This window comes from Muntiacus reevesi, chromosome 2 (genome assembly GCF_963930625.1).
Source record: "Muntiacus reevesi chromosome 2, mMunRee1.1, whole genome shotgun sequence".
Taxonomy (NCBI): Eukaryota; Metazoa; Chordata; class Mammalia; order Artiodactyla; family Cervidae; genus Muntiacus; species Muntiacus reevesi.
Window position 1 is genome coordinate 144,176,151 of NC_089250.1, and position 142,419 is coordinate 144,318,569.

The following is a 142,419-nucleotide window of genomic DNA, read 5'->3' on the forward strand; positions in this document are numbered from 1 at the left end:
TAGGATTGAATTATGGCTTTGTCATGTACTAAGTGTATGATGCTGGGCAAATCTGGTTGCCTTAGCTTCCCCATCTGCAAAATGGTAATAGTAATATCATCTACTTCACAGAGTTATCATTGGCATTAAATGAGTGAATACTTGCTGTAGTAGGCAGAATAATGGTTGCCTCACAAATCTTAATCCCCCAAATCTATGATTATCTTACCTCACATGGCAAAAGAGATTTAGAAGGTAGGATCATGTTAAGGATCTTAGCATGAGAAGATCACCCTGGATTTTTGGAGCATGCCCAATGTCATCACAAGGGTTTTTATAAGAGGGAAGCAGGAATAGCAGTCAAAGAAAATGTGAGGACAGAAGGCAAGATCAGAGTGAGGTGGCCATGAGCCAAAGAATGTGGATGACTTCTAGAAACTGGAAAAGGTAAGGAAACGAATTCTCCCCTGGAGTTTCCAGAAGAAACATAGCCTGCTGACCTGTTTTAGACTTTGAACTCAAGAAAGGTAAGCTAATAAATGTGTTATTTTAAGCCAATAAATTTGTGGTAATTTATTACAGCAGCCAGAGGAAACTAACGTCCTTGTAAAAGTATGTACAAGAGTGCCAACCAAGTACACAGCATATACGTTATAAGTATTTGCTTTTTGTTTTTGTTTTGGCTGTACCATACACCTATGGGATCTTAGTTCCTTGGCTAGGGATTGAACCCCAGCTGGCAATGAAAGCTCCAAGTCCTAACCTTGGACCACCAGGGAATTCCTTATAAGTATTTGTTAAATAAATTCTGAGGAGGCAGGACTTCCCTGGTGGTCCAATAGCTAAGAGTCAGACTGCCAATGAAGGGGGCCGGGCTTGAATCCCTGGTCAGGGAACTAGATTCTACATGCTGCAACCAAGAGTTACATTCTGGTGTGGCACAACTAAGACCTGGCACAGCCAAATAAATAAACATTAAAAAGAATCCCTCAGAGGAGATTATTTAGGCCCTAGGAAAGGCCTAGTTTATCAATCGCCAGATTTGCCATCTACATGTAAGTCTGCCTCTGGCTACCCTGGACCCTCCAAGATTCTGGATCCTGCCAGAGCCTGTGTTTTGCCATCATAGACATGGACACAGCTCGGAGGGTGGAGGGGATGCTGCTTCAATGTCTGCCTGCTTCTTCTTCCTGAATCATGCACTGGGCTTGGGGCTAGCACATGCATTTAGGCCTGTGGCTGAGGGGGTTCGGGGGGCAGGTTGAGAATCTTCAGATCTTCCCATTCACTTGCTCTGTGGACCAGACTAGGTAGGACAGGGTTGTCATGGGGGAAGGGAAACAGTGTGGGAAGCAAGTGCCTTAAGAGCCAGTGGAGTGAGTATACACACATCCTTGTGGACAGAGAGCTACACCAGATTGTCAGTCGCAATTGGCCACAATTTTAACCATAGAACTCAAGCCACCAATGGGGGAATTTCTTGCTCAAAGGCCATGGCTGTTTCCTTAGCTCTTTGCTTCTTTTTCTGTCTTCTTCCATCCCCAGCTTGGGCCTGCCTGGAGAATGCGCCTCGCATGTTTCCCAGATGGGGGCAGGGACTTTGTAGACTTTGCCATGAGATAATGGAGTAAGTGGGTTAATTTGCACCACAATATAGTTTTCATTCTTACCAGTATGTGCAGGTATGTGTGTGTGTGTGATGTGTGAGCCTCAGTTTCCTCATCCACACAATGGGAATAAATACTCCTTTCCTGCCTTCCTCACTGGCTGTTAAGAGACTCGAAAGAAAACCTGCTCTACAATCACTTAGTATTGTCAGTGCCTGGGCCCTGGAGCCAGACACACATTTACTTGGAGAAAAGAGGCAACTCCAGCCACTCTGGGGAAAGGGCAGTGCAAAGGTATAGGTAGGAAAGGCAAGTCACCAGGAATCCGAAGAACCATTGCTAACAGATATCCATTTCTTCTCACTATGAAAGATAACTCTAGAAGTCTGTCCCCTGAGGACATCTGCTTCAGGACAGATGTGTTTGAGCAAATGTGTACACAGGTCCACACTATAGGAGACAGTGTACACTCATGGCAGGCCCCAGGGAGGTGTCATAGAATATTTAGGGGATGAGTGCCTGCCAAGATACAAAACTTTCTGCATTGAGATGATTTAAGCACCAAATTCTGGAGTTCGACTACCCAGGCAAGGAACTCAACTCTACCACTTCTGGCCAGTGTAACTCTGGGAGCAAAGTTAACCTCTCGGTCTCAGCTTCCCTGTCTATAAAATGGAATGATAATGATGTCTAATTCATAAGGTTGTTGTGAGAATTAAATGAGACATGAAAGGTTTATCACAACACCTGGCATATAACAAGTTTCCAATAAACACTATTGTTGACAATGATGATGTTATTGACATCATCACTCCTCCCCACTTCTGGGAGGAGGCCATGTGGTGCTAGTGAGCCAGAGGGACCTGGTTAGAATCGAAGTTCCACCACTAACTAGTTATATATACTTGACCAACTTTAATCTAAATGAGCCTCAGCTTCCTCATCTATATAATAGGGTCAGTAATATCTACTTCAAACAGACACCCCATGAGTGATTAAGACTTTGCCTTCCAATGCAGGGGGTGTGGGTTCGATCCCTGAGCAGGGAGCTAGGATCCCACATGCCTCACAGCCAAAACAAAAAACAGAAGCAAGATTGTAACAGATTTAATAGACTTTAACAAAGTGACCCCAAAGCCACAGCTGGCCTTTAGCTAGGTTTTCTCAGCCTATACTGTAAGTACATAATCATGCAGTTAGTGCCAAAGGGTATAGAGAGGAAAATAAGTCTTCCTTCCACCCCTGCCTTCTTCCTTGAGGCAACCACTATTTCCAGTTTCTTGTATATCTTTCCAGAGCTAATCTGTGCAGGTACAAATGTGTGTGTATATGTGTATGTGGCTTCCCTGGGGGCTCTGATGGTAAAGAATCTGCCTGCAGTGCAGAAGACCCAGGTTCGATCCCTGAGTTGAGAAGATCCCCTGGAGAAGGGAATGGCTACCCACTCCAGTATTCTTGCCTGGAGAATTCCATGGACAGAGGAGCCTGGCAGGCTATAGTCCATGGGATCGAAAAGAGTTGGACATGACTGATCAACTAACACTTTCATATATATATATATATATATATATATATATATATGCCTCTTCTTCTTTCAATAAATGGTCGCAGCCCTTCCCTGGTGGTCCATTGGTTAAGACTCCATGATTCCAATGCAGGGGGAAAGGTTTGATCCCTGGTTGAGGAATTAAGATCACACATGCTGTGTGGTAAAAAAAAACAAAACAAACAAACAAAAAAACTTATAAATAAATGGTACCTAACAACATAAAAACTAAATAAATGGTCCCTTACACATTGTTCTATGCCTTACTCTTTTCACTTTGGAGATCTTTCCTCACCTATGTACAAAGATTCACTTGATTCTTGGTTATGGCTGCCAAGTATCCCATTGAATAAATATTTTGTGTCATTTAAGCAGACTCCTAGTAGTGGACATTAAGATTACTTCTAATCTTCAAGCAAAGCTACAGTGACTATCCTTACACATCCATCATTTGGTTGGTCATCTGCCTGGTCAAATTTTTTAAAAAATTTAAATAGTTTCTAAATGAATTTCAAAGAAAAACTAAGATTCCTCATTACTCTTAAAAAATTAGACAACTAGCCATCATTGGCCCCCACTTCAGCATGACAATCCCATCCTTTAGAGAGAATTTTGCCCCCCTCCCTGTTGTCTTCCCAGCCATTTCTGCCCCCACAGGCATCTGTGTTTATGAACCCCCAGTAAGACTTATGAAATTGCATGTGCAAACAGTGGCTGGTAGCCAAAAAATGCTATTGTTACTCTCTCATGTGGAATTACTCATCTACAGTTTTTCAAATGGGCCTGTCTTAGGGGCACAGGTTCTTATGTTCACACATGTGGGGCTGGGGTGCCTTCTTGTTGCATGTGGGAAACTGGTGGTCCAGACAGGAAGAGGAGTCATGCTCAGAGGCCCCTTGCTCACAAACCTTCCACAGCTCTGGAAGAGGAAGGAAATTCCTTCATATATACACTGCTCCACTGAAAAAAATTAAGACTAACCTGCCTGTGAGACTTATGCTGGCAAATATAGTAGCCATTTTCCACATTTAAATTAAATAATTAAATTCAATGAAAGTTAATTTAAATAAATAAATAGAATTTAAAATCTGTTCCTCAGTCACACTTCAAGTGTTCAACTGTCACATATGATTAGTGGCCACCATCTTGAAGTGCAGATATAGAGTATTTGCAGTATCACAGAAAGTTCCATTGGACAGCATTGTTCTAGACTGTAAGCTCCATGGAGGCAGGGGCTGTGTATCTCTTGTATCACCATGACCCCATGCCAAGCACAGAGCTGACACAGAGAAGGCACTCTGTAATGGTTGGTGAACTAATGGCTGAGGAACGAATAAATCAACCAACCAAGGACCCACAGGATATACAACCAGAGTTCCTACACAGCACCGTGAGGTCTCCCTCCATAGAATCTGAATAAAAGCCCCTTCTGAAATGCCCCCAGTGTCTGTGAGTCTGAACTGGGGAGGCCTCATTAACCCCTGGGAGTCAGTGCAGAGCATCCTCAGTAACTGGTTGAGGGAGCAAAGTTCTTGCTGGTTACTTCCCCACCCAAGCCAGAAGGTGTTTCCAGAAGCTATGGTGGCTGATCTGTTCCTGCCTAAACCACAGGTGTATGATGTGCTAAGAGACAGAAGGCAGAGGACAGGACCTGAGAATCTGGGCAAGAGGACAAGAGCGTATAGTGAGCACACTTACATTTTTAGAAGGTGTGACTTTCTGCCCTTATGTTTGTACATATTGGGGGCCAGGTGTGTGGTAGGGAGCTATGTATGTATTGGGGGCTGTGTGTGGTATGAGAGGGGCTTTATGTGTAGTGAGATCAGTTACATGATTACAGTTAGGAGGTGTGTGTGGAGTGTGTATTGACAGCTGTGGGTTGGAGGCTGTGTGTGTTGGGTGACAGGGGTTGTGTGTGTATGAGGGTGCATATGTGTGGTGGGTCTGTGGTGAGGGGATGAGTGTAATGGGGGCTGTGTGTGTGCATGCATGTAGTGTGTGTATGTGTGGTGGGTTGTGTGTGTGCTTGTAGTGTGTGATGGGCGTGTCTTTCCTGTGGCCCTGCTTCACTTCTTCATGCTCCCTGATGTGGGCCAGGGTTGACCCCTGGAATCAACCTGGGGGGTCCCACTGTGGAACACCTCCTCCATCCACGAGGGGAGGCATGAGCTGTGGTCACAAACGGCCCTTCCTGCTGCTTGGTTCTGGCAGGGCAATAGGGATGCTGGGTGGAATGAAAGCAAAGACCCAGAGAGATAGACCGAAATGGAGACAGAGAGAGAGATAGGAAGAGAAAAAAGGTCCTTGAGACCAGGTGGGAGACGCGGGGTGGACTGGGGGGCGAGGGGTGGGTGGTGGTGCAAGGAAGAGAGTGTAAGTAAGTGTTCTAGGAGGAGAGGGGAAGCAGAGAGACAATGGATCGGATCGAAGGCCGGAGGGCGAGATGAGAGGGAGAAGAGAGCGAGAGAGGGATGAGAGAAAGAGAGATTGATGGAAAGTGGGGAGAAAAGAGCGGTGGGGAAAGCAGAGACAGTGGATCAAAGGCCAGAGACGAGACCCGAGAAGGGGGAGGGGGAAGAAGGGGCGAAGGGAGGGGGCTCGGCGGGGGAATTGCCGGGCTGGCGCTCGGGCGCTCCGAGCCGCGCGGCTCCCCGGGGAGACGGCAGACACTTTGCGGAGATGTTACTCCGGAGTTGGAGACGATGATAAATATGATAATTTGTATAAAATCTGAATGGGTCTTGTTTTCAGGGAGAATGCCTCGGATGATGAATGGGCCCGGCTCTCAGATAGATGGCTGATAAAAAGTGTATTGGATTGTTGAGAGCGATTTTAATTCTCATTCTCTACCTGCAGATGCCGCGGCCGCCGCGCCGGGCCTCGTCCTCCCTCTCGGCCAAGCGCGGGTCGGCCAGCGGCCGGGCAGGCCTCGGCGGCTCAGGAGGCTTCTGAAATGACTCTAATTACAGAGTTATTAATTTTAAGAGGAGGGTGAGCGGGGGGTTTATGATTATTAATCGAGTGCGGGCTCTCGGCGGGCGGGGCTGAGCCGGCCGCGGGCGAGCGCGCTCGGAGCGCGGAAGATGCGCTGGGCTCCGGGCAGCTCCAAGCCTGGAGGGCTCTGTGGCGGCGGCCGCAAGTACCGTTTTGCAGACTGGCTGAGGATGCAGAGGCTTCCGTGCGCGGTTCGCATCCCTCATCTCCATCCCGCATCCGACCTGTGGTCCAACCTCTAGCCCTGGTTCGCGCGCCTGCGCAGCCGAACGTCCAGTTTTGCGCCAGGGGAACGAGTCCGGTCCGCAGTCCCAGGTCCAGGAGGCGTGGTTTTGCGGCAGGAAGCGCACCCTCAGGGCTTCCAGCTCCCACCCGTGAACCCCAAGCCTGTGACTGATGCAGTGCGGGGTTCCTTTAGAGACATACGAAAAGAACAATAGCATTTATGCGATCCCCTACGTGTGCCAGGAGCTGTGCTGGGGGCTTTAATTCTCTAATTTCCCCGGGGCAGAATGGATGAGCCTCCCCACTCCTCAGAGGAGGAAATTAAGAGAATAATTTGTTCTTGGGAAGGGATATATTTACTTTAAGGATGCTGCAGGCAGCCCTTCTCCCCCCACCCCCAACCCGCCCCCCAGACAGCTTCCCTTGACCAAGTGCTGGAGGGGGTGGGGTGGGGTGCGGAGGAGGGAACAACAGAGAAAACTCCTCTCTCTAATTCACATCCATGCAATCACCTTCCTTCCTAGTGTCTGTTCTGGGTGACCCAGCGTATTACCTAACACATTGTCCATCTTGGAGGAAGATTTTCAAAAGACTGGGCTGCAAACTGGGAAGGCAGACACCCAAAAGTTCATAAACAGTTTTGCTCCACAGCACTGACCCTTTGGGTATAATATCTACCTGGCCACGGTGAGTATTTTAAAGAACTCACAAATCATTGAGAAAAGGCCATTCGGTGTAATAGGTGGGGAATTGGTTAAATTCCAGTAAAAAACTGAGACCCCTCCAAACCCAAAGACCCAAACCCCTCCTCCTTCCACACACATTCATTTCTGCCTCACTCTTACTGGAAGGGTTAAAGATAGTTTCCACAGTCCTGGATTATTCCAGAACTTCTTCAATTTCTGTCTTTGGCAAAGATAACTCCTGCTCTAAGAGGGCTCATGAGAAGGGTCCTCTATGCTCCTCTGCAGTTCCCAGGGCAACTTGGCCCAGCTCATGGGGATTCAAATGGGACAACCCAGGTCAGGCTAGTAGGGGGAGGGCATCAAGTTCAAGCCAGGGAATTCTTGCCATGGCTGGTGTTCAGGATCAGGATCCAGAGGCCTGATCAGAGGCTGACCCCAGCTGGAGGGAGGCATATCGGGAGCCCCCTACCTCATAATGAGGCTGCAGGCCTGGGAGCTGCAAAAGCCTGAGGTCTCATGGGAAGGGACAAGGCCTGGCTGGAAAACCCTTAGTGTGGGGGCTCCCAGCTTCCTGCAAGGCTGGTGAGGGCTGCTGGCCCTGCAGCCTCACAGAATTGGCTGGCCAGGTCACAGGAGCTAACTTTGGGCTTCCAGATTCAAAGGCTCTGAGGAGAGACAGAGAAGAGAGGAGAGAGAAGAGCATAGAGATGGTGAAAAAGGCATGAGGATTTGGAAGAAGAGGGGAGAAGGGTTCCTGGGTTTCACTAACTGGATGTCCTGAAGGAATCCTCTCAGACCCACCCAACCTCTGAACCACAGCCTGTGTCTCTTTTCTCTCTGACTCTTCAGTGGGCCCTAGGAATATTTAGCATAGCGTGTGCTTAGGAACATAGGTTACAGAGGCAGTATCTGGGTACAGATCCTACCTTTGCCACCAATTTGCTGTGTGATTGTGGACAAGTTACTGAAACTCTCTGTTCCTCGGTTTCTTCATCTTAAAAATAGGAATAAATAGTAGGCAGAACAAATGGAATTAATGTATGCAAAGCATGTTTGACATGCAGTAAGCTCTCAGACATGTTAGTTGTTTTTATTATTAACTTTGCTCCAATGGGGCACCTGGTCTTCCCTCTGGATCAACAACTTCCCCGAATATCTTTATATTACTGCTTTTTATACCCCTGACACCTTGTGCAGGAGACAATGCTCAATCAGTGTTTGCCAAGAGGTCTGGGCCTGGGGTGGGCTTCTATATGTCAGTGGTTACTATACCCCATATTTAATACCACCCAATAATTCCCCAAGGCAAATATCTTTGTCCTCACTTTATAGATATGAACACTTAGGCACAAGGAGTTCAAGGGATGTACCCAAGACCAGAAAACTGGTATGCTTTGAAACTAAAAGAGGGGAGGGGTTCCATCTTTCACTCTTAGGTGCTGCTTTCTCTGTCTTAGAGTTAATGAGAATTTCCTCTTCTGTGGTGCACATGAGACTGCCTGGTAAGGGTGCATGAGAAGAGGAGAAAAGACTTGCCTCCAGATATGATACATGGGGTTTCCACTTATATAGCCACTGAAAGGGAAGGGTTTGCAAGGGGATGTGTGGAGGGGGAGGGGATGAGAGGGGAGGGGGAGGGGAGGGATCAGAATTGAGACTTAAGTTACCCAGAGACCCAGACAGACCTTAATTTATCATCTCACCCCACAATATACACACACATCCAATCTGTGCCTGAGTCCTGACCATCCTGCCTTCATCTGTCACATCTACCCTCTCTTCTTTATCTCCCTCAGACGTTTTTGTTCCAAGACCTCTTGTCTTCTCTTGCTGAGACTGTTTTCCCAGTCTCTGCTGCTCTCTCTACCTCCAGCCCACCATCGACATTTGCAGTGTCTTTCCTCTCCAAATCCGATCTTTTCTCTTCCCTGTATAAAATCCTCCAATGACACTCCACGGCCTAAATGAAAAATCAAAACTCCTTTGCAAAAGTGCTCCTAGATCTAGGCCCTGCCTACCTCCCAACCTTGTTCCCCTTGACTCAACTCTCACATCCATATTGGCCTCACAGAATCCTTTGCAGTTTCCCAGCTAGGTGGGTTGCTGCCCCTTCCCCATGCTTTTGCTCCTGACCTCCTTCTGCTTGGGAATATTTCAGCCAGGTATCCCCCACATTTTGGTGTACATTTCATCATCTTGCAAGACTTCATCTGTTTACAAAGCATTCTCTGACACCCCCTGTGTCTCAGTCACCCTTCCAGTCCATATCGTGACACTTTCTGGAGTTTCTTGGCAAAACTTTCTTTTTGCCACCAGGTGATATCCTCTTTAAAAGCAGGGCCAGTGTCTGATTTATCTACTTAAATATAATAGTCATATATGGATGTGAGAGTTGAACTATAAAGAAACCTGAGCACCAAAGAATTGATGCTTTTGAACTGTGGTGTTGAAGAAGACTCTTGAGAGTCCCTTGGACAGCAAGGAGATCCAACCAGTCAATCCAAAAGGAAATCAGTGCTGAATATTCATTGAAAGGACTGATGCTGAAGCTGTAGCTCCAACACTTTGGCCACCTGACGCAAAACACTGACTCATTGGAAAAGACCCTGATGCTGGGAAAGATTGAAGGCAGAAAGGGGATGGCAGAGGATGAGATGGTTGGATGCCATCACCAACTTGACGACATGAGTTTGAGCAAGCTCCCAAAGTTGGTGATGGACAGGGAAGCCTGGCATGCTGCAGGCCATGGGGTAGCAAAGAGTTAGACTGAGGGACTGAACTGAACTGAGTAACAGGGAAGGAAAAAATCTGACTCCACATTAGATGTTTCTTTTACTTCAATCTTTGCATTCTATTACTTTTGCTTTGAGTTAAAAATGTTGCCTGTAGCCTGAAATATACAGGATAGCCCATTCTCAAGGCTCTGGTCTTTAAAGGTACAACACTTTACCATTCATACAGAAATACAAAGTTGCAGAACAAAGAGCATTTTCCTTGTTGAAGATTTATAGGGACCTGACCTACATGGACAGCTGCAAGGACAAAGGATTCCACCACCAGGAAGTTTGCAACAACCAACCACGCCCCTTCTTCACCTTGCCTTAAAAAATGCTTTGCTGAGAACTTTCAGAGTTCGGGGTTTTGATGGGGACATGAGACACCCTTTCTCCTTGCATGGCCCTGCAGTAAACCTTTTTCTGCTCCGAACTCCCAACGTTTTGGTGTTGTTCAGCCTCACTGTGCCTCAGGCATAGGAACTTGGGGTACAGTACCATAAACCCAGTGTCCATCACAGAGCAGCCCCATGGCGACTGACTGACTGACCAGTGCTTTCCCACTTACGTCAGCTTGGTCACTGCCTCCTCCCCAGCCCAAAGTGTTCTGGTCCAGATATCAGTTTCTCCTGTCCCTGTGCAAAAAGTTGGAATTGACTGAGTTTCCGGTTTTTATCTTTTAAGTATTTAACACCCCCCCCTCCCCCCAGCAAACTCCTCTAGTCAGCTCAGTGGCTGAGCAAGACAGGAGTGAGGGGTAGAAGCCCGGAGGAGGGGCGAAGTGGGCTGGACCACACTGACCCGGAAGTCCCAAAGGTTGGAAATTTTGGGAATGCTTGTCATCCTAGGGTCCGCCCGGCTGGCAAGGAAGCCTCTCTCTCCTCACTCTCTGTTCACACGCGCACAGAGGCCTTTCCGGGTCTCAGTCCCCTGCCTGGCGTCCTGAAGAGGGGCCAGAGGACAGGGGCTCGAAATGATTGAGACCTGGGAGGGAGCACTCCCACGAGGGTCAGACCGAAGGGGAGACGCTTCTTAACACCCTTGCTCTGCCTTTCCTTCCAGCCCGCATTTCCACTTTTCATTTCTCTCTGCTTCTCTTCTACACGTTCCCTACCCCCTCCCCCGCTTCTTTCTCATCTTCCCTTTCCTCCTCCCCAACTTCTGACCTGGGCAGCCCAATGCCACGCCAGGCCCCTAGAGCCAGCTGAACCTGCGCCGCGCCTCTCTCGCCGCGGGAAGGCAGATCAGGAAATGCGCCCTCCGCTGGTGCCGGGTCGCCGTTCTCTATGCGTTACTTTTTTCTAGTAGCTGTGCCGCTGCAAGCCCGCCTGGGAGCTAGGAATCTGTAAGGGGGGCGGGGGTGGTGTAGTGGAGCAGGTGGACCCTGCTAAAGAGTATGTGTGGTAGTGGGAGGGGGGTTCTAGCTACGGGAAAGCTGGGCTCTGAGCTAAGCAGCAGAAACCTCTCCTCTCCCAGTCCTTGCCTCCCTTCGCGCTGGGGCAGAAAGTTCCTGGTGCCCAGCGGTCGCCCAAGAAAGAGCCATGCGCCTTTTATTTACTCATCCCCTCCCGGTCATCTATCCAGGATGACATCGCACACGCAAACTTCATTGCTTCCAAGGGCAGATACTCCTGTGCGCCCCGTGCCCTGGAACTTCAAATGGGAGTCGGGTTCTACGCCGACCCGGCCTAGAACGCCGAAGGCTCAAACTGCGCTCCCGGGGTCTTTGGTCCTTGGGCAGGGAGCGCTGGCCGCCGCGGGGCGCGCTTCCACCGCTGAGCCTCGCAGGGGAGTTTTGTGGGGTTTTTTTTTTTTTTTTCTTTTCTTTTCTTTTAAAAATATAACAACAAAAGCCTTTGATCTTTTGGATTTCTTTTATTTCCTTTATTCTTTTGTTTCCTCCTTCTTAGTCTCCCTCCTCGCTCTTCTTCCCTCTTCCCTAACCTCCCCCGTTCCCTTTCTTTTCGTTCGCTTTTTCTTTCTCACTCTCTGTCTCTGCCTCTCTTTTCTCTGTCCTTTTCTGTATCTCCCTCTTCTGTTTTGGTCCCGACTCTGCCTCTGAGTCCCTGTCGTTCTTTGGATCTCCCCTCCCGGGCCCTTCGCCGTCCCTGCGCGAGGGCTGCACCATCTCCCTAAATCGTTTTTCCTGACTTGGCCGCCTCTTTCTCACTTTTTCGTTTTCCCGGCGGCCCCAGTCTGGCGGGCTCGGGTCGGGCTCTCCCGCCGCCGTCGCCGCCGCCCGCGTGATTTATTCGTCTCACCCGGCGGAATCAGGTGCTGAACTGAGCCCCGGAACGAGGGAACAGATTTCTCCCAGGAAGGGTTTTGTGAACTAAACGATGCTAATTACGGGGTGGGGGACGCGCCACCCGGAGGAGGGGAGGCGCGCCGGGCGAGGGGAGAGGCCGGAGCCGGGCTGCAGCCCTCCCAGGCCGCCTCCCCTGCGCCACTCGCCCCAGCGTTCGCCTTTCCCTGGGAACTTTCCCGTCAGAGTTAACTATTAACCGCTGGCGAGAGGCAATTTTCTTCGGAATTTCAGCGATTTCCTTTTCGTGGTGGAGGCAGATTAACATGCAAATGGTGAGATGCTCGGCTTGAGTCTGCGCGCGGGTGAGGATGCCTCGGCCCCTCCAAATACTGTCCCACGCGAGGGCGGAAAACTACAGCCCGAGCCACCCCCCTTCCCCGCCCGTGCCGGGTCGCCAAGCCGTGACCGAGCCGGTGCCCGGCCGGTGCCCGGGGTGAAGGTGGAAAAAGCCGACCAGCTCGTGCTTGGCGGCGGGGTTGAGAAGGGAGCTTAACTGGGCAAGGCCACCCGAGGAGCCCGCGACCGACACAGCCTGGTCTCCACTTGGGAGTCCAGCACGCGGGGATGCTCTTGGAGGGGTTGGCCAACTTGGGAGGAAAACCCTTTCCCGCCTGCAGAATCGCCAGATGGTCGCTCGCTTCCTCCCCCGTTGCCACTGCCGAGCACCCCAACACGCACGCACACACCCCCTGCTCTGGCTTGCGATGGCGACAAACTTTGTCAGACTTGAGCCGCTGGGCACAGGCTGCTCGCCTTTCCCTACTTTCCTCCTTGCCGGCCCGCTCTTCCTGGAGCAGGACAGGAGGGCGTTCTGGGCTTCGGAGAGGACCGTTTGGGAAAGTCTGGGTCTCGCCTGGCTGGGACGTTATCCTCTGACCACCCGCCAGGCCGCCGGACACCCAAAGCACTGCACAGCTGAAGGCTGCTGGTGGCCGCGGCCCGGCTTGGCAGGGCCCCTAGCTCATGACCCTGCCGCTGCTGGGACCGGACATTCCGGGGGGCGCTGAGCCCCTTACTATTGCCTCCAGCCGTGCTGGGCGTGGGGCTCAGTTCCGGACCGCCAGCCGTCCGCCGAGCTCTCTGTACTCTCAGCCTTCCCAGCTTACTTCTCTCCTGCCCTCCCCCGGGGTTAGCTCTCTCCCCCGCTGCCCAGCCTCCATTTCTGGCGAGGCTGCCTGTCTCTCAGTCTCTCCCTGTCTCTCTGTCTCTGTCTCTCTTGTTTGTTTCAACGTGCGGACACTGATTGCGCCTTATGAAGTTCTAACTGGTTTTGTGTCAGGAAGATCTTTCTCGCTGCTACCCAGCCTGGCGTGACGGATTAAACATCAACTAGTTAAATAAAAATTAATATCAACTGCCTCCTAACTTCTAATGTCATGTTGTTTATAACTAATGAACTGATTAGGGGATAAACACATCACGGAGACATTCGGCTCTCCTGCCTGGGCACACACCACAGTACAGCCTCTGGCTGCCAGGCCGGGAAGAAGGCGGGGCTGGAGGGGCTGCCAGCTCCCCGGGGTGTCTCCTCTGCCTACCTCTCTCTCTTTCTTTCCCTTCCACTATACATTTCCTTTTCTCAGGCCCTCTTTTTCCCCTCTTTCTTCTTCCTTTCTTTCTCCCTTGCATTCTTCTTTATCCTCTGCTTCTCTGCAAAGAATAGTCCATCAGACTGACTCTGAGTTGTGTGTGTCTGTCTGTCTCTCTCAGATAATCTGGGTCCCCAACCCCCCTTCTCTGTGGGAGTCCCTACCTCTCTCTTCCCTCTTCACTACCCTCATTTGAATTCATTCCTCCCCCAGCACAAAGTGTAATGATTAAAAGCATCCTTGTGACTGGGCTTCTGCCCCACGACAAAACAGAAGTCTGCAACCTCGCCCTCAGCACTTTATGAAATACTGACACCCCCTCTCCAGTTATTTATGGGAAAGGGCAGGGAGTTAGAATAAGTGAGGCTGTGTTTTCTGTTTCTCCTGTATTCAATCTGGAAGGAGATGAAGAAAATAAAAGTGATTTCTAAAACTTTCCTCTTTTCTCAGAAGCAATTAATACAGGTTCAAGTGCTAAGTTTAATTTTCAAAGAAAGAAAAACTACTCTTGTGTCCTTCCTCCAGGGGCTTCAGAGCCCTCTCCACACACATCCACCCCCTCACACCCCCAGCCAGCCCTAGTCTGACAAGAGTGGCCTCCTGCAGGGTTCTTTTCCTAAAGATACTTAAAGCAAATCACAATTGTCATCATGACAACAATAAGGCAGGAAAGCAAGTAATCACAGACCTGGCCCTGGTGATTTTTTTTCTCTAAGAAGCCACAACATTTTAACTTGGTTTGCCCTGGACCGCAGGGTCTGACAAGACAATAACAACAGAAAAAGCTTTTAAAACCAATTTAGCACACGTGAAAATGTAATTCTAATGAAGAATCAATAGGCTGGCGGATCATTTTTCCTGGGACTCCTTGGAGAACCCGAGAGAGACTTTCAATCAATGGGGCGGGCAATGAGCAGGAGGGCCCCGAGAGACTGTGTGGGACGGGGTGAGGCCTGGGAGACAAAGAGAAAGCTGGAGGGAGGCTAAGGTACAGGGCCTGCCCTTTGACTGGCATCACTCTGCAGGTCTCCAGAGTTCCCAAGGCTCCTAAAGTATCAGAGCCAAGAGCTAAGAAAACTCCTTCCTCCTCTTGGTCCCCCTGGTATGCGACAGGCTGCTTAGCACAATGGCTTCAGCTGCCTTCCCCTGGGCCTACGCCCCAGTCCTGGCACTGCCCCAGCCCTGGGCCCTGTGTTCAGGTAACTGTGACAAGCTGGCTCAGGAGCAGGCAAGGACACTAAGCTGTGTGTGCGAGTGTCCCCAGTTCAAAACACCTGATTCCCCATTGGGTGCCCCCCTGCTTGTGTGTGTGTGTGTGTGTGTGTGTGTGTAATGCTGGGTCTCAGTTCCTGCTTCTGAAAACACAGGAATAAGAGCAATGAATATGTCTGTGGTCACACTTCACATTCTATCAATCACTTTCACCCAAGTTTCTCAAGAGAAATCTGGGAGAAGGGCAAGGATTATAATCACTATTTTAGAAGTGGTAACAAAGGCACAAAGAGCCTTGCAGTAGAGGTGTGACTCAGCAGGTCATGGCCCATGTAAGTGGGTGACAGAGAGGCTATGTGTGTGAACATCTCACGTGTGTAATGGAATAACAGCATGAGAATGTACTGTGTGTGGGGTGGGGGAGAGACACTAGGGTTTCATTTATACACATTGCTCTCCCATCCTTGTCCTTGGGAATAGTGTTCTGTGTATAACACAAAGCAAAAACTTTTTTTTTTACTTCTAAGTTTCCATATGCTTATATTGGAAAATCATTGTTTGATTTAAAAAAAAAGAAGAAGAAAAGAAACCCCAGCAAAGTCTGATGTTTTAAATCACATATTGGTGGTAAGATGGTACCTCGGCCATGATTTGCCTGAAAGAGTAGAGATTCATGGTCCAGGAGAATGATTTTTTAAAATTTAAGTTGGGGAGGGGAATTTCCTGGTGGTGCAGTGATTAGGACTCCAAGCTTTCACTGTCAAGGTCCCTGGTTCAACCCCTGGTGAGGAAACTAAGATCCCACAACCTGTGCATGGCCGGAAAAAAAAAAAATTTAAGTTGGGGAGCCATTATATGAGCTTTGCCTCTGGGTGCCTGTGCCTCTTCAGTCCTGAGTTGCACAATCTTTTTGAAGGAACTTCAGCTGAAGTATCTTGGACTCTCGCTAAAGAGCATCCATTGCTAAGTGGTCTCAGTAGGCCTTTTGGACCTGGGCCTTGGTCCTTGCTTTGGTGCCTTCTGCCTGGAGCCTGGAGGTATTTGTGCAGGAGATGGGACCAGCCACAGACCTCTGCCTGCACACTGGGGCTCACCCAGCACTTACCTTGCCTGCTTCTCAGTGTTACTCAGCGTGTGTGAGCAAAGGCTGCATGAGAGTGGGAGGCCCAGAGCAAGTGAGTGGGAGTGTGAAAGGGGGCAGATGAGAAAAGGGTACCTGGGGGGTAGAAGTGGGGATAGTGGTGCTTGAGAAGTGTGTGAGTGTGTAAGAAGGAGGAGTATAAGAGCGGGTGTGTGGGCAAAGTGGTGTAGAAGTTTGAGGGAGAACTTGTGACCAAGGTGTGAGAGGTGTAAATTCCAGGTTGGGAGAGCCCGAGGTGGGACAAAGCTCAAGTGAATCTTTGATCAGGGATGGAAAGCATGAGTGTGCTTGGAGAGGTGTGAATCTGAGGGTCCAAGAAACTTGGAGTGAGAAGACCAGAATAATGCGGAAGGGGGTGGTTCAGACGGGTGGGCCTCTGAGCACAGCCGGAGCCGTGGAGGGTTCCGGGCTTTCTCCTTTTCCTCTGAGCCTGCCTCATCTTCTGAAGGCAGGGAAGCCAGAACTTTTTCCTTTTAATTCTGATTTTTTTTAAAGGAAAGAAATTTTGGAGCAGGAGAGGCTTGTAAGGGATTTATAGAGCAGTTCCACAATGTATTGGCGACTGGGAGTGATTATGTCGCCCAAGAAAGTTGGGGTGCATCTGTAGGAATCTTGGAAACATGTACTGAGACTTAGGCGTGCGTGGCAGGCGGCGGAGCAAGTGCTGGTGGAGAAAGTGGCAGGGGGCGAGCGCTGAGCGTCGTGGAGAAGGGGAACGCACAAAGTTGGGGAGCGCACGAGAGTGAAGACGCCCCTGCGTGTAAGGCTGGAGACTGACGGGAGCGAGTGACAGCGAAGAAGAGGGGGGTGGGGTGAGAGGGTGTGCCGGCGTCTAGGCTGGGGATTCCGTCTCTGGGTGCCTACGGCAGCGCGGCGGCGGCTTGCCTGCGGCGGGCTCGGGGCCGGGGTGCGTGTGCGCGCGTGTGCGCGGGGCGGAGAGCCTGGGGCTCCTGGGCGCGTGGCTGTGCCTCGGCTCGGCCGGCTGGGTGAGCGCGGGCGCGAGCGGAACGCACAGCCGAGGCGGCGGGCAGCCCAGGTTATCTGAGCCGCTCGGTCTTGGGTGACTGCGCCCAGATCTCAGGGCGGCGGCGGCAAAGGCGAGACGCGCTGTCGGGCCGCAGAGAAGCCGAGAAGCGAGACCCAGGCCCAGACGGCTGCGGCGGGGAGCAGAGCATGGAACAGCGCGCGGGCCGGGCAGGTAAGAGCGAGGAGGACCCTGAGGCGCCACCGGCAAAGGGAGTGACTGAAACGCATGGGGGAGGCCAACTGAGGGACTCCACTTCTCTTTATTTCTGGCGCTTGCCGGGCGGCGTGGCTGGAAACGGGGGCCCCGGGGCCTCTTCCCCACCGCTGAGGCCTCCCGCCTTCTGTCCCAATGTCCTCTAAACCGACGAAAAACTTTCCACCCAGAAAACGTGAGTTTTACAACTTCTCTTGGTGTCTTTGCAGAATCTGGCCTTTGCTCTCTTGCTGTGCGTTTAGGACTTGGTCTTTCCGCTTTGCTTCCCTTCGGTGTAGAAATATTTTACCCGACTTCCCCCAAGTTGGGAGCACTGGGAAGGCCTTAGTTTCTAGTGGGGATGGAGTGTGGGTGCATGTGCATGTGTGCTAGTGGTGGGGACAGGCTGTGTGCACAAGTCTCTGTGCACATGTGTGAGGGTCTTGTGTATTTGAGTATGAACCAGAGTGTAAGCACTGGTGTAGATAATGTGTATGGAGAGAAGGTTGCTCCCAAAATAAACAACTCCAGGGAGCCCTGGGACAAGAAGAGGGATGGCAGGCCCCAGGGGACCCGAGTAGGGAAGAGAATGAAGCTGCTTACCCAATGGGCTAAGGCAGTGGAAGGCTGTTCTCTCTCTCTCTCTTTTCCCTCCCCCAGGTGGGCCAACTCCGCTGTGTCTGCCCACTAGGTGTCCTGCTGTAGCACCGGGGTGGGAAGCCAGGGACCCAAGTTTAGTTTCAGATTGCCGGGGAGGGAGAGGGTTGGATCAGGTTTCCAAGAGTTTTTCAAATAATACCACAGAGGTCAAGGACTAACTCCAGACCTTTTTGCCTCACTCCTCTCCTTCTCCAAATCACCTTCTTCCTCTCCCCCCTCCCCACATCTACCAGCTCAGGCTCTAGTTCTTTCAATTGATTATCCACCCTCAGCACTGCCCTTCCTGTAGATTCTTGGCCTAGTCCCTCGCCCACCTCCATTCCTCTTGGGGGCCTTGTCCTCATTGGGGGAATTTGGGCCCCCAGGAGTGTCAACTGTGGCCTCTTGGGCTTTTAGGGATCTGGGCCACCCCTCCGCACCAGAGGTTTAAGTAGGGAGATCAATAGCAAACAGTTGTAATGATCTAATTAATTATGGCAAAATTAAAAGCGAGTACAAAATCAATCTCTGATGGTGTTGAAGATGGAATTCAATTGAGAGCCCATCTGTGCACCCCCTCGACCGTATAAATATGCAGCCCAAGGACAGACCTAATGGCTGGGCCTTCCTGGGAACCTCTCTCCCCCTTTCTTCCCCTCCTGCACAGAGCTTCTCTCTCCCTCTGTCTGAATCTATTTATTTTGCCTCCTCCTGCCTCCTGCCCCCACCCCTCCTTCCTTCCCGGTCCTGTCTACTCAGGCTCACGACACTCCCACTTTGCCATTTTTCCCTCTTGGAAGGCGGCTCTCACTGCCTCGCAGGCCTGGGGTGTGTGGACCTGGCTCCCAGTCCTTGCAAGTCTCCGGGAAGACACAGCCCGACCCACTCCCCAGTGCCTCGGGAAGGAGAAGGCAGAGCGGTGGGGGCATCCTTGGGCACCTCTCTGGGCCCTCATCTCAAGTTTCCTGGCGCTGGGGATACTCCACAAGAGGCGAGGGCGCTTACCCAGGGCCGCCTGCGCCTACCTGAATCTGCCGGACGATCCATTCTCCCGGCGCGGTCGGCCCGGCAGCCGGGGAAGACCAGCTGCGCACAGCACTCCAATTTTCCCTTCCCTCCTTTCCCCGCTTGGGCCGACGCGGGGATCACACTCCCACCAGCCCGGCCGGGCCTTGGGGAAGGGTAGGAAGGAACTGCGGAGCAGGGCAGGAGGCAGGGCTGGGTCTGAGCAAGGAAATGTATCCCTTCCAAGGCGCCTTCACTCTTTTCTCACTGCCCCCCTCCGGTCCCTCGGCCCTCCCCTCTTTTTTGAACACTTCTGGGCGTGACACAGCACAAACCAGGACTCTGCGTGCCCTAGAGGGCCCCCGGTCCCCTCTCAGACCCAAACGGCTGGTTCAAAATGACGCACAGGAGCGAGCGTGCCTGGCGGACGCCCTGGCTCAACCGCCGCAGACGGGTTTGCGAAGGATGCGGGTTTTATTTACTATCGCTGAGCCTGTCCGGAAACAGCGAAGACCACCAGAAAATAAGCGAGAGAAGGGGTAACTGGAAAGGATCGGCTACCAGGTCAATTGTGGTCTTTGGCCATCGACGTCTCTACTCTCAGAACCATAAAAATAAGTCCTTTATTTAATGACCTTCCTTTTACTCCACTGGCCTGACCCAGCAGGTTCTCTGCCTCCCTGTCGCTGGTCCCCTGACTCTCCCTCCCGCGGCTCTGGGCTCACGCTGAGTTCTCAGGGGTCTTTATGCCCTCCGAGACCCCTCCTACTCCCGCCGCCCGGCCCTCGGGGCCTGGGGGAGAGACTGCCTGACGCCTCCCGCCCTCTTTTGCCAGGCCTCCTCACCCCGTTATTAATTGCTGTGTTGACCTGCAGGATTGATTGGCGGCCCCGCTGGAAGAGGCTGAGGAGGCCTTGGCCTCGGTGAAGCCTCGGCTGAGGGCAGAGAGGGGAGGAGGAAGTGCTGGGTATGGGTCCTGAGCGCCTATCTCAGCCCCGCCTGGGACACAGCTGTTTGCCTAGGCGCTCACACCACCCGCCTCACACATCTTTCACACCCTCACAACACACACTCACATGATCCCTTCACCAAGAGGCGTTCAGCCCTCAAGGAGACACATCAGAAATTCTCCATAGATTTAGAAATTGAAAGGGGCTTCCTCCCTGCATCAGTTTCTTCTCTATCTTCGTTATCCGCAGGTCTTAGACTTCCCGACCAGCCTGTTCAGAGATAGCCGGAGTCAACTACGGGGACCTGAGCTTTTTTTCTGTACGAGATTTATTTGTATCTCCCACCCCACCGCCCCTCCTCCTAGGAACAGTTGCAGAAAGTTAAGAAACAATCCTGGATGCGGGTAACCCTTAAAGTCTCAGACCAAAGTACTTTCTCTAGGAAGAGTCCGTGCCCCGACTCCAGAGGGATTTGGTTGAGCCTTTTTGCTTCAAGTTCGGTGGACGGACCGCTCTGGACCGCGCAGGATAGAGGGCGGAGGCTTGTGGCAGCCAGGGGTAGGGGTCTGACCCAAAGGCGAAGGCCCTCCCCTCTCCACCCCTCCCCCTTCCCTAAGCCTTGTCGCGCGCGTGCACACGCGCGCGCGCACAAACAAACACACGACCCCACAGACACAGTAACACCCCGCTGCCCGATTCCAGGCCACAGGCCCTCCGGCTTGAAACCCAAGCGATAGTGAGCCCTCGGGACGTCCCACCTCCAGGGTGGGGTGGGCAGAGGCGACAGGGGCAGACGACCCTCGGCCAGTCCCCAGAGAGACCCCTTATCCTTGGTACTCTCCCTGTCTCATCAGCCCTTCTCGCCCCACCGTAGTACCCTCTCCCCTCCGCTCCGGTCCTTTGTCTCCGGCCACTTAGCGGCGCCGAGCAGCCGGGCCCCTGCCTGGGCGGCCCTGCCCCTGGCTTCCCTGTTTGGCTGGCGGGGCTCCCCCTGCCTTCCTTACCCGCTCTCGGCTCTGGCGCGTTCTCCGCCTGCTCCTCACGTCCGCACAGCTGCTGGAAGAGGAGGCAGGGAGGGCGGGCGCGCCGCGGACGGATCCGAGAGAGTAGATTTGGTGCTTGCTGCAACTCGGAGAAAACTCACCCGCCCCTCTTCCACTATTCCTCAGCGCCTCGGAGCCGCGCGCCCTCGCCCGCGTTTGGCCCCTGCATTTCCTTGTACGTTGGCGGTGGCTATTTCACTGCCCTGGTCTGCCCAGCATCTGAAGTTGCGTTCCCCCTGCCTGCAATTCCGTTGCCTTTTTGACTTTCCGCATGCTGCCTTCTGTCCCCTTCCTCCGCAGCCCCCTTCTTGGCGGTGGCGGTGGAGGGTGTCGCTGGGGACGTCCGAGGTTCGCCGGCACAATCGCCCTTCACCAGCCAGGTCAGGCTCAGGGCTCAGGGCCTGGCTGAGAAGAGGGTTAATCATTACTCGCCACAGACCCTCAGCCTCACTGGGACTCTCTCACCCTGGGGGAGGAAGTGAAGAGGGCAGATGGCCAGGTGGGCAACTCGGCTTGGCACCAACCAGCCTCCTCGGCCCTTCCAGAGACACGTGCCTGCTCTGGTCTCTCAGCACCTTTCACATCCCTTTCTTTTTCTCCTCTCTCCCTTCTTCCACTCCTCCCCTTGGCCAGGCCTCTCCCCACCAGCTTATCTCCGCTCTGGCTTTTGGCAGGTTGACTGCAGGTCCTGGGAGGAACAACTTTGTTTGGAACCGAACTGGATGGAATTTCCTTACCCAAGTCTCCACCAGCGGGCCACTTCCTCCCAACCATTTTGGCCCAAAGGGGACCACGCCCGAGGCCACACTTAACCTGGGCTGTTGGGGGGGGGGGGTGGTATTTAACTTATCCTCTGGCAGTTGCAGTGGGGAGAGGGGTGCAGGAAGAAGTGGGAATGGAAGAAAGGCAGAGGGGAAAAAGTAGAGTGATGAACATGGCCAAGGGTGCATTGTAACAATGGAAAGAAAAAAGTCTGAAAGGGAGGAACACAGAAAGGAAAGCAGTGAGGAATCCTCTTTACCTTTATAGGGTAGAAGTTGGATGAGAAACATCACGCCCTGCCCTACCTGAGTGCCTAAATCCCTCTCTTCCCTCTTTGTTCAGAAAGTTAGGCACTTATTCCTCAATTTACCATAGATATGTTTGTTTTTTAAAATGCTTTCCTATTGGTTAGCTTCATGGAGAAGCAAGACAGGTGGAATTATCCCTATTTTACAGGCAAGAAAACTGAGGCTCAGAGAGGCAGGGGGGCTGTGCCCCTGGATGCTATTGCTCCTTCCCTGGGTGAGTGGCCCTTCAGCTGTGCAGAGGTCTAGAAGCAGGGGGGAGGGCAGGCTGTGTCCTGGAGTACTAGAGCCTCACTGGGACTCCTGTGCCCGCCCTCACCGCCTTCTAGATTGTTCTCTGTTGGACAGAGAATTCATTACCTTACCTTCTACCCTATAGCCTTGCTGGCCCAGTTTCTCCTGGCTTGACAGTTTTTGTGGGGTTTTTTTCCCAGCTCCCTAGTCTGGTGGCCCACTGGCGGCAGCCACCTGGCAGGCCCGTGCCGCTAAGAGGCCGCTTTGGTGGCCAAGTGGCTTGCATTGTCGTTTCTCGTCAAAGGGACTGTGAAGGGCCGGCAGGTCGCTAGGACCTCTTGTGAGGAGAAGCCGGGTTAAAGGAGGAGGGGCCGGGGAAGATAAAGGCGCAGCACGTGCGCCCGGCCTCCACAGGACCAACAGACAGAGCGGGCGGGGACTGCCGGGAGTCAGGCCCCCCGGGCTTCACGCAGGGAGCCCAAATATTGGGAACAAAAGCGGGGAAAGAAGAGTGAGAGCAGGAGGGAGGGAGGGAGCAAGGGAGGGAGCGAGGAAGCAGAAATTAGGGGGTCTTAGATGAAAAAAAAAAGAAAGTAGCTTTAGGGGGAATGTGCCGTGGAGTGTGAAATTGCAGCCCATGGTGCTCCATATTGTACCAGAAGCTCCTCCAAAAAAAAAAAAAAAAAAACCATCCTCCAACGTGACCAGAGGGCTAGGAAGGGGGAGGGGCGGGGAGAGAAGCGGGTGGAGGAGGAGAAAGGGTCGGGCCGGAGCCGGTCAGGGCGAGCTGGAGTGGGGCCCGAGTGCGTGAGCCGCGGCTTGGGACCTGGTCCCAGAGAGGACGAGCCCCAGGAGCACCCCAGGACCCTGGGGGCCAGTGAGCCTTGGCTGTCCAAGACTTAGATTGTCAGTCGAACTTTTTTTTTTCTTTTCTTGTAATTTTTTTTTTTTTTTCTGGTGGTGGTGACTTCCAAAACTAGGAATAATTCTGAAAAAGAGCTTGGCTGTGGAGCTGATGCTCTGCTCCACCCTTCTCTCTCTCTTCCCTCCTCTGTTTTCGCTTTTCTTCCCTTTGGACTCGTTTTTTTTTTCTCCCTTGGTTCTAAACAGCTTTCCCCGCCTTGAACTTTAATGCATTAATTTGGTCCGCACTGTGGGGAGCATTTCCTAGGGAGATACATTTAATTTCGGAATTTCTAATCCCCTCACTCAGAGCCCCAGCCCTGGCTCCCCTTGCTGCTCCCCGGAAGGTGGAAGGAGTGGAAGGAGGAAGGCTGGCCGAGGTGTCCAGGAGGGCAATGACTGAGACGCTGCCTGGGCCCCCACCAACCCCTCCCCTCAGAGGCCCAGCCACCTTCCCCAACTGCTCCAGGTCAGGCATCCGGGCCCTGGGTCAGGGCCCTGCCTGCAGAGGGTAGGCAGCCAACCCTCAGCCTTTCTTCGCCAGGGCAGAAAGCATTGGGCCAGACTAGGGAATTCAGTCCAAGAAATTACATGCGAAACGTAAAAAGGAGCCGAAGGATCGTGTAGGGAGAGGGTGCAATTAGGGGTAGTGGACAGGGTTTTGAGCGCTTCAGTTCAAGCACAGTCTGCCCAGAAATGCATCTGGGAGCTCTGGGTGCTAGTTGCCCTTGGCTTGGGGTGCCTTTGCATGTGTATACTGTGGGGGAGGAGAGAGAAGCTCAATGGACACCGTAGCCTTGCCTTGCGGACACCTACACCCGGCAGAGCAGGCAGGAGACAGCCGGAGAGCCAGGCGGCCAGTGCTCATCAGTGAGGAAGGAGGCAAGGGCGGGGGAGCCAGGCGCCAGGCGAGCCTGGCAGGGAAGGGAGCAGAGAAGGTGAAGGAGTGGAGATCCACAAGGAAGATTTATTGGGCAGATCAGATGCACAGAGGCGGCTAATGAAGCAAATCCGAGATGGGTATCAGAGCAACTCCCCAAAAGTTTATTTGCCTTTAAATTTCCGCAGGGAGGCGGGTGCCTTGTTTGAAGTGTAAATGCCCCTAGGTTGGGGGTGGAAGGGCCGCTTTGAAAACACCAGAGAGAAAAGGTTCATTTAGAGGCAGACGGGAAAAGCAACCAACCCTGACAGGTCGGAGCCCGGGTTGTGTTTGGGGTTGGGTTGTTTTCTTTCTTTTTCTTTCTTTTCCTCTTCTTTCTTCTTTCCTTTTTTTCCTTTCTGACTCCCCCCCCCCCCCCCACTAAGACTATAGAAGAAGAAAGGGGAGAACAGGAAAGAGAACATCAGAGAGAGAGACCAGTGCCTCTGGAGAGAAATCTGTGCTAGCCCCTCAGCCTGGAGCCCTGGGAGAAGTCCAGGGCTTGACTAAAAGGGTTTCTAATCATCATGGAATATTGCTCTTTGGTTTTCTAGGCTCTTGAATGGGCTGGAGCCAAAAAGGAAGCTGCCAGGGGCTGGAGGAGGGTGGATGTCCAGCTGGTGTAGTACAGGGAAAAGTGTCTCAGGAGCAGGGCGAGTGGGGTTCTGGAGTCTCAGGGACTACCTGCGAACTGGACTGTCATGGAAGGGTCTTTACTTCTCAGGAGGTACATGTCAAGTACAGGTGTGTGAGTGCAACTTCCAGCACACTTTGTGCACTGTCTCCATCTTTACAAGAGAAGAAAATCCCTCTTCCTTGGTATGTAAAAAAAGCCTGTTGTCTGCACCCAGACTTCTTCATAGTCTGTGTAACCGAAGGATATGTCTGGCTGATTCTAGAAAAATCTGAGTCTCTGTGCAGACAGGGATGCTGTCCGCTGTCCAGTTTTTCCAAGAGTTCAGACTCCCTACAACTTCCTAGACCAACATAAGGAGCAAAGGGGCAAAGGGCTCCTTTAGTATTAAGCTCCTTCTCAGTAAAGAAGACTCTTCCTCCATGCGGGGGTGGGGGGGGGGCTCTCATCTCAATTGTGACTTAATTACCTCCCTGAAAGAAGCCCGAGGCTGTACCAACTAATATCACCCGAGAGCCCCTTGCTCCCAGGCCCGAGAGCCATTCCCTTTAGGCTGCCTGGAACGGTTTTCCTTTCTCGCTCCCCACACCGAGTTAGTGCGTGTTCGTGGGGCTGTGAGGCCAAAGGAAACCCAGGAGCGCCATCTGCAGGTCTCGAGAGGAAGAGACTGACCTTCGGGCCTGGACCCTGCGTCTTACATCTCCCGCCCGAGGGAACCAGCTGGGCCGCCCAAGGGAAGTGGGGCTGAGGGCTGGGAAGGAGGGTGCAGGCGGGGAGGGGACTTTTCCTTCCAGAAGTTACTCCGCAAGTGGATTAAACGAACTGGGCTCCGGAGGATCCAGGAAGGAGAGGAAATGCCAGGATCCCAGCAGATCGACCTCCTAAAGAGTGGGGAGCTTGAAAGCCTGTCGGTCTGGACCTGGTCGGAACCGGCCCGAGGATGAAGGGAGCTCTGAAAACCCCCGTGCAAGAGGCCCTATAGGAGTTTCCTCCTACCTGAGTCGGTGCGGGGAGCGGGGGGGGGGGGGGGGGGGAGGGGGGCGGGGACCGCCGCGTTCGGCCCCCGACCTAGCTGCAGCCTAGGTTTCCGGACAGAGAGACAGCGGCGCGAGTCCGCGGTTCTTCTCCAGGCACCAGGGTCAGCAGGCAGGGCCAGAGTTGCCTCGAGTACCGGCTGCAAGAGCGCATCGCGGGCTTTCCTGAGTCGCCCTTTCGCACACCCAGGAAGGTGGGGAGTGCGGAGGGAGCGAAGCAGGGAGAGAGTTAAAACATCAGCTGAAGTGCCAAGATGATTTATGAGAGGAGGGAAAATATTTCATAAAGATCTCCCGGATATTCTGTACTTAACCAGTTAGGAGACAAAGGGCTTCTCCTGCCTGGTGCGTGCGAGAGCTAACCTGAGCGAGCGAGCGAGGGAGCGAGTGCGGACGAGTGCTGCGGCGGCTGGGCCGGCGGCGCCGGCAGGAGCGGGGCCGGGTCGAGCGCGCAGCGCCTCCTGCGCTGGCTCTGGATCCGCCGAGCTGGCAGCGGGCGGCGCTCAGCCTCGTTCGCAGCCACTTCTCCCCAGCCGGGGAGAGCGGAATGAGCCTCGGTCTCCCGCCTCCGCTGCCGCCCGCAACCGGTCGTTCTGCACTGTCTCCCCGAGTCCCCTCCCCGGTCACCCGAGGGTCCAGGAGCCAAGTCCCCGGGTTCTCGCACCGTCCGTTGGGTCCCACTGAGGCAGGTGGGTCCCCCCCGGAGGTCTCCAGCTCGATTCTACACCGAGCGTTTTGGACTGTCCAGACCCCTTTAGGCAAGGGGACGAGGGAAGCCTTGCACGCAGCCGCACGTGGACGGGAGAGGACAAATTGCCGGACACTTTGCCCCGGAATGAGAATTGGGGTTGTGTGGGTGGGGAGGTACCTCAGGAGGGACAGGCGAAAGGGAAGGACCAGAGAGAGGAAGGAAGAACCAGGAGGAACGGAAGGGAACTCAGCTGAGAGTAGCGGGGGGGGGGGAAACAGGACTAGGGATGCGGACCAAGCTGGGGTCTCCGTGGCTCATGCGGGCACTGGCCGGTGGATGGCAGGGCTGGGTGAGTTGGGACTTCGAGCCGGATTCGGAGCGTGGCACGCTCTGCGGTCCTCTGTCGTTGCCTGAATATTCATTAGACTGGCCGCCCTTTATCCTTATCTAACGTTTATCTTATCGGCGAGTTTCGTTTCTCAGTGTAGTTTTAATCCCAGGCTCCCCTTCCCCCTCCCCCTGGCCCACTCCCCTCCCTCCCTCCCTCCCTCTTCCTTCGCCCGCTGCTCCCTCCCTCCCTCCTGTTTCCCCCTCCCCTCTCCTCCCCTCGCCGGCACCGGAGTGACAGGCGCGGGGCCCTCCTCGCCGAAGCTCCGGGCTCCGGCGCTGGCGAATCACAGAGTGGTGGAATCTATTGCCTTTGTCTGACAAGTCATCCATCTCCCAGCGCGGGGAGGGGGAGGGGGTCTGGAGGGGGCTTTGCAGCTTTTAGAGAGAGACACACCGGGAGCCCAGGCTCCAGTCTGCGGCCGAGTCTTCACGCAAACACAACCCACCTGGGGCCAGTCCAGTGCTGCCGGCGTCGTTCGGCTCCCTCCCTCCCTCCCGGCCCTTCGGCCGCGGCGGCGCGCGCCAGCCTTTTCCGGGGGCGGGGGCCCGGCTCGCGCTCTCCCCTCCCGAAGGCGCCGGCTCGGACATCCCGAGGATTGCTACTTCTTTGCCAACTTCTTCAACTCACCGGCACTTGGAGCGGCCCAGCTCCCCGCCCGGCGCCCTCGGGCCGCCCCTACTCCTCGCCCACTCCCGACTGCCGCCTCTGGATGACCGGGTTCCAGGGGAGCTGAACGAGCCGTCTCCCCGCCCAGTCTCAGCCCTGGCCGCGGCTGCCGCGCGCGCCATGCGCCCCCAGGTCCCCCCGGCCCGGCCTGCCGCCCCGTGGCCGTTCTGCTGACCGCCCAGCCCCGCGCCCCGACGGTGGGAAGTTGCGGCCGCTGCGGTTGCGAGCTCCGATCGGCCCGGGAGGAGTCCCCGCGGGGAGCGCAGCGCTGCGCCCCCCGCTCTCGAGCGCCGGGTCGCAGCCGGGCGCCCACTCACCCTCCCTCCCCCACCGTCCCTCCCTTTTCTCCTCAAGTCCTGAAGTTGAGTTTGAGAGGCGACACGGCGGCGGCGGCCGCGCTGCTCCCGCTCCTCTGCCTCCCCATGGATATGCACTGCAAAGCAGACCCCTTCTCCGCGATGCACCGTGAGTACCGGCGCCCGGCTCCTGTCCCAGCTCGGGGCTCCCCGTCCCACCCTACTCAGTCCTGTCCTGTCCTGTCCTGAGGCCACTCTGGCCCCTTATGCTCAGATCCCATCTTGGAGGGCACCCTGGCTTCTCCTGGTCCCCCCTTTTCGTTCTTCCTCTTTCTCCCATTTCTCGGTATATCTAAAGACCCTTCTCTTCCTTCTGCCTTATGTCACTCATATTTCTCCTACTACCTGCCTTCCTACCTCCCTGGTGCCCATCCTTTCTTCTTTCCTTCCACCTGCTTCTTCTTAAATAGTGGATCCACAGCCTATGACTCTGGCTCCAGCCACCGTTCCCCTGGCCACCCTCTTGCCTGGGGCTGGGAGACTAATGGGCAGGCAGTTTTTAGGGTTTTGTGTTATGTTTATTTTCTCTGTTTGCCTCCTCATCCTTCCTCCTCTCATCTGTATCTTTCTCAAACTTAGAGTGTGGTTGTCCAGGAGAAGACTCCCCACACAGGCAGCCTCAGTGTCAGGACAATCAGGCAGAAGAGCCTGGGGGTGGGGTGCCCCCTTCTGACCCTCAGCTCCCAGCTTCTGGCCCTACCAGCCCAGGCAAGGCTTCATGTAGGCTGGTTTGAAATACTTCCTTCCTCTTCATTTCTTTCTTGCCTTCCATCCTACTTCCCCTCTGGTGTCCTGGAGTTGGGAGTCTGAGATTGGCCGGACATGGTGGTCATCTTTCTCTGCCTTTCCTGGGGAGATGCTCTAAAAACAAAGAGGGTTTCCAAGGAGAAATCGAAGTCAGCGATAGATCACACAGAAAAGCCTTCCAGGTGGTCCCAAAGCTTTGCTCTGCTTCTAGTTCTAGAGGCTCCTTGCCAGTCTCCCAGTCGCTAGTAAGGATGATCCAGCCAGTAACCTGGTCAGGGGATCAGAAAAGAGGGAGAAAAGGAGGTGGGAAGAACAAAAGGAAGGCAAATGCCAAAGCTGGGGAGAAAGGAGAGAGAAACCCAAACCAGGGCTAAGAAAGAAGAGCAAGAAAACAGAAAAATGTTACAGGAAAAAAAGAGGAGAGAAAATAAATTTAAAATAGGAAAGGAGGACTATTTAAATTAAATTTGAATTTATCTAATTCTTGCCCTATGTCTTTAGCTTGGAAAACAATTCAGAGATTTTTTTTTTTTGCAGGCTTTTATCCCCCCAAAGGTAAATAGATTCTAAATAGAAAACTTTTCTGTAGATTAATAATCAAGGATGATTTGTAACTTTTCACACGGAAACTTTTTAGAGCTGGCTTGGATCTGTGCTTTGGACAAGAGAGCCCAGGAGGGAGGGAGAGCTGCATTTTTCTCTAAACATTTATTTAGCATATATATGTATATATATGCTTTAAAAAGTACTCCTGGGATAAAATATTCTTCCCTAAATAATTTCCAAGCATACACAGGAAATCCGAGCCAGAGACCTCCGGCTGCCGCCGGTTTGTGCGAGCCGAGCCTGAAACCCTGTCTCCTTTTCGGAGGGAGTGGAACCGGGTACCACACCGTCTTCGCCCAGCCAGCCGGCCTCCTGGCCCCACAGCCTCTGCTTTCTCTCCTCTCTCGCCGATTCCGCGGGGGATTTGCCGAGTCCTGGCCGCCCACTGGGTACCACTTTAAAGCCCAAAGGGGAGCAAGGCGAGTCGAAGGTGGTCGAAGGAAGGGCGAGACCGCGGCGCGGGCTAGCCGGTCGGCAGCGGCAGCCAGAGTCGGCGGCAGCGGCGGCGGTGGCGCAATCTAGGCCCGACTCAGCACCGGCCCTCGGCCCCAGCCCTGGACTCCCGCCGTACCCCCTTTCTTTCCCGACCCCTTAGATTGGGGTCGAGGGGCTGGGCCCGGAGCCCGGGGAGGCTGAATTATTCATCTTTAATCTGCCCGCAGCTGCCGCCTTTTCATACCGGTAACGCGAGTTCTCCCGGGGCCTAAATTATTGATGGTCGGGTTTGGAGGGAGGGGAGGGTGAGGAGTGGGGCTGAAGGTAGGGAGCCTAGCATGGGTGAGGGGTAGGATAGGAGGCTTCGGCTTCCCCCAGCCTGGAGATCGGAGGCCTCTCCCCAGAGGTTTAGCCGGCCCCTATTCTCGGCCCCCCAAGAAGGGGACGGGAGAGCAGCGAGCCGGGTGCAGGTGTCCCCGCTTTCTCCGAAAGTCGCCAGAGGCTAGCAGGACAGGGCTGCAGGCTGTTGGTCCGGTCAGGTCGGACTCTGCCGCTACCACTCTCTGCTTGGATTGTTCAGTAACTGCGACTGCGTGTTGATGGCTCTGGGTGCAGGATTTCTAGACTGCTGTGAGTCAGGGAGAATGGGGCGCCAGGCAGCGCCTTCAGGCCTGGCATCCGGCGACCACTATGGCTCCGAGGTTGGGCGCCTGCAGCAGCAGTCAGGTTGGAGACCCAGCAGCCTCCTCTTGCCCAGGAGAGCAAACGCCCTTGCTGTCCCCTTTCCTGAGTGGCCGCGGAGGTCTAAAAGGTCAGAGGGATGCGAGTTGGCTGAGGCTGGTTGCACAGGGTGCCCTGTGAACCTTGAGCCCACCTAGGCGACCTGTACCATGCGTCCTGGGTGAGGCGGTGGGTCCCCAGCCTGGCGCAGCGCGGCAGACGGATGAACCCAAGCAGTTTGCATTCTGTGGTTGCTAGCGGGCACCTCGCAGCTCTCCACTGCCTCCCTGTCTCGGAGCGCAGCAGACTCTGAGCCCTCGCCTCTTCAGCCTAGCCCCTTCCCTCCTTCAGTTGGCTTTCTTTGAACTTTAAACCCTAGGCGGGGGGGGGGGGTATGGTTCCCCAAATACCTAAAGATAGAAAACATAAAGGAAAGAAAAACTCCCCGTCCAAAAAAATCACAACAAAAACACGGGGAAAGATGTAGGAAGACTCCAATTCCAAATAAATACAAGGAAAGAGGTAGGGAGCAGAGGGGAGAATGTCAGGGACTTAGCTCCTCTCCTACCCAACACCCCAAAATCATCCACTTTCAAGCACGCTCCGACAACTCCCTCTCGCCTGCGGCTCAGGCGGGATTCCGCACCGTCCTACGTCCTCCGCCCGGCCCTCTCTTGCCTACATTCTTTCCTCCCGGCGTTAATTCCCACTTGGCTGTTTTTCTCCCCTTCTTCCCCTTTTCCCCGCTCTCGCCCCGCTGCCCATCCCATCTTCACTTTCTCCCTGGCGTCGTACCGGTTTTCGCGTCGCGCGTCCTTTCCCAGCCCTCCGCCCAGCCTCTGCACTTCCGCGTCTCTCCAGCCCCGCGGCTCCCGGTCGCTAATTCTCTGCGTTGTGGTCGGCGGCCGCCGTTCGCCCGCGAGCCCAGGAACATGCCCTTCCGCCCTGCCTGCTCCCTTCGCACATCCTGGGCCGCGCGCGGGCCCTGACTAATGGCCGGTCCCTGCTGTGTGTGGGGTGTTGTGTCTTTTTCTTGTCTCTCCCCAGCAGGGCACGGGGGTGTGAACCAGCTCGGGGGGGTGTTTGTGAACGGCAGGCCCCTGCCCGACGTGGTGAGGCAGCGCATCGTGGAGCTGGCCCACCAGGGCGTGCGGCCCTGCGACATCTCCCGGCAGCTGCGGGTCAGCCACGGCTGTGTCAGCAAAATCCTGGGCAGGTGAGGGTCGCGGAGCCGCCCCTGGGAGATGCCCCCGTCTGCTTCACGGGCTGGACAGCCCTGGGTCTCCAGCTGAGGGCTTGGCTAAAAGTGCAAGTCGCTAGCGGGCGTGGGAGATCCCTGACTGGGGCTATCTGGAGAGCAGCTCCTTTTGGCAAGGGCACGCAGGTGGTGACTGCGGCGCCAGAAGCGCAGCCCAGCGCGCTTGCCAGGCTCCAGCGTCCTCCCTGGGAGAGAGCCGGATTCCTGCTTTCAGAAACGGAAGGACAGCTCTTCTCTTTGGAAGGGAGGGTTGGAGGAATAGGGTGAAGGTAAAGATGGGTGCCCGGAGAAAAGAAGAATCAGCTTGAGAGGTGCAAGGTTAGTCCTGGTTCCCATAGGGGCCCTGTGCTCAGTGGGAATGGGCGGGAGGCCTCCGAGTGCCGTTCCTCCCGATCTTCTCAAATGAAAGGCCAGGCTTCCACACCCCGGTCGCCTATTGCAGCTGCTGTGCGCACAGCCTTTGGTACGACCACCTTCGGGGAGAGAGCGTCCCCGTTGTCCCTGCCCTCACCCTCTGATGTATCCCTGCCTTAGCTGAGTGGCTCTGGATGCCCGCTCAGACACGCTGGGTCTTTTCCCTCTGCACCACCGCCTCCGGCGGGAGAGTGGCTCAGCGGCTCCAGAGCCTGCAGTCCCCACTCTCTGCCACCGCCTGCTTCTCACTGACCCTGCTGGCTTTCCCCGTGCAGGTACTACGAGACCGGCAGCATCAAACCTGGAGTGATCGGCGGCTCCAAGCCAAAAGTGGCAACACCCAAAGTTGTGGACAAGATCGCTGAATACAAGCGACAGAACCCAACTATGTTTGCCTGGGAGATCCGGGACCGGCTTCTGGCGGAGGGCATCTGTGACAACGACACAGTGCCCAGCGTCTCTTCCATCAACAGGTGAGTAAGCTACGCTGGGCTGCAGGGTGGGGCTCCAGCTCCCAGCTCCCGAGTACCAGAGTTTCTCCCAGCTCCAGCTCCGTTCTTCCTCCAGCCTCTGCCTGCCCTTGCTCCTAAGCCCCCAGGTCCTTTGGGCAGGGAGAGGGGACCTGGGAGGCAGAGAGACAGACAGACAGGGCTGTCTCCAGCTCAGGACTGGGTATTCCCTGCCAGGCTTCTCCCGCTGGCGTCCTGGAAATGAATCCAAGTGTTTGTGGTAATTAAGACTCCAAGATTACGCGCCTCAGTCGGTATCTAGAGACAATCACAGCCCACAGCCGAAGCCTTTAAAATGACCAGTGTCCTATTCATCGCCTCTAAATAGACTTCCCTTTCTAAAGCCATGCTCCCTTCCCCCGGGGCAGCCACCTGTCCTGGCTCCCCACCTCCCCACCCCCCACCCCATCATCTCTGCTGACTCCTACAAAGGTGGCCTTCCTGGGAGCCCAGGCCTTGCTAGACAGCTCCACACAAATTTCTGGCCTACTAGCACCAGTATCCAGGCCTGTAGAGCAAACACCAACGACCAGCCACCCACTGGCAGGGAGCAGAGAAGCTAGACAAGGAATGGGATGCCAAGTCAGGATGGAGAACTCTGGGTTCTGAGGCTGAACCTCAGGAGGTGCCTCCAACCACCTAGAGTCCCTGTGTCCAGGCCTGAGGCTACACTGATGACAAGTTCAGGCACAGGGTGTCAACTCAGGCTGGAGTCAGCTCAACATACAGTAGCACAAGGTAGTCTCCCAAACTTCGAGCCACTCCAGTGTGCTCTCCAGGACACGTGCACACCACATATGTACCAACCCTCCCAGGCCAGTGTATACATGTGGCGGGTATAGCACATAACAGGGGCACTTGGAGATGGGGACCCAGGATGGCTTTCCCATCACAGAACTGCGCAACCTGACATCAGCAGAGACCCTGTGCAAATTCCAGACAGCCTTGGCCAGCTTTTCAACCCCTGCCCCTTGCATTTTAAGGCAAATCCCCAAATGAGAAGAAGGCTGAGGGTTTCATACCTGTGTTTTTCTTTACACTCTTCATAGGCTCATTATCAGAGCAACTAATAATTCAGCTGGTGCCTTTTTCTGAAACTGGCATCACGTATCAAGGTTCTTTTTTTTTTTAATATTTTGCAAATGATATGGAATTATCCCAAATCATCCTGAAAACAGCAGGTAAAATTAGCTGGTAGAATGTACCTTGGCTAAAGAAGATTCCCTCTGCCACACTCGTGCTGTAACGTACTGCGAGGCGACCCCAGAAATTATCCCACTGTGTGCCATCTGTATTAAAATGGTTATTCAGTTATGAACAGGGTAACATAATACTGATCAGCTAATTATACACCCTCCGAAAACCCTCCAGCTCCCTGGGCCTGGCTCAGCTAGGTATTGAGAGCATAGCGGTTTGACATTCAGACACCTTCCAAAGAAGCTGGAGAAAGACTGGGCCCTCCCCCCTCCACCACCACCTGCATTGGGAGAGGAATGAGTCTTTTGCATTTAAAAGTCAGTGGAGGAGGCTGGGGAAGCTCTGGGGCTCAGGCAGGAGTGTGAAGGGGACAAAGCAATATCTCCTCTCAACCTCTAGGCTGGTTGCTGGTCTGGGGAGTGGGTTTGAACTGAGGTCTTGGGAGGAGAGAAGCCCTGCTGAGGAGCAGTGTTGCTGGGACTGGGTGCTGGTGTTCTGGAACAATCTTGTTGTGATAGGATTTGCAAGCCTTTGGAGGAGCTCAAGATATGTTTGGTCAAAGTAATGCGCTTCGCTTTGGGGGCATGGAAGATTGGGACAGTCAGTGCAGGTGTGGTGGCAGCACCCCTTGCCTAGAACCCCTTCTTCCCCCTGTCCCCACTATATACCCTTCACTGGCTGAGATGTTTTTGGGAAGCTGGCTTATGCAAAAGTTTGGAAATGCTCTCATCCTGAAAAGCCACGGAGAACAGGGGACGGGTGACCCCAGGACCAAGCTCCAGAGGCCTTGAGGTGCACTCCCCAGAACTGGGAGAAAGTAGAAGAGTGAGCTGCTAGTGGGATGAGAGTGGGAGAACGACCTCGGTTTAACAGCTCTGACAGCAGCAGAATTTGCTCAACACAGAGCGAGAACACCTGAGGGACACAGAGGCTACCTTTGGGTGTGGAACAATAGCCATCTGTGGGCAGGTGTTGCTGGAATGGCAAGGGTGTGGGAGGAGAACGGGGAAGCCGCTGGCAGTATGGGCAGCCAGCTCTGGGTTTGCAGCGAGGCTTCCTGGCTGGCTTTATCAGCAAGGCTTGGTCAAAGTTTTCTTGATTTTGCATTGTGATTCATATGTGGGAAAGAATTCTGGGGGCTTCCTGGTTGCTGCTGAATCAGGGCTGGGGGGATGCATCTGGGCCCGATGCCCTTAGCGCTATACCTCTAGATGCTTTGCTCTGAAGGGGAAGGTTTATCTGAGATGCGTTGCTTCACCCTAAAGGCTGCTAAAAGTGGGATTTCTGCTGGTACTGCTGATGCCAGGAACTTTGTGAATTCTCACTCCCTGTAGGAAGAACCTGGAGATGTTCTGTGTAGAAAGTATGGTGTGTTGGGGACTGGGTGGTTCTTGAGTTTAGACCTTTACTGTGGGTGAGGTGCCACTTGTGTTGGGCACTTTATAATACTCACAATCAAGGATGTGTCTGTACTGGCTGTTGGCAAGAAAGGAAGTCCACACGTGCTTATCCACGTGAGCCAAATCGCAAGGGTTTTCATCTTCTCCTCCCCCAAACAGATGCTGTCGCCGCACTTGAAATATGCTATTATGGTTATAAACTAAATTGCTTTTCCTGCTTTAAAAATGGTTTTGGCTTTTTCTGATCCTGTTGTGATAAAGGCTTGGACATCCAACCTTCCTTCTCCATTGGCAGATCCTCATAGCAGTACCTCTCTGAGCCAGTGGAGTAGGTGAGGTAGGCCTCCCAATCTCACCCTCACTCCCAGAAACCACCATCAAAAATCCAGAGGCTGGACTGGATTGTTTAGCATGCGGAATTTATCTGAATGGCTCTCAATTTTGGGTTACTGATTGTTGAGTGTGGAGTTGCCAGCTCTTCAGTTTGTGCTTAAACACTGCTGCTGCTGTGTGTGTGTGTGGGGGGGGGGGGGGTTGTTTATAAACAGGTGACTTGAGACTGAAAGCTCATGTGGGAAATGGCCCAGAGGGGGAGGAGGTGGAGGGGGACCCACCCTGCTAACAGTCACTTACCTAGTTACATTGCTGAGCAATTGGCTAGGCAGGAAGGATTTTCCTGATTATATGCCAACGTCTTCAGGTTTGGCCGTTGCTCTGGGAAGGGAATATAGCTCCTTTGAAGGCACAGGCGCAGACTCCAGCGGGAGTCAAGTGTTCCTGAAGATCCCCCTGAGGGTACTGTCTTGGACTGAGCTGACAAGGAGGCCATCCATCTTTTAGCTTTCTCAGCCGGTGCTATACTATGTGGGACCAGGGCACTCCCAGCTCCTAGATCTTTCAAGTGGACCCTCCCAGAGTCAATTTCCCACCAATCACCTGCTGCCCACACCCTTCCTTAACCTGTTTGGCTTATAAGTGAGCATATGTACTCTCCTAGTGGTGGCAACACTGGCTTCAAGAAGGCACCAGCCCCAGGGCTGTTAAACAGTTCCATCTCATGTCATCTGCAGGTCTTCGTCAGAATCTGGCACTGGGGTGACAGGTGGTCTAGCTGTTCATTCAGAGGTCTTTCCAAGGAAGCTGGGAGCCACTTATCCCAGCCAAGGGAATGCTGAAGACACGTTCAGGGCTGGGGCCTGTGTCTCTCTTTCTGAGACTCAGGTTCTAGAACATCGCATATTTGACTCTTGGACAGACCTGGTTTGGCACAAAGCTGGACCAGAGAGGCTGCATTGCCCACTACATTTCCGTACCCTTGCACTTGTTTGGTGGTCAGGGCTGTTGGTCTCATAGCCAAGAGCCAAGGCAAGTTGGTAGGTTAAGAAGAAGGAATGGGAAAAATAAGAATAAAGGACTTGCTTTGTGTGCCCCTTGGTCTTCTGGATCAGGCCACCTCTGGTGGACAAATGCACCAGTTTCTGTCGGAAGACCCTTGCCCACCTGTCCTTCCCCAGAGAACGTCTCCTTCTTCTAACGAGCCTTCCCCTCGTTAGAATAACACGTGAAATAGTCACGACTGCTGGCACTCTTATTTCTTTAAATGAGCTGGAGTTGTCCCCCTGAAAAGCCATCTTTGTTCACTCAGTTATTTTAGATGTCTTGGCCAGCGGTTGTATTGGTCTGTTTCCCTGTGGGCAGGCTTCGAGTGGGAGGTCAGGCCACAAGATGGCTTTCAGGTGAGAGTGATGGCTGGTTGCCCTGAGTTCTTACCTCCACTGGCAACTCTAGGAAAAAGGGAGATAGGAGGGGTTGTCCGTAACAAAAGCTCCAGGTGCATGTTGGAGGGTGATTCAAAAAGGAAACTAGAGGGGGGAACCCTAAATAAATAAAGTGTGTCCCAACTATTCTGAGAACTCAATAAAACAATCACATCAAATATGAAGAGGCATAAATCTTGTGTCTGCACAGGTAACCTACTCAATTGCTTTTATTATCGCTCAGGCTGCCTCCATTTATTACCGTCCACAGTCTGGGCAAAGGAGCTTGCGTGGAGGGTGGTCTCCAGTGCAATCCTACACCCCGAGAGGCAACAATCAGCCCATACAGCCAGGGATTTCGATGGGAGCTCGGAAGGGCCCATCTGTCTGCATGAAAACCAATCAATAACTTTGTAACCAGAGCCCTTGTCACAGGGAAATGGACAACACAACAGTTCAATACAGGGGCCACGGGGGGAATTAGCCAAGTGGAGATGGACCAGACAGGAGGAGCCCCTGGAGAAGGGAGACAGGGTGCCTAGTAAAGGGAATATTCGGAAGGGAGTGAGATGGAGCAATATGACTTTGTGTGCATATTGGAGGGAATTATTGTGCAAAAATAGACCCAGGGTACTGGAGGCACCATTGGAAGCTGGGATGCTAGGGAACAGTTGGGAAGTGGGCTTGTTCCAGTATGTGGGACAGTGTGGTTGTGTATGTGATGGTGTGTTTGTGGACAAGAACATTATGCTTGCATAGAAAGAATAGTGATAGTAGTAACTGGTGTGGAAGATGAACCAACCTCCCCACTTCCCACCCTCCCTAGCCTGCACTCTCTCCCTCTGAGTCCACAAAGGAGTGCCAGGGGCTTCGTTTTCTGTCCCCAGCTCCCTAGATCTCCAACTCCAGCTAACTTCACCTCTTAAAGTTCAGGTCCGTTCTTAGCCCTTCCTTGTTGCTACCTGGAGTTGGCATTCTTATATTTAAGAGGAAACTGTATACTGGAAAGAATTCCTTTCTCACTTCCTGTTCTTTAAAAGAATGTAGTATAGGGTGTGAACCTGGTCTGCCACTTCCCTGAATCCCTGCTGTTTCACCTCACCCCCACTCCCTCCACCGGCCCTCCCCTAGGTCAGACTCTCCAAGGGGGAGTTTCTTGCATTCATGCTGGGGAAACAGGTACAGGTGCAGCCATGTCCAGTGCCACTCATCCAGCCACGTGGGTGAGCCTGGAGAAGAGAGAAGGGCCTCTGATAGATCCGAGGGATGTGGGACAGTGTCTCACAACAGTGCCCAGTAACAGGTAAAGTATTGAATGGGTTTAAAATTAAATCACTGTGGGTTTATCTGTCTACCACTGAACTACTGGGTTGAAATGTTTTTCCCCCGTTGAGCAGGTTGTTGAAATGTTTTTCTTCCCGTTGTTTCGGTGCTCTGAAGGTGCAGCTTGAATACATTCATGATGGTTTATGGGCAACAGAGGTTGATATCTTCAGGGTGTGTGGATTTGTGTGTTTGTGCCTACTTGTGTCTCTTCCTTGGTAAATGGGCTCTGAGGTCAAGAGCAGGAAACAGAGGAAGGCCCACACAGTGTGACCTGCAGTCACAGACAGACTGGACACCCTGTCCCTGGGACCATCAGGCCAATCGTTGATGTGGTCATTGGGCCACTGGGCAACAGTTATAGGGCTGAGTTGAGGATTCCTCATTCCATAATTTGGAAAAACTGGGGCCAAGTTTTTCTTCAATTTTTATTTGTACTGTAGCACTCTATTTAGCCCTCAATACAAGGGACTTTGCTACAGTGATGCTTCTTTATGATAGAGAGCTGTGTGATCCACTGTCCATCTCCACTTTGACACTTGAGTCCCAGCCCTGTCGGCAGAACTAGTTAAGGACCAATTGCATAAGCAGCTAAGAAGATGCCCTTCCTGTTGCACCCTCTTCCTGCAGAGTTATGGTGCAGTGGTCCATCAAGGCCCACCATGCCCCCAGCAGGAAGCACGGCAGCAGCACTGGGACACGGTCATGGGCATAGCTTCCCAGTGCCAGGTCTCAGTTCCAGCCTCCAAATCCTGCCCCAGGAATCCGGGTGCCAGGGAAATAAGGAATAAGCTGGGGCGGGGCAGGGCAGGGGAGGGGAGGGCAGAAACATAGAGCTGGGAACCAGAGAGGGCTTGGACACCAAACCCCGCAGGGGCATGATGGCAGAGGCAGATGCTTGGGGTCTGGGCGCAGGGGAGCTGTGGAGAGGGTGGGAAACCAGAGGAGGATGACCTGGGACAGGAGAAGAAGAAGGAACATCCTGTGTAGGCCTGGAAGCTGTCTTCTAGGAGGGAGATGGGCGAGGCTGCAGGGGTCATGAGGACAGGTGCCTCCAGGACCCTACGGGGAAGGTCGGCAGGTGAGCCGAGGAGGCTGGACTGGACAGAGGTGGTAAGAGCCACAGAATCAGGAGCTGGATTGCACAGGCCCAGCCTAGAGGTGCTGAGATTTCACTTTTAAAAACTAGTGTTGGTCAAATAAAATACATCTCCAGGCCTGATTCAGTTCATGGGCCACCAGTCTGCAGCCCCTGGTCTGCGTAACTGGACATAACTTACCTCTCAGCTTCAGACCAGAGCTGTCATCTCAGGGCGGTTATTGGGGATGTGACATTTCCGGAGCCCCTGAGTCCTGAAGCCCCTGAGGAAGGGAATGATTTCTAAGTCCCCATAGCTAGAGGAGGGGAGGGGGTGATGCACATGGAAAGGGAAGGACAAAAGTAAGAATGAGGAGGAAGAGTGAGGAAGGAGGTGATGAGGTTGAGAGGTGAAAGGCAGAGGCCTGGGACCTGGCTTTGCCGGGAACAGAATGTGTGAGAAAGTTGCAGGGAGCCAGAGTTCTGGGCGGCTGGTAGAGCAGGCTGCTGAGGTGGCCTCCAGGAGAGGCTCGAAAGGTTGTTAAGGAGAAAAGGAGGGGCCAGCCTGGAGGAGAAAGGTGGCGGAGCAAAGGATGTGGTGTGGGAGCTAAAGTCTGAAGACCTGGAGCGCACGGTTGCCTGTACCAGGGAGCACGCCGCAAGGCAGGCGGGCAGCGGCTACAACGGCTGCTGCAGTGCGGTCACTCCAGCCTGGTCCCTGGCAGAAGGAGAGTGGGAGGGAGGCCAGGAGGAAGGAAGGGAGGGCCGGCTTCCTGGGGGTTCCAGGTTAGAGCCCCTCCACCTGGGAGCCCTGGCTACTTGGCTCTGGACTCCTCCTCTGCCTGCTTTCAGCCTGGCACAAACTCCCCTGCAGTGAACCCCTCCCAAAGCCATCCAGGAACGGAGGAAGCCAAAGGACAAGCTGGGCGGCTCCTGGCAGCAGGAGGAGAAAGGGCTGTGAGACAGGCAGCAGGCTGCAAGGGGAGCTGTGCCCGCTGTAGGCACAGTCAGTTGGGGAAATGGAGAGGACTCAGGAGACTGGAGGAGGGCAGGAGGGAGAGCAGCAGGGGCCCCCGAGCGTGAACACATGGAAGCGAGCACTGGGGCAGCTGCCCCCGGGCCTCATGCTCCCTCGTGGCCCCGGGGTCTCTGCTGGGTCGGTGAAGGAAGCCCAGGGTGACCAGGAGCCTGTGGGAAGCCCCCAGCCTGACAGGCTCCAGAGATGGTTAGGGAGGAGACCCTCATTCTGCCCTGTATCCTGTGACCTTTCATCCTAGTTCTAGAGGACAAGATGGTGCCCGCCTAGCGTGTGGTACTGAGAGGGTTTGGTGAGTTTGTGTTGGGGGTCTCCACCTGGCTCTGTTTTGGAAAGAGTGGGTGGGCTCGTGGCATCTGGCCAAGTCTTGCATTCATGTCCTGGGAAGCTGTCTCAAAGGGCCTGGCATCACCAGGAACTCTTAAAAGGCTTTAGCTGCCCATCTTGTCCAATAGGCAATGGCAAACTGATTTACCTTTCAGAGGGTTTCCAGCTGAAGGTATTTTTGGGTTCCAGGACAAAAGTCTCTGCTTTCACCAGGATGGCCCACCTGTTTGGGATGTTACCTGAAAACCATAGGGTCGATGAGACGGTCAGCGTCACAGTGGGTGGATGAGGGGGACCCTATCGGGACTCAGCACAGAGGGTCCCAACACAGTTTGGTCTGTGTACAGGCACGTGTGCCCTTGCTCTGCTGGAGGTGAGGGTGTGGAGCCATGTGCAATGCGGGGCCGGTGTATGTGTGTGTGACACGCTACTGGGAATACTGGCAGCAGCTGCTTGGTTGGTGTCTGCTGAGGTCCTCACAGGGAGTGTACCTTTAGATCGGGACAAAGGTCAAGCTATTTATCTCCTTTTATCATCTGTAGAGTGGGTACCTCCCCTCCCTCCCCGCATCCCTCATCCCCTCCTTTCTCTCTCTCTTCCTCAACATTACTCAGGTTAGCTGGTTTGAGTTAGGCGGCGAATCTCAGTAGACTCTAAGCGAAGAGTAAAGAGAATTTGATAAGATCAGGAAGGCCATCCTTCCTCTAGGAACCAAAAGAGGTTTCGTGTTCCCCACACTCTGCTCTGCCTCCCTTGAGGAGCTGACACACCAGGACAGTCGCCTTCCTGCGGACTGTGACTGGGAGAGCCGGAGAAAAGGAGGTATCCCTAGGCTTGAGACTAGGGCTGCCTTTCCTACTCACCATGGGCCTGGGTAGGAAAGTCTGAGAGAGCCCAGGATGAGGGAGAAAAGGGGCGGAAGAGAGATGGCTGAGATGGAGAGAAGCGAGAGCCAAAGCCTGGTTTTTGACTGAGTATGTGTGTTGGGAAGGGAGTGGGGGAAGTGTCTTTTTTGGGGGGTGGGAGTAGAGACTCTGAGGTCTTTTAGCCAGTCTGCTGGGCTGACCACTCAGCTCACTGCAGAGGGTACAGCCCTCCTAGAAACTGTTCACGCTCACTCCCCCACGCTCTGCCCTCCCAATCCAGCACACGTATGCCTCCTTCCCTACCCTCTTCTCCCTTTAACTTGGCTTTGAAGACACAGTAATTCCTGACCCCAGGGAGACAGCTTGGAGGGCAGTACAGACTCCTCAAGAGATGGCTTCCCAGGTTGGATACAAAAAAAAGTTGAGAGAAATTCATTTCATGGCCAGTGGCTGCTTAAAAAAGGCGATTCCAGCATACGAATGTGATAAATGTTAACTGAGCATTAATCGCATTAAAGAGGGCCCTATAAACTTTTCATTTCTAATTAAATTCGTCCAGTGATGCTGCCCAAGCGAGTACTCTGGGCCTTTGTTTATGTGGAAAATTAAAATGCAAATACAATGGAATTTATTTTCAGGAGTGGAGTGACGGGCTGGCCCCTCTGGCTACTGGTCTCCCGGCCTGTCAGGCCAGGTGACTGCTCCTTTGGAGGTTCTGTCACCCTTGGGACAACTTCTGGTGTGAAGGGAGAGGCCAGAGTTCAAGGTCAAATAGAGTTTTAGAAATAGAGGGGAAGGTGTGGAAAGAATTGAAAAGGAGAAAAAGACAATAAGTAGCCCAGAAATAGAAAAGCATTGTCCCCATTTCCCACATTTCCCCTCCAACACCCACCTCTAGGAGAAGGGACCCCAGACGTTGCTTGTGAGTAATGTCTTGACAAGCCTCCCCTGCAGATCAGAGAAGAAGGGTGGACATGGGAGGGAGAGTTTGGAGTAGCAGCCTTGCCAGCAGATGTGGGCTTGCTCCTCAAAGAACCAAGTGGTCACCAGCAGACAGGGTCCAGGGCTTGGATTTATCTCCAGCAGTTTGAGGGCCGGCTGCTGTCCACATAATGGTTGCACTGGGCTCCTCCTGCCAGTGCCAAGCGGCATTGACACAGGGCAGTGAAGCAGAGAGGCTCTAACCGTGGACGCTGTGCTTGCACGCCCGCACGCACGCAGCCTTCTCGAATGTAGGGAGAGCTGATCACTCATGAGAATAAACAAATGTCCCTTGCAGGGAGTCCTTTAGTGCCCTGATCCCTCTGATAAAAGTGGTAACTCTGAATGCTATTGAATGGAACGACCTAAAGTTCCTATTTACCAAAACATAAATTAAGTCAAATAGAAAACCTGGGCAAGAAACATCATTTGGGTTTATCAGTAGAGACACTGAAAGATTGCTGTGCTGCACTATGGCTAAGGAAGTTGTAAATAGCATTAAAAAGTAGAGAGGGAAAGAAAATGGAGGTAGGAGAGATGATAAAAGGCAGAGCACTAAATCACAAATGGGGACATGGACAAAGGCACAAACCAGATTTACGACAAGCTTTGTGTAAGTCTGTGGCTTGGACTGACAGTGCATAGACATACTACGTACACAGGCATGAGGTGTCCAGAGAGTGGCTGAGACTGAGTTGGTATGAAGGTGGATTGACCACAACGTGAGTTCTCTGTGCCGATGCTGGGGCTGGTCCATCAGCCCTGCCACACTGCAATCTGGTGGGGTAGGTTTCGGTAGACAGTCAAGGATACAGTCTTATGAGGTTTTTGAAGGTCTTTGAGCACATAAGTCTCTGGTGAGCTGGATCCACATTCTAATGGATCTCCAGGGCAGCGACCCATTCCCGGAACGAAGTCTGCTTGACTAGTTTTGTTGAATGGCTGCTATTCCAGTCCTATTTAGTCTGTTTTATTCTGGGTTATTCTTTCCCTTTTTAGTGTTCACTTATGTCTCATAGAAATGCATGAGCACTGACTGACAAACAGGTTAATGACTGTGGCAACTTCCAAACATCTGTAGGAAAACTCAAACCTTCAGTCAGTCATCTATAAATGTTGTCAATATGATGCTAAATATCTGGGGATTTAGAGATGTTGGCATGATTGATTGAATTTCTTAGTTTTTATCCAGGCACAGCACCAACACCCATTTTCATTTCACTGGTGTTTCATTGCATTGGGAAACACCCACTTTTGGAGGGAAATATTCTAGGAATCAAAATGTTAGGGTTACAAAGCATCCTTGATGTATTTGGGTCTCATGTTTGAAGGGAGTCTGGATTTGGCTTGAAAGTCAAGTGGAGAGCTGATGGTCAGGAACATTTAATATCTGAACAATCATGACTGCTGGACACTTTCCCCAGAAAATTGCTTGGGAGGGCAAATTACTTTGCCCAAATAAAGCTTAAGCTAGCCATAGGCCTGTCTTCATAAGGGAACCCACTGCACCATCTTAGGGGCGTATCAAGGTTCTTAAGATATGATCAATCCTTCATTTGTTCTTTCATTCATCCATTCCGAAAGTCTTTGCTAAGCAAAGACTTATGTGCCAGACATAAACATGCTTGGTACAGAAAACACAAGGAAGTGGGCTCTGGGAAGTAATTGCCAGAGTTTGAATCTAGCTTCCCTTGTTGTTATGTTGTTCAGTTGCTAAGTCTTATCTAACTCTTTGCAACCCTATGGACTCTAGTGTGCCAGGCTTCCTGTCCTTCACTGTCTCCCAGAGTTTGCTCAAACTCATGTCCATTGTGTTGATGATCTAGCTTCCCTACTCCTTGGCTCTGTGGTTGTGGGAATGTCCTCTCTGGACCTCAGTTTCCTTACTCTGATCTAATATGGAAGGTAATCATGTAGTTATAGCGCTGTCATAGGTTCTTCTGAAGGTTGAATGCGTTATTCCACATAAACCTGCTTAGAATTGCACCTGGCAGATACCAAGTACTCAATAAATGTTAGTTATTATTACAGCAATAGTAATCATCAAGTTATGTGTCTGTCAGTGTACATGAGTTCTGGCTTGTGCATGCATAAACACTGAAATCTTTGAAATAAAAAGCTTGAGGAGCCAAAAGGATATTCTGTGAACAGAATTGTGTATCATGAATGCCAGTGAGAATTATGGTTCACTGCAAGCCCAGCTGGATTTAAGAAGGGGACCTGCTCTGTGTACTTCCAGAAAAATAGAAACCCTTATGACTGTTATCTGACCATTGAACAGAGTTAGTCAGATAATTGCCCCCTTCATCCACTTAGTTTGAGAGCCCAGCCTCTGTGTGTGTATGTGCACATGTGTACTTAATGACTGCACACTCCTTCTCTGGGAGTTGAAGGTTGGCATTTTCTGGGCTTCATGGCATTTTCATGGGTTGTGGTGCTTTGCATTTTGTAGTTTTTTTAAAAGACAAAATGAAATGGTTATGGGGGGGAAAATCCTTATTTGATGGGTTGGACAGGTTTCTCTGATACTTAAATGTCATAGAGGGGAGAAGACAGGGAGATAAATAGAAGGAGGAGGGGAAAAGAGGAGAGAAAATGGAGATAAGGTAAAGGATGAAGAAAGGAGAGGAAGAACTGAGCAAACATCTGACAAATTCAAACCAAATCTATCTCCTGTGGCCCTGCATACCTAGATATTCCAGGGAAGCATGGTAGGTTGATAATTATTGCAGTTATTCCACCACTAAGGGGTAAAAGAATTTTTAAAACTCAGGAGAGAAAATTCACTTTGGGCTTAAAGTCTTCAGTGTAATGGCTCAAAATAACTAGACTCTGAATTCTCCTACTTAATTTGTGCCCATGAGCAAAGATGAAAACTGACTTTTCCTAAACTCATGATATAGTCTGGCTTGCTATTTTTATGGGAAAGCCTGTGGAATAAGGTTGAGGCCCCAAGTTCTCCCTGCCCCTCAGGCCTAGTTAGGTAGAAAGTCCAGCTCAACGGACTTCTGTAAAATCCATACCAAGTGCATTAATATTCACTCCTCTGATTCTTTTCTTATCTCTTAGTTCCCAATTTAATGCCAAATTCCGTTATTCCTCACTGACACCTATTAGCTGTTAGTCCTGATTTTTAAAATTAGAAAGTAAATATTTTAATGAGTTAATAATATTTTAACATGTAAATATTTTTAATCTTGAAAGAGCTCAATCATCCTGAAATTTTTTTTATAATTGCAAATGTATAAGGGCTGCCATCTGTCTTTCTGCCTATTCATCACCTGGGTACAGCCAGCCCTCAGTTTGAGATGGGGAGTGGTGAACTCTTATCAACCCCCAACCCCTACCACTGTCCACAAGGACAGAAAGCCAAATGCCTTCACACTGCAATTTTTGCACTTCTCTGCTTAAGTCACACACACACACACACACACACACACACACACACACACACCCCTTGACTTATCTTGAATTTTATTCACATTAACATATGTAGTTATACACATGATTAGGACAATCTTATGGCCACTTTACTTGGTAAGTTCTATGTTCTCAAGAATAGTAGCTAACAATTGCTTACTACAGTAGGAACTGTTATAAGCATGCTGCATATATCGATTTAAACCTCATAAACAACCCCATAGGGGCTTTCCTGGTGGCTCAGACTGTAAAGAATCCGCCTGCGATGCAGGAGACATGGGTTCAATCCCTGGGTCGGGAAGATCCCCTGGAGAAGGGAAGGGCAACCCACTGCAATATTGTTGCCTGGAGAATCCCATGGACAGAGGAGCCTCGTGGGCTACAGTCCATCAAGTTGCAAAGAGTTGGACACAGCTGAGCAACTAACACTTTCACTTTCAAACAACCCTATAGGGCTTTATAGGATTGCCTATAGATGATGTAACTGGAGTCCAGAGAAGCTGAGTAACTAATTCAGGTCACATGCTAAGTACCACAACTAGGATTTGAACTCCTACAATACTGGCTCTAAAACCTATGTGCTTTTCCACTACCCCATACTTCGTATCAGCTTTGGATCAAAGGAAGTACAGGCATTCCTTGGGCAGCTCTGTATATTTTGCAGTCTCATGCCCAGGGATGTATTTATACTTCTACTTACAAGCTCAGAACAAAGACTCTGCACCTAATAGAAAGTCATACCTTGTGTGAGTTTCTGTACTCTCCCCTGGTGTGTGTGTGTGTGTGTGTGTGTGTGTGTGTGTGTGTGTGTGTGTATCCATGTAAATGTAAGCCACAGCTGAGTCACATCATCTGGGGATGCTGGGAAGGAAGAAGATGCTGATGGCCAGAGTCACAGAGTGGAGTGGACCGGGGACTCTCCGAACGAGAGTTTGTGTTGTTATTCCCATCAGGATTGGGATCCCATCCATCCTCCTCTAGTTCCACCAAGGATCTAGATTTTAGACAGGCATAGGGTTTGGCCCTGGGGTTTAACTCTCCAAATTAGACAGATATAGGGAGGTTGGCACCAGAACCTGTGTCACTGTGGTAAGATCAGATCTGCTCCATAGAGTAGAGGTATCGTGCTTCCAAGAATAATAGAACTGTGGAAATGGTCATCAAGAAGAGACTTGTCCTGCATCTCTAGAATCCTCCTTCTGGAAAGGAGCAGGGCAAATGACCAAGCCAGAGTGAACTAAAAAAGCTAAAGGATAGGTGTTCTCACCCACAGCCCCACCAAAAAAGTAATTACCGAATCATACACCACCACCCAGATCCAACATTTTTACTCAACCCACATCACTAAGGAGACACCCATTAACCTAAGCTCTGAGATATACATTATGAAAGAGAAAGATGCTGATATGATCAATGAATGCAGTAATTCAAAGCAGAAATACAGACATTGCCACCAAACAATAATCAAATTCCTCCAACTCGGTGTTACACAAAGTGCAGTCACCTTAATACAATACCACAAAACATCAAGTAACAAACCTTAAGCCAACTGCCAGAATGTGTCAGCAGTACACGGTAACACACACAATTCAAGCACTCCATCCCACCGGCACGCCCGTGCACAAAGGCTGCAATCATGTGGCCACCTGAGCGATAGTAAACACTGGCCAGGCACACAAGGAGATGGAGCCAGCAGTGCAACACCCAGCCCTCCTGCACACCCAGCAGAGAAGATCATCACCACCGCCTCCCCAGACCCAGTGCTCTCTGGTCCCCAGCACAGTGCAGCCTGCCAGACAGCAGCTGCGCCCTCCCATCTCTCCAGCAGGTGGATGTGTCCAGACCATCACCTCCAATAAAGCCTCTGGGCTCTCGTTGCTAGTAAGAGAGTAAACTGTCCCCTGAGCCTGCTTCCCGAGACAGGACAAATCAGCGGTCTCCTGGTTGGGCTTTAATAAGACTTGGCCGTTACTGAAAATGACAGAGCTCCAGGGATGGAGGGCAACTGGGGGTGGCCCGGGAGGGGGCTCGCCAGGCTGGGTGCGGAAATTCCCCTTCCTCCACCAAGCCCTGCCTCCTGTGGCTATTCCAGAGCCGAAGCCCTCTTGCTGGGTGTTCACTGAGTATCGATTCAGTCTGCAAGCAATTTTAATATTTCTTCAGGGACTTTCCAGCAACAGCACAAGTCATTAATTCACCCTCCCAAATTGCTTATTCAATAGCAGGAACATGGCTCCTGAATAAAGTCCCAGAATTTATGTGACTTGCACGAGTCAGGAGGTCAAACAACTGTTATGGAGCGAAGTTAAAAATCCAAATAAAATATTGACACTTTTTTGGGGAGGGGGAGGGGGGAGTAAAGGTATTTAAAATAGGTTTTTGTTGTAATGCCCCCAGGATAAAGAATGGAAGGAGACTGAAGACAAGTAGGAGTTTATAAAATCAATGAAATTTATTGCACATCTACTTGGCATTTAATAATTCTCTCATTTCCACAGTCTCCCACCCCCACCCCATCCTGGCCATAGACAGAAAGATACACAGGTATACAAATGCACATTTATGCACATCAATATTGGTGCACAGACCAATATAAAAACACAGTTGTGATGTGAGCATCTGAAACATCTTGGGAAGAGAACAGTGATGTGTGTGGAGTCATGTATGACTGTGGCTTACAGATTTGACAGAAAGGCATAACTGGGCAGAATTCATGAGGGGAGTTTTGATAAATATATCCAGTATTATAAATCTTGGATCAATGCATTAGAGCAGACATGAATATAAAGATACAGTAATCATAGAAATAGTTTCTAGAAACTGACAAACACATTTGTATTCAGCATCGCCACAGAATTGTGTACCTGATTGGGAAAGTAGACAGATAAGATAGATAGATAGATACAAAGAATTTAGAAAATCTATCCCTCCAACCTACCAATGTATTCATGTATAAAATATAGTGAAACCATAACCACTTAACCTGAAATTGAAGCTAACACAGACAGGATGCTTATCAAATATAACCGTGGCGCGTGCACAGGAGAGGGTAGGTATGTTTAGAGTTACAGTTACCTTCAGTCTCTGTTTATTGTCTACACGTGCATTTGCACAATTGTCCACATCATGGATTTGAAAAGACTGAAGGAAAAAAATTTGCTTATGCCCAAACAGCTAATAAAAAGAAGTATTAATAATAGAAATTTCCAAAAGAGGTGATATGGTTCAGTCTATAGACATTGGAGTCACAGACCCAAAGTCTGGCTCCAGTGCTATTAAGCATATGACCTTGGGCGAGGTGCTTAGCCTCTCTGTTGTCTCCTTAGGAAAATAGAAAACATCCCCATCTGATAGAGTTATAGTTAGGATTTAGATAAGAAAATGCATTTGTTAAAAAAAAAAAAAGAAAGAAAATGCATTTGTTATAATGCTTGTCACAGAATGAGTATTAAATAAATGATACTTATTGCTTTTACTATTTTTGTATGCAACTCTTCTATCCAGGCCCTGTTTCTCATAGATTTTACCATCTATTCTTGATCTGACTGACTTATTCTACCTAGTGTTTAGCAACATGGGTTTTGGAGTCAGGCTCCCAAGTTCAAATATCCTGGCTCTGGTACTTAACAGCTGTGTGACCTTTGGCAAGTTATGCAACCTCTCTGAGCCTCAGCTTCCATTTCTGCAGAACAGGATAATAGTCTTCATAAGGAGTTGCGAAAAACAAAGATTTCATTTACTTAGCAGAGTGCCTTGGCACATAGCGAACATATATTAGTTCACTATGTCCCTTAAGATTATGTTATTGTTGTTTTTAATAGTAATAACATTCACTTGCTATTCAACAAGTAGTTTTTAAGTACTTACACCATGCCAAGCACTGTTGCTAAGTGCGGGAAATACAATGGTGAAAGAAATAGGCGTCACATGTGACCTTACAGAGATCAAAGTCCAGAGGAGGACTCACTGTGGATTGAGTAAGCAAAAAAACAGGTTTCAGCTCTGTGCTGGACCCTACATGGAAGAGGGGATCAGAGAGAAATAGGTTGGAAAACCAGAGAGGAGCCAGATTGGGAAACATTCTGAAGGCCAGGCTGAGGAATTTTAAATTTATCCTGTAGGTAATAGGAAGCAATAGTTGGGTTTAGCCACATCACATTCTTTCAGGAGCAGGCACAGAGAGACCAATGGACTTTTTTTGAATATGGAGTAAGAAAGTGAGCAGTGGGAGGGGCCAGAGGCAGACCAAGCAGCAGTTAGCAGGTCCCACCTTGGCTGCTGCTGCTGAAGACCTCTTCTCTCCAGGCTGCCTTCTGCTTGCCTGTGGAAGGCTGGGAAGGATGGATAGGGACGTCTTGTCCCTGCAACGAGTCTACAGGGACCCCTTTCATCATCACATTAGGCAGTCTTGTAGCTGCTGGACTGTGCGGTGGACAGCTGGTAGACCCGAACTCTAGCCCAGGGCAGCCCTGACAGATGAGGGCATGGCCGGTGGTGAGAGGAGCTAGTCTGGTCACGCTCTGAGCTTGGCATGCACCACAGACTGGTTTCCAAATGGTTAGTTAATCACATTGCCCCTTAATTTTTAAACCTATGCATATCTTGAAGTTAAATCAATCCATATGCTTACCATTCATCATATAAACCGTCACTATTGCCCCCTTGGGCCAGCCCCATGGCCCATCTAGCCTGGTAAATTGTATCTGGCCTGGGCTCCCAGGGACACGTGGTAGAAGGATTATCATCCTCAGTGCCAGTCTTAGGAAGCTAAACTGATGCAGAAAGTATGCCTGGCATCTAAGCAATCCACTGGGAACCCATCAGCCTGGGAAGGTACCAAAAGCTATTTTGGAATTATATTTATTTGTGGCTTATTGTTTGTTTCCACAGAGGAACTGATAGCCTCTTGAGTTTTGTTTACTGTCAGATGGAGTCCAGATTAGCTGATGAGAGAGACGTGCATTGGTAGAGTATGAGTAAGAAACCTTCAGCTCACTAAGATAGTCTCTCAGTTCTCTCAAGAATAGTTTCCTTACCCCTTGGCTTAAGCTGCTACTGCTAAGTCACTTCAGTCATGTCTGACTCTGTGCGACCCCATCCCTGGGATTCTCCAGGCAAGAACACTGGAGTGGGTTGCCATTTCCTTCTCCAATGTATAAAAGTGAAAAGTGAAAGTGAAGTCGCTTAGTCATGTCTGACTCTTCACGACCACGTGGACTGCAGCCTACCAGGATCCTCCGTCAGTGGGATTTTCCAGGCAAGAGTACTGGAGTGGGGTGTGCCATGACCTTCTCTGTGGCTTAAGCTAGGTTTCTCAAATATCAGAGAGTTTAAGAGTAATCTGGAGAATTTACTTAAATACAGATTCCTGAGCCCACTCCCATCAGAAATTCTAGATGCTTAAGGTCTGAAGGAGGTTTCAGGGATGTGCATGTTAACATGCACGCCAGGGGATTCTAATGCCAGTGGCTCAAGGACAGTAGTTTGGGGACAACTTTCTGTAAGCATTTAGGTAGGACTGTCATCTCTTGGAGCTCAGTTATGACCTCTGAGAAGTAGCAAAAGAGGCAGAAACTCTTGACACATTTAGGGGAAACCTGTGTATTCTAATTATATCCTGCTGCAACCAGAATCGAAGGGCCTGCCCTTAGGTTCCACTCATCAGGGGCCATTCTCATGCACAGAACCCTGCCTGCCATATGGTCAGTTGTCCAAACTGAAACCCGAGGGGCATGTGAGTGGGTGTGGGCAAACAACTCTAAACTCTGCACCAAATGTAGAGCTTGAGCCTAGGAAAAGAGAGTTCATGTGAAGGACTTCCCGGCTACCCATGGGGAGGGCTGGGTGGCTACTGTCTGCTTTTGGTGCCTGTGGGGAGGAGGGGATGAATTTCAGTTCTTCAGTTCCTGGGATGTACAGAGCGGAGAATGTCAGTTCCTTAGAGTTCTCAGGAGTAGGGAAAGGTAGGAACTGATCTGGGGAAGGGCAAAATTTTCCTGAATAATCTATGAGATCTCAGTTGAGGTTCTGCCATGAAAAGTCTCCAGCTGTTTTTGTAGCTCGGATTTGCCTCAAGGCAGAGCCAGGGACTCCTGCCTGCTGAAGACAGCTCTCAAAGGCCTGAGTTAAAGCAATTACCTGCATTTGCTGGGCAAAATACCCTTTGCTGAAGCAAATATTTTGTCTTCTTGAATGATCCAGCCTGTAATACCCAGGCAGCTCAAAGTCACTGGTAGAGGCCCCTCCCACCATCATTTTCTTAATAATCAGTGGGGCCAGCTAGTCTGAAACGTTCTCTACCTTGGAGTTCCTTTGATTTACTCAATCAGGAAAGACTTTCCCCATACCAGAGATGAAACACTTTCTGCAAACCTCTAGAAGTAGGCAACTGAAACTGATTTATATTTGTACACAACACATGTATGTTAATACTTGACTTCTTGCTCCAAAGACTCTTTCAGCAAATCAGCGATATGACCAGGCCATGGGCCAACCTGTGGTTCTACTAAGAAGTACTTCCAAAGTGGAGAAAGCAGTCTGTTCTAGGTAACTGGGCAGGATTTTGTGGGGACAAGCTTGGTGGTCCCATGTGTGTATCATACTGTCAGCAGCTGGTTCTAGCAGGTGTTGTACTCCCATTTTATAGAAAGGAATGCTGAATCCCAGGGAATCCCTTATCTTTTGTTTCTCAAAACACAATAGAACAAGAGAATAGAACCATAGAATCCTGGAGTTTGGATTCTGGGCTTTGGGGTATCTCTTTCCTGGAGGCAGTATGGTTTCACGGTTAAGGGTAGGGGCCTTGGGGTTAGTCTGCCTGAATTAAAACCCCAGATTTTCCATTTCTTAAATAGGTAACTTTAGGTGAGTTATAATATGCCTTATATGCAAAATGTGTTGTTGTGAGGATTAAATGAACTGTTTGTTTTAAGCACTTATAACATTGTTTTTTGTTGTTTAGTCACTCATTCATGTCCGACTCTTTGTGACCTCATGGACTGTAGCCCTCTAGCTTTCTCTATCCATGGGATTTTCCAGGGAAGAATACTGGAGTGGGTCACCATTTCCTTATCCAGGGGAACTTCCCGACCCAGGGATTGAACCCACGTCTCCAGTATTGGCAGGCGGGTTCTTTACCACTGAGTCAGATGGGTTTAACTCATAGTAAATACTCAGTAAACAATAGGTTTTTATTACTGGAGTCTCTGCTAAGGAAGCACAGCTCCCAGAAATCCTGAGCAGCCCAACCCTGGAAATGCTGCCACCTGATTCCCTCCAAGGTGAGCTGTCTGAGGTCACCTCAATGCTAATAGGGCCTCTTCTTGTCTCCACCTCAGGGGGAGTTTTTGCACACCATTTATTATCATATAATATAATGCAATATAATATCATACATAACATAACATAATATGATGGGTAGGTTAACTTGGAAACCCTGAGGCGGACCGTGGATGGATGGATAGATGAATAGATACATTTGTACTAAGTATACATACATTATATCATTCTATTGATTTGTAAAAAGTTCCCGGTCTGCCTGGCTGTAATGAGATTTTTGAACTTTGCGTGGCGATCAATGAGAGGAATATTATTGGCCTGGAGAATTGATATACCTGCTCTCAGTGGCTTGTTCTGCTCCCAGGCTGCCCCGGCCCCCCAGGTGTACGATTCCAGCAGACACTTAACCTTTTTTACAGTGTCATCAGGCTAAAAGGAATCTAATAGTGACACAGGACTTGTGCTCAGCACTCTGCCACTATTGCTTTCCTGTCACAAATAATTTATAGCCTTCCATTTCCATCCCCGAGCCTGCACCCCAGCCCTGCCTCCCACTTTCCCCCAGCTCCCAGGAATCAATAAGCTCACACAGCCACAGTGGGACTTCAGGGTGCGAAGAGACAGACGGACAGACATAGAGAAGGGAGACAGAGAAGGGGCAGAGATAGACAGGAAGGGGAGAGAGAGAATGAAATGCAGAGGAAGGAGGAGGAAGAAAATCAGGAGTGAAGAATCCCCCCTAGCGCTTTCTTAGAGTTGAGAGTGTCTTTCTTTCTTCATGAGTTTAATAAACTGTTAATGGGAGCCTCATTATCTGATTTCATGCTAACTCACAGAGCAGTTGAGATTGGAGTTTTTTTTATTTGGTTTGGTTTGGTTTTAAATTTGTTTATTTATTTAGGCCATAACTGCAGGGTATGAAGGATCTTAGTTCCCCAACCAGGGATTGACCCATGCTCCCAGCAGTGGAAGCACAGAGTCCTAATTACTGGACCACCAGGGAAGTCCCCCCTCATGAGACTCTGGATCTCCAGCATGGCCGGGAGTGGAGACCTTCTGGGAATTTAACCAAAGAGGGAGTGACTTCACCTGCCTTGTCCTCCTTTACTCCAAAGCTCTACCACAACCCCCTGGCATCTTTGGGTCCTGAGGGAACTGCTGCTCCTACTGTCGATGGACCCTTCCCAGTGCTACCAGGCAGGGCCCCCAGTCTGTCTTCCCAAGAGTCTCTGATGCATCTCTTGTTGGGTCAGGCTTGACACCTGCTGCTCCTGTTTCCTGTCTTCTCAGGGCGCCTCTCGGGGTCCTGGAAGCAGCTGTGTTGACCAGGCTGGGGCAGATGGGCCTGAGTGGCCTCCTCGCCTGCACCTGGTTTAGCCCCTCCATAGAGAGCAGCCTGGCTTGGGGGTCACCCACAGAAATAATAGCAGTAGTAGTTACAGTTATAGTTAGCATTTATTGAGCCTCGCATCACACTAATCATTTTACATGAATTATCCTTTTTAACCCCCACAACAGTCCTATGAGGTAGATAGTATTATCTTGTTGTACAGATGAGAGAATAAGAAACACCAGGGATTCATTCCACGGACAATAAGTAACAGAACTGGGACTCAGGCTCAGGCAGACTGAGCCCGGAGCCCACCCTCTACTCCCCTTTGCTTTGCTCACAGCCTCATGAGTGTGAGATGCTGGGTACTTGCAGGCCCTGTGCTGAGCCAAGGCTAAGTCCAGGAGGTTCCCTGGAAGGTGGGGGAGAAAGAACACCCCTGTCAAGGAAAGTGTGCCTGGAGGAGAAGTGGAGAGCAGGTACCCTGGCAGGGCAGGCTTTCTGTGGAAACAGGAAATGCCACCTCCCGGCCCCCAGTAAATGTGCTCAGGGCTCCTGACTGTATCCTCCAAGGATGCATGTGTGGGAACTTGACTTTTCAGGCCATCTCTGCCTGGAACTGTGGGGGCTACAGATGTGTTTGGCTGTCTTATGGGGCCAAGAATGAAAAAGAATTGAAGGAACAGGAAGAGAAACAGAGGGAAATAGTGTCAGGCAGTCACACAAAGCAACCTCTTTATCCATTTAACTCTTAGGGATATTTCTGTGAGTCATTGGGTTGCGTATGGGATGTAGGAGGGCGATGGATGGCCATTGGGTTTCCACAGTCCTGGTTCTCAAATTCTGAGATTCAGCTTTGGGGACTGGTGAGTGTCCACCGCCTGGGGGGCATGGATGGACACCAAGAGCATTAGTAAGTCACAGCAGGCATCCTGCCCAGCTCCTCTCCTGTGCCCCACCAAGCTGCTGTCAGGAAATAGTGATTTTCCATCACTTGCTGCCTCAGCTAAATCTGTACCAGTGCCCCAGGGGTCAGAGGCTCTGGGTAACAAAGAGAGCAGCTGCAGGAGGCCACCCGGTTGTCTGTCTCACCCAGCCTCAGTCTGGGGGCTCCCTCTGTCCAGAGCTCATCAGCCCTCAAATCAGAGCCACTCACCGGACCCCTGAGACCCCAGAAACTTTTTGCTGCAGTGAATTAGGAGCAGCTGCTCTGAGTTGCTCAGCCTTTAGACTTCTCCTGTAGACCAGACTACACTGCCCTTAGCGACTGTCGGTCCTTCCCATCGTGATCTCGCTCCAAACACAGAAACTCTGGGCCACATCACCACATACCTTTTCTCGCTGCCTCCTCCCTGTGCCCCCCATTCTGTTCTCTCCTTCTTCTGCCTTGTCTGGTGGTCATCCACGTTCTGTCCGGCAACTTCAACCTCTCTTTCTTCATCAGTTCTTTCTCCTTGGCCTACAAACATGTCCAGGTCCTTCCTGCCCTGAACAGGCTTCCCTCCACTCACCTGCCTTCTTCAGCTTCCACACATCTCTCTCCTTTTCTACAAACTTCTGAAGCAATGATCTGTTTCACTGCCTCCCTCTTCTCCTGTCCACTCCCTATCCTCTTTCTGACTGGCTTCTGCCTCAGTTGCTTTGTTGAGACCACTCTCACAAGGTCATTAGTGGTCACCCAAAATTCCCAAATCTGTGCCTCTTCTTATTTCCAGTTCCCTTCAAACTTTATGTCACCATGGATGGTGTCATCCTGGATGCTGTGGGTTATGTTCTCCTTCTGGAAATGTTCTTCTCTGTTGACTTGGCTAACACTACCTGATCCTGGTTCTGCCATTTCCTATACGACCAATTCTGAGTGCTATGCAAGGTCAGGTTCTTTTTCTTAGCCTTTGTTAGATGTCCTCTAGGGTCTCCTCCTTAGGCCTCTCATCCCAACCAACACGCCCTTCTTTGACAGTCTCCTAAATCTGTATCTGCTGTGCTGGCTGGTGAACAATCTTCCACCTGGGCACTCATCTGCCTCCTCAAATGATGCGTGTCAAGGACCAGTCAGTCACCATGCTGTGTTCCTCTTCCTGAGAGCTGGACAAACCACCAGCCTTCCAGCTACACACCACTGTGGTTTTAGAGCCGCAGACTAGTGGAGTCAAGGTTGACTCCAGTTAGTTGCCAAATCCTGACCATTTTACCTTCACTATGTCTTGAAAATTCTTCCTTCTCTCTGTCTCTTTTTTTGGAGAGAGGGGCACCCTGTGTGGCTTGTGGGATCTTAGTTTCTTGGCCAGGGATTGAACCCCGGCCCTCAGCAGTGGAAGCACTGAGTCCTAACCACTGGACCACCAGGGAATTCCCTCCCCCCCACCCCCTTCTCTTGTCTGAGACCAGCCCCTTACGGCCTTGTGCCAGTCTGTTGCTTTACCTGCATCGGTTTGTACCTGTCTCCTTTAGTTTAGAAATCACTCATGGCTTAAGACTTTGTAAACCTGGTTCCTATATACTGGGGGAAGTCTGACAACGTAATGAAAAGTACACATTTTAGAGACTGAATTCCACCTCTGCCCTAGCTGACAGTGTAATCTTCTGTAAGCTCCTTAACCTCTTTGAGTTTTGACTTTAAGCCTGCAAAATGAGGATAATAGTATTGCTTTGAAGATTGCTATGAGAATTAAAAATTTTATATGTACAGTAATAAAGGCACATAGTAGACACTCAGTAAATAGAAAAATCACTAGTATCATCATTACTTCCTGCTTTTCAGCCTTATTTCCTCTTAGTCCCTTACATCCCTCCAGCGTTCCTGGATAGGCATTACCCCCTCACCCCGTGCTCCCTCCCTTGCTTTTCTTTCACCCTCCTCCAGCATCTGCTTATAACGTCCTCTTTCCCACTTCTTTGTTCATGTTAAGAGCATGCTATTTTTTACTGGGGAAAGAGACTTTAAAGAGCCTGTCATCTATCCTCTTTATTTATAACTGAAGAAACTGAGGCCTGGAAGGAGAATGATGAGGCCAAGGCTATGTGGCCAATTAATGGCAGAATCAAGACTTTAGACATGCGGCCCAGTGACTTTTCCACTATCCTCTGTGCCTTTGGCTGGTGTGTGTGTGTGTGTGTGTGTGTGTGTGTGTGTGTATTCAGCCTTACACTGCTTGGAGGCTCTACATCAAATTCCAAATTCCACCTCCTCAATGACTTTTTTCCCATTCCCCTTCCTCTGCCCCACGCAAGGCAGGTGACTCCTCTCCTGCATCTTCCTGGTACTTACTGCCTGCTCCCTCCCTCGGGGTGACTTAGGTTTTTCAGGGTGTGACCTCCCTACCCAGTTTCATTACCAGTCCTGGGAGGCAGAGACCTTATCTTGGCCACCTGTGAGTGTTCCAGTCCATGCACAGCTTGTGACTCACTTGGCCGGTTGAGATGAACTTGGCTCACACACCTCTCTGCGGGGAGGGGGCCTTGCCTTCAGGAAAGTGGCTTCCAAGGGCATCTGATGGACCAGTGGGTAGAGGGAAATGTTCCTTGATGCTGGCCCTAGGGTTGATCTTTTGCATCCTTGAGCCCTGGGCCTTTAGATCACTGACAGTCCTCAGCCCTGCAATGTTTGATCTGGAGCCCTCTCCCCCACCCTCACCTGGAGTGCATGGGGAAGGCACCAGTCTCTTCACCCAGTCTGGTAAAGAAGCTGAGATTCAAGTTAAGGCCTCTGGGAAGGAGGCCGGCATGCCGACGAGCAGGGCAGCAACAGGGCTTTGTGGGGTGTGAGAGCACTAGGTGGTTCAAGGAGTCGATCAGAGCCTGACAGAGGGACTGCGTGCTGGGTTGGAATCCTGGAGACAAAAGGGTTACTGTGACCCAGCCCTTCCCTGACTCTGTCTTTAGCTCAGGAAATGGGGAGATCTCACCCCCTCCCTGACTCTGGAGGACTGTGATACAGTCCCAATAGGAAAGCCAGCTCCAAAATGATCTCCAGAAGGGAAGGGTGGTCATCAGGGCAGCCCCTGCTCCCAGAAAAGGGAAGGATGCTGTGGTCTGCTTGCTCCTCTACCCTGATCCTTGCTACCAGACGTCAAACAGCAATCTGGTCGATGCATAGCAGGACAGAATGCAGACTGCCTCCGCCCAGGGATGCGCTGAACTTGGATCTGCAGAGCCAACAGGAGGGCAAGCTCCTGCCTTGCAGCAGTCAGGGAGGGCAGGGGTGCAGAGAGCAGCTGAGGGAGGAGGGAGCTAGGGAGCTTAGGGGAGCCGCCTCCGTAGGGCTTGGCTGGAGGTGGCCAGGGCATCAGAGGGCATGTGACATGTGATGCTGTTGGTGATGCTGTTGCAGGATCATCCGGACCAAAGTTCAGCAGCCTTTCCACCCCACGCCGGATGGAGCCGGGACTGGAGTGACTGCCCCTGGACACACCATTGGTAAGAGGACTTAGGGAATGGGGGATGCTGGGCCCCCTGAGAGCTGGGCAGTGCAGCTCTAGCCCTGGGGAATGCACACTGTCTGAGGTCCAAGGCTTGCGCTCTCCCTGGGTTCCTGGAGGTGCAGGATCTGCCTGAGAGACCAGCTCACAAGGACTGTGCTCTGCCTCCTGCCCGCATCTTCTTGCCTTTATCAGTCTGTGCATCTGTCTCTCTCCCTCCTTTTCCTCTAGCTTTCCTTCTCCTTCCCATTCTCCTCATGCTCCATGTCTTGTTCTCTATCCTTCTCTCTTTCATATCTACTTACTTACTCCATTTTTGCTTTGTTAATTTTTAAGATTCTTCTCCTCTCCTCTCTCCTCCTCTGCCTTCTCTCCTCTTCCTTCCCCTTCTGCCTTTCCCTCTCCTCTCCTCTCTGTCCAGGTAGTCCTTACCTCTTCCTCCATCTGTCTCCCTCCCTCCTCATGGCCTCTCTCCTCTCAGTTCAACTCTCTTGCTGTCTTTATCTCTTTCTTTCACCTGCCATAGCTCTCTGCCCCTCTCCAGCCCCCTCATTTATTGACCCTTGCTCACAGCCTTGCAGAGACATGATCAGTCCCACCAGAACACCTGCCGACACCCGCCTCCCTCCCTCCCACACACTGTCTTCCCTTTGACCCAAGGGCGCTCAGTGCTGCTGAAGCCGTAGGTGAGATCTTGAGGGACTGGGATGTGGTTAAACTTCTCCTGCTGTCCCTCTTGGCAGCTGTGCCCTCTCTCTGGACCAGCAGAAAGTAGAAAGGGCTGGTCCCAGCCCTCCGGGAGTTGGCAGGAGCCCTGTTTGCCAGGCCTGGGTTACAGCGTGTGCTGGGGGGAAGGTTGGATCGAACTGTACCTGAGTTGATCACTGCCGAGTGAAAGTGTTCAGTACTCTGTGCCCTGAAGGGGAAATTAGGAACTTCTCAGGTGATTTCAAAACCAGAAGCAACAGGTGGGAGTGAAGAGCTTCATACCTCTGGGGAATATCAGGCCCATTCAGGTGTCTCTAAGAGAATCAGAGAGATCTTAGAAAACCACAGACTCTAAATCAGGACTGGGAAAGACTTTGCCTAGAAGACTAGAAACAATGGACTGGGACTTGTTTAAACGAATTTGCCCAGCCCCAGGGATCCGGGGATGAGCTGTGCATAAAGGAGTTGTGCTCTCTCAGGACCCCTGAACCACTTTCTAGGTTGAGTCTGCTTTGCTGTTTCCATCCATCCTCAAAAGTGGGTTCAACCTACAGTGAGTGAGTGAAATCTCCAGGTCTGCAGAGAAGGCCTGGGTTGACTGGTCCCCACTAAGCCCAGGGTGGACAGCAGTGAAGAGCCTGAATTGTATGCAGCAACTTGTTCCCCCTTAAATCTCAGAGAAAGGAGACTATGGGCTCCCCATCCCCACCTCATTCCCTCTGCCTCTCTCTGCCCCCAGCCTTGGGGCTTTGGCCTTCGATCACAACCACTATCCTGATGGTATTTCTTCCTTCCTCCTGTCCAGTTCCCAGTACGGCCTCCCCTCCTGTTTCCAGCGCCTCCAATGATCCAGTGGGATCCTACTCCATCAATGGGATCCTGGGGATCCCTCGCTCCAACGGCGAGAAGAGGAAACGTGATGAAGGTAGGGAGGAGGGAAGAGGCTTGGCTTCCGCTGTGCATGCTTTGTCCTTGGACTCAGAGCTCCGGTTTCGGCCCGGCTTCACAGCTGCTCTGCTGTGAGATCACTTTTAGTAGCAAAGCCCAGGTCCCTCCACTACCCTGCTGGCTCCTGGAGAGAGGGAGGCAGGCTGCTGGTGGGGCCGTCAGCTTCACCATCTGCTCAGCAGCCCCGACTGCTTCACCTTCCACTGGGATTCACCCCAAACATCCCTGTGGGATGCCAGGAGGAAAAGCAGGAACCATGGACCATGGGAAGGTTTTGGAGGTTAGGGGACAGCTGGTTTCTGACCTGGGGATGAAAAGCTAAGCTGACTTGTCCTCCCCTGATCCCAACCCATCAGGAAATGGGGGAGTGATGTCACGTGCAACTGACCCTACTGCCCTTTCTCTGTGACACGTTGACCCTGTGCCCATTCAAACCACTAGGGGAGCTGGGCATGAGCCCTCTCTGCTCTTTGCTGTGGGAGAAGACACCTCCAAGACTCCTCTCTGGCCCTTCCCCTCATTCCCTGTAATTCCTTGGGGGCAGCTAGCTGTTGGGCAGGGAGTTGTAGAGTGAGAGGGATGAAGAGGAGGAGAAGCAGGGAAAGAAAATCAGAGGAGAGTGGTGGCGATGAGTTTGGAAGAAGGTGTTTTTCAAATGTTGTGACATTAAGGGTCCCTTGGTGACCATCTGGTTCTCTTTTGATGCATGAGGCCAGGGCGCAGGGCTGGCAGGCCCAGACAAAAGGAGACACCAGTGTCTGGAGCCTGCTTCCTGCCCTGATCTTACCATCCCTGCTGGGGAGGCAGTAACTTCCTGGTCTAGAGAGGGTGTACTTTTAAGGGTATCTCCCATGAAATAGAACCCTCTAAATGTGAACGTAGGTGGGGGACCATATATCCCATTCGTCCAGACAGTCCCAATTTATGCCTTTGTCTCTGCATCTTGGCCAGTCAGCATCTCCTTTTTCTCTCAAAAATGTCCTATTTGGACAATAAATCTTGCGGTCATCCCAAGCACAGACAAGCCCTTGATTGGGACAGCTCTAGAGGGTGAGGAACAGAGAAAGGAGACAAAGCTGAGATTCCCCCCTAGGCCCAGGCTAGGGGAAAAGAGTGTGTGAGAGCCTGGGACTCCAGCAGAAAGGGACAGCATGTAGGAGAGGCCTGGGTCTGGCAAGACAGTGATGACCCGGGTCTGGCCTCCTTCCAGAAGCCCTAATGGCCTCGTTTCACAGGAAAACAGCTTGTCTGGCTCTGTTTCTCCTTCTTCCAAAATATCCAAACACATTTGGCTGCCACGGCCTTTGCCACTCACTAAATTTCATTGTGGTTGTTTTGGCAATAGCCACTGATGGGCAGGGGGCGGCTGTGTGAAAGGGCCTGCATCTCAGTTCCCCCTGGGGGTTCCCCATACTCAGGCCTTCGCCAAGCTCCCCAGCACCCTGAGTAATCTGGAAGATTCTGCCTCAGACCCTGAGGATTTCTCCTTTAAACCCCTAGCACTTGTGAGACAACCAGGGGGCTGGGGGAGGCCACAGGACCCCCTTTGGACTCCTCACTGGTCTGAAGTTGGGGTCAAGCGTGTCCACTGCTTCCTGGACTCCTGTGGGTCAAGGAAGGAGGCTGGAGATAGAGAAACACTGGCCTGAGGCTGTGGCCACTGCAGGTCGGCAGAACAGAGTGCCCTCCTCTCTGAGCAATTGATCAGATTCATTGTTTCAAGTCAATTCAATTCAGTGAACCTTTTCTGGGCATCACTCATAAGAAAGGCTTGGTGCTCTAGGTTCCCAGAGCAGAACAAGATATGATTCTTGTCCTTAAGGAGCTTATAGTCTAGTGGGGCGTATAAAACACTTGAGCCCAGAGAGCAGAAAGGCCCATCAGATATCTGGATATCTGTGTTGTGATGGAGGTCTGGGCTGCAGGCCGTGGGAACTCAGAGAGAGGAAGGAGTGAACCCCCAGAAAGGGCTGCTCTCTGAGGAGGGGCCTGAGGGATGAACGAGGGGCATGGTTCAAAGACAATGGTAGTTGAAATTCTATAGAACAGACTGAGCCTTGTGGCCAGAAAGTACTGTGTGGAAAAAACAGGGTTGCTTTGGCTGGGATGAAAGGGCCTGAGGGGAAGTCATGGAGGCAGGGCTAAGTGGAGGGGTTATGAGTCTAGGAGAGCCGGCCAAGATGGGACTTTTGCCTGCAGACATGAGAAGTCACCAAGTGTCTGATCAGAAAGGGCACAAGAGCAGGGCTGGGTTTGGGGAGGCCCTTCTCCAGCATGGTGGTAGTGATGGCAGTGGGGAGACACCTCAGGAAGCAGTTGAATTCTAGGTGAGAGGTAATGTCAATCTCTAAATTTACTCTTACTGCATAAATACTTACCCCGAGGCCTAGCTCAGTGGTGAGAAGGATCAGAGACCCTGGTTCTCTTTTGGGGAGGTGGGGAGGTTTTTTTGCCTTGACTCACCCCTCCTTCTGATCAACCCCAGGCCAGATGGAGCTGTCCTTTCCCTCGTGGAGGCCAGAGCCTATGAGGAAAGCCAGTTCTCCCTGACCACCCTGTGCCAACACACACACACACACATCCCACACATGATCCATGCACTTGATCCATCGGACCGGGTGGGAAGGGAGAGGACAGGAAAGGCAGACCCTCCACAGCCTACCCCCTCCCCCAACTCAGGGCACCTCCAAGCAGCCAGGCCCAGTTTGCATTAGGGAGCAGCTCAGATGATTAAGAACAGGGGAGATAATTAAGTGTCAAGATGATGTAGCCCAACTCTGCAGTCAGGCCAAGGTAGCACAGCGGCTGGCAGGCCGGGCGCAAGAGGCAGCCTCGGGCATGGGCTGCATAGACACCCAGGTGTGTCCTTCAGCTCCCGGGCCGACGGCACTGCAGGCGCAAGAGAGAACTGGCCCAGGGACCTGAGGGGGGCTGGGATGGGAACAAGGGTGCACATCAAGGCACCAGACCTTGAGGGAGTGGAGGGGCAGGTCTCCTACTGGAGGGCCCTGTGCCCCTGCCAGGCCAGCTTGATTTTGGCCCCACACATGGGGGCATCTCCCTGGCAGTGTCATAGCCCAGGGGCCAGCTGTGAGTGTCTCTGTCATCGAGGAAGCACTCCTTCTCCTGCCTATGGGTACAGTGCGGCCTATTCTTTAGCTCTAACAATGTCACGGCGGTGGGCATTAGCGAGGACAATGGCTGCGGTGTGTGCTGGCATTATTGGAGACAATCTCAGCAGTAGTTATTGGTGTTCACAGCGATAATACCCAGAACATTATTGGCGTTGGCACTCCAAATATGGACAGTGTTATTAGTATCTGCAGCAATCAGATCTGTGGGGACATTAGTAAAGGACCGATCAGCTGTGACTCTGGGGAAAAAGGAAACCAACAGTGACTGTGAGCCTGCTTGAGACGCCCTCTCATGCCCTGGCCTCTGGAAGAATGGAAAAATCTCCAGACTTTTCCTTTGAAAAAGGTGCTAGTCAAGAAGCTTTGACCCTCCCCCCAAGAGTCCAGAAGATCCTGGAATGAGAGAAGTAAACAGACCAGGGATAGATGGGGAAGTTATGTCATAAAGCACCTGGTGGACAGGCCGTCCATCAGTCTGAGAAGGTAGATCCCCATTCAGTATCCTCCTGAAATCTTCTTGGCTCTAATTATGGGTGGGTATGTTAGAGTCCTTTCTGGGGACACTGCGTCACCAAACGTTGCATGAGCTGGCCGGTGTGACTGCAGGATAGGGACTCTTGTATTTTTTCAGGACCAAAGTCCTTTGCCTTCACCCAGTTGCTTTTGGCCATGGTTTAAAGCATTGCCATCCATCAGTGGTGTTGAAGCCCAGAACAATTACATAACTTGTCCAAAAATCCAAATGAAGTCATATGGTGTGAGTCTTTAGATCTGTGCGAGGGGAGGTGTGTTGGTATCATCCTTTGATGCGTGGGATTCCAGGGGGCCGTGATTCTGCCTTCCATTAATTAGGTGCACAATGAATTGTGCAGTTGAGTGGTGCCAAGGCAGTGCAGTTGTACGTTTGCAGGCACGGCAGGTTGCATGGCTGCAAACAGCCAAACCCTGTCACTGCCTTTAATAGCTCCCTTCTACTTTGGCTGAAGCCATAGCTGTGAGAAGCGATTTCCTTAGTTTCCCTCCTTGAAGTCCCTCATGTGTTGCTGGGGTTTGACTTGGAGCAGATGAGGGGATTACACTGTAGGAAGGAGCAGCTCCTGCCCCATCTAGGGTCCCAGGCAAGAGAAGGCTGCAGAGGCCTCCACACAGAAGGAAGATTCGGTGGAGAGGCCAGCAGGCAGTCCCAGGCTGGGCTGGACTGGGCAATGTGATTCAGTAGGGAAGGGCTCTAGAGGGAAGCACAGCTGGGTTTGCCATCATAGTGCCTTGGACAAGCCTCTTAACCTTCATCAGCTCAGTCTCTGTAAAATGGAGATAGTGACAGCACTGACTTCATGGGGACCGTGCAGAGGACTACACGAGATCACGGGCATGGAGCTGAGCTAACTCCATCTTCGAAGATGGCTCACTGTGTGTCTGGGGAGGAAGGCATCATTGGCAGGTTTATGTTTCAAGGGGAAATGAAGTTGTGTCAGAAGGAAACTTTGTGGGTACCAGCACCCTCATCTTGGTGTGGTTCCTTTTAAACAGTGCAGCCTAGGGAAGCTGATACTGGATAAGCCGACCTGGATGGGACCAGGGCAGTCAAGGAAAGATGTCAGCCTCCTTCTGTAACCGGGACGACCTCTGTCCATCTCTGTTTTCACATTTGCTCTGTGACCATCCACTTGGGCCACATGTCATCTCTTATTAACCTCCAAAGGCATTTCAGATGTGTGTAAATAAACCCAGGGCCTCCTCTTCTCCAATATGGAGTCTTCTATCCCTCCATCCATTGCTGTGTATTTCTGCCCCCACATACATATTTGTTTATTTACCTTTGGAAATGTGTGTTAGATTTGTGGACACATAGGTGCTTTCTCACGTGGTTTATGCAAATGTGGGTATTGTGTGTTTTCTACCTTTCTGATACCTTTGGGTTAAAGGGGACATGGAATGCCATACATTGGGCAGGCACACAGTTTTCTGGGTAGTGCATACAGGCAGAGAGATGATCAAATGTGAGCAGGTGCACAACCATGTCCCTGTCACCAGCGCTGGGGGTGGGGAGAGTCCTGAGCCAGGCCTGGGTGTGCTCAGCTGCCTGGTCTTGAGACACAGATGTGCATGTAGAGTTTTGCCCAAAGGCCCATGTCAGCATTAACCTGTTGGTAAAAGGATGGTCTGTCCTGGTCCTGCCTCCAGGGTGGCCTAGGCCCCACCACAAGGGAGACTGAGGCTGGGGACCCTCACAGAAGAGACTGGTCTCCCAGTCTCTGGATTTACCTCTGGTCTTCAACCTGCCTGCCTTTCACGATCTCTCAGTGTCTGTCTGTCTCTTATTTGCTCTAGTCGAGGTATACACTGATCCTGTCCACATTAGAGGAGGTGGAGGTTTGCATCTGGTCTGGACTTTAAGAGGTATGGGGGCCAGAGGGAACCTGGTGCGGGGGCCAGGGGAGAGAGCTGGGGAGGCGGTTAGAGACTCTTCAGTGAGTGGGTTCCTAAGGGTCAGAGAGCTGACTAGGAGGAGGTGGCCTAGGCTTCCACTGGAAACCACAAGGCTAACGGAGTCTCAGGGCCTGGCTCACTTCCGCCTTGGGCCCTGCTGGATTCAGGGGCTGAGGCCCTGGTGGCCTGGAGGGTCAGGCCCTCAGTGGATGGGGGCACTTTTTCCAGCCCTTGGAAAAACAAAGAGCAGATCGGGTAGTAAAACAAAAGCAAAGGAGACCTGGAAGCACCTGACAGCCCTAATTCATCACGGCCCAAGTTTTTTCCTGTGTTCCCATTATATTTGTTTGTAAAAGTGGAAATCAATTTTGAAGGTAATTTTCTGGAAAGAATGGAAGGGAGGTGGGAGGGCCGGATAAGGCAGAGATGGTAAAAGGAAAAATTTAGGCCAGGCACAGCCCAGGGGCAGCTCTTGGCAAGGTGAAAGAAAATTGCATATTCAATCTCCATCCATGAATCTCCCTCACTGCTGCCCGCCTCCTGCTTGAAAACAATGAAGGCTTTTTCCCAACGCTGGGCAGGGCCTCGGTATCAGCCTCACTTTAACTTCAGGGTCATTAATTCCCTGATTATTGAAGGAGAAGAGAGGGTTGCAGCATCGTCAATTCCAAAGGCACACCCCCCCATGTGATCAGGGCCTGGGTGGGGTGGGGTGGGGGGGTGAGCCAGGGTGAGGTGAGGTGTTGTTTCAGAAGAGCACAGGGGTGGGAGGGAGGAAGTGGGGAGCCAACTGGACTGGGGGGGGCAGGAAGCCAGGAGGAGGGGAGAAGAAGGCAGTCATTACTGCATACCTCTGTTGTGTTGTTATTGCAAATTAAAAGTAGCATGTTCCACTCCGCAGCTATCTTTGGGGAGGGAGGGGCACCAAGGGAGGTGGGGGATCTTATCATTGCTTCTTCAGCAGACCAGCCGTGGTGTCACCGTGTGAGGTGACATTTGAATTTACAATTCCGCTGAGAAAAGCCATTAATTCACAAATTAACATTTCTCCCTCTCCCTCTCTCTTTAACACTCTCTCCCTCTCTCACATGGATGTGCAAGCAATTGAAAAGACAAAGGAAATAGCCTTAAGGAAGAGACTTTACTGCTAGTCTGTCTGTGCTGAGATTGCTCCCCCTGCTTCCAGATAGATAAACCAATTACCTGAGCCGCTCTGCTCCTGGCCGCCCGCGATCACCTCCTTTTGTAGGCTGCCTCCATGGCTGGATTACCCTCGGTGTATCTCATTAATGTAAACCAGGCATGCCCTGGTCACCCGGCTCCCTTCCCCGCTGTCTTTCTGGAGGGGCAGTGGGAGGAGTGCTGGTGTCAGAAAAGGCAGGCGAGGAGGACCCCAGGAGAGAGGAGAGACTGCCCCTGGCCAGCTACCAGGCTCTGGTTCTTTGGGTGTCCATGGCCTGGACCTGCCGTCCTGTCGAGGGGGTCAGCAGGTGAGTTCTCCGAGGCAGGTTTGCATGGGTGGACGTTTAGAGGCAGAGGCAGGAGCCAATTCTCTGGGGCCCACAGGGCCAGTTCTCTCTGACCTTTTGGTCCAGAGTCCAGGGGCTGGTGAAAGCAGAAAGGGATCTGAGTGCTCCCTTCATGAAAAGACCTTAGGGATATTTTGCTGAGTCTGCAGAACTGGGAGGGCCCAGCAGGCAAGGTGAGGTTGCACTATGTTGGGTAAACAAAAGGAGGTTGCACTGATTCCTTAACTTAAACTCGGTACTTGGGCGCAGTTATGTCTTTTTGCCACAAAACCCTTAAAATCACAGCCAAACCCAGCTGTCCAGCTCCTTCTTAGAGAAGACCCACTCGGGAGCATGGACCCAGGGGTTCTGGGCTCTCAGACCTCTGAAGTGAGCTTACATCATGGGATGGGCGTGGCAGATCCCTTTTTGCTTTTCCTCTCCTCCAGGCCCCGACCAGGCACTGCTGGAAGACAGTAGATTGGCAGAGGGAAGTCAAGCAGAGCCTGAGTTTCTGTAAGGAAAATGTTTCTGTGGATCATTGCTGGAATGATAGGATTTCACACACACTGTTTACTACCTAGCACAGTTCACAAACTCTGACCCCCCAGGGGCCAGGTTCTCTGAAAGTTCAGAAACCAGATCTCCATAGAGGGAATCATCCGTCCCGACAGGTACCTGACCTTACCTTGCGTGAACAAAGCTCAGCCTATGTTCATTTTCCAACAAATATTCAAAACCTGGCTGCTGTCCATCCAACCCAAGAATGAACTAAGGTTCAAAGGTCAGCATTCACTGAGACACACATGCCCCCCAAAAATCCACTTCTGAACACACATTCATTGTTATGAGTATATCTTCCTAGTAACCTGGGAAATTAGACCATTCATACCTGAGGGGGGAGTTTTTCTATCTTAGTTGGATCGCATATTTTAGCTAAACTCTCAGGGTAATGTTGGCTACGAGCCTGTTGAACGCCAACCATGTCATTATACAGAGGTAGGTTTAAAGGTTTTATTAAGACCTTTGCCTTGGGCCCTGTGTACACCTGAACGTACCTCTTTCAGTAGGGAGGAACCAGAGTTTAGCCATGACTGTGTGTAGCTGACGTAGGTGCGTGCATTTGTACATAAATACCTGCGATTATACCAGCTGAGTCATTAACCACCTTAGTTTCCCAGCCAGTTCATGCTGCTGTGGATGAAGAGTTATATTTGGTTGTTTGAGGAAGTATGTTAATGTTTAGCATAAAAGCATGTATTTTTTTTGGTAAAGTGCCAAAAAAGTCAGAATGGATGGGTCGACCCCACTCCCCAGGAGAGAATGCACAGACTCTCATTGGGGGGCTGTGTGCCACCCTCCACCACTGGAAACTGGGGTGACGGCAAGAGCGCAGTACGGGTGCTGGGCAGAGGCCTCGGGTCCTCCCACCCCCACATCTGTGTATGCACACCCACCTTGTAGAATGTCTTCACCCCCTTGTCTTCACTTGGCAACTCCCTTCAAGCCCTGCAGGTGGGCATTGCCCTCTTTCCCCCATGGGCAAGGGCACCAAGCAAGAATTCTGCTGCCTCAGCTCTGCGCTTCTCCCTCAGGCGGGGCCATGAGGGGAGGAGCTGGGCTCTGAGGCTGCTCCTCAGGCCCTTCTGCAGGAAGGCTCACCTCCTCCAGGCACCATCTTCTCTGCAGGCCCACGGGCAGAGGAGAAGGGCAGGGTCCTAGAGGATCCCTCAGAAAAAGGGTCAGGGAGAAGGCAGCCTGGGAGACCCAGCCCTGCTGCCTGCAAGAGGAATGGGTCCCAGTAAACTCCCAACCATGGGTGTCTGCATCAGAGGGGCGCTGGGGCCCAGGGAAGCCTCCCCCCCACCTCCACCCTGCCATCACTTGCCTTCCTCAGGGCCCTGGTGGCCAGTAGGGGTCTCTGGGACCCTCCCCATTCTGCTAGGAGGGTTGGGGGAGGGCTGAGAGACCGATCACGAGCCTCAGAGCAGAGTTGCTGCAGAGCCAGTAATTCAAACCATCCTGACCCTTCGGTGAACCCAAACCTGCTGACCTTGACAGCCCCAGACAAGGGAGGCCTCACAGACCTCAACCTGCGTGGAGGCCTCGCCTTCTCTCCCTCCCTTCCTGGGAGCCCATGGCCCAGCCTTCAGGTGGCTCCTCATTTGGCCGTCCCAGCGAAATGTCAGCATCCCTCCCTCCCTTGAGGTGCCTGCCTGCCTGCCTCAAAGCACCCTTTGTACTCATCTCCACTGGAGACAGGCATGTGGGCATCTCTCGGGGTCTCTCTGGGGCTAGACTGAGGCTTTCTCCTTCAGACAGAGCTTTTACACTATGCGTGCCTGTCCTCCTCCTGCCCAGACTTCAGCTTTCTCAGGAGCACTAGCCATATTGTGTGTGTGTGTGTGTGTGTGTGTGTGTGTGTGTGTGGTCCGGGTGCACACAGGGGCAGAGATAAAATGTGATCGAGACAGAGCAGACAAGGGGAGGAAAGAAAAGCTGGAGGAAAGCAGCCCCAGGAACCTGCATTAAAGTAAATGCAGTTTATGAAGTTTATGCTCTCCTCCTGGGGAGAGCTGGAGTCTGTCCAACAGCCTCTCCAAGCCTGCCAGACAGCTCCAGAAGCAGAAAGTACAGGCAGGCGTGCGAGCAGGCCAGTGACAGAGGGCGAGCTGCACAGACTCTCTCTCTCCCCCTCTCTCTCTGGCTCTCACAGATCCCCTCAGCCCCAGCAGACAGCAGAGCCTGAGATGAGGGATGCAGATAAGTGTGTGATAGGAGGGTCCCCGGGAGCTTCCCTGCCCTCTTACCTCCCCACCTCCATCTCCATCAGTTGTGCAGTGTGGACCACCGGGGCAACCAGCTTGTGGAAGCAGCTCTGGGAGAAGGGCTGTGTGGGTGATCTTGAGGTCCTGGAAAGAAAAGGGACCAGAAAGTGGTCTCCTGGGAACCTGCCTGTATTTCTGATACTGGCGATCCATTTTTCTTTGGCAACTTGGTCTAGACCAATGCATTACCTTGAGGCTACTGCAGACAGCTCTGAAGGAGAAACTTAAGAAGAATCTCTTAAGGAGAAACAATTAGAGATAGTATTTTTTTTGGGAATTCAAAGGAAATAAATGGTTGACCAGGTAGGCTATGGGAGTGCTCAGAGGGACTTACAAGCAAGGTGGAATCACTTTCTAGACTCTCATCATGTACACAAGCACATGGATTCATGTGCATGTTCACTAATAATATGTAAGTAGGCCAGAATCCTTAACTTTAGAGGAAAGGGGAGTGTGAAGGAGAATAACTGGAAAGGGAAATATATAACAAAGGCCTTAGCTCTGGCTGGGAAGAGGTGGAGGGGACAGAGGGCAACCTCCAGTCTCTTGTCCCTGTGCTTCCTTGACATGCGTGGGCTGAGAATGGGCAAGGGGAGAAGCCTAACCCCCACACACCTCTTCCTGGGAGCTCCATGTCCCTACTCAAGTTCTTCCAGGAGCTGGGACAGAGAAAGACAATAGAGATGAAGTCATCTGAAGACCGGAAGTCAAGGAGCAGGGGGTACAAGGGAAGGGGAAGGGTGGCTAAAAATTGCTGATTGAGGAGGATGCTCTGGGAAGCCAGGAGACATGAGGCATGGAGCGAGGCAGAAACTGCCCAGGGATGGCTTTTGCCCTTTCTGTCCTCTTTTCTCCCCTTCTCCCTCCCTTCCCATCCTCATCACTCCCCTCTTGCCTCCACACATCTTTATTGGTTCCGGTAAGAGCGTTGATTTGCATGTCAGGCAAAGCCTTGCTACACACACAGAAAGAAAACCCCAGCCGTTGCGATGTGGCAGTGTCAGCTCTCGTTGTTGTTCGACAGTGTAAAATTAAATTAATAAAGCCCCCAACACAGGAAAACATAACAGGAAATTAATGGCCTTTACTGTCGCTCTGATGCAGTCATTTGCAACCCTGCTTTCCGCACCAAAGACTTCATAAATGCAAGCAGTTTCTCTAAACAAGCATACTTAGAGCGGCCTGGTATGTAATTTTTCGCCTTGCTTGTGTCCTTTGAGCTAACAAAGCCCCCTTCCCTTCTGGCTTCAGAGAGGCTTCTAACTGATTCTGGCCCCAGCTGGAGCCCAGCCCCAGGCAGAAGGCCCCAGCCCTCCCGAGAGCCCAAACAGGACTGAAGGAAGCCTCAGGTCCCACCCAGACAGGACCCCAGCCAGCCCTCCTTCCCCGCCAGTGCCCAGTGAGCCCAGAGCCCCAGCCTCTGCCCGCCGGCCAGCAGGAAGGCACAGCGCATACTCTTGGCCAGGAAAGTTGATCACTCTGGGGAATTCACCCAAATCCACCCAATACTCACCCCTCCTCTTCCTCTCTGCAGCTGTTCTCTCTCCCCCACCTGTCCCTGCTCACCCTCCTGCTTCTTCACTGGAGGTCACACACACCATGCTGGCAGTTGTGTTGGCAGTGGGAGCCTGTGCACTTCTTTTCTGCAAACTGGGGGCTAACTTATTCAAAACAGGGAAAGTAACTGTACGGGTATCATTCTCTGGGGTTCTAGGTCTCCTCCATATATCCCCCTTCTCCCTAAATGGTCATTCAGTCCATCCCTCCGTCCTCAGGCATATTTCCCATAAACAGTTTCAGAGAACTGAGAGTCTGTGGGATACTGAGAAAGCTTTCACTGACCTCTTTGGGGATCTCTATGGGCAGAAGTTCCCGCTGTGTTGGGATGTATAAGAGAAGCAAATAACTAAGATGTGTACCTCGCAGCACTCACAGTCTTTGGAGAGGCAAGGCTTGCCTAGATCAGACGATAAGCTGTTAATTCATTGCTGAGCCACATGGCTGAGCATTCAGTAGGAATCCAGGCAAGTGGCTAGAAGAGCAGGCAGGAAATGGAACTTGATGCTGGAAATGGCTGAAATATAGAGAGGCTGTCCCTAGGGCTATCTCCCCCATGGAGGGAGACCAGTGGCTGGGCTGAGAGTGGTGACAAGGAGGAGTCAGATTCCTAAAGGTCATCTGGTCTTATCTGCCATGCACATAAAACTCTCCGCAGCAGCAGATCTTCCTGACAGGTCACGGCCCCTGCCTGGACACAGGACCCAGATGGACAGTTGTCCCTCGTAGCGACACGGCCTTTGTACTGAGTTAGTGTGGTGGTAAGGGGAGAGCATAGGACTTGGGATCTCGATGTCTGGATGTGGGCTTCATCTCCACTCCTTACTTGCTCTGGGACCTTTGGCTGATTACATAATCTCTCTGCATCTGTTCCCTCATCTTTAAAACAGATAAGAACACTTACCACACAGAATGGAGGCCAAGATCTTCATGCGACAGTCCTTCTCTCTCCCCCTCCTCCCTCTTTTCCATTCATTCCATCTGGTTTAATGAGCCCCTGAAAAGACACTGGGCTGAGCCCTGGGTGGATTTCAGTTTCTCACATGGTGTGGTCCCTGTGCTTAAGGGAGGTCCTTCACCATCCTGGTTACCCATCTCTGAATTCATTCTTGACCATTAAAGTCCCTCTTAAATGAACACTGAACTCTAGAGACAGTCTAGCCAAAGCCAAGTACAGTAGAACCCTTGCCATTGTCCATCTGGAGAGTCTACATCCATAATGTAGCCTAAGATTACATTCGATTTTTTAGCAGCCGTGTCAGACTGAAGCTCATATTGAGTTCGTGGTCAACTAAAACCTCGAGATCTTTTTCACATCAATTGCTATCAAGCCAGGTCTACCCCATTCTGCACTTGTGTAATTGATTTTTTAAAAACCTAAACATAGGGCATTCCATTTATCCCTGTTGAATTTCATCTTGTTGGTTTGGGCTCTTAATTTCACCCGAATGCGATCTGAAGGATGTCTTCTATGTCATCATCCAAGTAGCTTTTTTTTTAAAGAGTTATTTTCCTTTAAAATAAAGGAGAGCCACAGGCATAGCAGTAGAACTGTCCCTCCTGGCTGCTTTAGGAACTATTGGGCCCAAGAATCATCAGCCATTTCACTGTTCTTCATCTTGTTCATAAAGTTAGAAAGACTCCCTGTGAAATGTTAGCATTTGCTGTATCTGCAGTGTTTGCTCAATCAGTTTAAAAAATCCAGTATAGGGGGACCAGGATGGGGAATTCGTGTAACTCTATGGCTGATTCATATCAATGTATGACAAAACCCACTGAAAAATAAAAAATTAAAAAAAAAATCCAGTATAAGTTGATGAACAGATTGAATGTCTGCTGTGGATAAAGCATAACAGGCCTGACTTACAAAGGTAAACAGGAAGGACGCTGTCCTTGACCTCAAGAACCTTCTAGTCTAGTAGGGAGATAGATAGATATATAGATAGATAGTACACACCATTATACAAGCAGATTGTGACAGATCTGTGATCAAAGTATAAAGTGCTAATGATAAATGTCAAGAAAGAGGGGGTCAGTTGCTCCCCACCAGGGCAATGGAGGAAGTCTTGGTGGGGCTGGCATTTGACCTAAACAATGGTAACTAGTTAGGGTGCTACAACCTACTCTTGGTGAGGGCATGCAGTCTCCATGGTATCACTGTTTTCTAATGCCCACAAATTAACTGCACGATATGCTGTGTGTGCTGTGCTAAGTCGCTTAGGTCATGTCTGACTTCTTAAGACCCTATGGACCATAGCCCACCAGGTTCCTCTGTCCATGGGATTCTCCAGGCAAGAATACTGGGAGTGGATTGCCGTGCCCTCCTCCAGGGGATCTTCCCAACCCAGGGATTGAAGCCATGACTCTTATGTCTCCTGCATTGGTAGGCAGGTTCTTTACCACTAGTGTCACCTGGGAAACCCCTGCATGATAATTTCTTCTAAAGATTTCCAGACCCTAATAGTAAATGTATTAGAGTGCTGTTCGCATAAGCTTACCTTTCCCCCTTTTTCACTATGGCATTGATCTTGTCACTGCCTTGCCCTTTCATTGTGACTGCTCAAGGATTATCAACAAAAAATCTAAGATCCTGTCCACCTCACCCCACCACCCTGCCCCACCTGAGGTCCTGATATCTGAGTTATTTGAGCCTGGAAGAGGTAACTCAGTTGAAATGGTTAAGAGTTACCCACCTGGCTCCCGCCTGACTGGGCATCTCCTGCTGCTCTCATTTTGAGGATTCTTTTCTTTGATGGAGAAGACAAAGTCAAGCCAGGGGTTGAGAAGTTCTGCCTTCTGTTTCATTTCTCTCAGTATTACCCTCTTTCCTGAGCATTGAGCCTAAGCCTGCCTTCCTTTTTGTTCTTTCTCCAAACATGGTTGCCAAGGCCCTTTTTGTTGTTTTAGCTTGTTCTGAGCTTTTGTCTTCCTGACAGGCTCCTGCTACTCTCATATCTATCCCTGGTTATGGTCCCCTCCTCCCTCCTGTCCTTTATAAGAAGAAAAAAGTAACTTGTCTGATACTAAGTGTAATATATGCTCATTGTAAAAATATTCAGAAGATACAGTAATTTTTAAAAAAAATTACCCATAATCATATCACCAAGAGATAACAACTGTTAGAATTTTGGCATATTCTTTACAGTCTTTTTGTCTCCTGTGTGTATATAATTCTTTATATTATGTATAATTATATATATTACATATATATGTATAATTTTTATCAAAATTGGAATGATACTGTATATACAGCTTGCATCTCACTTTTTTCACTTAACATTATATAGGGCCATTTTCACATATCATTAACTATTCTTTGAAAACACGATTTTTTTTAATGGTTGCATAATCTTCCACTGTTCTGTGTACATGTCCTTTTAAAATCTAGGCTCATCATATTTTAAAGCTTATTCGTGTGCAGCAACAATGATTTCCCTTAAATGCCCTCTCTTTCCACCCCTCCCCCACTCCTACTCTCTTTACTTTGTCAGGTTGATTATTTGAGCTTGTAGCAGTAGAATTTCATTTTTAGAGCATCCTGTCCTCATGGAATTATATTCCCCTCTAGAATCTCTTGCTGTGGGCTCACACAACCATTCTTTCCCTCAAGGCATAGCAGTTTGCTTTTCTCAAGTCAGATTCTGCCCAAGTCCTCTTCTTTTGCTACTGCTAACTGCTAGACATGGTTGTTTTCTTCCCAGATCCCCAGTGCTTCCGTTTTATCAGTTTCTTCTTTCTTGATCAGAATTAAGCAGCCTGGAATACTGGGAAAGGGCATAAGGCTAAGAGTTTTAGTTCCTGTCTTAAGGACAGCTAGTTGTGAGACATGGGAAAATTACTCAACCTTTCTGAGCCTCTTTTTTTTTTTTTTAATCTATAAGAAGCCATCAGATTAAATTATCTCCATGATACTTTCTAGCTATAAAATGTGATAACACTGAATTCAGAGTAGCAAAGTCCTGTGCTGCTGCTTTTTTCTTTAGGTAAACTGTAAGGCAAGTAAAGAATGAATGAATCTTTTCTTTTGGAATTCTATACTACAAAGCAGTCAACATTCTTTTATCAGCTACTATGTGTCAGGCTCTGGGCTAGATTTACAAAAATGAAAAAGATGGGTCCCTGGCTTTAAAATAGTTACAGTTTAGTGAAGAAAACAAACATCAAAAAAAAAAAAAAAAAAAAACCACTTCAGTACATATGGATTCTAAATTTGACTCTGTCACTTACTGTCTGGAACGAGTGCTTTAGAGCGAGTTACCCAACCTCGCTAGCTCTCAGTTTCTCCAGGTTATGAGCTCAACTGCCAGAAGCATGTCGTCTGGGTTGCTTCTGCCTCCTCCTTCACTAGCTGTGTAACTTTAGGAAAGTTCCTGAACTTCTGCACTTCCATTTCCTCACCTACAAAATGGAGATAATAATAGAAGCTTCCTGCTTAAGTTCTGGTGAAAATGAAATGAGTTAATATATGTAAACTTCTTAGATGAGTGCCCAATATATAGTAAGCACTTAATGTTAGCTGCTGTTATTGTAAGGATTAAATCATTGGATTATGTTAGGCTTAGTGTCTGGTACCATAATAGGAATTGGATCGATTTTAGTTATTATTATTTCTACGATAGAGGTTTGGATAGATGTTTGTTGGAACACAGAGAACAGAGAAGTGAATCCTGCTGAGGTAGGAGTTAGCAACCCTCTGGTGTTCATCTAAGGAAACTCAGTCTAGAAAAACTCGAGGGACTTGGCCAGGGACATATAGCAGGTGAGGGACAAAACTAGAATTTCAGCCCAGGAGATGTTACTCCTGGTCCAGTATTATGTTAGGACCACAAATGTAGTTCGTGTCCCCAGAGACACATGGGTGTAAATTGGCACAGTAAGACTGAGGTCAGGCAGGCAGGTAGCCACCCCCTGCCTTCCACCCTGCCCTGAACACTTGGAGTGTTGAGAAGCAGAGCTTGGTCTCACAATTAGCAGGTTTGCCAGGGCTGGAAGGCTGGGCAGAAACTGGTGTTGCTCAGAGCCAAAGCTTCGGGCCAGGTTTCCAAGGGCTTCTTCATGCTTTCCTCTTGAACTTGGCTTGGGGTGCCTGGCCAGGGCAGTCCCACGGATTGTCTAGTATTAATATAAGGATGAGAGGCCATGGTTCCGGAATGTCATCCCACCTCCCTGGACAGTGTTTATTTACATCAGCGCCTTCTCCCGCCCCGCCCTTGCAGCCCCTTCCCAGCATGTGGCGCCCCGCTCTCCTGCTTGCTCCTTCCTTTCTGGTCTTCTGCCCGTCTCTCCTTACTCCCTCATCCCCTTCGTTTTCCTTCCTCCTTCCCACTTGCCTCTCCATTCTCTGAATCCTCGCTCTTCTCCCAGTTTGGAGAGCAGCCTGGTTCCTCAGCATCTCTGACTTCTCTCCCGGCCCTCCATCAGAGGGGAGGCCAGGGTGGCAGCCCAGACCTCTGGTCCTGGCCGCCGTGGGGGTGGGGCCGGGGCTGCACAGGCGGGCTGCCCTGAATGACAAGCGGGGATATTGATCGCGTTCTGAACTCAGCCCAGCCGATAGAAGGTAATTAATGACTCCATTTGCCTCAGTACCGAGGAGAACAATTGAGTTTGAAACTGCAACAACTGGCAGCTGGGGAGACTGGGGGTGGCCTGGGGGTGAACCCCGCAGAGGAAGAAGGTGGTGTGAGAGGAGCTAAGACAGAGGGAGGGGGGTAGAGGCCGCCAATCAGAATGGGATGCAGCAAAGAGCCCCCACGTGGACCCAGTACCCCGATCGTTCCTGCTCCCCAAAGCCCCTAGAGGCTGAGGTCCATCACTTAGTGTCCCCACTTCCTCCACACTTTCCTCTTTTCATCCTGTATCACTTTTCCTGGTCATTTTTAGTCTACAGGTGAAGTAAGGCTTACTTTCCCTGAGCTTGCTTCTTCTTAGCTGTGTGATCACAAACATGTTTTTTACTCTCCTTCAGCTTATTTCTCCGTTTGTAACATTGGACTAATGGTATCTCTTCTGCAAGTGTTCTGTGGGGGATAAGGGGTAATGTGTGGAAAGCACCTGGAGCCTGCCTCATACAGAGTTAGTGCTCAGTAAATGGCTGTGATGATGATCTTTGACAAGGAAAGCAAATCTGATAGAGTGGAAAGAGCCTTAGAGTCAGACATTGCTGAGTTCAAATCCAGCCTTTGGCTACTTTCTAGTTGGGAGATGTTGAACAAATAATTTTTGCCTCTTATCTGAAAAAATGAGAATAGTGATAGTAAATGCCTCATAAAATTGAATGGATTAATGAGTGTATGTGGAAGCCCTGATGTTGTCAGTTTCCCTATAGATGGGTAGACATGTTTATTTGGGTTAATTTGAAATTACTATAGAATTCCTCTCAAATGCCTGATTCCTACTTCCTGGGATTCAGTGGACAGCCCCTGTTCATTCCACATTAACTTTGATGAACCTTGGTGCTTTCTGACCAAGGAAATGGCATAATTTTTATTCTGTCTGTTACCATTACCCCCACCTACATTGGGGATTCAGGTACAGTGTCAACACAAAAGGAAGACAGAACTCCTGTGTTTTGTCCCTTGTCTTGAGCCCTCATCCCTAATATGTGGTGATCAGTGCCTGTCCTCCTCCCTAAGATTCTGAGACCTCACTGGCCAGCCCTATTCATGGTTGGACAGCCAGAGGGATCTGGCCTGGGATCAGAGAGGCGGGAGGCAGGGCTGTGCTCCCAGGCAGTCCAGGAATGGATGGGGAGTGACAAGGCTAAGTGAATGAGGAGATAACACCTTTTTTGTTGAAGACTAAAAGTCATTTTTGTTAATGATTCTCAAAGTGGTATGTGCTTCTTATACAAAGCCTGGATCATATGGAAAAACTTAGATGAGAAGAAAAGCATTTGCTCATGATCAGGGAGTAATCACTGTTACCCTGTGAGTGGCTCTCCTGGTCAAGGTGATCTTTGGTTTTACAATTCTCTTCTTTTGCATGGAGTTCAGGGCCCCACTGCTGGAGCCCTGCTTGTGGGCTGGACTGGCAGATACTGCTACTCGCTGCTCAGGCCACAACTGTCCACAGGGACTTTCCGTGTGCCAGGCTCCCTGGTAGAGCCTCGTAGATATGCCCTTGATCTAGCCATTTACCCTAGTTTAACCTGCATTTCAGTTACTCTGAACCTTAGTTTCCTCACCAGTGAAAAGTGAAAGTTACTCAGTCGTGTCCGACTCTTTTCAACCCCATGGGCCCCATGGAGGAGCCCGCCAGGCTCCTCCTTCCATGGAATTCTCCAGGCAAGAATGCTGGAGTGGATAGATGTTCCCTTCTCCAATGGATCTTCCAAACCCAGGTCTCCCGCATTGCAGGCGGATTCTCTACCATCTGAGCCACCAGTATAAAGGGGATTATAATCCCTAGCTATCTTAGAGAGTAGTTAGGAAGCCCAAATAGCATAAGGTCTAAGAAAGCTTTCTGTTAACTGCTAGGCAAATATGAAGCGGTCGGAGAAGACAATATAAGCCTTTGTTCCCTTTGAAAGAATAATCTACGTCAAAGTTTTAAGTCAGCAGTTTGTTTAATTAATTTGTTTATATGCTGCCTCATTCTGGAAAGGACTTACGGGAGCTCACTCTCCTTCAGCTATGCTATGGCTCATGCCTGAGTAGACAAGGCACCTGGAATGGGCTCCAGTTCTGAGAGTCCTGCTGCCTAGTAGAGTGACCTTGGACTGGTCACCTCCCCTCCCCCACCTCACCGCCCACCCTGCTGGTTATTATTACCTTAAACTGAGGAGTTTGGACCAAGTGTCCCCTCATCATTCTTCTTACAGTCTGGGCTCAGCAGCTCATAGGCTGTAGCTTCAGTGTAGGGAGGGTGCAAATCAGGAAAGGGGGGAGGCTGGGAGGGACACAGCGTCCTGGATGGGGTCAGGGGCCCCTCAGCTGGGTCCCCTGGGTTTGGGACCCGGGCAGCAGAATAAAATGATGTGGAGGGCAGGCTCTGGGTTCAAACAGACCCGAATTCAAATCCAAACTCATCTACCAGCTGCGTGGCCTTGGATAAGCCACTTAACCTCCCTGCCTCTGTTTCCTTTTTTAAAAAATGTTTTTATTTTTGGCTGTGCTGGGTCTTCGTTGCTGCTGCTTGCAGGCTTTCTCTGATTGTGGTGTGCAGACTTCTCATTGAGGTGGCTTCTCTTGTTGCTGAGCACCAATGCTAGAATGCAGGCTCAGTAGTTGTGGCTCACAGGCTTAGTCTCCCTGCGGCAAGTGGCATCTTCCTGGACTGGGGCTTGAACTCGTGTCCTCTGCATTGGCAGATGAATTCTTAACCACTGGACTGCCAGAGAAGTCCCATTCTTATCTTTAAAAGAGGTATCACAGCATCTACCTCACAGGTTGTTGGGAGAATTAGATGGAGGGTTAAATGGAACAAGCTCTCAGTGCTGTGAGCTGCTCATGGATGGTGGCTGAGCAGGGACAGCAGAATAGGACTGAACCCTCCACATACTGAGACCAACAAGTGCAGGGTGTCCCCTCGGGGGAGGGAGCAAGGTTGCTAAACCTTCAGCAACCACATTTTCCAACCTCAATCTGAAAGTGGGGCCTGAGAGTGGGAAAAGATATTGGAAATCAGAATTGCTCCAGAAAGTTCAGGACATGTGGCATCATACTCCTGCCCTTCTCTTGGAGCCCTGACAAGGCTTGGGCTGGTTTTCCCATCAAGGTGAAGACTGAGGGCCCACTGTGTCATTTAGGGAAGGACTTCCCTGGAACCAGAAATAAGCAGGTAGACCCACTTTATCCCACACCTTGTGATCAGAGCTGTGGTGTGGGGAGTCCAATGTAAGGGCCATCTCTGGGCCCTGTTCTCAAGCAGCCTCTGCCAGCTGCTTTAGATGGCATCTGCAGCTCTGAGATCAAGTTTCACTCTTAACTGGGGACACCGTGTGCTCTGTCTCTTGGACAGAAGTACTATAGGTAGGCAGGAAGGTGTTGGTGTGAGTGGGAAGGGCCTCCATGGACCAGAGTTGATGCTATTGAAAGTTAACAAGCAGTGGAGCGGGCGCAGAATGTGTGTGAGTCTATGCAGGGGCCTGTTGTGAGCTTCCCACATCCTCTGACACCTGGAGCTGCATGGGACTTGCCTGACAAGTGACTGGATGTCCTGGGATGCCAAGTCAGCCAGGTGGCTGGTTCAGAGACCTTCTGCCAGGGGTCCGGCTTTGAATGCTACCCAGGAGAGCCTCATTCATTCATTGAGTACCAACTCTGTGCCCAGCGCCGTGCCTGGCACTGGAGCTATAGAGATGCACTAGTCATGGTTCCTGCCCATGGGGAGCTCCCAGCCTGGCTCCTTGGCATGGTGGATGCTATCTAATCACTTTCCTTCTTGCTCGCTCTTCAGCCCAGATCAAGACTTGCTTCTGCCTCTTCCTCCATATTCGCCCCAGAGAGCTCTCCAGTGCCTGGGCCTGGCAGTGTCTCCTAGCCCAGCCCCATCCCTCCCCCGATGCCACCTCTGAGACTCCACCTTTGGGAAGGCCCACCCGGGCCCTCTTTCTCCATGTCCTGAGGATGCACCCCCACCAGTGGGAGGCACTGGCAACGGCTTTGTGTTCTCTTCCTTTTCAGCTCTCTTCTCTCATGGTCTCTGTTCTTCCTCTACTCTCTTCTTCCCTCCTCTGCCCTCTGCCTTCCAGCCCCACCCCCACCCGGGTCCTGGACTGTGCTCCTCCTCTGGATCCCTGGGCTCCTGGACTGTGCTCCTCCTCTGGATCCCTGGGCTTCCAGGAAAGCAGAGCCAGCTGGGCTCATTCCTACGGCAAGTGGGCAAATGCCCTCAGCACGGCCTGAGCTTCTCTAGGCATCTGGTGCGGGGAGCTTCTTCCCTTCCTTCCCCTCTTTCTTTCTGCCCTGTCTCTGCCTCTGGCTTTCCTCCCTCCCTGAGCTTCCTCCTCCTTGGACCTCTGAGTCCAGGCCTCCTTGCCTGCCTCCCTTCTCTACCCTTCCTCCTGCTTTCGCTCCTCCTGCCTTCCCTAGCCAAGGGAAGGGTGTCACCCTGGCCTCTGGGGAGAGCCTGTGAGAGCCTGTGGGCCGGCTGGCTGGTCCGGGGGGCACTGCCGCCCTGTCCCCGACCAGTAATGCCACTGTCCTCTCCCTGGCCCTGCGACTCTCCACCCTGTTCCCCACAACTTTCTTTGTGCTCCTTCGCCATTCATCACGACTGCTGCCTTCCCCACTCCCTATCCCCTTCCTTCTCCTTTGGGGGGGTCTCCTCAAGCCTTTGGTAGCCTCATGCCTCCACTATCCTGGTTTGCTTTTCTGCCCTTCTGGCACCTTCTGTCTCTTCCCCACCCCACCCCCCTTCCCTCTCCCCTTCCCCCCATTCCCAGTCTCCCCACCACCTCTTCCAGAGCAGCCTTCCTTTCACCTTTCTTTCCTCCCTCCCCTTTCCGTGGCTGCCTCTGTAACCTGTCTTATCACCAGGGCCTGAGTATACGAAAAAAAATAAATAAATAAAAAGGTCAGTGAGTGGAGGGAGCAGCAATAACCCCTAAAACAGTACTATCAGTGGAACATGATTGATCAATTGAATTCCATAGCGGCTGAAAAATGTGGGATTAAGTAGTGTATTATACGCACAATGAGTTGAGGCATGATGTTCATTTCAAGTTCATTTCGCCGGCCTCTGCCACCAGATCAGGCAATCAATAGGGGCAGCAGATATCATATATCACCTCTCTGCGGGCTGGGGAGAGAGCACCATAATCTCTCGCAAATTTAGAGTGACAGATTTGTCAAGATCTGAAGGGCCCCTGAATAAATGAAGGAAAAGAGACTCCTCCAGCCAGTGACCTAAGGACAAAGCTTCAGTTCAGCCCCTACATACACACACACACACACACACACACACACACGGGCTGAGCCAAGCCACACACAGGCATATACACAAATCTACACAGAGGCAAAGTATGAGTCTCACTACACATAGCACACACCCATGCACATGCACATAGCGTGTGAGGCTGTGTTCACAGACAAATGCACTTGACTCCCCAGGACCCACTGGTGACACTGGGGTAACCACACACAAAGACACTCACTCTTTCTCTCTGCCCGGACAGAAAGGCTTCCCTAAAAGGTAGGACTCCAGCAACAGAAGATTAGACACAATGACACATGCAAATATTAATAGCTCCAAGGGATGGCCTTAGGATGATGGCACGTCCTTGAAAGAGAAGTAGGTGCAGGAGAAACATAGGGATGTGGGTTCATGCTTCCTGTGCAGTCACACCAGCACACACACACCTTTTCCAAAAGGTTCTTGTGCTATCACTTATACATACCCAGACACTTATCTGGATGTGTATATGTGTACAAATGCGTGCATATACACAGAAGATACACAAAAGGGAAAAATAAATATGTCACCACCTAACGCATATAGAGAAAAGCACACATTCCCTCTAAGACAGAAAATCATTCCAGAGGCTTACACAGAAAAAACACAACAAGTTTTGTGGCCTTAGGAACATAGGGAACATAGAAATATCATTCATGCTGTCCCTGTGCCTGTCTCTCCACCTCAGACATCATCCTGGTCTCCATTTCTCTCTTTCACACACACACACACACACACACACACACACACACATACACTTTCTTTGCTTTCCCATCCCCTCCAGGATGGAGTGAAGACAGGAAGTCCCATTAGGAAAGCAGACCCCCTTGCTCCATCTGGGAGACCAGCAAGAGACGATGGTTGCAGGTTGAGGTTAATCAATATGTAATATTTTCTATGGTCTCCTGAATGATACTGTATGGTGTTACTGTATATAATGCAATATTGATTATATCATATCATATAATCACCTATAAACTGATATATATAACAGTCCCAGAGGAACACCCTGGGGCCTCCAGCATGGCTGGCCCCAGGTCCAAGACTCCCCAGCTGGTTTCAGACTGAAGGAAGCCAAGGAGTGGCCAAGTGGTGACTGTGAGGACCCAGCTTTGGGCCCGGGGGGTGGCGGGACAGTGGTTCGGGGAATGTGAGCAGAGCGGGTGCTTGGCCCACTGTGCACTCTGAAAACCCCTGCGGGCCAGATGGAGAGGGCAGGGCCAGGGAGGCAGGGGGAGCCGAGTGGTGGGAGGCCCAGGGAAAGCAGCACACAGATGGGACTGGCCCGCAGCCCCAGGGAGTGGGCGCTCTGGTACCGTCCTGGTATTCCAGACCCGGGGTGAGTCTCAGCTTCCTGTGGAGATGGCAAGAGGAACCAAGTGGCCAAGGAGCAGGCCTCTGGCAGAGTTTAGCCAGAGTTCAGGTCAAGGACAGAGGCTGAGAGGGGGGTTGCCTCAGAGCACACACAGCATCTGCAAGGACCCGGGGCTTCAGTCTCTGCCCGAGTCGCATTTTCTGGCTCCCGGGTCACCTGCCTTCCTCCTGCTCCAACCTCAGGCTGGGCCCGACCTAGAAAGAGCGCCTCTGCTGGGCCCCGAGTCCCTCCTCCCTCAGTGGTGAAGTTAATTACTTCACCCAGTCTCTGTGTTACACTCAGCCTCGGAGATTTGATGATTTTCCACCCTTGGAGTCAGTGGAACTGAAATTCATCTCAGAGCCAAGTTCAATTCTCCACAGGCTCAGTAATGCTGGCCTTAGATATCCAGCTCCTCCCCCCAGGCTGACCCAGGGCTGAGGGACAGGAGGGGTCCAGGGGAGACTTGTCCTGAGGAGACGGTGCCCAAGAGCCCCTCTGGCTCCCCCACCTCTGCCTAGTCCTCCCCACCCCCACCCCCAGCTGTGACAACGTCCCTTTGTCTTCCCAGGTCGTTCAGGGGTGCTGGCTCCCTCAGTCAGGACTCTGAGGCATGGCCAGCCCCTGGGTCAGCCCCTCAAGCCTCAAAACTGGGCGTAGGAGGACTAGAAGGGGTGCGGGGCCCAGGGCGCCCAGCCAAGTGCCCACCCCCTTTGCCCACTGCTTCGCTCCGGGCCTCTGCTCACCTGTGCTCATGCCCCGAGTATCCCTGTGTCCTCCAGATGTGTCCGAGGGCTCAGTCCCCAATGGAGACTCCCAGAGTGGCGTGGACAGTTTGCGGAAGCACTTGCGGGCTGACACCTTCACCCAGCAGCAGCTGGAAGCTTTGGATCGGGTCTTTGAGCGTCCTTCCTACCCTGACGTCTTCCAGGCATCAGAGCACATCAAATCAGAGCAGGTGAGGAAGGAGCTGCCTGCTTGGAGAAGGGAGAGGGACTGGGCAGAACAAGGCTGCTGGAGATCGTGCACACAGGTCAGCCAGGTGCACACCCAGCTTCACGTGTGCTGCCTGTAGGTATGCCATGCGTGTGCACCCTGAGAGCACCCTCACACAAGGGCATCATGACAGAGCTGAGAAAATCATCATGGTACGTGGCAGTTAGAAATGGTGAGTTTCGGGTGCAAGTATGGCCGTAGGCGAGTCTTACCCCCTTTCAGTTTCAGCCCCATCCTCAGTTTCCCTGTCTGTAGAATGAAGGGCTGGGACAGAAGACCTGACAGGTCACTTCCAGCCCTGCCATCCTGTGCTCCTGGCATAGGATACTCAGGAACACCCCTTGCCTAAATGCCCCCAGGGTCCCACAGAAAGTCTGAGGAAGCCTGGATGCTCTTCTTGCCCTAGAAGATGTCAGGAGGAGAGCCCAGTGCCTGCCTCCTGCTCCCTCACCCGGCTGTCCTTCATGACCCCAGGCAGGCTGACAGCCCACCCCTCAGACCCAGTACTTCCCACAGATGCAGAACAACCCAGAACACCCCAGCACAATACACAGAACACACCTCCTGACTCCTGACATTTACCCGTGTGCATGTGTTCACAGACGATCCAGCACCCACCTGCTCCCTCCCCACCCTTCCCCCCGGAGCCCATCAGCCAGTTGGTGTGCCCTCCCCAGGACCACCAACTCAGCACCCCTCCATGCCCGCCTCCACCCAGAAGACAGGATAGCCCCCCACCCCCGCTGCATGTGCATGCTCCGACACAGGAGCGCACACACATTCTCCCCACACTACGGCCTGGGCCAGGCCCACAGCCAGCACAACACAGCCTGCCATGTTTGCACACTCAGCTCACACCCACTCACAATGCACAGCGCCACTCTACTCGGGACTCCAACAGCTCCCAGCCATTCGCCTTTCTCCCCGCCCGTCCTTTTATCCCATAAGCTGTTTGTCTTCATAAAACAAAAATCAAAAGTCTTTTTAAGGTGCCCTGAGCCATAAACCAACAAAGGAGGAGCCGGCCGAGGCGGGCGGCTTGGTGCACCCTCCCCGAGTCCCCGGCTGTATTACAATGAATAACCTTTATTTACTTTCATTAGACTATTAAACACCAGCACAGTCATTTTTCCCCCTGAAACTCGGAGCAGGGCCCATAAAGCAAATCCGAAGCCTAATTGAGTTCATTTTAATTTCTCTCCGATCACAGCGAATTACTCTGGTGATAAATCAGGGGGCAGCTTCACCCCCAGTAGAAGGCCTAATTTGCAGCTAATTACAAAACTGATTTCTACAGGAAGATCAATACGAGAAGGAATTGGAAATGACGAGGCAATCCTGTCCAGCCAAGGAGTCGGGGGGGTCCTCTGGGGGGGGCCAGGAAGCGGAAGAGAAAAAAACGGACCCGAAAGCGCAGAAAATCAGTTTTAATTTAACGTAATATTAATCAGAGCAACTTTTCCTGCTTTGTGCGGGCTCCTGGTCGGCCCAGCTCTGGGGTCTGGCTTGGCGGTGGCTGCAATAAAAAGGCAATTACCGGAGTGTTTCAGGCAGGACACCCTTTCAGAGTCAATGACTGGCCCCCTCCCACCCTTCTGTTGGCCATGTGGACTCTCCCCCTCCCCAATTTCATACCCCAGTGCACAGGCAGAGAGCGAGGGGCCCGTGAGGCTGTCTTTGTTTGTTTTTTAAAAAGGGGCGCCAGCACCCGATCAGCGGCCCAGCAGTACCAGGCTGGAGGCCCCACTAGGCCCTTCCCCCAGCTCCTGCCTCCGCCATCGCATCAGGGTTCATCTCTCCTCCCTGAGACTCCCTACCCCCGGGCATCTGAAAATACCCCTGTCCTCTTACCGGGGGGATTCCCACTACTACACCTTGCCCTTGGGGGCTTCTTAAGCAGGAGATGCCACAGAGAGGTCAAGGGTGCTTGGATACCCACCGAGACTGGACAGGCTGCCCCTCAACTTCCCAGAGTCAGGTCTGCCTCCCCCCACACACAACTCTGCATCATCCCTTGAGCCCACCCCTCCCACCCTCCCCGCCCTCTGCCTGGCCAGCTCCTTCCACCCCATCTGGGAGGGCTCCCTGTCCCTCCTCCCCATCTGCACACCGAGGCCTCTCTCCGCATGTGTGCGTCAATAGCGAGCTGTCTCTTTTCTCTCTCCTCCCAGGGGAATGAGTACTCCCTCCCAGCCCTGACCCCTGGGCTTGATGAAGTCAAGTCGAGTCTATCTGCATCTACCAACCCTGAGCTGGGCAGCAACGTGTCAGGCACGCAGACATACCCTGTTGTGACCGGTAAGGGGGTTTTCAGGAGGGTGGGGAAACTGCTTTCAGTGGGGGCGCCTCAGCCTATGCCATCTGGGGCCCAGTGTGACAAGTGGGCTCCCTGCCATGATCTCTGTAGAAAGAGCGAGTCTCCAAAAGCCAGAGCGCTTCTTCAACAGATGTGTACAGATGTGGGAGAAAACATCGTGGGCAGAGTCTCTGTGTGCCGCAGCCTGGAAAAGTCAAAGCCAGGAGGGGTGATAGCTGGTTCTTTCTGCCCATCCTGTAGCCTCTTTCTTTGCCTTTTTTTCTTGCCTCTACCAAGGTGGTGAGAATTATGAGCCTCTTGCTAGGATGTGAATGGGAGAAGGAGGGTAAATAAGCCAGGCCAGCAAGAATGGAGCCTGAGTGCCCAACGTTGAGCCTCCACACTCCCGTGTCCCCAAGTCCTCTGGAGGACCTGTGTCCCTCTCCTCTGGGCGACCAGGGAGTGCCAAATCTGTGGCTTTGGACTTCAGGGCATGGCATCCGGTTCTGTGGTAATAGATAAGCTCAATTAGTTCAGCCCTTCTCCAGCTTCTCAGAGACATCACTGAGACCAAGGCTTGATTTCAAGGCCAGACAGGGTCCTGTCCCTCGATGCAGGGGGCGGGGCACCTAATCCAGGTGGATGAAGAGCAGCAGAGGCAGCTAGAGGGGAAGAAGGCTGAGGTGCGGCGCAGTGGAGGGCCCAGCTGATGACACTCCTGGCCTCCGAGCTGCAGGCTGGCACTGCAGAAAAGGGTTTCCGGGCCAGGAAAGTGCCCAAGTGGGAGGGACACACATCGAGGTGTTATTAAAATTCACCTAATTATTCTGGAGACAATAAAGCCAATGTGCCGTTTGTTCCTTGGAGGAGAGAATGACTGAGAAGGGGCTCGGTGGGGATTGGGAGATGCTGAGGCATTACCTACCGAGCAAGGCGAGTGGAGGTGGCCTGGGGACCTGGAAGCCCAGCTGTAAGCAGCCAGCAGCAGAGACAGGGAGCGGGCTCGGCCTCACTGGAGGACAGGTTTCAACTTGGAGCTGTTCTGAACACGGCTCAGGTCTGAGATGGGCTGCAAGTGGCCACCGTCTTCCACCCGGGGAGCTTGGGAGAGCCCTGTTGTTTGCTTTTGCAGATTCTCCTTAAGGGGTGTCCTAGTCTCACTGTTTCCGGCCTGGACAGAGTTGAACTCTTAGCCTAGGCAGTCAGAGTTTGAGTTCTGGACAGGCTTTTGGGAGTGACAGCTAAAAGCTGGGTCAGGACACAGCACAGGACCCACTGTCCCTCAGCAGGAGACACTCCAAACCCAGTACAAAAAGCTCTCCGAGCTGTAGGTGTTCCGACCCAAGGAAGAGCGATGGCCTAGGCTGGGTCACATTTCTTCTGATCTGCTGAGAGTTACAGTGGTCACTTCCCAAAGGTGGCCCACCCCAAGGCAGCAGCAAATCAGAGCCCAGAAGACTTCTCTAACCCCAGCTATGCTTCCCTGGGCCCAGGGCCACCATCCAGAAGGTAGAGGCTTTCTGGAGTGGATAGAAGGATCTCTGGGGCAGGGTTCCTACAGCAGGAGAACTCAGGCTGGTGCAGAAAAGTGCCTCCACCTTGAGCATCCCCCGCCCGCCTCCCCCCCATGGCCCTGGAACGGTCCCAGCTCAGCCTGGGAACATCTCCGGCTGATCCATCTGGATCCAAGTGTGAGAAAAGTTCATTTCAGACCCAGCTTGACATTCCCAGGTGGCAAGTTAGCACTAACATCTCAATCTGTATGCGACATTTCAATCAAGCGAGGAGTAACAAAAGCAGAACCATTAACATTCGGAGCTGTTCACCAGTGGTAATGACGGGGAAACTCGCTCAGAAACTGGAAATTACCAAAAAGAGAGAAGTGTGTGGAGGAGTGGGGGAGGGGAGGTGGGAGGGGGTAAGGGGGCAAGGAATGATTTTTCTACACTTAGGCCAAGATCCAAGGTTTGGATTAATGGTGCCATTACCCAAGAAAGGGCTACAGATTATGCTCATTCTTAAAATGTTTTTGCTGGCAATTAAACGACTGGAGTTATTGATCTTTGTTGATTTTATGTCCTCCTAATTTGCATAATCTATTAAAGATGAATGATTCATGATGTGTTTATTATGGGGACAAACAGAATTTGCTGGAGGTATTGTCAAGGTGAGGAACAGTGCAGTGCCCAGAGGTTTCCTGGACCATCTCAGGAGTTGGGTCCAGCAAGTTGGCCTTCAGGCCAGGAGTTTGTGGGTAGCAGTGAGTAGTGATATAAAGAGAGCGGACATCAGAGAGGTGGATTTTGGGTGAGTTTTTCTAGAAGGATGTTGGTATCTAGAACTGGGTTCCAAGAACAGCTCAGATGCAGGAGTGGCTTTTAGTGTATTTGAAAAATTCTCCTCTAAGATTCTTTATGGTTTTATTTGGTTGGAGAGTAAGAAGGGCTCTGGTGGGGGAGGAAAGGGCTGGAGCTTTCCAGCAGGTGATTCTGGCCAGGTGTGTTCTCCAGCTGAGATAGGGCATCCTGTGGCCACAGTCCAGCTTGAATATGCTCAGGTGTTTGAGGAGCCCTCTTCACCTTCCATATGCTAAACTAAACCCCCAGTTCATCTTCCTCCCAGGAGACAGGCAGCTGAGGCTGTAAACCTCTTCGAGTCCTAAAGAAACAGCTCAGGAAGTCCTAGCCCAACCCAACAAGCCGACCTTATTGATATTCCTGCCACCTCCTGGCACCAGAGGCTGATTTCAAACTTCACCAGCCACTTGATGCAGCTGTTCCACAAGGTCAGGACTGAGAAGAGAGAGGAACCTGGACTATTGTTTGGAGGGGAGAGTGGAGCCCAGTGGGCCAGGACACAGCTAATCACATTGCAAGCAAGGGTGGCTGCTGGAGGCTGGGGCTTGGCCCGAATGCCTCCCCTCCCCACCTTTCATCGTGGAACCAGAGAGAGAGACGGATTTTTCTGGGTAGTGTTTGCAAGTTCTGCCGAGATTTTAATTTCACTGCATCACAACTCAGCAAGCTGCCAAGTCAAGCTGGTTATTTAAATTTATCACCCACTTTCCCTTCCGCCGCTGGGCTGCTCCAGCTCAGCAGCACCTCTTCTCTCCAGCCCACTGCTCTAGGCTGCTGGTCTGGAACAGAGCCGAGTCTCTCCTAAGTGATAAGGCAAAGGGGGCCAAATGGATGAGAGAGTGGGTGGGGGGCACTTTAGCCCCAAGCTTCCTCAGGTTGCCTGGCTGTGGCAACCTTCTACGACCTTCTTACCCTTTCAAAGGACCTCAGAGCGAGGCTGCCATCAACCCCTCAGTGGTGCCAGGGGCCTTTGAGTCAGGGCCTTTTCAGTGAGGACTCTGGTTCTGACTGTGCTGATGCCTCCGCGTCTCCCATCACTGGTAGAAAAGAGCCTCTCTTTCCCATGACCTCCTCACTGTGACTCCTCTTGTCGTGTGCCTGGCCAGGTCTGCAGCTGCAGAAGAGGGTGAAGGGACCTTGGCAGTGATGTTGATCTGCGAGAGTAAGATGAATACTAGTTTCAGGATTCCCAAAGTCACTTGGAGATGCTTCTGAGCATTTAGAGAGTCCCTTTGCCTGGTGAAGATCCACCCTGATAATGAGAGCAGGTTCCCTGCCCGGGAGCCCCAGTGGAGCAAGATGGTGTGGGAGGAGGAAGTCAGGGCTTGTACAGAGATTCTCCATGTTCTCTCTAGAACCCAAGGGATACACTGGGCCGCAGAGCTGCTGAACTGAGTGAGTGGGCCTCACAGCCTCTGGTGAGGCTCACTACTGCGCACTAGGGAGCTTTATGCCAGTGAAGTTCTCCCCACCCTCTTTTAAGTCCCAGGGGGTAATAGATGAATGAGATCGATGTCCAGAAACAAGGCAGGCTAAACTCACCAAAACACAGCTGGATAAATAACAATGAGAATTGCTAATACACAACCAAACCTCACCCTCTGGTATCAGAAACAGAGGGAGATTCAAACCCAGAGCAATGTGTGAGAGGCCACATTGGAGGCAGACCCTAACTGGGGGAGGCTGGGGTTGTAACACACCAGACGGAAAACATGATCTTGGGCCCCAGAGAAGCAGCAACTGGAGCTGAGTATTCCCCTGAATAAAGTCAGGAACAAAGCAGGACAACACTGTCTATGAAAGGGAAGCCGCAGAGTCATCCCCAGGGCCCATGGAAGCAAATGAGGGCAATATAATGTCTCTATGAGAAGTGGAAGCCCCAAGCCTCACCCTGAGTCCAAATGTACACCATGTGGCAGGAACTCCCAGCGAAGAACTTACATACAAATTTGTCCAGGATGGTAACCCACTTAGAAACCCCAGCAGGACAAGGGCAAATCTTCATGGGACTCCCACAGAAACAAGTCCACCACTAAAAATGAGCTCACTACATCAAATGACAGACCTCATATAAATACAGACTATTATGAGGGAGAGTTAGTAGAAGTTATAAGCAGAACAATTAATACCCCCCAAGAATTGGAGATAACAATAATCCAAAACAATCCAGAACAATCCAAAAGCAACTATATAGTAAGCGTGCTTAAAATTCTAAAAATTATTTCTAAAAGTATGTGTGGGTGTGCTTAGTCACTCAGTTGTGTCCAACTCTTGTGACCCAATGGACTGCAGCCCTGCAGGCTCCTCTGTCCATGGGGATTCTCCAGGCAAGAATACTGGAGTGGGTTGCCATTGATTCCTCCATCTAAAAGTATATTTTGTGTTAACCACATATCTTGATCCCACATCCCCTTCCTCACCACTGCTCAGCAACTAGTCAGGTAATAGTGACCTTAAAAGGGCAAAGAAGACACCTAAATCATGTTGTCTGGGGACTTGGAGGCATGGAAAGAGAGGACCCCCCGGCAGCCCTGAAAGTAGGGCCTGTCGCCTTCTTATCCAAGCTCCCATACTGCTAAGTCTCAGCAGAGAATCTTCCCTTTCGGAAAAGTGTCTGAACATTGGACAACTGTAGCAGGGACGGTCCATTCCTCCCTTATGGTGAAATTTCTAAAAAGCCTTGTTAGCTTCCCCACCCTGGTGGGGATAAGCTGGTTTTATTCGAGAGCTCAGGGAAATTTCTCTTGGTGCCTAGAGACTGCAGCTCTACAGGAACCTGTAGCTGAGATCTGGGAGGAGGTGTGGATGCTGCCTAAGCAGGAAATACCACCCATGGCAGGGGAGGGAGCAGAAGATGGGGTTCTTCTGGAAGCTGGTAAATTTGAGCAGAGGTGGAGGAAACCAGTAAGGCAAAGTTCAAAGAAAATCAGGGGCTGGCCCCTGGGGCCTAGAGAGAGTTGTGTGGGCTCAGCTTCTGAGAAAAGGTTGCAGACTGTTAGAAGTTCAGTCTCCTTACCCACAGCTGGGATGGTGAGCGAAAGTGGCCTTTTTGCAGATAGAGGTGTGGACCCTGGGAAACCCTCCTCTTGCTCCAGGAGTCCTGAGGACCTCTAGGAAATACCTCTTTCCTGTAGTTAACAACCCCCTTCCAATACGACTGCATTTCCCTCCATAAAACAAACAGCTTAGCCCTTGGCCAGCCCCTTGGGGGAGGAGAGGGCAATAAAGGCTGAGAAATGTTTCTGAAGGAGGCTGGGAGTCTCCTAGCCTTGTCTGTCAGCTCAAAGTCCGTGATTAGCTAGAGGAATTTAGGGCACAGACATCAGAGTTTCTCTCCAACCTTGAAAGGAGAGGGCTAGGACAACTTCAGACACATGGCAAGTCAGAGCCCGTTGCTATGGTGGCTGGATGAAGCCAAGAGGGCTTCTCCTCAGCTGAGAAGGCCCACTGATAAGAGGCTAGCCTTCTCCAAACATCCCTGAGGCCTCCAGACACATCCCCAAGGACCACCAGCCCCCAGACATCAACTCTGATTTAATTATGGGGGCATTTCCATAGCAATGAGACATTGACAGATAATGTGGGTGCTGTGGGTCTGCAGCCTAGGGAATCATTGGATCAGGGCTCCTTCCCTTCCTCCTTCATCCAGTCCACCTCTAGAGGGAAAAGATATTGCCAAGAAAAGTCATTAATTTACTCTAGGATTGGGAGAGTTAGGTCAAATTTGAACACAATAAAAGCTGTACCACCCTAATCTCCAGCCCCAATTCTACACCCATGACTGTGCTCACCAGCTGTCCCAAGCAGTGATGGGCTGCCCTCCCCAGCAGGGAGCCTTGGACAGAAGCACCCGGGGCTGTTAATGGAGCCACTGAGGGAAGGAGAGGCATGGGGAAGAGGAAGAAGTTATAAACGGCTCTCTGGCATCTTAGCAAAGATGTAATTCTATGGGCTTCTAAGTTGAGCTCAAATTTGGCCCATTACTTTGGGCTTCTCCTCTTGACTCCTGCCTTCATCTCCTCCTTCCATCCATGAGACCCAAAGGCTGAGCATGCCAAATAGGCTGTATTTGGCCCTCCACAGCATGGTCTCACTGATTTATTTAGAGATCAAGGAGAGAGGACAGTTTGAATTTAAATCAAAATATTTTTGAGGGATCAATGATCTTTATGGCAAATGCACATAGTAGCCAACTACAAAAAAAAAGTGTTGCCTAGTAGAAAACTTCCCTGGGGACTTCCCTGGTGGTCCAGTGGTTTAATACCCCATGCTTCTAGTGCAGGGGGCAAGGGTTTGATCTCTGGTCAGGAAACTAGGATCCTCCTGTATGCTGCGTGACCTAGTCAAAAAAAGAGAGAGAGAGAACACTGGGCACTGTTTTCATGGTTAGCTGGGTTATAGGGAAATTTCAGCTGCTGTAGATATTTAGAGATGCTTGAAGTGTCCCAAAGGAGAGTTCTCCCAAGGTGGGGGGAGGGATTCCCCAGCACTAAACCTATTTATTCCATTATTCGGTACTAAGAAGAAAAGGTTGGCTAAGTAAAAGTGAAGTCAGCCAAGCCAACCTTTCCTGAAGGACCAGAAACCCTAAATAGCGGTGTCCCCGTGAATGTTATAGGTGTGTATGGGGACCAAGGACTCAGAAATGTCCCTGGTGGTCTCGGAGTCACCTAAGTAAAAGGCCGTTTCCCCTATAGAGCCAGTCACCCCAACAAGGTGACAGGAAGACCCCCACCCCAGGGTAATCAGAATCCTTTCTTCCCAGGTTCTGAGCTGTAGCCTCGGGACAAACAAACCAGCACTTTTTCAGCCCTGAGCTTTGGGAGGCAAGCCCTGCCACTGTTGTTACTTCGGAGAGGGCTTTGCACGTCTTCAGCCTGAAATCCTCCCCTCTCCTCCTCAGGCTGGCGGAGTGGGGAGGGGAGCGGCTGGGGAGGGAGGAAATCCTGCAGTAGGCTTGGAGAGCGGCCTGATGCTCTGGCAGCTTAAGTGGCCGTTTTCCTTGGGATTAGGGTCTCACTTACACAGAGTGCCTGAAAAACGCTGCGCTTTCAGAAGGATTAGAGTTGACAATTCAGCGCTCTCAGAGAACAAAATAAAGCCAGAGAGGAACTGGGAGACCTGGAGCATCGAGAGACTGTGCAAACAGGCTTAACCTTTGCCCACCCAGCACGAGGGGCTGGGAGCCCATCAGCGAGCCCAGGCCCAGCCTCCGGAGTGCCAGCACCTAAAGACTCCATTTGCAACTTGCTAGTGAAGCCAGAGAAGGTGGTAGCCTGGGGAAGTGAAAGAGGAGAGGGAATTTGTCCCCTCTGTCTGAGCCTTACTTTCCTCCTCTGTAAAACGAGGCACTTATACTAGAGGATAGTCACGTTCCTGTTCAGTTCAGTCCTTTGAGAATGCAATTCTTGCCAGCACTCCCTGTCATTCTGCCAGGATCCTAAGGCTGCAGCTCCATCCATGGTTCAGCCGAGTTATAGGAGCACCTCTTATGGGGCTTTGGGCCAGCAGGCTAGCGTGGCCAGGTCAGGGACTGTGTGCTGGGAGAAGGGCAGGAACAGCATGATTGACTGTGTCCAGCAGGTTAGCTGTCGAGGTGCAAGGCCTCACTCTACCCCCATAGCTGTGAGTAGCATCCCTGCCAAGGACACCCCAGGGAACAGAGGTCCAGCTGTGGGTGGGAAGCCAGATTGGCTGGGAGAGCAGCCGCCCTGAGCTGCAGAAACAGCCCCCTCTGCTGGAGCCCAGGGCAGGCCAACCTCCGGATAAGGAGCTATGAGGCCAAGACAGAGCCTGGGGCTGAGGACCCTCACACAGGCACCTCTGACCCCCAGGGAAACCTTCTGGAGAATCTGGAAACCTGGGAAATTAAGAACAAAATGAAATAGGTAGAAATCTCTTCCCTTCTCCTATTAAAACATCTTTTACAGATTTAAAGCTGTTACTTTGGTGCGTTCTATATAACTTGGATTGGTCCTAAAGTGATCACAATTGATGTAGTAAATGTAAATACCGTATAATTTAGACAGTAATTACAAATTTAATAACTGTGTATTCTTGAAAGTATTATAAATGCTTGTGTCAAATGCAGGCACAGACTGCCAACCTTGAAGCAATCTAATGTCTTCATTTTCACTACCGTATGAGAAGCAGACAAAACTTGAGGTTAGGATAGTAAAACAAGAGTTATGTTTTCTCCCCTTAGGGGCCTCCATAGTGTCAAGTGGATAGCAAAAGTGCTCATTTTCAGAGAAAGATGCTGAGGGAAGGCATCTCTAAGCTCATTGAATATAACTTTTACTGTATAAATCTGTGTCTAATAAGTCTTGTTGTCTTGCCATTACTGAGTGGAAAGCATCTATGCTGCTTTGGTGGCTTCCTTTTTATTATTTCCTTGGTCTTCTGGATGCTGACATTTGTCTTACTTGAGATAAGCCTTCCTGTTTCTTCATATGTTATTCTGCTGTTCTTTGTATGATCTGGTTTATTGGTACAATTCAAATAGTTTCAAACAAACCGTGTCTTTCTTACTAATCAGTATCTTTGGTCTTTTTTTTAATAAACACTGCTTACTAATCTTTGAGTCATGAATACTTTTGAGAACATGATAAAAAGCCATCTAAGTATGGCATAAGTATAACTGTGACATTTATATATAGCTTTAGGTGGACTCCCTAAAGTGCATCAATGATACCCTATAGGATCGGTGATTCCTAGTTTAAAACACTTCCTGTAGAAAATGGAAAAACTTGAAATATGCAAAAAACAAGAAGTGACACAATGTTCTATTATAGGAAGGATTTGCTTAGCATAATCCCAGGTTACTTTCCTGGACCAAATACCTGTTTTCTGGGTCTACAGTAGGTGAGAGTGTCATTCTAGAACCCATTTCTGAGTATACTGCTTGTTCTATAGTCCAGGTTCTGTCATCTATGAGCTGTGAAACCTTGAACGTAATACTTATCCCCTCTGAGGTTCAGTTTCTCATCTATAAAATGTGGATTTAAAAAAAAACAGATAACATCATAGGTGATATTGGGATTAAATGAGATAATATATAGAAAATATTTAGGACAGCACCTAGCATAATTAGTAGGTGCTCAGTGAATGCTAGCTAGTCTAGGTGCAAGTAGAAACACAGCTCTGCCCTTGGGTCTCAGAGCTGACAAAGTAGGATAAACTAACCAGGGACTGAAATTTTCTTAATAAAGTCTCACTTGGCTTTTCTCTGTACTTGTAAGAGGAACTGCATTTAGTTTCTCCAAAACAGTTGATTTGATCTGGCCCATTTGGTAAGGAATGTCTGACAAAAGTGCACTGTCTGATTCAGATGTAGTGATTGCTGTAGAAATTGGCTTTAGAATCTTCAGGGACTTCTGCAGTTGAACTGAGAAGACATCCTCATCAAGTACAGTGCTTCTAACACTTCTGGGTACTTTAGATTCTCAGCTACTCCTGTTTCTTGAAGAGCTTCTTTGTTTTTCAGAAAACTCTCAAAGGAGATTAATACCCCACCCCATGGAGTTTTACTGCAGACTTTCAGTGTCAATATTTTGTTCCTTGTGTCCTGTTTTTCTTGCCTCATCCTAATAACAGTGGTGACAATATGAGATTCTGCTTGTCAGAGGACTTCTTTTTCCTTTTCTTTGGTGCATTTGGGAAGGATCTGGCTTCATGTTATCATTGAAAGGCAGTGTAGTACAGACAGAGCTTCACGCTTTGTCATTTACCAGTTCTGCAGCAGTAGGAAAGTCACAATGCTTCTCTGTGTCCCCATTTTCTTAACTTTAAAACAAGGAAGTGAGACCCAGCATCTCAAAGGCTCTTCCATCTTTAAAACTTTGTCATCTTAGGAAACAATTATCCAAAGTGAAATGCCCATCCTCTTATCATATGTGGGGTTTTATTCATGTGTGATGCTTGGCGCTGCTTTCATGTTCCTGGCATCATCAGTGAGCAAAGCAAATGCTTGACCGCTTCCTATGTCTGTCAAATAATACATATTTTATAGCCATGTATTCTGCTCTGAAGCTGTTTTCTCCTCTTTCTGCACTTTTGCCTGTTTGAAGAAGGTGGTTATGCTGTCATACAGTTTTAGAGTCCGTCTCCACTCCCACTTGTCCACTCATCTGTGGTAATGCAAGGCCCAGGCCTCTGTTGATTCTTCTTTGCACGGATTCCATTACCCATTCATATTCACTCACTGAAAGAGCCTTGCTCACAGAATGCTGCTGGGCAAATGGTATGACGGTTTTAGTAATCTGAAAACTTCCGGCAGTATGTGTTTTCCATTATTGACAATGGTGTTTCAGAAGGATATATGGCTCTGGCAAGAGTTTGGTCAATTTGTTCCTGCTCTTCAGGTGTCACCTGTGTGCTAATGAAGCCATTGAGAGTGCTTTGTATGCAGTGGCTTATACCTCTGTTGGCTCAGGGGTCCTGAACAGGCACTTCTTGGTGGTGATACTAATGTTACAGAATCCAGGAGAGTAGAATCACAGCTGTGTGCAGAACATCAGGAAGCTTTCTATGCTTTTTTCTCATTGTGGATCTCTCATCTCACACTTAGAAAATATTTGAATAGCACTTCCCAGATTAGGTTGTTGTGTTTTTTTTAATAGAATTTAGAAATGTGTCTCTCAATCAACAGTTCTGTGGCTGGAAGCTGGATCATTTGCAAGAGAAAAATCCAGTGGAAATAAACATTGCATAGAGGTGCCTCCAGGTAGCTGGAAACACCTTTCTGGTTATCCCACATTTCCTCTTCTCTCCTGAAGCTAGGTAAGGTATTGTGTGGCACAACCTTAGAGTACAAGGAATTTGTGTGTAACAAGCTGTGAGAACTATGCAGCTGAAAATCAAAATTCAGATGCATTTAAATTCCTGTTTATTGAGAAGAAGCATCCTTCTTTTCCTGGCTGTTAGGATCACAAGATCAAGAATTGGTCTTCTATATTCTTGTAATTCAAAACCTCTGAAAGTGAAGTTGCTCAGTCCTCTCTGACTCTTTGCCACCCCACGGACTGTAGCCTACCAGGCTCCTCTGTCCATGGGATTTTCCAGGCAAGAGTACTGGAGTGGGTTGCCATTTCCTTCTCCAGGGGAATCTTCCCGACTCAAGGATTGAACCCGGGTCTCCTGCATTGTAGGCAGATACTTTTACCATCTGAGCCACCAAAGCCTCTACATCCTCCCTAACTCTCCTCTGTCTTGGGACTTTTTTGACCACAAAATGCCATATCACTAATCTCCCTAGGAATTGATAGATGTTGCTGACTTGTCCACTTCTGGTCCTCTCCACTGAGAGATAATCAAGAGGGCCATACATTTAGTTGACAATAGAAGTCAATGAAAGAAAACCCACAACAAAGCAAACATAGATTCTTCTATCTCTCTTGGAGTCCAAAGTGATCTGTTTGACAGTTCTACTCTTCAGTTTTGAAGTGTAAGAGATTAGCTATGTTAGATAGGTAGAAAGACTGTCATTCCATGGCATGATAAAGCTGACTCACAACATATGAGTCCCTCATTTTCATCATCCTATATAAATCTTTCATCATCTTATAAAAATTCATAATCCATTATTCAAACTATTTGTACAGAAAAAGCAGATTTAAAATTTACATTTTGCTCAACTTTTCCTCTCCAAAGGACAGCAACATATATGAAACAGAAAACAATATAACCCACCTGGAATTAAGGCCATTAATTAAGTTTATTAAATCCAATAGACTAATAGAGAATTAATCAGTAAATTTTTATTGAGCATCTACCATATTTTCAACTGCAAGATAGAGCAGAAGACAGGGCCTGCCCTTGGTTTCATTATGATCTGTTTGAGGAAGCAAACAACAGGGCTGATGCTTCGTGAACTATAGTGACTGGTAAACCATGGAGGACAGAAACTATAGAAAAGTTTAGAAGAGAGAAACTTCTCTGATAGGTAGAACAGTAGGGGTTTTAAGGCTTGAGCTGGAAGGAGAGGGAAATGATAGTAAGAAGAAAATAACATGGCAAAAGCAGAGATTTCACAGCACCCAAGCCAGTGACAGCAGTCAAACTAAACCATGAGGGGTGAGAATCAGAGCTGAGAAAGCTGAGTGGGAAGAGTACCAGAGAGGCTTTGAAAGCCTGGTAGATTTTAGACTGCCAGAGAGTCAAACTATAGACTACAGAGAATCTGCAGTAGTTTTGCCAGGGGAGTGATGAAAGCAATGTTTCATGAGGGCTAACCAAGCAGCCACACGTGGGATAGACTGAAGAAGAATGTGGAGGCAGGGAACACAAGTGGAGGAAATGGAAACAGGATGGATGTAATAGACATTGCTTAGGAAAACTGAGGGCACTTAGTGATGGACTTCAGATGGTGAGGGGGATGGGAGCTACGTCAAGAACAATTCCAGAGGTTTTGGTCTGATGGTCTTCAAGTGCGTCAGTAGAACTGACTGTGGAGAAGATGATCACTTTTGAGGTGACAGTGGGACAGCTAATGAAAAGGTTCACAGGCAGCTGTGAATGCAAATGCCTGAGCTGTGTCTCTCTACTTAGGGAAGGATGAATCACTCAGATGTGTTAAGGTAGCAGTAAGGAAACTCACACATTTCAGGGAAGTTGGGGGTGAGGTCAACTTTAAGGGGATTAGAGTGTCAAGGAGAGAGAGAAGCGCTTTGGAATAGCCATCAGAAGGATGAGGTCTAACACCATGGATGAGAAGAAAGTGGGCCAGAGATGCATAGTTCTGTGACTTCTTCCAGCCACACCTCTTCCCAGGGTTGGACAGAGGCAGTGGAATGGAAGAGAGGCACTGACTGAAGAGGAGACTAAGGGGAATATGGAGAGGAGAGATGGGACCTGGGACCCAGGAGAGGATGAATGAGTCTCTAGGGCATGAAAGTATGGGAGAGGGCAAATTATTGTTAGAGACTGGAGCATGCTAAATTGCAAAGGAGGCAGTAACCGCTTCGTGGCAATGGAGGGGGTCTGCAAGGAAGGAAAGCCATTCAGGGACAGCTGTGTTCCAGAGATGTCTGTGGACTATGGGTATCTCCCTCAGACTGGTATGCTTCGTCTTCACTCCAGGACAGTAGGAAAGTCCTTCCTCCCACTCTCCAGACTCTTAACAACAGACACCTTCAGGGACAGAAGTCCAGCAGCTAGTGGGCCAAGCCAACTTTGCTCACTGAAACTTGGTCTAATCCGCTTGTACTGCTGACTCAAAGCTCCTGATTTCCTTCGGAGATGGTTTTCTATCATTTCAATGTCATATACAGTAACAGGAAAATAGCCCACTGGCCAGCCCCTGCTCTTCACACCCGCCAGGCCCAGCACTTGCAGCTTCACTTGGAGAGGACAAGGAATAACCATGTGCACCAGAGAGGGAAGAGCTGAGCAAGATGATAGAGGTCCTTTTTTCTACTGGAGAGATACAACTGAGTATCTCACTGGGAAGGAGGAGTAAAGCCAGGTCATCTCCCTCCCTTCTCCATCTGGGTTTGGGCTAGAAAGAGACACAAGCAAAGGCAAACACACACACATGCACAGAGACACACAAAGAGCTACGTGAGCCGAGGTGCATACACATAACTGATCATGGGACATTTAGGTGACAAGCTAGATACACATAAGGGCCCACCTGGACCTTCTCATTCAGCACCGCTCCCACGTGTCTGCACGCAATAGTTTCTTTTCCACAGAGTACCCTGGTGTGAACAGAGGCAGGCCCCTCTCTTCCAGGCCTCACCCCTTCCCCTTTGTGTTTTTCCAGGTCGTGACATGGCGAGCACCACTCTGCCTGGTTACCCCCCTCACGTGCCCCCCACTGGCCAGGGAAGCTACCCCACCTCTACCCTGGCAGGAATGGTGCCTGGTATGTGACGCAGCTGCAGCTGCCTAATTTAGGTTGGGGTAGCTAAACTGTGGGTGAGCTGCTGCATGGTCTGTAGTCTGAGACTGGGGGTGGGGGGAGACCCAATATCTCCTCCCCCACAAACTACTGCTGTTCTATCCCTCTGTCTCCCTAGAGGCTGCAGCGGGGGTCCCTCACCCTCCCTCTTGAGCACCCCATGGAGGGAGCCTGCAGAAGTACCCGCTGTGTGCACTCTCCTGTATGTCCTGGCCCCTCTGCAGTGCCCACCCATCCCAGCCTGTGCCCAGGGAGCACTCGGTCTCAGCTCCACCCTCAGTGCCCTAGCCCACCCCCCAGCCAGCTGACACTGTTCAGAAGAGCCTGCCCTGGTTTCCATGGAAACTTGGAGCCAAGAACCATTTCCAGGGGCATGTCAGTCACTCAGACAAAGCCACCTTGGTCCACACCAACCCACTGGGAAGACCAGGAGTCGACCCCACCCCAGGGAGAGAAGGGAGTCAGTCCCTAAGGAAAGAGGAACAGAAGACAGACTGTGGCAGGAACCAGAGAGGCTGGCTTCCGAGAGACAACCTAGAGCACCCCCATGTCTCAGAGGAGCCCTGGGCCTTCACTGCTCCTGGGGGCTCTGACCTATCCTCCTCTAAGAGGAGCTGGGTTTGAGCTGTGTGGATCAGAGAGAAAGGGGCCATATGCAGGATCTGGTAACTACACCTGGAGGCTGTGCTCTCCCCAACTCCTCACCCCAGATTGGGAGCTGGGCTTGAAGCCAGAGAGAGAGTTGAAGCTCCTATTCACATCAACACCAAAAAACTGTTGTCTTAAAGAGGATGAGAATCACTGGGCCTGCATCCTGTCCTGCTGGGTGCCCTCTGTGTGCCCAGTCCCTGAAGCTCAGCTCTCATGGAAGGCGGGGGGAATAGAATAGGGTGACTGGCCCCATTCCTGGATGGGCCATTAAGGGATAATCCTTGGTCAGCAGAGCTAGGGGAGGGGGATTGCAGAGGGGGAGATTGCTGCCTGGTGTTGCAGAACAGGGGGCTGGAGGAACTGGGTAAAGAGAGTTGAGGGTATGAGTAGGGGGATTCCTGCCCAGATTTAGAGTAGAGGGAACTGGAGTGTTGGGTGCAAGGAGATTCTTCTGGGAAGGTCCCAGGCGAGAGCAGGTGGAGGCTGGAGAAGGTCTCAGAGAGATGGGGGTGCAGGAGGAGGGAGTCTGCAAGGAGATGGGGGTGAGGGGAACCGCAGAGAGCTCACGGTGGCAAGGGGGGAGTCGTTAAACAGAATCTAGTGCTGATGAGGAAATTACACTTGTTTCATTAGCGATGGGGAAGGAGATAGCTCAGTTCCTCTTGGTCACAGTTGAGCTCAGAAGCTCATTATCCTGCTGCACGCATGCTTTCCCTCCTCGTCAATAAACAGGCTTTCCAGTGGCTGCATCCCCCACCCCCACCCCAGCTCCCTCTCCGAGAGGGGCCCCTTCTCCTCTACTTAACCCGCGGTTAGGGATCACTGTAAACAGTCTGGGGTCATCACACAGGAGAAAGGGCGAGGGGGAAACCCGGGGGCCTGGCCTTTCTCGCGCGGAGGGAGGGAAGCAGCTTCCGACGGCTTCCAGCCCACGGGGCCCTCCATTCACCGCTTGCGAACCCGCGGGCAGTCCACCTGCCTCCTCCCGCCGCCTCCTTCCCCCGCTGCGTGGCCCACGTATCAAATCTCTAGAGGGAAAGGAGGGAGAGGAGTGTTTCCCAGCAGAGCCCCCACCCCTCGCATTGGCACCGTGCTGAGATGCCATTCCCAGGACTTTCTGGGACAAAGTGTCCCGAGGGCCTGTTTTCGCCATCCTCCCCCGCTTCCATCCTGTGGCGCTGTGGCTCCTAGAACCAGAGTCTCCACTAAAAAGGCTTTGGTCCCCAACACTGGGCGTAGGTGCCCCTGGACTCAGAACAAACCTTTCCTGGGCGACTCGGAGCGCTTCCGCGGGAGCGCCCCGAAACTATCTCCGCGCCTCTGTGCGAGGCGCGTCGGTGCTTCTGCACACACACACCACCACCACCATCACCACCACCACGGGCTCTCCCCCTGCGGACCAGGTGGATTGTTCTGTCTCCGCCTGGCCGCCTGACTGAAGCATCTGTACCTCGGACCCGGGGGAGGCTCCTGGCCGGGCACGTCGGGTCCGCCCTGGCCTAGAGCGTGTCTGATCCCCACTCCCCCGCCCTCCCGCAGGGAGCGAGTTCTCCGGCAACCCGTACAGCCACCCCCAGTACACGGCCTACAACGAGGCTTGGAGATTCAGCAACCCCGCCTTACTAAGTGAGTACCGCCACCTGGCTGGCCGGCGGCTCAGCTCGTCCGTCCGCACGCCCGCCAGCTCGGCCGTGCGCCTTCCGGACGCAGGTTCGACAGCCCGCCACCGGACCTTTGGGTGCCCAGCCGGGCAGGCTTGTTAGCGCAGCTCTGAGGCCCCGGGATCCCTAGAGGAAGCCCGCGCCTCCTGCCCCTCCCTCGGCTCCGCTCAGTTCGCGGCGGCTGCAAGGCTCTGCGCCGCCCCACCCTGGGCCCCCTTCGAGGTGCGCTGTCGGGCGGCGGCGGTCACCGTTCGGGTCCCTCTCCCACCCGGTGAATGCAGTTCTCCTGGGGGCAACCGGCCCCGCAGCTCAGCCAAGGCCTCCCTGCACGGATCCTGCTAGACCCCAGCACGAGGAGGTCTCTGCTTTGCTTTTCTTTCCTTTTTTGTTCTCCTGTTTGTCCTCTCACCCAGCCCATTCTTCTCCTGTGTTAACTTCCAGGTTCCCCTTATTATTATAGTGCCGCCCCCCGGGGCTCCGCCCCTGCCGCTGCTGCCGCTGCCTATGACCGCCACTAGTTACCGCGGGGACCACATCAAGCTTCAGGCCGACAGCTTCGGCCTCCACATCGTCCCTGTCTGACCGCCCGCCCCGGAGGGAGGGAGGATCGACGCGACCCGAAGCCTCCCGGTCACCGCCCCAAACCCAACTCCCCTTCCAGGACCCCTCCAGCCCTTCACTTCACCCCGTCCAAGGCGGGACAGGACGAGTGAAGCCGCGGGCGGGACCCTCAGACCCGGGCCCGCCGCCCCCAACCCCGCCCGCCGCCCCCTCCCGCCTGCTGGACTGCGCTGCGTCGCGAGGAGGGCCCGACCCAGTTCGTCCCTGCCTCGCCCGAGCTGGCCCCGGAGCCCACCAGCCGCACCGCCGGACTCTGGCCGGGCCCGCAGCTGCGCGCGGGGGACACGCTTCTGTGACACACAATCAGCGCGGACTGCAGCCTGGCCCAGCCCCGGAGCAGCCCGCCTTGGACGCTCCGGTGAGCGCCAGGAGGCTTCGCTGGAGGCACTGGGCAAAGGAAATGAAGAACAAAACGATTTTCTGCAGAAGGAGGAAGAGCCTCCTGCGGAGACCTCGGGAAAATGTCCGAATCCCGGCTTCAGCCAGATAGCCCCCACCTTCTGAGTGTGCCCTGCCCAGAAGGTGGAATGGAATGGGGGCGTGGGGGCCGGGCTTCAGGGATGCGCTTTGGGGATCGTCAGGCGTTTCCAAGGTTGGGACCCAAGGCACACAGGCCCCAGCAGCCCGCACCCACCGAGTCCGACGCTTGGCTCTTCCCAACTCCACCTGAACTGCCCAGTTCCCAAGGGCCCAGGCAGCTCCTACTAGTGACCAGACTCTCAGCCTTGCCCCTACCTCGGCGTCTCTTCCATCTACCCATCTCGCAGCTCCCCCTCCTACCCTTCATTTTCCGATCCCACGTCGCTCTTCATCTCTCCTCCCTAACTCGCCGCCCTCCCCTGAGGCTGCCCCCGTGCCTGCCTCAGGACCAGTTTCTGCAGGCCGCGGCACTGGTCACCCCAAGCAGTTATCCGAGATGACCCCTGGCCCCCGCCCCGACACAGACTCAATCTGCCGGTGGTAGGAGCAGGATGTAAGCTGGCGTCTGAGCTGCGCGGAGTGGAAGGTGGGGGGCTGCCCACTCCACCCACCTCCATCCTCTTCCTCTGGCAGGAACTGAACAGAACCGCAAAAAGTCAAGTCTACATTTATTTAATATGATGGTCTTTGCAAAAAGGAAAACAAAAACACCTAACAGGCTGCTGCTTTGTAGAAAGACGGTGCGTGTCTTGTGAAGGCGAACCCACGTGTATATAACCCCGCCCCTCCCGCCCCGCCCCTCCCGGTAGAGTCCCAGGTGCCCGCCCGCCCGCCTTGCCTGTAGATAACGCCCCGCTGTCTGTGCTCTGAGAGTCGCCGCTCGCTGGGGGGGAGGGGGGAACACAGCTACACGCCCACTAAAGCACAGCACGTCCTGGGGGAGGGGGGGCTTTTTTTTATGTTACAAAAAATGACGAAAGAAAAGAAATCTCTATGCAAAATGACGAACATGGTCCTGTGGACTCCTCTCGCCTCTGTTTTGTTGGCTATTTCTCTGTAATTCCGTGTTTTCGCTCTCTCCTCCTCATCTCTCCTCTGCATCGCTCCCCTTTCCGGCTCTCGTCTCTGCTTCTCTCCGCCTCTGTCTCGGTCTCTCTGAGTCTTCGTCTCTCTCGTCTCTCTGTCTCTGTCCTTCCCTCGGCCTCTCTCCCCAGCCCTGCCCCGGCTGCCTTGCCCCTTGAGGCTAGATCAGAGGTGGCGGCTCCAGCCCCTAGGTTCGCCCCTCGCGCCCGTGCCCCGTGGGCTGTGGGCCGCCGGCGGCCGGGCCGCCCCGCCCCGTAGTTGCTGTCTCGGTAGCGGCGATGCGCCCTGCATGTCTCCTCACCCGTGGATCGTGACGACTCGAAATAACAGAAACAAAGTCAATAAAAGTGAAAAATAAATAAAAATCCTTGAACAAATCCGTAAAGGCTTGGAGTCCTCGCCCAGATCTCTCTCTCCTTCGAGCCTTTTTATTTGAAAAGGAAAACGAGAAAAGAGAATAGTTAAGGGAACTGCCGGTGCCCAGCCAGGCTCCAGTGGCCCAAACGGGGCGGCGAGGGAGCCGAGGTTCAAACGCCGAGGCCCGGCCCATTCCAGTCCCTGTAGGGCTGGCGCGACAGGGGCCCAAACCCAGGACCCAGCCGAACCCTCGAAAGATCCCCGGATGGCTCTGGTCTCCTTGGCCACCTTCAGCGCGTCGGTTCGTTTTGATTCTTTTTCTTTTCTTTTCTGTGCACATGACAAATAAATAATAATAACAAATAATAATTAATAAATAATAATAAAATTTTGTATGTCACTCCCCATGGCTCCAAGTTTGTCTCTACTTGGTCTCTGGAACAGGCCTTCCCTCACACTAGTCGATCTCAAATAAACCCTCAATAATCCTCTCAGCTGCATTCCCTTTGCGACCGCTCTCCCGCCGCTTTGCCCAGACCTATCGGCGCATCAGAAGCCACCCTCCCCTGCCCCCATCCCCACCCCCACCCGACCCCCACCCCGCCCTTGGAGCAAGGAGTTTTCGCTTTGCAAAACTTCAGAATAACTTCGAGTGATTTGGTCGCTCTACCTCTCCACTCACACCCAAACTTAGAGTGCAGTCTCTCAGAACTCGCCGTCGGAGACCGTCTCTGCGTGGCAGGGAGATTGTTCGCTGTCCTGTCTCGTTCCACCGCTCCTCCGCGCAGCCGCAGTTTTTATCCCCAGTCAGCCCAGAGACCACAAACGCTTGCCACCGGTTTTCTCGCTGCGCATTTATTTCTTGGCCAGGACAGCATCCATTCCCACAGAGACCCGGGGGAACCTGCGGGCTCAAGCGACCTCGCGCGCCCCCTGGGTCTTGCGGAGTCCCTGCCCGGGCGAGCAGCCGCTAGGATCGGTGCGGTCTGGGTGGATCTTGAGGGCGCATGTTATGCAGTCGGTCGCCGGCTCCCATTTCTGTTGTTCTGCGTGGGTCTGCATGTTCCTGTGTGAGTCTAAGGGTAGGGAAGTGGGAGAACTGTTAGTTTTTTCAGACACCCTGACTGTTCTTGTGCCCAGGTGTCCAGTGAAGGCTGACTGTGTCTGTCCCTGTGTCTCTCTACCCTGTTTGGGGAAGGGATGGAGTGATTGTCCAGACTACTTCTGTTGTACTTGGAAGGGGTCTGCCCTCCATCCCTTCAGCAACCTCCCACGCCAGTCCTCCCACAAAGGCCACAGTCTCCACCTGGTCTCTGCCCTAGGATACTTTCCTTCTCTACCCCTGGGAACCTTCCCACCTCAACTTCCATCTCTGCCTCCCCCAGCTTAAAATACTCTGGAAGTTCTGAGCTGCCAGGGGTGGCTGGGCAGCTGCAAGCGGGACCTGGAGGCAAACTAAGGAGTGAACTTTCCCATTGGCTGGGGACACTGTCTCCTACACCCCTACCTCCGATCAGGATTCCAACAGGCCTGTCTTTCCCCAGGCCTGCTTCCCCAGCCTGCTCACATCGTGATGCTGCAGGGCCCCCAACAAATCAACCAGCCCCTAAGCAGTCAAGTCTATCTGCTTCCTTCTGCCTCACCACCTGTGTCTCCTCCCTAATCCCTTATTAATAAATGACAGCCCCACCTTCCACTTGCCCCTACTGCTCCTTTTAATCACCGGTCTCTTAGAAGAATGGTCTTTAAACTCCTTTGATCATACATCCTAGCAGTAAAAAGAATTCTGAATTTGTACTCCTAATATATTTGTGCATACGTGCTCAGCCGCTTCAGCAGTGTCTGACTGTTTGTGCACCTGTGAACTGCAGGCAAGGCTCCTCTGTCCATGGGATTCTCCAAGCAAGAATACTAGAGTGGGTTGCCATGCCCTCCTCCAGGGGATCTTCCTGACCCAGGGATCGAACCAGTGTCTCTTATGTCTCCTGCATTGGCAGGTGAGTTCTTTACCACTAGCGCCACCTGGGAAGCCCATAAGTATTTACATACTCACAAATTCCATAAAAAAAACTCAACTAACATGTTAAGAATCTTATAAAACATAAAATAGAAAAAGGATGAGACTGGAATACATAGAAATTCCAATGTTCTCTTCTCATACCTATGGATTATTTTGCATCCCCTGGAAAATGTTTACCCCACTTCAGAGAGCCTGCTCAGAACCCAAATCCAGTGTGGCAGAACTCCTGATTATTGTCTGAAGTCCAGCAAGTGGATTCTGAACGTTGCCAGGGCACCGGGTTGGCCCAGGCAATGCCACATGCATCACATGGAGCAGTTCTCTGGCCCCCAGTGCCTGGCTTTGCCTTCGGGTGCCCCAGAATGGGAGCCCTGTCCTGCTCAGATCGTCAGATTGGGAGCCAGCGCCTCTCACCTGGGTCCCACCAGAACTTCTTACCTTCTGTTCTCTTTCAGGTTTCCTTCATACCAAATTGGATTTTGAGGGTCTGCTGTCAACAGTGACCAACTCTACCCAAAAAACTTTTATTCTGTGTCCCTCCAGGGGAATATTCCCTCCTAGAATCAGCCTGAGGGGCTCAAAACATGCTCTACAATCCTTGAGCAGTCGCCTGTTCTAAATGCAGTCCTAAACACAAACAGGACCTGTTCCCCAGTTCTGCTGTTCATCAGAACTCACCTAATTCTGATTCTGCTAGCCCTGTTCCCACCCTACTCCCACAGAGTTCCTAGCTGAGGTTCACCAAATATGACAGAAACTGTCCTGGGTCGAGGAAACAATAATAGCAAAGACATGGAGGCATGCAAATATACCAGATGAAATGGGCTGGGGTATCAGCTGCCTGGGGAAAGACAGAAGGGGTTGGGAGAGGAGGCAAAAGATGAAACTTAAAAGTGATTGAAAGTCAGGACACTAGAAATGTCCAAATGGTATCCATCACTCATGGCTTCTTTAAGGAAGCTGTCCCACTCACAGCCCACCCTGACCATGTATCCACCAGTCACTGTACTAGAATTGGACTCATACACAAAACTGAGCTGGGCCGATCAATCCACTCTCTCAGGACACAAAACTAGGAGGAACAGAGAGAATAAGGCCATTTGACCATGATAGTCAAGGTCCAGTGGAGACTGGGGGATTCTGCAGTCCTTTATTTTATTTATGGCTATGCTGGGTCTTCAGTGCTGCACGGGTTCTTCTCTAGTTGCAAAGTGCACAGACTACTTTCCAGTTGTCGTGCTAAAGCTTCTCATTAAAGTGGCTTCTCCAGTTGCGGAGCATGGGCTCCAGGGCTCATGGGTTTCAGCAGTTGTGTCAGCGTGGGCTCAGAAGTTGCAGCTCCGGAGCTCTAGAGCCCAAGGTCAATAGTCATGGCCCACAGGTTTAGTTGCTCCTCGGCACGTGGGATCTTTCCGGACCAGGGATTGAACCCATGCCTCCCATATTGGCAGGCAGATTCTTTTACCACTGGCCATCAGGGAAGCCCTCTCTAGTCCTCTCATCTCAGTTAAGGACAACTCCATTCTACCAGTCACTCAAGCCAAAACCTCAAATCTTCCCCGACTGCTCCTGTCTCTCCCATCCCCTATCTGATCCACCAGCAAAATCAGACAGCTCTACCTTTAAAATAGATCCAGGGACTTCCCTGGAAGTCCAGTGGTTCAAACTACCCACTTCCACTGCAGGGAGCTCAGGTTTGATCCCTGGTCAGAGAACTAAGATCACATGCAGTGCAGTGCAGCCAAAGGGGAAAAAAACAACAACAACAGATAACAGAATTTGACCATTTCTGATGATCTGCACTGTACCATTCCAGTCTAAGACAGTATGACCCTTCACCTTGAATTGAAAAAAAAAAAAATTGGCTTTCTTGTTTCCATCTTCGCCTCACCCACTCCAGTCTACTCTCCCATCAGCAGAGTGATCCCCCAAAGTGGAGAGCAGAGCATGCTCTTTCTCTGCTCAGAGCATCCCCCCACCAATGATTCCCCTTCTCCCTCTGAGCCAAAGTCAGAATCTTAAATCTGATCTAAAAGGCCCTACATGTTCTGGCTGTCCACTCTGTCCCCACGACCACCACCCCCAGCTCACTGTTCTCTGAGCCTGCTGGCCTCTGTTCTGTGCTTCACTTACATCAAGCATGAGCCTTCTCAAGACATCAAGACATTTGCTCTCAGTGTGCCCCAAGCAGTGCCATGACTAGCTCCCCACTTCTTTAAGGTCTCTGCACCCCCCATTCCATTTGAAACTGTCCCTCCCCCATCCTGTGTAGTTCTTATGGGACTGTCAGTCAATATACCCTGTGAGCTCCTGACCATAGATGTGGGCCTGAGACCTATGTCTGTCCAATGGGGCCCCCCCTGTCCCTGTTCAAAGCACCTCAAGGTGGGAAGAGTCCTCTCAGAAGCCTTGATATTGGAGCTGGAAGAGAGAGGGTCCCTTCTTTCTTTGGGCTGTGAGCTGCAATGATGAGGGCTTTGGATCTCTAGGGACAGTTTCCCACTATGTGGATCGTCCCTGCCTGAGAGCACAGTGCAGACACACTCAAGAGTCAGGCTGGGACACTCAGAGCTGAGAGGCAGACCGGAGGAGAGCTGTGCTGGTATCATTCGAGCCTCTGGAGCCAGTTAGGCCTGAAGCAGGGCCACTTTGGCACTTCCAGGTCCTAAGCCAGCACCTTCTCCTTTTTATCACTTAAGCAAATGTGTTGAGTGTCTGCCAGTTGTAACCCAAAAATTCTGAGTTAAATAGTTCTGGGGGGCACTAATGTCCTGTTAAGAACTTTGGACTTTTTTTGCTGTAAGCATTGAGAGTCATGGAAAGTTTTTGAGCAAGAGACAGTGGTATAATAGACTTGCATTTTGGAGACGCTCTCTGTCCATAACATAAGGAGTGGGATACAAAGAGAGACTGTGGGCACAGGGAGGCCTGTACAAACCCACCACAGTGGTCCAGGCAGGAGATGATGGAGGCCACACTAAGGATTAGCCCCCCAAGGACACCAACATGGAGATGTACAAGATTAGAGTTTTAAGTAAAAGAAGAAAAGTGCTGAATAATGGACACCCTGTTTAAGAAAGAAGGAAAATAAGGACTTTATCACATTTGCTTATATATATGAAAACACTGGAAAGATAATTAGTAATCTAATAAAAATGGTTGTCTCTGAGCAGGGAACAGGGTGGATGGGTGACTAGGTAAGAATGAGATTTCTGAGAGTATGCTTTTCTAAATGTAATTTTGAGTTTCAAAAAATTAAAACAAAAGTAGAGAGACTACCGTATCCTTGATACATATAAGCATAATCATTCAATGAATAAACTAGATTTTGCTTTTTGTTGTTATATGATTGAGGGAAAAGTCATTGGATTTGGTGAACAGGGGCCACCTGGTGACCAGCAGCTGGTGCTTTCTGAAGGTGGAGGGGTAGCTAAGACCTGGGGGAGGGGTAGCTAAGAACTGGGGAAGCAGATGGAGGCAGAGGGTAAACAATTCTTTTGAAAAGTTTGGAAGGGAAGGGAGCACAAGAAGGGCCAGGAGATGCTGTGGTCAGTGAGCTCAAGGGAGAGTCCTTTCAAGCTAAGGACTATGTGAACTGGCCTGGGAGCCAAGGCAGAGGGTGGAGACTGGGTGGGAAAGGAGGGGCTATTGAGAGATGAACCGAGGGGCTTATGGAAACAGGCCTGAAAGAATGGGGTGGAGGGTGAAGAGTGGGGATGAATCGGAGAATTCTGCTGGGAAAAAGCTGATCATGAGAGGATAGGGCTGAGAAGCTGCTCTGAGAGCTTGCAAGAGACACAGTTGCTATCTGCTGAGAGTGAGGGGAGCAGGACTGGGTCCTGCCTTGTGGAGGGTTGGGAGCTTTGGAAGAATCATTCTGGGAGATTTAGAAGGTGGTCTGCGAGAGTATGAGCTCGTCGCCTGCCTGCCTGCAGCAGGAGAGCACACATAGGTGGTAGATCATTGCCTTGATCCAGGGCTCCTCTTGCCCTGGTTGGCTCCATCTCTCAGAACCCAGGGTTCAGGGCCCCCAGATTACACTGCTCTCCCCTCCCCCATCTGACCCACACCCTCCTCAGTGTGACCTCCCTACTTGATTGAACCCCAGCACCCAGCAGCACCTCAGTATGTTCCAATGGCCTGATCTTTGTGACTGTCCATCCCCAAGTGCCCAGGCTCAGCCTCAATTTCCTGGTTGAAGAGACCTGTAGAAGAGCCACCCCTTCCCTAAGGAATCCTCAGACTGGAAATGCATCCTCTAGGCAGAACGAAAAGCATGTGTATACAGAGGCATCTCCAAGCTGAGAGCAGCAGGAACCCAGAAATTGGCTCCCGTGATCACCGTGTGACCTTCAACAAGCCCCTTGGGTCTCTGCCCTTGCCTCCTGTGTAAAACCAGATGGCCTCTAGGACTCCTTCCCACTTTGACATTCTCAGCTTCTGCAGTTATATGTGGTAGGTAGCCTTCAATCTCTATGGTCAGGAGGAGTTCAGGAAAGCTCTGTGGAAGAAGATTGAATACATTCAGATGGGGAAGGGGATGGGGGACTTTTTAAGATAGGAAAGGAGTCATGGATTTATTTGTTTGTTGCCATCTCTCCCATCTGAGAGTCATTACTGCCTTTCCCTCTCTCTCTTCCCAGTGTCTGTCCAGAGATCTCTAGGAGAATGGTGGAGACCACTGAGGGTGCAGGATAAGCTACATGGGAGGGAGACAAAGAAAGAAGCTATTGGGGGCCAACTACATGTCCTTCTTCCCCACAACACCCCCACAGCCCAGATCATCCCAATACTCTAATTAGCCAGTCCCTTAGGCCCCCGTTAGCCAGGCCGGCTGAGCGCCCAACTCCCTGGGGACCAGCCCCCTTACCCCCCAGACTAATCAGTCCCTTTGCTCCTTGAGTGCATGAGCATGCACACACACACACACACACACACACACACACACACGCTCCCTTATTCTATCCCAGAGCCCCAGCACCATTCTAGCCTTCAGAGGTTTAACGTAGCATGGTGCTGAATTCCCCCAATGAAGACACCCCATTTGAGATGATTGAAGGGTAGGGGAGAAGTCAGATAAAGTTTGGAGGTCCTCTCCAATTTAGGGTTTTCTCTCAAACTTGTGGGATCAAGGATGTGTAGCAAAGCATGCAGCCATGATTGGGGTGCTCTATGGCACCCCGAACGCTGGGGCTGACACCTCTCAGGTTCCTATGTACAGTCAATGTTCACCCCAACCCAGACCCCCTCCTCCCCTTCATCTCAGCCCCCCCTTTCATCTCCCTACCCCCCTACCCCCCGACACCCGCACTGTCAGCCCAAACACATGATAAATTGCCCTGTCAACAGAATTCATTCAGGGACCAATTAATTCCACAGAAATGAACCAGGAGCCATCAGTTGCTGAAAAACTCAGAGTGCAGGGAGCGGAGGGAGGGGGTGTGGGCGGGGGGTGGGCGGCAGAGGAGGGGACGGGGAGGCTGGGGAAGTTAGTCTGACAGAAATTGGTCATTTAATGCTTAAGTGCACGCTAGACAGCCCTGTCATCGCCCGCGGCCCCCGTGCGGGATTAATTATCGGTGGAGGAGAGGGCAGCCCGGCCCAGCCCAGCCGTCTGTCACCAACCAAGGCTAGAGTCACCCAGGACTTGGCCACCCTAAGTCCACTTCCAAGTCTCCAGGCTGCATGCCCCCTCAACTTCCAGGTGTCCCCAGATCCCAACCCTAGGCCTAACCTCATATCCTGGACCGTCAGCAACATTTAGTCAAGGCCTTGCCATCAGTTGTCTAAACCAGGAAGGCTTCTCTGGCCCCTTGACTGGGTTAGGCCCCATATGTGCCCCCATCATTACCCTCAACCATCTTGAGTGACTCTCTGTGCAGAGTCCAAGGCATGACTGTCCCAACCATTGATCCTAATCTGAGGGAATGGCACCATCTTCCACTCAACTGCTTATGTCAGATCCCTACCAGTTGTCCTTGACTCCTCCCTCTCCCTCATCCACTCAGCCAGTCAGAATCCAAGTCCTGTCAGTTCAGCCTCCTGGAAACAGCATATCTGGGCCACCTGCTTCTAGCTCCCCATCACCATGATCAGCAACTCTGCCTGCTCGCTCTTGCTTGTAGCTAACGTTATCTTTAAAAATGCAAATAATATTCTGGTGTACTCCCCCGCCATCACACACATACACACTAACTTTCAGTTTAACACTCTTTGGTGGACCACCATGGGCCTGCAGGGGGTGAAGTCCAAACTCATGACTCACAAACCACAAAGCCCCAACCTCTGCCACCAACCCAGCCTCACCTCCAGCACACTTCCCGCTGCTTTCTCTACTCCAGCCCCAGTGACCTTCCCTTCCTGCCTTTGGAGACACTGTTCTTCTTGCAGCCTGAAAAGTTCTTTCTACCCTGCAACCCCCACCACTTGACTGACTCCTATTCATCCTTGAGATTTCAGATTAAATGTCACTCCCTCCAGGAAGCCTTCCCTGAACCCATGATTAGATTTCACAGCTCCCAAACTTACCCATCTATCAACATGTCACCCTACTTGTGCACTCTCTCTCTTTCCACCAAATGTTAAGTTTCATGAGAATGGGCTCCATGTTTTTATCCTTTGAGCTTGGCACTTAATGGAAACCAGAAAATACTTGTTGAATAAATAAATGAAAGAATAAAAGCCTAATCTTGTCTTGGCCCTAAGCCTGGCCTGACTCTGGGGCCATGTTCCCCAAAGCCAGACCTCTCTTGGGAGCCTAAGATATGTTGGGGTGGCTGGAAAGATGAGAAACCCTCAGAGCACACTCAGTCAATCTGTGAGCCCATCAGACTGACTTAAGTCAGTTGTGCTGGGTGGGTTCCAAGGAGGCTGCAGATAGTTGGAGGTTAGAATGGTAGAGAAAATGGCCAGCACTTGCTAAAAGAGCAAAACCCAGGATCTGCAGAAGCATGCTCTGTGCAGCAATGTGGGTACATGTGAAACACAAAGCTGATCTGAGGAGGAGAAGGAAAAACTGTTGGCAAAGTGATGTCTCTGTTTTTTAATATGCCGCCTAGATTTGTCACAATTTTCCTTCCAAGGAGCAAGCATCTTTTAATTTCATGACTATAGTCACCATTCACAGTGATTTTGGAGCCCAAGAAAATAAAATCTGTCACTGTTTTCAACTTTTCTCCATCTATTTACCATGAAGTGATGGGACCAGTTGCCATGATCTTAGTTTTTTGAATGTTGAGTTTTAAGCCAGCTTTTTCACTCTCCTCTTTCACCCTCATCAAGAGGTTCTTTAATTCCTCTACACTTTCTGCCATTAGCATGGTATTATCTGTATGCCTGAGTTTGTTGGTATTTCTCCTGGCAATCTTGATTCCAGCTTGTGATTCATCCAGCCCAACATTTCATATGATGTACTCTGCATAGAAGTTAAGTAAGCAAGGTGACAATATACAGCCTTGACATACTCCTTTCCCAATTTTAAACCAGTCCATTGTTCCTTGTCTGTTTCTAACTGTTGCTTCTTGTCCTGCATATAGGTTTCTCAGGAGACAGGTAAGGTGATCTGGTATTCCCATCTCTTGAAGAATTTTCCACAGTTTATTGTGATCCACACTGTCAAAGGCTTTAGCATAGGCAGTGAAGCAGGAAAAGTCTCTTGCTTTTTCTATGATCCAACAGATGCTGGCAATTTGATCTCTGGTTCGGGGAAGCACATTGATTGAAACCGCCCACCCTGGCCAGGCACCATAGCAAACTATTTGCATGAGTTATTTTATGACAGGAGGTCCTGGTAAGGAACACAGAACTAATAAGCCTCCACCAACCGGAAGAGTTCAGCAAAGGTCAAAAGCAGACACCACATGTCCAACTACCTCCCAGAATCCTTCTCTCTGGCATCCATCTTGGCTGAACAAGGCGTGCACCACCAGGAAGGACTCTGAGTCAGAATGATTGGCTAAAGACAACTTGTAAACTAATCCCATCACCATAAAACCGGAGACTTCGAGCCATGTGACAGAGCTGTTCTCCTGGGTTCCCCTACCCTACTGCTCTCCACCTGGGTGCCCTTTCCCAATAAAATCTCTTGCTTTGTCAACACGTGTGTCTCCTCAGACAATTCATTTCCAAGCGTTAGACAAGAGCCCAGTTTCGGGCTCTGGAAAGGATTCCCCTTCCTGCAATAGTTCCTCTGCCTTTTCTGAATCCAACTTGTACATCTGGAAGTTTTCATTTCACACATTGCTGAAGCCTAACTTGAAAGATTTTGAGGATTACCTTGCTAGCATGTGAAATGAGCGCAATGGTACAGTAGTTTGAATATTCTTTGGCATTGCTTTTCTTTGGAATTGGGTTGAAAACTGACCCTTTCCAGTCCTGTGGCCACTATTGAGTTTCCAAATTTGCTGACATATTAAGTGCAGCACTTTTACAGCATCATCTTTTAGGATTTGAAATAGCTCAGTTGGAATTCCATCACTTCCACTAGCTTTGCTCATAGTAATGCTTCCTAAGGCCCACTTGACTTCACACTCCAGGATGCCTGGTTCTAGGTGAGTGATCTCACCATCATGGTTATCTGGGTCATTAAGACCTGTTTGTAGAGTTCTTTTATGTGTTCTTGTGGTCCTAATATAATATAACGTGGTAAAGATATGTCACCAGGTATAAGTGATTCAGTAGGGCTGTAATGGCATAATCCAAAAACAGGATAATCATACAACAATTTACTAATATCAACCAGGAAATGATGGGTGAACTTACTGATGAACAATCGGAAGTTATATTGTGGTAATATGGCAAGAAAGGGGTAGAGCTGGAATTCAAACCCAGGTCCATCTCCCTTTTAAAGTACATCCATGCCCTTGGGCATTGCATTATCTGCTTTAAGAAGTTCAGCCCTCTAGGTAAGAAGTAAAACAGGGAACAAGTTGAATCACAACATAAATATGTAACATATTCCTAGACATAAATTTTATTAAAAGGTCAATATTAAGGTGGATAAATGTGTATAATAGGCAAATATTTATATAAGAAAGGAGGAATATGACTGTATCATTTTACAAAATGGAAAGATAAACAGGTTCTTTTAAATATTCATCTATAGAAGAAAGGAGGAAACAAAATGGAGAAGACAGGGTAGAAGGTTGTGATCACTGATATCTTATACTGTAGATATGACTTTGCTAGTGCTAAGTCACTTCAGTCTTGTCCGACTCTGTGCGACCCCATAGACGGCAGCCCACCAGGCTCCCCTGTCCCTGGGATTCTCCAGGCAAGAACACTGGAGTGGGTTGCCATTTCCTTCTCCAATGCATGAAAGTGAAAAGTGAAAGTGAAGTTGCTCAGTCCTGTCCGACTCTTAGCGACCTCATGGACTGCAGCCTACCAGGCTCCTCTGTCCGTGGGATTTTCCAGGCAAGAGTACTGGAGTGGGTTGCCATTGCCTTCTCCATGTAAATATTTTACATAATGTCACAACAAAATTAAATCAATAAGCAATGCCCCCCAAAGCAAAAGCCAAATAAAACAAATGAATCTAACTCTCTATTGAGTTGGTATCATAACCACATAGAGAGAAATTATTCCAAGTAATTTAAAACCTAGCAGTTGACCAAATATACATTCTCTAGTGAGGCATACACTGATTAAGCAAATAAGTGATGATATTTGTGTGCTTGGAGGTTTTTTTGGTGTGGGAGAAACAAACAAACCAAATGGAAGATCAATTAAGATAAGTAAAATCCCTATAGTCTTGGATTTAATTGGATGTATTAATAGTAACTCTTGATGCATTTCATCTTTTAAAAAATGCATGTCCTGGTTCCGTGCACTGAAAAGGACCAAGAAATGAACCAACTCAATAGCTGTAAGCACCTTTAGTTCCTAGACTCTGGTCTTTAAATACCACTTTGCACTAAAAGCAACCAGGATTCCTTGGGGAAATGGAAGATGTCAGATTTGAAACATTAATATACAAGATGATCAGGGAAATCTTGTCACAACAGGAAGCAAGAAAGCTATCAAAGGTTACTAGGATCATGTCAAAAGGACTTAGGTGCCCATTAGAGGCTCCCATTGACCAATAATGAGATAATTGAGCATTAGTGAGAATAATAGCTGCAACTGACTGAAATTCATCAAACATATTTAAATCCATGAGTTCATAATTATACTTAAAAGAAAAACCCCTATGATCTTCTTTAGAGGAGGGAGGGAGCTAACTCATTATTTGGGAAATTGATAAATAAGAGGAATCAAGCATTTCTACTACTTTTCTTATAAGACCTGTACTTTAGGAAATCAAATAGTGGAAGAAGGGAAGTTTCTCTTTATAGAAGTCTTCCAACTAATAAATGAAGAAGGAACGGATAGAATTAGAGTATCACCATTTTGCGACCCCAGTGGAGTAACAGATTTAAGCAATGATTATCAATGGCTGTTAATTTCACCAAAAGAGAAACAACAGAACACTATGTGCCTCTTAATGAAAATACAAAGAAACAAAAAAATCTTTAAAAGTAGTATTAAAAAAAAAATCAAACCTGAATCTGATCAAGCCTTTAGCTGTAACTACCATTTTACAGAAAACACTATAAACAAAAAAACCACAAGGTACTTCCCTGGTGGTCCAGTGGTTAAAAATCTACCTGTCAATTCAGCAGACATGAGTTTGAAACCTGATCATGAAGGATTGCACATACTATGTGGCAACTAAGCCCATGCACCACAACTACCGAGGCTGCATGCTCTAGAATTCATGCTGCACAATAACAGAAGCCGCCACAAATGAGAAACCCATGTACCACAGCTAGACCGTAGCCCCTGCTCATTGCAACTAGAGAAAGCCGGTACACAGCAACAAAGACAGTATAGCCAAAAATAAGCAAATAAATAAAGAAACTGCAAGGATGCAATCTGATCCAAGCTCTTCTTCTCTTTTTTTCTTTTTAATACTTATTTATTTGGTTGTTCTGGTCTTAATAGCAACTCACGGGATCATTAGTTGCAGCCTTCAAACTCTTAGTTGTGGTATGTGAGATCTAGTTCCCTGACCAGGGATTGAACCCAAGGCCCCTGCATTCAAAGCATGGTGTCAGCCACAGGACCACTAGGGAAGTCCCATGATCTAGGCTCTTTTTTGCATAGTTTCCACAGACTGTGAGAAACTTTAGTGCAAATAATGTCTTCTTCAATGAAGAAATTGCAAGGGGGGAAAAGGGTAGACCAAAAGAGACTTAAGAAACATAATCACTAATTGCAATATACTTGAATCCTTCAAGTAGTTAAAAAGAGGAAGAGGATTAGGAAGAGGAGAAGTTAAGAGGTAATCAGGAAAAAGTAAATACAACACAAATTACACATTCAGATGTGCTAGTGATATGATGGTCATTTTAAGAAGTCATTTTATTTTAGAAATATAAGCTTATATACAGATTACATGATATGGTGTCTGGGATTTGCTATGAAACAAGTCTGGGGGTTGGAGTGGTGAGGAACTATATCAAACAAGACTGGCTATAAATTGATAACTGTTAGTTGTACTTGTTATACTAGTCTCTCTATTTTTGTATATGTTTGAAATAATAACAAAATTTTAAACCACTTTACATTAAAATAAACTAGTTAAATTTGGGGATCACTGTCTCCCCTCTTTTGACTTTTCAGAAATTCAGTTCCTTAGCTGTCCAGGATAGAGATTCTGAAGAAAATGACCAGTCCAAAATAAAATACCTCTAGATTCTCGCAATTGGGGTCTTCCACAAAACATCTGGGTCCCCGCCTTATCACTTTTAAGTGGTAATCAACAGATGTCAAACATGCGCATAGAATTTTCAATTTTTTATTGCCTCACTTTTGTGTTGATGGACAGGAAAGGATACTAATGATTTAAAATATGCTTCTAACTTGAAATAAAGGCCAGGATTAACTACCACCAAAAAATGTGAAAGAATCAAAGTCAATTCAGGGAAAAGAATAAAACTAAAAACAATCCCCCCCAAAAAAACTATCTGTAATTAATAGTATGAGATGTAAAAAAAAAAAAAATAGTATGAGATGTAAAGAAACTGACCTCTGTGAAACAAAAACTGTGCATTTTTAAGGTACATTCAGAGAATAATAATAATTTGCAAACTTCTAAGTATTAATACATATGTATATATACATATATGAATAGGTGTATATTCATAAACATAACATCAAAAGTAAAAATATTTAATAGAAGATTTTCAAGGTAAAGTTAAGAAAATACCCAGAAGGTAGAATGAATAGGCTCAGAGATAAAATTAAAAAGGAAAAAATAAGAAAAATAAAGGATAAGTACAGAAAGTATAAATATCTAATGAGAGTCTCAGAAAAAACTAGGACAAAGAAAATGAAAGTTAAAAGATTCATTAAGGTTAAAAGGTTAAAATTATTTTTAAAATAATTCCAAAAATTTTCCCAAGTTGAAGGGCATGAAATTTCTAGATTGAAAAGGACAGTCAAATACCCAGCACAAAGGATTTACAAAGTCCCACATCAAAGCACATAATAATACAGTTTTAGAACACCGAAAGATAAAAAGAAGCTTCCAGAATGAAAGAAAGAAGGGAAATATAGCAATTTGAAAATAGTAATGGCAGCAAACTTCTCAATAGCAACAATGGAACTATTAGATAAAGGAACAATATCCTCAAAATTCTTAGGAAAAAAGGATTTCAAGTTTATAATTCTATATTCAAACAAAATATCACTCAAGTGTGAGAATAAAATATTTTTCACAATTCCAAAGCTTCCCAAAATATCCATGCTTTCTTTCCTTAAAAATTACTGGATGACTAGGGAAATCCCTGGCAGTCCAGTGGTTAGGACTCTGCGCTTTCACTGCCATGGGCCTGGATTCCATTTCTGGTCAGGGAAAGAAGATCCTACAAGCCACGCAGAGCAGCCAAAAGAAAAAAAAAAAGACCAAACTAAGAAAGAGGAATACTTGCAACTCAGTAAGCAAAAGATCTAACACAGGAGAAAAATGAGGGTAATCACCAAGATAATGGAGAAAGAAAAATCCAGAATGACAGGTATGCCATGTATCCATGGAATAACCAATACAAACAGGAGCTAGAACAGGTATACCACACACAGCTGTGTAAATTGACCAAAGATGTCTCGTGTGGAGACCATAAGTGAGAACCAAAATTCATTTAGTGCTCTGCTTCCCAAGTCATATTTCTGATGAAGGGGTGCATTAAACCTTGAGAAAGAAGATACCCTTACTAATCATTCTTCCCAAAGAGAGCACTATTCTGTAATTTATCAACTCAAGAAGCTCTTTTTTACAATCCTTATGGCCAGAGGGGGTTCCTTATAAAAAAATTTGCTCAAGGGAATTCCCTGGTGGTTCAGTGGTCTCTGAACCACTGGTGGTTAGGACTCTGGTCTTTCACCATCAAGGTTGTGGGTTCAATCTCTGGTCAGGGAATTAAGATCCCATAAGCTGCATGGCATGGGCAAAAATTAATTAATTAAAAATTTACTCAGAAGGGACATCTGTGTTAGTGATGGCCTTGAATAGGAAAATTATAGGTCCAAAAAGGATGCCACCAATAAAAATATGGTAACAATAGATTACAAAATATGCTTGACAATAATATTTCTGTTGAGAATTTGGAAATGGTTATAAATAAGTAACTAGAAAATTTAGCAAACCACTGGTGGCAGGGGAGGACATGAAGCAATTATTAACTCCAAGAAAAACAAAAAGATATGCAAGAAATAAAATGTGATGAAAGTCACAACATGACTCAGCTGTTAAAAAGAAAAGAAATATTTACACTTTTATATACATAAACACAAAATGTTGATTTTACTCTGAACTGTGATAAAAGCATATTGAAAGAATGAACATAGATAAAATGAACATAGATGATGGTATAAGAGAGCCCAATTCTCATCTTCCGTAATAGTCAATAAAAGTATCTAAAAAGTGAAAAGTCAAAAAAGCAAGATAAACATGATATTTCAATAGAAATAGGGAAGCAAATATCAGAAGATGTCACTCAACAATTTTAAAATGGTAGTCTATGAGGACCTAATAGGGAATAGCTATCACCTTGTATTAGTTTAATTTTTGAGTTACATAATTATCTTTAATGAAAATTTTGGAGATATATGAAAATAGAATAGTCAGTGAATTCCCATATTCTAATCATTCAGAGTTAGCCAATATCAAGAAGTTGCCACACCTGTATCATGTAAGCATAAAGTTTACATTTTTTTAATTAAAAAATGTTAACAAATTAATAATATGGCTACCTCTGAGGCCTATGACGGATATAGGGGATGAACTGTAGTGAGGAAAGGGAGAATTTTTTTCTGTTAAACAGAAAAAACAAATGTAAACAGTTACATTTTAAATTTTATCTTACAAATTCATACATTCACTGTTCATTTATCCTCAGAACAGTTTAAGGTGGATACTATTATCACCCCAATTTGACAATAAAGAGTTGGCTATATTTGAAGTTTTTTCAATGAGAAAGTACTTTTTTAAGTCATAATTTTTAAAAATAGGCCATAGATTTGCAGCCAGTTAAGCTGATTGTGCGCTTTTCCCCATCAGAGTCTAGTGTGCAACACCTGCAAACAGTACATGCAGCCTGTTGTCTGTGTGGGATGCTCAAAGGGACCCTGGAGACAGCCCTTTTCAGGACCTTCACGCTGGCATGCTGTCCCCAGTCTAGGTAGGCGCGTGCCTTTGGAAGGCCCCAGGGCACAGTGGCCAGGGTCCATGTTGGCCAAATCATAATGTCTGTCTGCGCCAAGCAGCAGAACAAGGAGCATGTGACTGAAGTCCTCCTGGGGGCCAGTTTCAAGCTCCCTGGCCATCAGAAGATCCACATCTCCAAGAAGCGGGGATTTACCAAGTTTGCGTGTGTGTTCTTAGTTGCTCAGTCGTGTCTGACTCTGCGATTCCGTGGACTGTAGCCCACCAGGCTTCTCAGTTCATGGGGATTGCCATGCCCTCCTCCAGTGGATCTTCCCAACCCAGGTATCGAACCCAGGTCTTCAGCATTACAGGTGGATTCTTCACCATCTGAGCCACCAGAGAAGCCCAAGAATACTGGAATGGGTAGCCTATCCCTTCTCCAGGGAAAAGGTTGTACCTTTCTAGACTAACTTTTAAAAATACAGTATGATTTATTTGAATTTTCATTATTTTATCTTTCCGACCCAAGAATCAAACTAGGGTCTCCTGCATTGCAGGAGGATTCTTTACCAACTGAGTTACTAAGTTTAATGCAGATGACTTTGAAAAGATATGGCAGAAGAATGGCTCTCCCCAGATGGCTGTGAGGTCAAATATATCCCTAATTGTGGCCCCCTAGACAAACGGTGTGGAGAAGGCAATGGTACCCCACTCCAGTACTCTTGCCTGGAAAATCCCATGGATGGAGGAGCCTGGTAGGCTGCGGTCCATGGGGTCACTAACAGTTGGACACAACTGAGCAACTTCACTTTCACTTTTCACTTTCATGCATTGGAGAAGGAAATGGCAACCCACTCCAGTGTTCTTGCCTGGAGAATCCCAGGGACGGGGGAGCCTGGTGGGCTGACATCTATGGGGTCACACAGAGTCGGCACGACTGAAGTGACTTAGCAGCAGCAGCAGACAAATGGTGGGTCCCACACTCATGAGAGCCATGGTACTGTCCCCTCTTTACTCATACCCACCAGTAAATCCTACTTTCCTGTCAAAAATAAATAGGCCATAGAAATCTATTCCCCTTCTCATATGATAGCCATTTGGCTACTAGCATTCTTTTTTTTTCTTTTCTTTTTTAGTATAAAAAGTCCCAGTTCTTCCAATGATGCTTCAAAAGTAGAATTATTATACATTGCAACTGTTAATAAAACTTTCTTTTACTGTCAAATGTACCGTAGTTTAGGTAATATTTTATGGACACTCTTCTAATAGGATTTGGTATTTAGGTCCTTTCCGATGTGGGTTGCCCTACCCTGGACATCACTCTGAAGAAGTGTCTTCAGCCTTGAACCTAGCAAAATATGGAACCTTAGTGGGACCATTAATCTTTCCTGTACCAAGCTTTCTGCATCTACTAAGGCAGGTAGGGAGCCTGGGAGTCATCATACTTCTGGATCATACAATTGATCCACAATGAATTAGCTGTCACATAAATTCAGTCTTTTTCAAGTGATTCATCCCTAAACCAGGACTCCCAGGCCTATGTTTGCATCTCTGATCTTTTTAACCTGCCTGCAGGACTCCACATCCACTCTCCTCCAAGTGTCATTTGTTTATGTAGGATCATTGTTCCAGCCTGTCATGATCATTCTAATTGCAATTCTGTCATCCAGCCTATTAGTGACCCTGGTCCTTTTTGTGTCATCTGGAAGTGTGATGAGCTGGACACCTACATCTTCATTTGAGCCACTGATAGAAACATCACACGACCAGGTTCAAAAACGTCCAGTTGGAAAGACATAACCCCTACCATCATTACACTTCTTTGGGTACAGTGAGTCACCATTTATGAATGCTCCAAGCAGGGTCATCATCAGCCCACATTTCTTCATTGCATCCACAAAGATAATAGGACAAACTGCTTCATCCCCTGTTGAAATCAAAGAACAGTATCTTCAGGATTCCCCTAACCTCCTTGATCAGTGTCCTTATCAACAAAAAAGCATGGTTTTCTACTCTTTGGCATGTATTCCTAAAGAACTCATTTTTGGCTTCTGCCAAAAGGTAGACACGTTTTCCTTGTTAAGCATTGCCAGACCCCATATATAATAATCATTTCTAGAATTTTGCCAGGAATCAATCTCAATCTTGACAGTCTTTAATTTCCAAATCGATTGTCTACTCCTTGCTGAGTATTATGGTAGTCCTTGTCCATTTGCATGCTGTAGTACCCCTCTGACCCTCCAGGATTCCACGAAGGTCACCAAAAGCAGATTCCTGATTACATGTGATTTTGACACTTGTCTGGACCTAGATCTTTTTAATCGTAATTCTTCCTGCTATTTCCGATTTAAAGTCATTCTCCTCAATGCTCCGGAAAGAAGGAAAAAGGATAGATAGCAGCTCTTTTCTCTGTCTTTGGATAACATCAACAACCCAAGGTTGTTCTGGGTATTAAACCCATTTTAAAATTTTATTTACTTATTTATTCATTTGTTAATTCATTCACCCATCCATTCATTACATACTTATTAAAATGCAAATATTACAGATAAAGCCAAACTTGCCATTGATCAGTCCTTCTAATTCTAGTCTTTCCTTTTTTATATTCATTTTGTTTATTTCTCATTTTTATTTTATCTTTGGAAAGGCATTTTATTTTAAATATAGAAGTGTGTACATGTCAATCCCAAACCCCCATTCTATCCCTCCCTTCCCCTTACCACCCCCACCCCCAGTAACCACAAGTTCGTTCTATAAGTCTTTGAGTCTGTTACTGTTTTAAAAATAAGTTCATTTGCATCATTTTTTTAGATTCTGCCCATTCTTTATCAAAATATCGAATGATGTTTGTCTTTCTCTAACTAACTTCAATTAGTATGATAAACTCTAGGTCCATCCATGTTACTGCAAATGGCATTATTTCATACTTTTCAATGGCTGAGTAATATTCCATTGTATATAGGTACCAAATCTTCTTTATCCATTCATCTACTAGTGGACATTTAGGTTGCTTTCATGTCTTGGTTATTGTAAACAGTGCTGCAGTGAACATTGGGGTGCATAAATCCTTTCAAACTGTGTTTTTCTCTGAATATATGGCAAAAAGTGGGCTTACTTGATAATAGGGTAGCTCTATTTTTAGTTTTTTAAGGAATCTCCACACTGTTCTCTATAGTGGCTATATCAATTTCATTCCTACCAACCAGTGTAGGAGGGTTCCTTTCTCTCCATACCCTCTCCGGCATTCATTGTTTGCAGATTTTTTGATGATGGCCATTCTGACTTAAGGTGATATCTCATTGTAGTTTTGATTTGCATTTCTCTAATAATTAGTGATGTTGATCATCTTTCCATGTGCCTTTTGGCCACCTGTATGTCTTCTCTGGAGAAACGTCTCTATAGATCTCTGCCCATTCTTTATTGTAACTAGATTGGTGTATGTTCGTCCATGCACTTACACACACACACATGTACATATAGAACATATACTTTGGATTTTTTGTTTAACTATATTGGCATATCCTGTAGAAAATGTTCCCCTATTAATATTTTCCTGGCAAAACTTCTTTAGGCTTTTAGTACCCCAACCTTAGAGAACCCATGTATATCAATTACAGTAATATTTGTCAGTTTTTGTTTACAGAAGGAAAATATATATGTATTTGCATCCCCAAAGTTCAATATGGCATTCTAAACATAATGATGGATGGGAAAAATCCCAAGTTACATTTCAGATAGAATTGATAGGATATCAGAATCATGTGTAAACGTTTTGAAAAGTGTCAACAAATGGGATGTGAGTCTGGAGTGTGGCTGAGGCTAAGAAGACTTATTGCTAACAAAGCAACCATTCATTACAGCTATATTCTTGTTTGGTAATCATGAAGCAATATACTGAGCTTTTTACATCATAATGTAATAATTTGTTAATTCTGTATGGGCATTTACTGGGATCTAGTTACATTTTTTAGGAAATTTGTTGAAAGATTCAAGTTGACACACAACCTGTTTCCATTTTTCCCATTTAAAATAATGGAAAACAGACTCAAGTTAGCATTTTCACACAGAATGTTTCATTTGAATGAATGGACTTCTGATTTAAGAGGGGAAATGCCCATTCATCAACAAAAAGATAAACAAGATGTGGTATATAGTGTGGTTTATCCGTACAATGGAATATATCACTTGGTCATAGAAAGGAATGAAGTTCTGATATAGGCTATAACATGAATGAATCTCAAAAGCATCACACTGTCACCTGTCTTCCACCCCCACTCAGTTCAGTTCAGTTCAGTTGCTCAGTCGTGTCCGACTCTGTGACCCCATGAATCGCAGCACGCCAGGCCTCCCTGTCCATCACCAGCTCTCAGAGTTTACTCAAACTCATGTCCATCAAGTCAGTGATGCCATCCAGCCATCTCATCCTCTGTTGTCCCCTTCTCCTCCTGCCTCCAATCCCTCCCAGCATCAGGGTCTTTCCCAATGAGTCAACTCTTCGCATGAGGTGGCCAAAGTACTGGAGTTTCAGCTTCAGCATCAGTGCTTCCAATGAACACCCAGGACTTATCTCCTTTAGGATGGACTGGTTGGATCTCTTTGCAGTCCAAGGGACTCTCAACAGTCTTCTCCAACACCACAGTTCAAAAGCATCAATTTTTCGGCACTGAGCTTTCTTCACAGTCCAACTCTCACATTCATACATCACCACTGGAAAAACCAAAGCCTTGACCAGACGGAACTTTGTTGGCAAAGTAATGTCTCTGCTTTTTAATATGCTATCTAGGTTGGTCATAACTTTCCTTCCAAGGAGTAAGCATCTTTTAATTTCATGGCTGTAGTCACCATCTGCAGTGATTTTGGAGCCCAAAAAAATAAAGTCTGACATTGTTTCCACTGTCTCCCCATCTATATCCCATGAGGTGATGGGACCAGATGCCATGATCTTAGTTTTCTGAATGTTAAGCTTTAAGCCAACTTTTTCACTCTCCTCTTTCACTTTCATCAAGAGGCTTTTTAGTTTCTCTTCACTCTCTGCCATAAGGGTGGTGTCATCTGCATATCTGAGGTTATTGACATTTCTCCCGGCAATCTTGATTCCAGCTTGTGCTTCTTCCAGCCCAACGTTTCTCATGATGTACTCTGCATATGAGTTAAATAAGCAGGGTGACAATATATAGCCTTGATGTACTCCTTTTCCTATTTGGAACCAGTCTGTTGTTCCATGTCCAGTTCTAACTGTTGCTTCCTGACCTGCATACAGGTTTCTCAAGAGGCAGGTTAGGTGGTCTGGTATTCCCATCTTTCAGAATTTTCCACAGCTTATTGAGATCCACACAGTCGAAGGTTTTGGCGTAGTCAATAAAGCAGAAATAGATGTTTTTCTGGAACTCTCTTGCTTTTTTGATGATCCAGTGGATATTGGCAATTTGATCTCTGGTTCCTCTGCCTTTTCTAAAACCACTACCCTAGGCTAACTGTTTCGGCCAAGGTCTTTTTCTTAATTTTTATTTTATATTGGAGTATAGTTGATTTACAAAGCCACGGTCTTTATGTGCTCCCATTGCAAACCCCATTGGTCTCTCTGACATCCCTGCAACAGGTCATACTGCTGCCCACTCCTACCTGCTGGACCACTCTTCTCCCTCAGCTTCCTGATGACACACTCCTGGTTTTTTTCCAGCCTTTCTGATGGGGATTCTCAGCCTTAACCACTGGCTGCTCAAACTCTACCTGCCCCTCACAGGCTGGTGCTTCCAGGTCCCACCATTAGCCTTCAACCTGACCCCTCCTCAGTCACCGTGACCTTTTCCACAGTTGCAAAGGTCACACAGACACACTGAGAGCTCCTAACCTGTTATCTTCAGCTCTGCTCACTGTCTCCCAGTTTCATATGTCCGTCAGCCTAACGGACACCTCCACCTGGAAGTTCCTCTGCAACCCCAAGTCAATGTGTTTAAAACGAAATAGTGCAACATGTTCCCCATAAGCACACACACATTTGTGGGTGATAGGATTAAATGTTGTATTTTGAACATCTAAATTTTCTAGTTTTTCTTCAATTAACAGCCACAGCCCATATAATGGGTTATGAATATTAAAGCAAGAGAATTTCAGAAAAACATCTACTTCTGCTTCATCGAGTATGCTAAAACCTTTGACAGGGTGGATCACAACAAACTGGAAAATTCTGAAAGAAATGGGAATACCAGACCACCTTACCTGCCTCCTGAGAAACCCATATTCAGGTCAAAAAGCAACAGTTAGAAATGGACATGGAACACTGGACTGGTTCCAAATTGGGAAAGGAGTACACCAAGGCTGTATGTTGTCACCCTGCTTATTTTTTAACTTATATGCAGAGCAAATCATGTGAAATGCCAGGTTGGGTGAAGCATAAGCTGGAATCAAGATTGCTGGGAGAAATACCAAAAACCTCAGAAAAGCAGATGACACCACCCTTATGGCAGAAAGCAAAGAACTAAAGAGCCTCTTGATGAAAATGAAAGAGAAAAGTGAAAAAGTTGGCTTAAAACTCAACATTCAAAAAACTAAGATCATGACATCTGGTCCCATCACTTCATGGCAAATAGATGGGGAAACAGTGGAAACAGTGACAGACTTAATTTTCTTGAGTTCAAAATCACTGCAGATAGTGACAGCAGCCAAGAAATTAAAAGACTATTGCTCCTTGGAAAAAAATTTATGACAAACCTAGACAGCATATTAAAAAACAGAGACATGACTTTGCCGACAAAGGTCTGTATAGTCAAAGCTATGGTTTTTCCAGTAGTCATGTATGGATGTGAGAGTTGGACCATAAAGAAAGCTGAGCACCGAAGAATTGATGCTTTTGAATTGTGGCATTGGAGAAGACTCTTGAGAGTCCCTTGGCCAGCAAGAAGATCAAACCAGACAATTCTAAAGGAAATCAGTCCTGAATATTCATTGGTAGGACTGATGCTGAAGCTGAAACTACAATACTTTGGCCACGTGATGAGAAGAACTGACTCACTGGAAAATATCCTGATGCTGGGAAACATTGAAGGCAGGAGGAGAAGAGGACAACAGAGGATGAGATGGTTGGATGGCATCACTGACTCGATGGACATGAGTTTGAGCAAGCTCTGGGAGTTGGTGATGGACAGGGAAGCCTGGCATGCTGCAGTCCATGGAGTCACAGAGTCAGACACAACTGAGTGACTGAACTGAACTGAACCCGTATAATGAGGGGAAACAGCTTTTTTTAAAAAGTTTCAAAGTTGACTTCCCAGACTAAAGTTGAATTCCCAGGTAACTGTGCAGAAAATACTAATTTTGGAGCACAAATAACATTCCTCACACTCTTTCTTCTCTCTTTCTCCCTGAGAGTTTCAGTCTCCATTACAATGAAGAAGGGGGGGAGGGGAGAGGAGGTGGGGCTCCTGTTCACTGAAGTAGGGCTGAGCCTCAGCTGGGGACTAGGGGACTTTGTCGTTGTATTTACTCCCCACAATAACTGAGGGGGATAGATATTATTAGGCTCATTTTACAGATGAAAAATGGAGGCCCTAAAATGATAAGCAATCACCTTCCATTATGCAACTAATGAACAAAGCAAAATTCAAAGCCAAATCTACCCAACCCCAAAGCATGCTCACTTGCACTCTTTCCTCACCTTCCACACACACCCTCTCTCTCTTTAGAAGTACCCCAGAGTTCTTGCTTAAAAATTTCCACCAAATATCCCACTCCTCTCTACCTTTTCACATCAAAGGGTTAGTAACAGAGGCTGAAGGGTGGGTGTCTGAGTACACACTGTATTTGTGTGTGTGCTCAGTGGCTCAATTGTGTCTGACTCTTTGCCACCCCATGGACTGTAGCCTGCCAGGCTCTCCTGTACATGGGATTTCTTAGGCAAGAATACTGAAGTGGGTTGCTATTTCCTCCTCCAGGGGAGCTTCCTGACCTAGGGAACCCACCACGTCTCCTGCATTGGCAGGTTGATTCTTTACCGCTGAGTCACCTGGGAAGCCCTATACACACATTATGTTCCTGACATTTTGCACAACTGCACCATAATTGTCCCACCCTAATACCAGTACCACCCTCATTTCTGTCAGAGGAGTCATTTATGTTGTTTAGTCTCTCAATGACTCTGTAGTAAGCACCCTCTAAGTCTCAGAAAGAGAGCCAGACACTGGAGATTCCATAACGAACAGGGAAATTGTGGTTCTTGTCTTCATGGGGTTTGCACTCTGGCTGGAAAATGCATCACTCACAGTGCGTGGGCACTAAGAGGAGAACATCTGTGCACAGAAAAACCATTGTAGGTTCACCAAGAACCAGTAGTCAAAATGGAGAAATAAAAGGAAAAAGTAGATGGATGTAAGGTTGAAAAGAATTTGCCAGAGCTTGCTCTCATGACTCCATTACTGGCCCTCCTATTCTCTGTTTTTGTCAATGACCTCCAAGCTCATCAGATTATCAGAAGATATAGAATTTGTTAAATGGTAGAGGAAAAAATTAGGGCCTCAAAGACAGCTTGGAATAATGAGTCAAACTTAACACAATGTAGTTTAAGGGATAAATACAAAGTCTGGATTTGTGTCACAAATCGATCACCCCAGTGCACTGAGACAGTTGGAGTTTGTCAGCGGCTCATGTGAGAACAGGGCTTCCCAGGTGGCACAGTGGTAAAGAATCTGCCTGCCAAGCAGGAGATTCAGATTCGATCTCTGGGTCAGGAAGATCCCCTGGAAAAGGAAATGGCAACTCACTCCAGTATTCTTGCCCGGGAAATCCCACAGACAGAGGAGCCTGGTGGGCTACAAGTCCACAGGGTCACGAAAGGGTCAGATACGACGTAGCAAATTAACATGTGAGAATAACCAGAGAGTTGTTGTTGATGAGCTTAATGTGGGTTCTCAAAGCCACTGCTAAATTCAAAGCAACTACTAAAAAGCTAGGACATAGGTGTAGGAGCCCCAACAGGGCCCAGCAGAGGCAGGGAAGACTCCCACTGTCTCAGGGCTCCTCTGAGGGCCCTCCACCCACTAGGAGTCCCAGGCAGACTACAGGTGTCAGTAAAGAGAGGCTGTACCCCTGCATCACCACACATCAGGGCTAACCCCCTGCTCCAGCCCCTCATTTACAGAGTTGCCAACTGAGGCCAGAGGAGGGAAAGGGCCCAGTGGGGTCAGCAAGTTTGCAGCAGAACCAGGACAACCCTTGAACTTTCTTGAATGAATGAATGAAGTACATGGATGAATAAGGATAAAGTACGTGGAGAGGCAGCATATAAGATCAGGAACATCTGTTTCATCTTCTTTGAGGCATCAAAGAGGGATGCCAATGCAGGGAATATGGGTTCAATCCCTGGTCCAGGGGAAGATCCCATAGGCTGCAGAGCAACTAAGCCCGTGCATGGCAACTATTGAGCCCAAGTGCTGCAACTACTGAAGTCTGTGTGCCCTAGAGCCTGGCTCCACAAGAGAGGCCACTGCAGTGAGAAGCCCATGAACTGCAACTACAGAGGAGCCCCCTCTCTGTCACCACTAGAAAAAGCCCACTTGCAGCAACAAAGACCCAGTGCAGCCAAAAATAAAATAAAAGGAGTTAATCAAGGTGATAAGGCTTCCCACTGACTTACCCACAGATTCTTCGTGCTGAATACATGAGTGCACATATATGTGCCCACACTATGCCCCCCAGACTCTGCTTGACTTCCCACAATGCTTTCCACCCTGCCCTAGGCCAGCGCTGGAGGCAAGGGGAAAAGCTCTGCTAGCCCTTGCCCAGCTCCCTGGGCTTTCTTTTCTCTTCCCAAGGCCTCTCCTTCAGGAAGTCCTCCTGAGTTGGGGAGGCAGTAGTGTTGGCCTCCCGCCCAGGCAGAGAGCCCTGCCAGCTGTAGAGCCCCTGCTCCAGGCAGTTCTCTTAAACTATCCTAAGGAGGCAGGCGCCTAGAGAAAGCCCCCAGCTTATACCTTTGTGCCCTCTGTCTCCCCATACACTTCTGTGCCTCAGGTCCCTCATTTCTCACCCTCTCCAGGAAGCCATCCTCAGACCTGTGTCTTCCTGAGACCCCAGACCCCCAGTTCCCTCTGCTTCCTACTGTCCCCTCCCCCGAGATCCTCTGTCATTATCTCTGGAAAGTGAGGCTTGTGCATCATCATTAATGGGCTAAACAGCAGGGTCAGCGAGGCAGGTAGCAGTAAACGCAGCAATTACGGCCTCGCCTCCATCCGAGCGCCTTCGCTCCCAATCCATCTCCCCTCATCACCAGGCGGTGCTGAGCCGGCCCTGCCTTCATTACATTAATCAGGTTAATTCCAAGTTAGAGCCCACATTCTAATCAAAAGGCAGTCAACAGGGGTGGGGTGCCAGGGGAAGAGGGAAGAGCCGTCCTCCCAAGGAATAGGGGTTGACAGGAGGCCCAGGCCTGAGCACCTGACAGCCTGCCTCCAGGGCCCCATCCCTTCCAGAGGCTGCTCCCATTCTCAGTCTGGGCCTAACTCCTGAGACCTCTTTTGCATCTTGGATTCAAGCCAGGGCCGAGACTCTGGATATATAGTCAGAGGCTAGGAAGAGTCTCTTTCCTTATCTCTTTAAACAGGCTGACGAAGCCTTCGTGGACCATTGGCAAGGTTGTACACTGACAACTCTAGGAGGGCACCACATTCATACCGAAGTCTAGGTGGATGACGTCCTTAGAGTTGTGCAATGTACAACCTGTACAACAGTACAGAGCAGCCCAGTAGGCCACCTCCTGAGAAAGGGACTAGGGAAGGTGGGGGATGGCGAAGGACTGAGAGTAGAGGCCACAGAGCTAACACTGGAAATCAAACAGTTCATTAAGAGGAAACGGAGATCAGGCTTCCCTGGTGACTCAGTGGTAAAGAATCCACCTGCAACGCAGAAGATACGGGGTCCAGCCCCTGATCCAGGAAGATCCCACATGCCCAGGAGCAAGTAAGCCTGTGCACATCTGCTGAGCCTGTGCTCTAGAGCCCATGCTCAGCAATAAGAGAAGCCACCGCAAAGAGAAGCCCATGCATTGCAACTAGAGAGATGCCCCTGCTTGCTGTAACAAACAGAAAAGTGCAAGTAACAATGAAGACCCATCACAGTCAAAATATAAATAAATAAAAATTATTAAAATAAAAGAAGAGTGCTCACTTCGGCAGCACATATACTAAAATTGGAACGATACAGAGAAGATTAGCATGGCCCCTGCGCAAGGATGACATGCAAATTCATGAAGCGTTCCATATTTTTCTCAACATCACTCATTATCAGAGAAATGCAAATCAAAACCACAATGAGGTACCATTACCCGCCAGTCAGGATGGCTGCTATCCAAAAGTCTACAAGCAATAAATGCTGGAGAGGGTGTGGAGAAAAGGGAACCCTCTTACACTGTTGGTGGGAATGCAAACTAGTACAGCCGCTATGGAGAACAGTGTGGAGATTTCTTAAAAAACTGGAAATAGAACTGCCATATGACCCAGCAATCCCACTGCTGGGCATACACACCGAGGAAACCAGATCTGAAAGAGACACATGCACCAATGTTCATCGAAGCACTGTTTATAATAGCCAGGAAGCAACCTGGAAGCAACCTAGATGCCCATCAGCAGACAAATGGATAAGGAAGCTGTGGTACATATATACCATGGAATATTACTCAGCCATTAAAAAGAATTCATTTGAATCAGTTCTAATGAGATGGATGAAACTGGAGCCCATTATACAGAGTGATGTAAGCCAGAAAGATAAAGACCATTACAGTATACTAACACATATATATGGAATTTAGAAAAATGGTAATGATAACCCTATATGCAAAACAGTAAAAGAGACACAGATGTACAGAACAGACTTTTGGACTCTGGGAGAAGGCGAGGGTGGGATGTTTCGAGAGAACAGCATCAAAACATATATATTATCTAGGGTGAAACAGATCACCAGCCCAGGTTGGATGCATGAGACAAGTGCTCGGGCCTGGTGCACTGGGAAGACCCAGAGGGATCGGGTAGAGAGGGAGGTGGGAGAGGGGATCGGGATGGGGAATACATGTAACTCCATGGCTGATTCATGTCATTGTATGACAAAAACCACTACAATATTGTAAAGCTAATAAATTAGCTAATAAAAATAGAAAAAATTAATAAATAAAATAAAAGAAGAGGAAACGAAGATCAACAGACATCTGTCATCAGCAACAATACCATCAACTCCAACTCACTGGCGTTTTCCCAAGGTTCTGTCGTATCCTCTGCTAGGTAACTTCATCTGCTTCCACAGCTTCAAATGGCACTGCGTTGATGGAGAGTCCTTACCCTCACTCTTTCCTGCCCTGCTTCATATTCCACAGATGTAGCTCCACGTGGAAGTTCCTCCAGCTACACAAAGCATGGTTAAAATAGCTCAGAAGCTTCTCGCCCAGATTTACTTCTCTTCCCTTTCTCAGTGAATTCCTCCCTATCTGACCCAAGCTAGAAATCTTGGAATCATTTGAAAGTCCTCCTTCTTGGACCCTTTGTTAGTTTTCTGTTGTGGCTCTAACAAATTACCACAAGCTCAGCTTCAAACAATAATATCTTTCAGGTATGGAGGTCAGAAGTCTAAAAGGGGTCTCACTGCATTTAAATCAAGGTGTTGGCAAGGCTGCTTTCCTTCTTGGAGGTTGTAGGGGAGAATCTGTTTCCTTGCCTTTTCCAACTTCTGGAGGCTGTGTACATGAGGTACATTCCTTGGCTAATAGCCCCTTTCTCCATCTTTAAAACCAGTAGCATAGCTACTCTCTGACTTTCCTGCTTTCCTTTTCACTTTCAAAGGCCTTTGTGAGTACACTGGGCCACTTAGATAATCTAAAATAATCTCTTGAACCTGATTATCAACTTTAATTCCTTCTGCAACCTTACTTCTCCCTGCCATGTAACACAACATATTCACTGGTTCTTGGGATTAGGATATGGATATTGAGGAGCCCTTATTCTACCTACCACAAACCCCAAAAGCACTATCTTCAAATCTTATTAATTTTATGCTTCTAAGATAATCCTTCCATCAGTTCCTACCTACATTCTTCATCTCGAATTGTCTGAACATGACAGTCATCTCACTGGTATCTCTATCTCTCACCTCTCTCTCTTTAATCCATCTCCCAAGTAACTGTCAGAATATAGCAGATGCTTTTATTGCTTTTAGCAACTCCTCTCCTCAGCCCACTTCTGATTTCAGCGCAACTTGCCTAAGAAAGGGAACGTAATGGCCCAGAGGGTAACCTTCAACCAATCAGTCAGTATATAAACACTCAGGTTCCTATCCTTTAGAGGGACAGTTCTGACATACATTCTATATGACTACTGAGGGGGCCAAGGATTCGGCCCCAGTTGTCCACAATGGCCACCAGCTTTCTTCTCTTTCACCCTTCCCACTCCTCCACTACTACTCCCTGGGATCATCTCCCAAATAAAGTCTTTGTCTCAAGCTCTGATTTGGAGGGGAAATCTCTAGATACAGAATGATATATATCAAATGAACATTTGATCAAGTCAACTGCCTCTAGGTATAGAATGATATATTTATCAAATGAACATTTGATTAAGTCATCTGCTTTACTCAAAACAGTCAAAAACTCCTGCCCTCAGATTAAAGTACTAACCCATAAGCTGCTATTCACAACCCTATATACTCCAACTCACTTCTCCAATCTCATTGTCTTCTATATCCATCCATTCATCCTATATGTCAGTCATACCAGGTTCCATCATGAACATTCACACCCCTAAGCTTTCACTCATGCTGAGAGCTCTGAGTCCTAAATCCTGCCCCCTTGACACCTCCACAAGGATGTCTCAAAGCAAAGCTCAAATTCAGTGCTTCCAAAACCGAACTCAACTTCTCAATGTTCTCCTCTTTTCTAACTTTCTCTCAATTTTCAAGATTCTTCATCTTTCCCTGATTCTGTTTCTTCCTCCAGTCTCATGCACATGAGTGATCTCCAGGATTTTGCCCTTGACCCTCTTCTTTTCCTGATCTCCATACTTTCCCTGGCTAGTCCCATCTATTCCTATGGCATTATTATCTACTCACACATGCTAATGGTTCTTTCCTTTTTGTCTCCAGGCTAGACGTCTCAGCTGAGCTTCCAGACTCGTATCCAGCTGCCTGCTGTATACCTCATCCTGGATATTCAGGTTCATCTCAAACCATAAAAATTTAAGACCTTATCTTCCAACTTGCTCTTCCTCTAATATCTCCCATTATGCAATCACGTACTACTAAGATGCTTATAAACTTTCAATACTTTCTGCCCTATCCCTCTCCCCAAATTCTGCCCATTCTATCTAATCTGTTCTTTCTTCCACCTTCCCTCCGACTCACAATCTCGCCCCTGGATCTTGCAATGGTTGTTACTAGCTTCCTGACTTCTGGCTCTTGCTTTTGCTAATCCATCCTCTGTCAAAGCCTTTCTAATACACATATCTGGCAGGGTTACTTCCCACTCAGTACCCTATAGGAAAAATCCATCCCTTAATCTGACCCAAAATCTTTCTTGCTCTGGGCTCTGCCCTCCTGGGAAGCCCACCTTCCCTTACATGCCATATACTGTTCCCTCTGGTTGAATGCCCTTCTTACACCACAACTCCATCAATCCCTCCTCCTCTTGGAAACTTCCTTATCTTTTAAGTCACCTCTTCTGGGAGGCCTTCCAGAACAGTGCTCCCAGAGCAAGCCATGCAGCACAATACTACGACATTTATTTACTCATCCATCTCCTCTGTTGGACTATGAATCCTTGAGGGCAGGGACCCTGTCTTCGTCATCTTTGTCCCACAGCACTGCATATGGCTCTAAGCAGGGATTCACTGAGTGCTTGCTGAAGAAATGAACTAATAGGTGTGCACTTTACAAACAGCGAAATTCTTACCTAAGGGCGACACACAGGTAGGCACCATTCGTGGCTATACAGCAGACACAATCATCCGCATGCACACTGCTGTTCTTCATGCACGAGGAGCGTTCAACAGTCTGTCACACACCTCTGCTGTCACTTACCTACAGCCAAGTACCAACATTCACCCGCATTCCTACCTCCACGTCAACCAAGTTACTCAGAGTCACAAACACTCCCACATGGTCGCGCACACACAACCACACAGACACACACACACACAGCCACATATACAATTCTAAACACCTCGAGGGCACACTTCATCTCCAATTGTGAGCAAATGCTGTTGGTTTTCATTAATCTGCAGACTCTGTGTTCGCCAGTCTCTCTGGCTCCCCCTCTCCCTCTTCCCCACTCTCTCTCTTTCTGCTCGGAGGCAGGTGAGCGCATCAATTTTCTCCTCGTCTGTGGCAGTTAAATTAAATGGAATCGGCCTGATTGCTGAAAATCAAAGGGAAGGCTGATAAAGCAATTAAATCCCTCTAATTCCTCGTCCTGAAAGGTGCAGCGGCTCTGAAGCTAATTAACTTCATAATGAAAATCCTTCTTCACCCTTTTAGGCTCTTCTCCCCAGGTCTCCTCTCCTCTTCTTCTCCCCTTCTGGGGAGAAGCTGGTTGCCGAGGAAGAGCTGGATCAGCAGCATTAAAAGTCAGAACTCTGAAGAGGTCTCAGGGGGGCTCTTTCCTGTGCTCCCAAATCCATCTCCCTTAACACCCAGCCCCCTTTCTCCCACACCCAGTTGCCTACTCACCACTTAACACTCCTTTACTATCATCCCTCCAGACCCCAAACAGCACTACAGCAACACCACCCCACCCTCTAGCGCCTAGCCCCACCTCCAACACAGCCCTACCTCAACAACCCTTCTCTTGCATCCACCCATTCCACCTCTAACACCCAGCCTCTCCTTCAATATTCAGTCCTACCCCCACCAGCCCTACCCCTATACCCAAGCCCACCTCCCCACCAGCCCTATTCAACACCCAGCCCCACCTCCAACCCCAGCCCTATCTCAACATCAGCCCACCTTCAATATGCACAGCCTATAACTTTGAGCACCTGCACTAGTCACTGGGACTATAAACAAGAACAAAAAACAAGTCTTACCTTAAAGTATCTCCTTATATAGAGTTAGAGACAGACAAGCAAATAGACAAGTCACTACAGAGCTAATAAGCTCTTCATAAAGAAGCTTATGACAGGGACCCTCAGAGAGCTCTGAGAGAGAGAAATCTCTCAGTTGGGAGACACTTGAGCTGGGTAACTAAGAGTTAGCAGTTAGCTGACCTGGCTGGATGAAAGAGGGAGATGGTGTCAGAGAAAGAGCATGTTCAAGGCTTGGAGGTGGGGGAGAGCAAGGGCTGACCAGAGGTTGGGAGTTAGTTTGGGAAGATAGCCACTGGAGCTTCTGGAGGTTGGACTGGAGTTGAGTCGGGGTGACTGGGCAGAGGCCAGATCAGAAGGGGTCTGGAGTCTGTCTTTCAAACAAAGTCAGGAGCTGAAAGAGCATTGACATGTCAGCTAGAACTGGAGTCTCTTGGGCTTATCTTCCATGACCTGACATGTGGAAGCAGGGCAGACACAGGGAGCCTGGCTGCTTCACACACACGTGTGTGTGTCCATGGGCTCACTGGCAGGGAGCAGGCCAGGAGAGTTGGGGACCACAGGCAACATCCAAGCAAAGCTTATCTAAGAAGAAAACGGAACAAGCGTACTGGATGACCTTCCAGGATTTGAGGGAGACAGAGACCCTGGTTCTGTGGCCACTGCTCTTCCAACCCTGCGATGCTGGCTTTTTCCCCTCTTCTTCCTCTGGGAAGTTCATCCACACTCATGGCTACAGTGACCACCTCTCCAATAATGGCCGTGAGCCCCCCATGAGCTCACAGAGGGAGACCAGCCGGGAGGAGCACAGCTGGCCTCATCCACCACCACATCCCCAGCCCAATCTATAACATACATTCAGTAAATACTTGATTAATACGTAGAAATGAACAGTGACTTCCAAATTTATACCCCCAAGCTCTAGACCTTTGTATGCCACTGTCAACTGAACATTTCTATCTGGTTATTTCCATCTCACACTCAGCCCTCCCCCTACCCCCACCCTGATCCTGCTCCTCTTCTGAGTTTCCCTTCCTAATGATTGGCACCACTAGCCACACTAGTGACCAAGCCAAGGGCCTGGGCTTCATTCTTGGCTCCTCCCTGTCTCTCACCCCTGCCCCCACATTGAACCAGTCTCCTGTTCTGTTCATTCTGGCTTCGCAGTGGTTTCCTCTCCCACTGTAATAACCCAGTCATGACTTCTCATTGTCTCTCTTGCGCTGATTTCCTAATTGATCTCCCTGCTTCAAGCCTCAACCACCTCAATCCATCCTCCAGAATAACTGTCCTAACATGGAAAATAGGATGGCAGTCAACTGCTCCCTGCTCTCCAGGGGCCCCTCTATCGAACAAGGGCCAGCCCTCTCAGCCAGCTTGCAGAACCCTTCTTCCCACGGCTATCAAACTTCATGAGTTTATGCCAGGGTGCCTGGACTCATGCCCCACCCCGGCCTGGAATGCCCTTCTCCAACACCACCCCCAGTTTCCCCATCACCACCCACCGTTCACTTGGTAAAACTCATTTGTTGCGTAAGATTCTTCACAATTTTCTTCAGAGGCTCTATTTTGTTTTTGTTTTCCTTTGAACTTTCTTGTGCTCCCTCAGCATTCTGCATTGAGCAAGATTATTTTTGTAAAGACAAAATGTTTTGAGTGCAGCTAAGAGCCCCCTTCTCTATGATTCTCCCCAGCCTTCCACTCCCTACCCATAGAATTTTCAGCCTTCTTTGGCCCTCACTGGGCCATCTCTCCCAGACCCCCTGGAACACCAGAATCTTGATCTGTTTGCACACCTGTCTCTCTCAAGGCCTCCCTCCCTCAAGTGTCTGTCCCTCAGGTTGGCTGGCATAATGCTTAGCAGATCATATGTGTCCTCTGATTGTTGAATGAAAGAATGACCAAATGGCCTGAGAAGGTGGTGAGGGTTTGGTCCAACCACAGCATTCTGTGGGAAGTAAGGGTGTTGGGGGCACTTGATCTCAGAGACAGGAAGAACAGTAAGCTTGCCCCCACCAGCCACAGGGCACTGTCACAGACCTAAGTACCTGCCATTACTACCAGCTAGGACCCCTGTCTCCTTGCTCTGAAGGGTACGGTGGTAGCAGAATTTCCCAAATAGAGAGGACATTCCTGGGGACCTTGACCTCAGCTCCAGCCCAGCCTGATCACCACCTTTAGAAACCCCCAAAGGCAGTAGCCAGAGGTACAAGGAGAGGAAAGCAGTGGGCAGAGAGGAGCAGGATGTGGAAGAAAGGCAGAGACAGGGAAAGTGGCAGAGGGAGGGTGGTCCTTATGAAGGCACAAAGAGGGGGAGTGACAAAGAGAAACTGCGTAGAGACACAGGATGGGCAGAGGGGCACCAAGACACCAAGTGCAGCCCAGGAGCCTCTGGGCTGTCATTGATAAGGCTGGAGTTGGGGGACAGGGTCCCAGGGACGGGGGAGAATACAGCAGGCTCCCAACTCCCTTGCAGATGTCCCCTTATCTTAAGTAGATTCCCCACCTCCATTCCTGAGCCAACAGGCTGGCGGGCCGCACACAACAGGGGGCAGATGAGGCTGCAACGTGAGTGATGGGCGCGGATTTGGACCCAGATTCGAGGTGCTTGGGGGGCCTGGCACAGTTCCGAGATTGGGAGGGGGTAGACTGGGCGAATGTGGGGCTGACCAGCCATCAATTTGGGGAAATGCCTAGTTCTCGTCTCTGAGTGCTAACTGGGGTCCAGGTGACTGAGGACTCGAGAGGGGCACTCCCAGCAGGTACCTGACTTCTGTGTGCAGAGAGTGCAAGGCGGGTCCCCTGAAGGGGCAGTCACAGTGAAGCAGGGAGTAGGAGTAGCCACACACACACACACACTCCCACTCCCACCATTCCCTAGCCCAGCATTCACACTCAGAGCCAAGCACTGCAAGGTGTCTGGATGGACAAAGTCATCAACACTGTTTGAGTGCCTATTACATGACACAGCCCCTCTGAACCATTCACACAGTCACACTCCACACAACTCTCAACCCCACAGATCAATGCCACACCCACACTCATCCCCATACC

At 49.7% G+C, this 142,419-nt stretch overlaps 1 protein-coding gene, 1 long non-coding RNA gene, 1 other non-coding gene and 1 pseudogene across 15 annotated transcripts; 3 read left to right on the forward strand and 1 right to left on the reverse strand.

Moving 5' to 3' along the window:
- Positions 1–6,005: 6,005 nt before the first annotated feature.
- Positions 6,006–21,532, reverse strand: LOC136160058 (uncharacterized). The gene is made up of 3 exons (XR_010661551.1): positions 20,879–21,532; positions 10,380–10,446; positions 6,006–6,538 (listed from the first exon to the last, which is right to left on the reverse strand). It is a non-coding gene; the product is annotated as an uncharacterized lncRNA (long non-coding RNA).
- Positions 17,000–107,026, forward strand: PAX2 (paired box 2). 13 transcript variants are annotated; one of them, XM_065923135.1, is made up of 12 exons: positions 17,000–17,259; positions 27,811–27,921; positions 31,368–31,536; positions 32,268–32,465; positions 58,825–58,910; positions 60,426–60,545; positions 66,034–66,102; positions 85,055–85,230; positions 87,440–87,566; positions 101,686–101,787; positions 104,014–104,100; positions 104,596–107,026. In XM_065923135.1, the coding sequence occupies exons 1-12, from the start codon at positions 17,235–17,237 to the stop codon at positions 104,715–104,717; spliced, it is 1,392 nt and encodes a 463-aa protein (XP_065779207.1). In that variant the 5' UTR covers positions 17,000–17,234; the 3' UTR covers positions 104,718–107,026. The 13 variants fall into 13 exon arrangements, with proteins under 13 accessions (XP_065779207.1, XP_065779208.1, XP_065779202.1 ...); XM_065923136.1 differs by having other exon boundaries at positions 31,371–31,536; XM_065923124.1 differs by lacking the exon at positions 17,000–17,259 and adding an exon at positions 22,929–26,748.
- A 16,169-nt stretch (positions 107,027–123,195) lies between these two features.
- Positions 123,196–123,315, forward strand: LOC136162225 (small nucleolar RNA SNORA70; annotated as a pseudogene).
- Positions 123,316–134,468: 11,153 nt separating this feature from the next.
- On the forward strand, positions 134,469–134,575 carry LOC136161990 (U6 spliceosomal RNA). Its single transcript, XR_010661843.1, has one exon. It is a non-coding gene; the product is annotated as a U6 spliceosomal RNA (small nuclear RNA).
- Positions 134,576–142,419: the final 7,844 nt, after the last annotated feature.

Bases quoted from the DNA above. Each gene is read 5' to 3' on its own strand.
- PAX2 (XM_065923124.1), top strand. From the start codon at position 26,256: ATGAGCCTCGGTCTCCCGCCTCCGCTGCCGCCCGCAACCGGTCGTTCT. The intron at 58,911-60,425 runs GTAAGAGGACTT...CCTCCTGTCCAG, and splicing joins TGCCCCTGGACACACCATTG to TTCCCAGTACGGCCTCCCCT. The intron at 85,231-87,439 runs GTGAGGAAGGAG...CTCTCCTCCCAG, and splicing joins AGCACATCAAATCAGAGCAG to GGGAATGAGTACTCCCTCCC.